Genomic DNA, 137,557 nt, shown 5'->3' on the forward strand with positions numbered 1-137,557 from the left:
AAAGAGAGCCGGATGGTATGGAAAGTCATCAGTATTGTTTGGTGATTCTTTTTTCATATTTTTTCATGTTTTACTATATATTTTGAGTATACTGGTTTCTGATACTGGGAATGTCAAGCGATTTTTACGGGGATTTCTCGTGTGGGGGTGCTTGCTTTCTCACACAGTATGCACCTTTAGACCCCAAAATCGGGTGAATGCACTGGAGTCTGGAATACCTCTCCCTGTGCCCTGTGAGGGTACGTACGCACTCAGGCATTCACATGTGTGTGTGTACCTGCATACGTGTGTGCAGGCATTGTGTACACATCCACGGCTACACATTCACATGTATGGACACCTGCGTCCACACATGTGTGTGCACACACCTGTCTGCACACGTGTGTGCACGCCCATGACCACACATTCACGTGTGCACATGCATGCGTGCATGCTCATATGTTCACACGTGTCCCTGCATACTCACGTGCCCGCACATGTGCGCACATACCTGTCTGCATGTGTGTGTGCGCGTGCATGATCACACATTCACACGTGTGCATGTATGCGTGCATACTCATGTTCACATGTGTCCCTGCATGCTCACGTGTGTGCACGTGCATGATCGCACATTCACACGTGTGTGTGCATGCATGCTCACATGTTCGCATGTGTGTCCCTGAATACTCACGTGTCTGCACATGTGCGTGTGTACATGCTTACTTAAGCTTTGTACGTGTGAGCGTATACTACGTGCTCGTGCGCTCACACGACACATGTGGCTGTAGACACACGTGATTGCACGTAAAAGCACGACTTGTCTCTAGGTTTCTCCTTAGCTCCTCTGTCATCTGCATGTCGGGCTCTCGTGTGGGGGGGGCTGCGGAATGCGCGTCTGTAGCTGGCGTCCCCCCACCCCCCCCCCACCCCCCGGCCCGGCACCTGGGGAGCTGCGGGCCGCGCGATGCCGGCCGCGCTGCTGGCTGCACCGGGACCTCGGGCGCGGGCCTGGGAGGCGGCGCGCTTCTAGCGCCGCGGATGAGGACGGTGGCAGCGGGCTGAGCCACACACCCCCGTGTCGGCCGGTGCCCAGTGCACGTGCGGGACAGACCCCACCCCCGCCGTCTGCCCCCTCCCGCCCCCCCCACCACCCGGCCCCTCCCCGTCCCCGCCCCTGCTGTCCGGCCCCCCCACCCCTGCCATCCCGGCCAAGTCCTGTGCTGGGCGGCGGCCACCCGCCTTGCACCGCTGGCTCCCAGGCCGCGGCCCCTCCCCACGCTGCCCTGCCGGCCGGCGGCCCCGCCCGCGCCTCCCGCGCCTGCTCCCTGCGTGCCCCCCCTCCCCCCCCCCAGTCTTTCCTTGGCCGTCATGTCTGCCCCCCCTGCACTGTGGCTTCCGCGTTGACAGACTTTGTTCAGCTATGCCGCCCAAGCGTCTGGCATGTTCTAGAAAGTGCGGGGGCGGGCCGGGCTCCCCTGGAGCAGACCCGAGGTGGAGGGGGCGTGCAGGTGTTCCATCGGGGCCCCAGCTGCAGCGGGAGGGGGCAGCAGGAGGGGCGTGGGGGCGGCCCAGCGCAGCACAGCCCCCCACAGCCCCCAGCCCGGCGGCTCCGCAGGCCCCGGGCCCGGCCTCGGCGAGGGCACTGACCGGTCAGCGGGTGTGGCCTCCTGGGAGGGGACGCGGTCGGCGTCATCGCCAGAGGCCTGAGGTGGGCGCCGTGCAGCTGCGGCAGCCTCGGCGGCTGGGGCGTCCCCCCCCCCTCGGCCCAGGCAGGCCCGGGCCCCTCAGCAGGCTGTTTCTGGAGGCCAGAGTCCTGCTTCCCCCAGAGCGGCCTTGCCGTGGAGCCTGCAGACAGGGGAGCGGCCCCGAGGGACAGACTCGGGGGCCAGGAGGCCTGAGCGGGCTGAGGGAATGCCGGGGGCCCTGGAGTCGGCCAGCTGTGGGCGGAGGGGCCGGTCCTGCTCGGGACCCTGGGAGGAGGGGTGCGGGAGCCCCCAGGCCGGCGTGCTGTGTCCCCCCCCCCCCCCCCCGGCATCGAGATGTCACGCTCATTCCCACATCCGCCTGTGGTGCGTATCCCCAACGCCCACAGCTCGGGGGCTCTCGGGGTTGGCGCAGGACTCAGGACCCGGGTCTCGGCTAAACTCTCTGCCCCCCACCGTCCCACCCCGCCCCAGCAGCGCCCACCCCTGTGCCCCGTGGCCCCCCGTCACTCTTTGGATCCCGCCACTCTCTAGAGGGCAGTCTTGGCCTCCGAGGACACCAGGGCTCCCTGGAATTAGACACTTCATCTCTGCGTCAGCTGCTTTATCTGCAGCACCCAGGACAGCACCTGCCCTCGGGGGTGACGATGTCCGGGGCGTAAAGTCCTTCCATCGCGAGCCGGCGCCAGCCCGGGGGACGCTGACTTCCGTCGGCGCTGGTGGACTTCTCTGACCGTTGCGTGGTGTGTCTTGCCACGTGGCTTTCTGCGAAGCCCGGGTCGGGGCGACCCCTCGAGTGCCGACGGAGCGGTCACACTCACGAGGGCGGGCCATCAGGGCTGGAGGGGTGGCTGCTGCGGGCATCTCGTGAGCGGAGAGCAGGGACACCGCTAAACGTCCCCCGGGGGACAGGACGGCCCCGCCGCAGAGAGAACCTGGCCCCAGACCCCTGGGCGGGGACTTAATGTCCTTAGCTCCAGTTCTTTATAAAAAGGAAAGAGGAAAATGTGATCAGAAGAACATAAATTTCACCACGAACATTGGTGATACTTAAATTAGATTTACGCTCATACAGCCTTTAAACAGGAAAAGAAAAAAAACGAGGAACCAGCATTAAATTCACATAAGTAAATTTACACGACGGTGCTCGCCAGAGCCAGAAACATTGGACGGGGCCCCACGGGGCAGCGCAGCGGCTGGAAACGGACTCGGAGAGGGGCCCGGGGCTTTGAGAGCTGCCCCTTCCGGCCGTCGGCATTGCAGAGCGGCAGTCGACAAGTCGCTGGATGTGTATGACTGGTCGTAGTTGACAAGGGACGAACAGGGCTCGCCAGCTCCGCCGGACTCAGGTGTCCCCCGGTTCGTCTCCCGCAGTGACGGGGGACGAGGGGTGTCGGGGGACGCTCCGCCCGTCTGGCTCCCGCAGGAACACAGCTCGGCTTGTCCGTCCTGCCCCGGGCACACCCCCGGGGGACGCGCTGTGTCCTGCGCACGGGGCCCCTGGTGCCGCGCCTGGGCCGGGCCCCGGTGCACGAAGCTCCGTGAGGGTCGACCGGGGCACGAGGCTCGGCGCCGGGTGGCCCTCTCCCGCCTCGCTCCATGCGGGGGCCCCAGGCGGCCGGGCGTGGCCTCGCCCCCCGCGTCCCCCCCCCCGCTGTCCCTGCGGGAGGCGGCAGAGACTGACGTGCCGCGCCCCCGCCCCGCACACAGGTGTCCGGCCGCTGCGACCACGTGTTTGTCAGCGGGAAGGAGACGCGCGGCCGGGTGAACGCGGCGGTCGACTTCTCCTACCAGCACCTGCACCGCCGCCTGGAGATGGCCGTGTGGGCGCCGCGGCTCCCGCTGCAGATCGAGGTGTCGGACGCCGAGCTCAGCCAGATCAGGGGCTGGAGGGTCCCGGTCGCCCCCAGCACGAGGTGCGCGCGTGTGTGGGGCCCTGAGACCCGGGGCGGTGGGGCCCCCACAGACGGGACGCGCAGGCCGCCAGCTCCGGCCTGGCGGGGTCCGGGGCTCTGGTGGTCCCCCGACCCGCGTCTCCGGCCCCCGTCTGGAGTGCTGGGCTCGCTGGGCGGGGGGTGGGGGGCGGAGTCGGGAGCTCGTCACCTGTGTGCCTGCCATGTCACTGTGAAGGTGACAGCGCCAAGTCCCGTCACCCACGCCAGGCCACCAGCGCTGCGGGACCGCGGGCTCCGGGTCCAGACACGGCCCTCAGAGGAGGCCGGGCATGGGGACCCCCAGATGAGGGGCCCGCAGATGCGGCAGGGCTTCCCGGAGTCCGCGGCCCCGCTCAGTGCAGGGGCGAGGCGCCTGCCGAGGGCACGGCTACAGTCCGCCCCTCAGCCGTGCCCCCCATGTCCCTGGGGACGCAGGTGGCTCCAAGGACGAAGTTCGGGCCCTCTGCGTCTGGAAGGTCTCGGCCAGGTCCGGTCCTGACCACGAGAGGCCACGGCGCTGGGTTGGGGGCGCGGTGCTCAGTGCTGCCAGGGCAGGCATTGTGGGAGGGACCCACGTTGAGCTGGCTGAGGGCGCCCGCGGCCACCCCGGACAGTCACCGCTGTCCCCTCAGACACGGCGGCAGGGCAGGTTTGAGAGCTGAGCAGCTGTAGTTGCAACGATTCTGGGAAGGGCTGGTGCCCCGGCCCGGCCAGCCGGCCACCCGGCCCTGTCCACGCCCATCCCCCGGCCACCCGGCCACCCGGCCCCGTCCACGCCCATCCCCCGGCCACCCGGCCACCCGGCCCCGTCCACGCCCATCCCCCGGCCACCCGGCCACCCGGCCCTGTCCACGTCCGTCCCCCGGCCCAGCCACCCGGCCCCGTCCACGTCCGTCCCCCGGCCACCCGGCCACCCGGCCCCGTCCACGTCCGTCCCCCGGCCCGGCCAGCCGGCCCCGTCCGTAGCTGTTCCCGCCTGATGCCCCCGATGGAGTCGAGCCGTCACCTTGCTCACCTACTGGTCTGCAGGGCCGTACCTGTCAGTCGTCCGTCGCTGTATAATTTAGTGACTCGCCCCACGACCGAGTGGCTTAGAAGAACGTGTCCCCTCGCACGTTCCGTGGGCCGGGCTCCAGGCGGGGCTTGGCGGGGCCCCTCGCGGGCAGCAGTCCCGAGGCCGGCAGCCCTGCCGTCCCGCCTGGAGGCTCACGGGCTGCGGGCCCGGGGCCGCTCCCAGGCTCCAGCCATGCGGCATGTCCACGGGGCGGCTCGCGGCTCGGCGTCCGGCTCCCCCAGAGCAGGGGAGGAGGGCTGAGGTCCGAAGACAGAGCCCTTCAACCCGGGGCCTGGCAGCGACCCCCCGCGCCTCTGCTACAGCCGCGGGAGGGAGGGAGGGTACGGCCAAGGGCCAGGGTTCCGGGAAGTGAGTGCCAGGATGGGGGGGTCACCGGGGACACCTTAGACCGCTACCAGCCACCCTCATGCCTCCGGCTGGTCAGCGCCCACTCCGACCCGTGGCCCCCATTCTGAGTGCGGCCGGGCGCATCCGCCGGAGCCCGCACCAGGCCGGGCTCGCGCCCCCTCGCCATGCGGCCCCTGACCGCTGGACCCGTTAAACCGAGCAGACCCTTCCGCAGGCCGGCGCAGGACAGCGAGGAGGAGGAGGGTGACGGGCGGCGCGGCCGCGGCTGCGCCCTGCAGTACCAGCACGCCACGGTGCGTGTGCTCGCGCAGTTCGTGGCCGAGGCGGCCGGCCCCGGGGGCCACCTGGCCCACCTGCTGGGCTCGGACTGGCAGGTGGACGTCACGGAGCTGGTGGACGAGTTCATGCAGGTGGAGGAGCCCCGCGTCGCCCAGCTGCAGGGCGGCCAGGTCCTGGTCGGCCAGGGGCTCGGGATGACCGCCATCCAGGTAAGAGGCCCGCGGCCGGGGACGGCCACCCATGGCATGTCACAGGGCTCGTTACGCCCAGCGGGGCGCGGGCCAGTGCGCAGGGACCCCGCCGGGTGACCCGCGTTCCCGGTGCCGGCCGGCAGGGGGAGGAGGTGACCACTGAAGGTCCCGGGGGACGCGCGGTGGCACCTGAACCCGGTGTCGGGGGGACCGGGCCGCGTCCATGACGACCGCGGACGTGACCTGCCGGCCACCTGCTCCTGGGCCCCCGCCCCTCGCATTTAGTCCCGGGGCCCCCCACGTCCCGAGCCCGCGTGTGCTTCGTCCTGGCCACTCGCGCCTCGTGCTCTGCGCCACCAGCACTGTCACGACCAGGGTTAGAAGCCGGGTGGCCCGCGGAGCCGGGGGACCGGCCGCGGGGAGCCCTGGCGTCCTCACGGGCCTCGGGAGGAGGAGTTGGTCGGGAGGCGGGTGCAATGGGGCTGGGCCCGTTTCCTGCGGGAGGTCGGGGTTCCGTGGGGGCAGGGACGGGGAGAGGGCGGAGTGGGGCCCGGCACTGTCTCGGGGTGCCCCCGGCCGTGCCGAGGGGGGAGACGGGTGCTCACGTCAGCGGCAGCAACTGCAGCGACGTCTGGCAGACGGACCGGCCGAGCGAGCAGGGGCTCCGTGAGCGTCCCGGGGCCCAGGCAGGCGATTCTGGCCGCCCAGGACTGACACAGTCGCCCTCGGCTTCACGCCGGCCGGACGTGAGAGTGAACGGTGTGAACACCCACCTCGCACGTCGAACCCGTTGTTCCCTGATGCTGCGAAGTTCTCCCGGGAAAGCATCAGGAAGAGTGAAGAACCCTACACAACCCCGCACGGGACGAGGGCAGACAGCGCCTCGGGGGGCGGCGTGGCGGGTGCTCCCGAGCGGGAACGTGAGCCCTCCTCTGCGGGGCGAGGTGTGGGAGCCGGGGGACGGGTCGAGTCCGGCCCCGCCCCTCTTACGGCTACCGGAAACATACGGCGAGCTTTCACGCAAGGTCAGCTTTCGGACAAAGACGGCGCGAGGGGCCCGCATCTGCTGGCTCTGGCTCGTCCGCCTGCCCCCGTCCCCCCCCCTCACGCCAGGGACGTCATCTATGCGGCAGCAGTAATTTCTGGGACACGAAAGGCTTTCCTTCGCCGTGTTGGTTTCGCCTTTCAGATCTTGTCGCCTCTGTCAGATGCCATCTTGGCCGAGAAGACCATCGCGGTGCTGGACGAGAAGGTGGCCATCACGGACCTCGGCGTCCAGCTGGTGACGGGGCTGTCACTCTCCTTGCAGCTCAGCCCAGGGAGCAGCAGAGCCATCTTCGCCACGGCGGTGGCTCAGGAGCTCCTGCAGAGGCCCAAACAGGTGTGCGGCAGGGCGCGGGGCACCGTGGGGGGCACACGCTGGGGGGGGGGGCGCACCGAGTGCCCCTCAGTCCGGAGCCAGGCTGTGCGCGGGGCCGGCTCAGCCTCATGCCTCCTCACTTCCGGGACAGAGGAGGCTGTCGCGAGTGACGGTGGCAGGGAGCCCGGACCGAGGCTCGCCGCCCGCCGAGCCACCTGTGCCGGCTCACGGCCACCTGTCCGGACAGTGCAGCCCGGGCGCGGCCGTGCCTCGTGGGCAGGGGGTGCCCGCAGCCTGCCGCTCGGCCCCTGCCAGGAGATGGTGGCGAGTGTGGGGCGGCGGGGAGGCCAGGGGACAGCGCCGCCACCGCTGGTCAGCTCAGGGCAGGGACAGGACCCTGGGGACATCGCTCACTGTGTCATCAAAACTGTGTGTTCATGCATGCGTGTGCACGTGTGTCTGTATGCATGCACACGTGTGCATTTGTGCATGTGTGCATGCCTGTGTGTGCATGTGTGCATGTGTGTGCACATGCAGGTGTCTGTGAACACACACATGTATTCACGTGTGTGTGTGTGTGTGTGTTCTGTGTGTTGGTACAATGGTTTCCGACCACAGGGCACCGCCTTGGGGTTTGGGAACACGGGGGACCCCCGTCCTTGAGATGGACGGACGTTATTTCTGGGAAGGAACGTGGAGACTGAGCCCCGCCTCGCGAGCAGACGGCGGTCTCAGGCCAGCGCCCTCTCCGTCCCTGTCACGCGGCTCCGCCCGTGGGGTCTGCGTGACTGAGACTCGGGGCCCGGGGAGCTCCAGGGCTCATTCCACTCGTCTCGCCCGACAGGAAGCGGCCATCAGCTGCTGGGTGCAGTTCAGCGACGGCTCCGTCACCCCCCTGGACATCTACGACGGGGAGGCCTTCTCCTTGGTGGCCACGTCATTGGACGAGAAGGTGGTGTCCGTCCACCAAGACCCCAAATTCAAGTGGCCTCTGATCACGGCCGAAGCCGAAGGGCAGGGTGCCCTGGTGAGCGTCGAAATGGTCATCAGCGAGCCGTGCCAGAGGTCCACGCGCAGGAGCGTGCTGGCCGTGGGCACGGCCAGCGTCAAAGTCAGGTTCGGCCAGAAGGACGCCGGCCCCAGCGGCAGTGACGGTGTACACGCGGGCCCCCGCCCGGACGCCGGCGCCAGCGACGAGAGACCCCGCGAGCCCTTGCAGGGGGCGGGCGCTGCCGGGGGGCAGGTCCCCGGCGGTCCGTCCGTGGGCCCCGCGGAGGGGCGAGGGTCCATGACAGGGCGGCCACCTGTCCGCAGGAGCGGCGGCCAGGAGAGCCTCCCGGATGAGGACGGCCGCACGCAGACCGTCGCCCCGGGCTTCACCAGCTTCCCGGCCCAGGCGGGCCGCCCCGGGAGCGGCCGGGGGGCGGGGCACGGCGGCCCCACACCGGCCTCCAAAGGCCTGGGCGACCTGGAGATCGGCATGTACGCGCTGCTGGGCGTCTTCTGCCTGGCCATCCTCGTCTTCCTGGGCAACTGCGCCGCCTTCGCCCTCAAGTACCAGCACAAGCGGGCGCCCTTCGAGCAGCAGGAGTCCCCGAGCGCCCCGCACGGCTGGCTGGGGCTGGGTCCCCGGGCGGAGCTGCTGGATAGCCACTTGAACTTTGCCTGCCCCCCTGACGAGCAGGTCACCGCCATCGGCCGCGCCGTGGACCTCGAGGAGAGCCAGTACCTCTTCAACACCGGCTCCCCGAAAAGCTTCAACGTCAACGGGCAGATGCCGCGACCCGTGGGGCCCCCGGGCGCCGAGGGCAGGGGCCAGAAGGGCGAGCCGCCCACGTCCCCCACCTCGAAAAGGAAAAGAGTGACGTTCACCACCTTCGCCGCCGCCTCCTTGGACGGCAGGCCCCCCCGCGTGGCGAGCAGGGTGCACGCGGGGCGGGGCCGCGGGGAGCCGCACGGCTCCACGGAGCGGCTGCACGAGCGCGCGTGAGCCGGGCGCCCGCAGCGGGGCCCGCTCGCCTCCGGCCTCCGTCGGGGACGTGCGGCGGAGCCCGGGAGGACCGGCCGGCGGCACGAGGACGGCGTCGGGCGGGCGCGGGGGCTCCTCACGCGTGGGGGCACTCAGCGCCGACAGGAGACACGGCCTTCGAACCTGCGCGCCCGGCGTCCCGGAGGGAGCCGTCCGCCTCACGCTTTGCCCTGGGCGTCGTGAGATCCCCGGGGCGCGTCCTGGGGCGGACCGCGGAGGGAGGGCCGGGCTCGCCGGGCCCGCGTGGCCGGCGGCGGTGCCATCGACGGGGAGCAGCGCACCAGAGGCCCCCGGCCGCCCGCTCTGGGAGGCGCCGCCGTGGGACGTTGACCCCGGAGCCGGGCGGACCGGCCTGGCCCCCGACGGAGCAAGGCGGCTGTTGAGGACTGAGGGACGGCGACCAACAGGCCACATGCCTCTCGGACCTCGGTGCCGTGGACGCCCCAGCAGGGCCCCTGCAGATTCGGCCCGTCCTTTTCATGTAAAGGGTGGGGGTGCCTAGAATGTCAGCCAGGTCCAAAGCGGGGCTTTTGTGGCAGGTTCCCGTGCTCACGTCTGTCCTGCCCCCCGCACGGCCACCGGTCCGGACGTCGGTCGCTCGTGGGCAGCGGGGCCGCTGCCTTCGCCGGGGCCCTTGCTGCCGCGCGGCCTCATGCCAGCTCCCGGGCGGCGGAGCCCAGAGAAGCCCCACGGACGGCCGCACGCCGCCTCCGGAGGGGCGGAGGGTCCACGGGGAGCGACGTGGACCAGGACGCAGGCCGTCGCGCGTGGGGGAAGCAGAGACGGTCACGGGGGCGGGCGTGGTGACGGCCGCGGGGACAGAGGTGTGGCGTGCGCGGGGCGCAGCTGGGCCTCGGGCTCACGGGGTGGGTGGCAGCGTGTGAGGCTCCCACCTCGGAGGCAGGACTGGCCCGAGGCCCCAGCGAACGGGCAGCACACTCGAGGGTTTGGTCCTTGTCAGTCCGGAAGGGTTTCACGTGGCCTGAAATCAGACGCCCCCAGACGCCCCTACACCCGCAGAGGCGAACGTGACGGAGGTCGGGGCAGGTGAGCGGACGGCCACCCCGGCCGGCACGCGCCGCGCAGAGGCGCCCGGTCGGCGTCCGTCTCCGGTTCCCCCCGTGACGTTCCCGGCGACTCTCCTCCCAGGACTGTGTCCGAGCCTCTCCCTCCGCGTCCCCCGTCTCTGTCTCTCTGTGCCCCGTGCGTCCCCCGCCCGCGGACCGTGCGGGCGGCGTCGTGCACCATAAACCTGCCGCGTGCGCATCGCGTCTGCCTGTTTCTGCTCGTCCTTCCTCGCCCCTGCCGAGGGGCCGTCGTCAGCGATGGACGGCCGTCCCCACGCCGCGGCCTCCGCCGAACGGGACACGCGTCAGGTCCCAGCGCGGTCCAGTCACACTGCTGCGTGGCCGAGGGCCACCCCGCTCCGCGCCTCTCCTTCGGGACCTGACGGGGTCTGCAGATCAGTCACACGCGCGGCCCCCGCTCTACGCCTGCAGACAGCCGGCGGTGCGGGCGGCCGGGGCAGCCCGCGAGAGTCCCAGCCTCCGCGGGGGCCGGAGCGGGGACAATGGCCCCGTCCTTCCCTGCACGCCAGGCGTCGGCTCCCCACGGCGGGTGTGAGCCCCGGGGGGCGCTGGGCTGCGGGAGAAACAGTTGCCCATTCGGTTCCTCTGACCACCGAGGGCGGCCGGGGCGGGCCGGGGGGAGAAGGCAGCCACACGAGACCCCGTACGCCCGCAGACGGCCCCGAGCGGCGGGCCATTCGCCTAGGCCACTGGTGCTTGCTGAGCACCTACTATGTGCTAGGAGGTCTTGCACACAGTAGGGACAGAGCCCACCCTCAGACACCTCGCATCTGGTGGGGCGGGGGGGTAAACGACGACTTTCATTTCACACTGAGTTATAAAGGACGACGAGACGGGTCACGGAACAGAGACGGATCAGCACGTAGCAGGCCGGCCGCGGGGGCCGCCGTCTGGGGGACACGGTGGGCGCTGCTGTCACCCAGCCCGGGGCGAGGCCTCCGTCCCGGGCGGAGCGAGGGGCTCACGTCACCCCGAGGCCCCGACAGGGCGTCTTCTGACCAGGGCGCGTGACGCCTGGCCCGTCCCCTCGTCTCTGCCACCGGGGGGCCCCGGGCCTCCGCCCGCACCTCCACGTGGCCCTGCCCGCGCGGTGCGTGTGCCGTGTCCACACGTGCCCTTCCCGTGTGACCGCCAGGCGTGTGGGCTCCGGCCACCCGCTCCCGTAGGGCCTCCACCACGGACGCCCACAGGGCCCCAGCTCCTAACCAGGTCACGCCGAGTCCGGGGAATGTGTGAGTCTGGGGGCCGGGTGGGTGAGCCCATGACGCCCGTAGCAGCAGCCCCTGGCCAGAGGGTCCCGGGCACCTGAACCCCTCAGCAGACAGAGGGCGGCTCACGGCCACGGGACCGGCCAGGGAGGGGCCGGGGGGCTCCCAGGGGTGTGGCTCGCCCGTGACAGCTCGCCCTGGCCCCTCACGCCCGCATACGCACAAGGCCGCACCCAGACGCCCACGTGAACGGTCTCTGTGTCCCTCCGGGAAGGCTCGTGACGTGAATTAACTGCCCCGTGGGTCACCTCCCAAGACGCAGGCTCCTCGCCAGCCCCGTGGGCTGGGGTGGCAGCTGCCGAGGCTCTGGCAGGAAGGCGGGGGACCGGGGTGAGGGACGCCCACGTGCCTCCTGGGGGACGCAGCTCTGCCTCCTGCGAGGGGACAGTTGTCTCCGTGTGACAGAGGAAGTCCTGTTCTGATGTTTGCTTTAGAGAGAACCTTTTCATTGCAGATTACTAGTTAAAAGTTTTATAAACTAGGCTTTAGCAAAAACAAAAAAATAACTAAGGAGGGGAACAGAATGTCTCACTTCCCAGGACTGAGCCAGCAGAGGGGCGTCTGAGGTCTGCGGAGGCCAGGCCGTGGCAGGGTCCGTGTGCCCCGGCAGAGTGCCCCCCACAAGCTGCAGCCTCAGAGGAAAGGTAGCGTTGTCCCCACAGCATAAGGAAAGGTCCCTCCGTCCACCCCTTGCTGGCCACCTAGAGTCATGAGCCCAATGTGGACCTGCCACCTGCAAAATGTGAACATCCAGGCCTTGCTCCCCCTCCATCCCCGGAAGCTGGGGGCGGGCCGAGTCCCCCCAGAGCCCGAGGCCCCGAGTCAGGCCCTGACAAACCCTCTGAAAGCCCGGCGAAGCCTGGCGGGCTCACGGCACCTGCTCTGTGTGTGTGTGTGTGTATGTGTGTGTGTGTGTGTTCCGTGCACACACACGTGTGCACACGTGCACTCAGCCCTCCACCGCGTGCATTTTGCGTCCACGGATTCGTCCAAGCAGGGATCGGAAACACTCAGAAACAAAGGCCCAGGGACTTCCCCGCAGCCCAGCGTGACGCTGCCGGGCTCCGAGCACACGCCGAGAGCACGCGGACCGGGCACGCACAGGCACACGCGTGTGCACGCACGCGCACGTGGCCATGCACACGCGTGATTTCACATGCATTTCCGTCTCCCTCGCGTTCCCCAGAGACAGAGCTGCCGGCCAGGCAGACGCCGTGTGCGGCGTGACCACCCGCGGGCAAAGCACAGCCTCAGGCACTTTGGCGGAGTCTGCGGGTCGAGAGCAAGGGTTCTGGGTCGAGAACCCCGTTTTACAGGAGGGGCTCTGGGGCGACCTCTGCTTCCTGGCCGCGTGCCCCGTTCACGTGTCTCTGCGGGCACCATACCCCCACGCTCGGTGCGGGCGGGGGGGCGGAGGCCGGTGTCGCAGGCGTCACTGCGAAGGTCCGCGGGGCCCTCGCATGCACGAGGCGGCTGGACGTGGGCGAGTCTGACCCCCAGAGCTGCACGCAGCGGGGCAGGGGAGACCCCACCGCCCGGGGAGAGGCCCCTCCATCCCGGGTGCCCCCCCACCGCGGTTCTGACGTGCCCGGGCCTGGGGACGGCCCTCCAGGCCGGGTTTACACTCCAGCCCTTCAGCTCCACTCCGCCCCTCTGTGTTTCCTGCCCGCCCCAGGGTCAGGCCCCCCCCAGCCCCGGTGAGCGCTCCCCGTGACTCTCCGTCCCCGTCCCGCACCCTCTAGTCCTGGCCAGCAGCCTTCCCCAGTGCTGGGCACCCCCCACGCACGGGGGTCCCCAGAGCCAGGCCAGGCCCTGCCCCTTGCCCCGGGGTGCCCACCCGCCGCCTGGACACGGCGCTGCGGTCCCGACGCTGGGCGCAGCGCTGGCCGGGCACAGCCCCGGTGTGGGTGCTCGGCCGCGGGCCCTGGGGACCAGCGCTCCGCGCGACGGTCCAGACGTCGCTGCCGACTGTGGCGGAGGAGCGGGGAGCCGGTGGGGTGGGCGAGCGGAGGGCCAGGGCCACCCCGTCCCTGTGTGGCTACCTCGCCGGGTGACACCCCAAAAGAGAAGGACCCCCTCTCCGAGATCGCGAGGTGCAGGCGCGGGGCGGGGCGCATGGGTCCTGCTCTTCGTGGTGACGAGGCACGGCCAGCGAACTCCCAGTCCGTGGACAGCGCGCCCCTCACGGCATCCGGGGGGCCCTCCCGGGGCGCGGCCAGCCTCCCAGGCCCCCCGAGGCCACGGCCGTCGTGTCCCGGGTCCCTGTGCTCGCCTGGGGGTGACGTCACAGCTCCGCCCACCCACACAGCCGCCAACCGGGGCTCTGCGGAGGGGACGCTCCGCCGGCTCCACGCTCGGTGTCCCGAGTCGGCCGCTGCTCGCTCCGGAACTTCCCGCCCGCGCAGGACGAGCCGGGGACCAGCCGGGGACGAGCCGGGGACGAGCCGGGGATGAGCCGGGACGAGCCGCGCACGAGCCGCGCAGACAGCGCAGCGCCCCCGCCGTTCCAGCCCAGGCCCCAGGCCCCGGAGGCGCCCGGCCGGGGCACCAGCCCTGGGGGACCTGGAGGCATGGCCCCCCGCCCCGGCCCCTCGCATCCCAGCCACCGGCCGCGTCACTCCCCCTGCCACACCCGGTCCTGAGCCCCCCCACCCCCCGCACCCCGAGTTCGCCGCAGCTCCCGAGCCTCACGCGGCGTTCGAGTCCGTCTCGTCTCAGGCGTGTCGCTCTGTCGCCCTCGGATCGCAGGGACGGCTGCGGTGCGCGTGCGCGGCCGAGTCTGTGTCCGCCTGGGACGGGGGTGGGGGGCGGGGCCTCAGCGCCGCACGGCGTGAGGGGCGCGAGGCGTGGCCAGGGGGTCCCTGCTGGGGGCCCAGGTGCCTCCGCCATGGTCCCCCGGTGAGCGGAGCACGCAGCCCCCCCGCCCCGTGCCGGCTGCAGGACTTGACAGCTCGTGGAGTCACGTAACAGGCCACGGGGAAGCACGATGGCTCTCAGTCACTTTAGGGGCGTGGGGGGGGACCCCCACATCACAGTGCTCACCACGCCCTCAAAGGCTCTCCTGCTGCAGATGCACCCGCCACCCCTGTGACCGTGGACGGCCTCGGATCGTGAGAAAGTGGGGAGCCGGCGCCAGACCCCCAGCCCAGACCCCCAGTCCAGACCCCCGGGCCCAGACTCCAGGTCCACATCCCCGTGTCCAGACCCCCAGTCCAGACCCCCGGTTCAGACCCCCAGTCCAGACCCCCGGGCCCAGACCCCAGGTCCACACCCCCGGTCCAGCCCCCAGTCCAGACCCCGTTCCTCCGTTCTCAAGTCAGACACTCGGGTGACGGACGGTTGTCTCCCGCTGAGGTCCGAAGGCCTCAGCAGGGTGCCGCTGGGCCACCCCCCACGGAGCAGCAGGGCAGGCGGCTTCCGACGACCCTCCCAGTGACCGCTCGGCGGCGCTGCCCGTCAGCTGCCATGTCCTGGAGACACCTTGCCGCGTTTCCCTGAGGCGAAGTCCCTGGGTTGCCACCGAGGAGGCCGGAGACGGCTGGGGCTCCCGGCTGCCAGCAGCAGACTTTGACCCGTTATTGGGAAGATACATTAAGAGCTCAGAGAATCGACGCAGGACAGACAGCAGGCGGGGGAAGGCGGGGGACCCCGGGGAGCGCGAGGGCGGGCTGCGGGTACCCCGGCAAAGCTGCACGAGCCACCCAGGTCCCCACACGGGGTGACCTCTGCTGCCCTCGCCTCTCTGCACCTGCCGCTCGGGAATCAGAACTCCCGGAGGAAGCATCACCCTGGCCGAGCCCAGCCACGGGCCGGCCCCTCCATGTCACAGAGGGGGCCTCGCTCCACGGTCCACGGGGGCGGGCCAGGCACAGAGCGCCTCCCCCCGAGCAGCCGTCAGGTCGCTGGCTGAGCAGTGCTGGCCCTCACGCGGTGGGGGCCGCCTCCTCTCGGCCTTCCGGGCTGTGTCCCCACAGCCTGTCCCCCGAGAGCCCCACGAGAATCCGGCAGCCGATGGGCCCCAGGGCGAGCACCCGACTCGGGGGCGCGATTCCTTCTTCCCTTCTCGCTTCTTCCAGTCCCTGGACTCAAAGTGTTGGCGAAGTCGAGCAGGGCGATCGGGGCCGCGGGCGATTTCCCGGGATGTCTCGGTTCCGGCGGCACCTTCGAACTCAGCCCTCCGTCTGCGCGGCCTCCGGCGCGAGGCTCACGCCCTCGCATTATTCACCCCATTTATTTTGATACGACATTTGGAGCGACGTCAGTAAATCTGCTGGGACGGCCCTGTCGTTTTTCCCCCTCTGCCAGCGTCTGTTTCAGACAGATAATACAGCACGCAGGCTGGAAAAGGTTCCCTTGGAGAGGAGTGGAAATTACTTAACTTGATTCATAGACCGGGGGGGGGGGGCTTCTCTCAAAGGGGCCGGACAGCATGAAACATCCCATTAGCAGACGTAGCACCGCATTTGGCGGCTAAATGGCGCAGGCAGCTAATCTGTTGTTCCCTGGGAAGAGGAGCGGCGGTGTTCGGTGTTTCCGCGTGTGGTTTTCGGGGGGCGGGTTCTCCAGGCGGAGCTGGCTTCAGCGAGCAGCAGCAGCACCTCACGGCAGCGTGAGCATGTGGCCCCTCGGCCTTCGTGCCCGGGAGAGACGGCCACCCTCAGGTCCTGGGCCTCTCGTTCTTCCGGCTACAGAAGCAGCCGGCAGATCGGGGGGGCTGTCGCAGTCGGGGCGCGTCTTCCTCACGGGTAATGAACGTGCCGCTCCTTGCCGAGGCTCGCTAGGCAGCCAAGAGGCTCTTGAGAAACTGTCGTTGGAGTCCCTCGCGTTGACGGGCCCACGGCCCCAGCTGCGCCGTGCGGAAAGCCGGGACCCGGGGGAAGCGGCAGGAGGGACCTGGAGATGCGCGGGGGCAACGGGGGCACCGGCACCCCGATCCCGCGAGGCGCGCCGGTCCCAAAGCCGCCCAGGAAGACAGCGCCGACCAGAAACGGCGTGATTCGGCGTCACCTCCCCGGCTTTCAGGGGCGGAAGGGCCCCCGAGCGAGAAGCCGTGTGCGCCGCGGGGGCCGCGTTTCGCCTGGGGCCCCGGGCAGGGTCCCCGGCGGCCGACAGCCAGGCCCCTCTGACTGGCCAGTGTTTGCTCGTTAAACGTTCTGAATGCAACCGCCGCGTCCACCAAGAGAGCGTCGGCCAAAAGGGGGGACAGTCGTCCTGTGACCTCTTCCTGTTTTGTATTCTCATGGTAACGGCACCCCAGATTTGCTCTGGGGGAGCCCCGTTTCTCCTGGTGGGTGCAGTCCGGTGGAGCCGTCAGTCAGGCGCCCAGATCGCCTGCCTTCACGGGGTGTCCCGAACGGTGCCCTCGGCTTCTCCAAGCTACGCCCCTTCCTGTCCACTTTAGGTCTATTTTGTAGGGTAACCCTACAACCTTCTAATAAAGTCCATCCTCTTTAAGCTAGCCTGCATGAATTTCTGTCACTGGCAATCCAAGAGTGTTGGATGAACCCCAAGATATGGGTCCCCTAATCTTCTAGGGGCGACAGAAGTCAAAACAAGGGATTAGAGCAAGAAGTCGCGCTCCGTGGACGGGGCCGGCCGTCTGCAGGATCGCTTCCCGGAGCCAGTCTTCCTACTGTGCGGCTGGAGACACTTAGGAGATTAAAGTGTCTCCCCGTGTGTCTCCAGGGAGCGTCAACGAGGGAGGAATATTCTCTAACTAGGAGACTGTTACAACGGCATAAAAAGTGTGGAAAATAAAATATTTACTCTGACAAGTGTGACTCTCAGAGAAGAGCAGCCATAGAGCAAACGAGGTTGGGGAAGAGTTTAGTCAGAGCTTTTCCGGAACCGCGGAGGAAAACCGCTGTTCGTTTTGTCATCGGTTGTTTTCCCCAGGCTGGTACGAGTGACCCGGGGGCGGCCTGTCCGTCCGCCTGAATTCCGCTCCCTGGCGAGAATGGTGACAGCCATGGTGCGCGTATCCATCGGGCTTCTTTCGGCTGTAAATGACAGAGATCTCAGCTCGAATCGTTTTAAGCAGAAAAGGGAATTCATAGGCACGTGTAAACAAAACTGGTGTCCGGCTGGCAGGGCCGGCGTCCCCAAGACTGGGGCGCCCTTCGCCTTTTGGTCCTGCTCCCCTCGGAAATGGGGTCGCTCTCCGGCAGCCGCGCTGGACGCCGGAAGCTTCAGCTCGTGCCCTCCTGTCCCTAGAGAGAGACGCAATTCCTGCCCAGGAACCGGGTCTCACTGGCTCAGGACTGAGTCGCGTGTCCATCCCCGAAGACGCAATCTTCTGACCAGCCAGGCAGGGGTCACATGACCCCTCTGGGGTGAGTTAAGTGTGGAAGAGCCTCAGAAGGAAAGAAGGAAGCTGTGGCCCAGCCGAGGGGAAAGCCAGGGGTCCCGGCCTCTTCGCTGTGGGGGGCAGGTCTCGGGTTTGTTTCCTCAGATGGCGTATCAGCGGGCTGGCTTTTTGATGTTAAAAGCATTCTTGTAAGTTGGAAAAACCAAAGATATTTGACCCAGGCCTGAAACCTCCCTATTTCCCTGCGCCCTGCGAACTGGGTCAGCTGAGGCGAGGGTGATTTTAGCTTCTCGAAGACGAAGGGGTGTCCGTCCTTAGCCGTTCCAGCTGAATGCCTTTCTTCCAAACACAAATTCTGTCTACAGTGTGAGAGTCTTCCTTGGCCACACCTTCCCACCGCCTGCAGCCTCCTTCCCCGACGCCCGAGCCTCACGGTCTTCCCCTCCCCTCTGAAACTTGTTCTCGCCTGGGGAACCGTGAGCTGGAACGGTCCGGAGGGCTGGAGAGGAGGGCACACTCGACTTGCACAGCAGCCTCTGCAGCCCGAGACGCTGTCCCTGCCCCCCAACCACACGCGGCACCTGGCGTACGTCGGGCAGCCAGATGTGGCCGTCTGGGCCACTTCGGTGACACCCTGGAGGGGCTGCTCTGGGCGTCGGTGTCCCCAGACAAGCCTTAGGGATCCGACTTTCTGTTCCTGGGACAGTAATGGGGACAAGGGGTCCGCAGGCCAGGCTCCTGTCTGCAGCTTGTCCCCGATGGGACGACTTGAGTCAGACTCGAGGAAAGCCAGGCCTCACCTGTGCGTGCCCGTGGGGGAGGAGCCGGGACACGCAGGGCCCTGGGGAGAGGCCGCACCCAGGACCGGATTCTGCTACACCACCCGCCGTCCGCAACGCAGACGTGAGCCGCACGTCTGTCCCGACACACCTCTGCTCCCCGGGCTGTCGTTAACCGACAGAGTACCACGTCTCTCACCAACAAAAGGGACCTCGCGGTGGGTTTTCTGGGCTGGTGGCAGAGAGGGCCTGTGCAGAGTGGCTTCTCCCTCAGGCCCCCGGCGTCCCCCGCAAAGCAGTCGGGAGCAGCCGACCAGGGCCGGGGTGGGAGTGGCCGGTGCGGTGGCCGGAGCTGGTCCTTCACGCCCCAACCGGCTGACGGCCAGACGCAGAGGCGAGGGGGCTCCCTAACCTCACAGGTCCTCGAACTCAAACGACTCTTCCCTCCGCCTGGGTAGCTGGGTGTCAGACACGGACACCCCTGAATAATGAGGGCTTGACCGCTTTGAGTCAGGATGCCTCCAGGCCCCGGGGGTGCAAATATAGTCCAGGGAAGCGTGACCTTAACCTACTGCTTCTGCCATGGTCGAGCGAGGCTGGCTGTCACTCAGCCAGCCTTGAGGAGGCGGCACCCAGGACCGGGAACTTTCCACGGGGGACGGGAGAGGCGGCAGGAAAAGGGCCTGAGCCGACGCCCCCGTTGCGGGTGAGCGGACGCATTTCCAGAAACGGCGACAGGGCTTTGCCGGAATCCCCGCGGGTTTGCAGGACCTCAGAACAAGGTCGGGATGATTAAATTCCGCCCGCGCGATACTTGCTCAGAGCAAGAGGAAGTAGTCTGGGAGAAAGAAGACGAGAAGACGCTCCCCACGCGAAGAGGCATGACGGGGCGGGGGGGGGGGTCCGGGCGCCTTCGGGAGGGGCGGGCAGGCCTGTGGAGGCGGAGGCAGAGACTCGCACTGTCCTGCGCACACCCACGTTCCCGGCAGCGCCGTTCACAGAGGTGGGGGGTACCCCACCTGTCCGTCAACAGACGAACGAACAGGCAAAATGCACCACGTACCGATAACGAGCTACTATCCAGCTGTGAGGAGGAATGACGTTCGATGCACGCTACGCCGAGGGCGGACCTCGAAAACGCCAGCAGAATGCGGGGGGTTCGAAGGACCACGTCGCACGGTCCCCCTCACACGAGATCCCTCGGCGGGCAAATCCTCAGGGACGGAGGGTGTGGCAGGGGTTACAGGGGCCGCGGGGCGGGGGGCGGCGTGGGGAGCCACCCCTTAACGGCACAGAGGTTTTATTGGGGACGGTGAAAACGGCTTGGCGTGGACCGTGGTGACGGCTGCCCAACCTCGCGACGGTCGTACCCCCCGAGCTGTGCGCCCGCGAACGCATAGAAGCCGGGCGGCAGGTCACTCACGCAGTCACGTCCACAAAATTCAAGGGAGCGAGAGGAAGCGCAACGTTCGGAAAGGAACGGTCCGACGCCATTTCTTTCGCTCACGGTTTTTCAGCGCAAGAGACGGGCGCTCGTCTGGGCCGTTCGTCCTTCCTCCTCTGACGGAGGGACGGGGCGGTCCCCGGCCTCGGCGCTCACGACCCTCGGCTGCGCCTGCGGCAGCTTTGCCAATGGGGTCGCAGTCTGTGTGCCGGTTAGATCGCCTCCCGCTTCCCCCGAATGACACGTGATTTACATGATTACCTTGCGTATAGATGATGTAATATTGTGCACTATTTAGTAATAAAGCATAGGCAATATGTTTATATACTCCATTTATATAACATATTAGAGCAGAGACAGCGTAACGTATCTACAGAGAGACAGGTAGATGATGGAGACTGTGTGTGTGTGTGTGTGTGTGCGCGCGTGTGTGTGTGCGTGTGTTGTGTGTGCGCGCGCACACATGCACGGAAAACCTGAAAGCGCCTCCCTCGTGGAGCTGGGCCGGGCCCCGAGGTTTTCCGCGGGGGCCTGTGGGCCTGGGGGAGACCGTGTAGCTGCTCTGCGCTCCTGCCCCCCGCCCCCCCCCGACACCAGTCCCCACGGCAGAGTGACACGGGCCGCCCCAGCCCGCAGGCGTGACCGCGGCCGCCCGCACACCTGTGGGGCCCGGGGCCCGTCAGAGCCTCGCCGCACGGGGCGGCCCGTCCACGGAGGGCTGATCTATTTTCTTCCCTCCCGAGCCCTGGGCCACGCGGGTCAGAACAACTTAGAAGAGACATTATGGCTGGACGGCTCCCCGGGGACAGCGCCGTCCCCGGCCCCCAGGTCAGGGCGGCCTGGGGTTCGCTTGGGAGTCGCATGGACAGCTGTGCCCGACCGTCGGGTCTGCAGCAGGCCGGCCCCTCCATCCACTGCGACCTCCCCCAACACCGCCAACTGAGACAGCGATGATGCCCGGGGCAGCCTTGGGCCCCGTGGGGGTCGTGGCCCGCTCGGCGGGGGCCACACTCACCGACCGCAGCTGCCGGGAAAGCCCGGCCGGCACGCGCCCTGCTGCCGGGCTGCACCCCTCTCTGGCAGGCCTTCACCCTCCTGCTTAGCTGACCTCGACCCCGCCCCACGGGGAGGGACGAGCCGGGAGAGAAACGGCGGAGTGCAGGGAGGTGGCGGAAGCCGCCGGGTCCCCCCCATCCACCCCCTCGTCCTCCTGGAGCGGCTACCCCGCACTTCCCAGCATCCCTTGCAGGAACAGACAGCCGACGCCCGGGTCTGGCCAGCAGGACGCAGGGGGCGGCGGAGCAGGCGGGGGGTGGGGGGCCCGGCCCCAGGAAGCCTCGAGATGGATCCTCTCTTCCCCCGCCCACCAGCTGAGCGAAACAGGCGGGGGAGGGGAGGGGACAGCCGCACAGGACGGGAAGAGCCGGGGTCCCCCAATCGCCGCGTGGGAGGATGCCCTCCGCACACGCCCTGCACTATTTCCTAAACGAGAAACAAGCCGTGGGAAGCCACCATTCACATCCGTCAAGCTGGCCTGGCCCAGCCCGGCCCCTCACCCCCTGGGCGTCCTCGGCGGGTCCGCCGGGAGCCCCTCCTGTAGCCCGAGCCGGCCCACACGCGAAATGCCCCTCCCCTGACTCGGCAAACGCTGCGGGTGCTCACGGCTCGGTCAGCCTGTGCTGAGCAGCACTTGGTGCCAGCACAGTCACAGGGACAAACGGACACGCAGTATGTCCGCAGAGACCACAGGACCTCACTATCTGTCCCCAGGAGCAGCCGGGCCATCGTCACCTCACCTGATTCTACCAGAAGGTGACACATTCGAGCGCGTGGTCCCCAGGGAGGAAAGGCCACCTGGTTTCTCCGGCCCCCGCGTCAGCGCGAGAGGGCAGCTTCCTCTCACACCGCGAGCGCCTGGCTCTGGCGTTCCGTGGCTCACGCATCATCCGAGCCATCTCGGCGGGTCCGTCGGGAACCCCTCCCATCATCGTCATGCTGAATCAAAAGCCAGCACGTCACGGGCCACCCCCGGGTCACACGTCCTCACTGGGCAGGGGTGAGACACAAATCTGGGAGCCGAGCCTGCTTTCTGGGGCTTCCGGGTTCTGTCCACTCGCCATCCGCGCCTCGTCCCTGGGCGCAGGACGCTCTGGCCCCGGCCGCTCCCCAGCCGGCGGCGTCTTCTGCCCAGATTGGGGGCAGACAGACCTCATCCTCTCATGCCAGAGGCCTCTGGACTCGGCGGCCAGTCACCAGCTGCTTTCTGGTTGCACAGTGACCGGTTTCTCTCTAAAGCCCAGATGTGCCGGGAACAGGGGTTCGAAGGGCACAGAGGACGAAACGTGGCACCCGGTGGCTTCTTTACGAGCAGGCGTGTTCCGAGCGCGGCCGGGTGCCGGGTGCTGCCCACGCCGCTGGTGGCCGTGGGAGCCGCGCGCACAGATTCTCACGGAGCTTACACGGTAGTGGAGAGAGACAGACAGACACAGGCGTGTGTGTGCGTGCATGTGTGTGTGTGTGTGCGCGTGTGTGTGCGTGTGTGTGTGTGTGCGTGGGTGGGGGGGAGGGAGGGAGAGAATGAATTTCCCAGAAGGTAAAAGAGTTTAGAAATATTTCACAGGGGACAAGCTGGCTTCTAAATCTCCACAGTACCATTACACAGACTTATCAACGTGTATAGAATTGTATATCCAGGTAACTTTTGTAACTATTTTAGCAGCTTCCCAATTTGGAAACTTTTTTACAAACATATTTGTTCTGTGGTGTAATTTTTTAGAACAAAGTTATCAGGTATATTTGGAATATTAAAATAACGGGAGCCCTTCCTATGGAAGGCAGCTGGGGCGCTGTCCCGCGGGGGGTGTTCGAAGGGGGGCAGTGACCACAGGAAGGCACCACAGGAAGTGACGTCCGAAGCCGTGACGACTCCTCAGGGGAGACAGAGCCACGGAAGGCTGGCAAGGCGAAGAACCCAGGAGCCCGACCTGCGGACGCTCCTGGGGGCGAAACGTGCACGTTCTCCGGGGCTTCCCCCCGCAGAACACTGCCCGGTTCCATCGGCGATCTGGACGAGGCGGGTCCGGCCCGCACTGGGGGCGAAGGCGCTTCATCACGGGAACCAACAGCCGTGACTGTGACGGAGAACTCGTCGCGAGGGGAGGGCCAAGGGGGAGCCGGCACGGAGCTTTTCTTAGACGCCGGCCACGTTACAGCGCCTCGCGTTGCTGGGCCGAGAAAGAGAAGGGAAATCGTGTTGCAAGGCGACGAGGGGACCCGCTCTGGACGGAGAACGTCCCCGCGCGATGGGCGGGCTCCAGCGTCCGGGAAGAAGGGAACACAGGAGCTCATCGCGGCGACAGCGCGAGACCGGCCTGAGGGTCGATAGACGCGCTGCTGAGGACCTGCAAAGGCCTCTTCTCACCACCACCGTGTCCCCCGATAAACAGGAAGCAAATGGCTCGGGGGACTTTGAATGGGCGGCCGGGCAGCGAGGGGGTCCTTCGAGGGCACGGGTCGGCAATTAGAGGAGAATCCAGGGGCACGGGCCTGACGCACACCCGGGGTCGGGTGGAGCCGGGGACGGCGAGCCGAGAGGCAAGCGGGGCCGGCGGCGGCTCGCACGCCCCGGCGCAGGATCCGCACGGACGGCTCATGAGCCAGTCGGCCCCGGGCGGCGGATGCGTGCAGCGACTCCCCGCCTGGCCTGTCCCAGCTGCCCAGGCGGCGCCTCTGCCTCCGCCTGGCCGGGCGGGCCTGGCATCACGCTCTACCCCCCCACACACACACGTGTTCGGCTGCACAGAGGAAACACAGCGGGCTCTGGTCCCACGCGCGGCAGGAGCTGCCAGGTAGGCGGCCGGACCGGCAGGGCCGCCGGGACCCAGGCGTCTTCGGCCGCAAGGTCGCAGAGTGAGCCCAGAGCCCCGCTTTCACGTGCATTCCAAGGACCAGGGCGAGGACGCGGAGGAAGGCAAAAGGCACACCCCTCTGGGGGTGCTCCCTTTCGGGGGTCTTCCTGGAAGCCCCTCTTTTATCTGATTGGTCAGGATTTCGTCACGTGGTCAAACCTAGCTGCAAGGGAAGCTGGGATCAGGGACTTTCACCTGAGTAAACGGCCATCGCTCAGAGAGCCGGGTCCTGCGGCCGAGGGCGCAGAGGGGGCACCGGGTGGGCAGCGGCGGCCTCGGCCACACATCCAGACGGCCTTTCCCGTCCTGGAAGAGGCCACGGCCCACCCGGTCGCTCGAGCCACAGTCACAAAAGCCCCCGGCGACGCGAAGCCCCCGTACGTCCTCCGCATGTTCTAATGCACGTGCCATCAGCTCGGCCTCCGAATGCACCTCCCGTCTGTCCCCTCCTCCCTGTCTCCACTGCCATCCCACGAAGCCACCGCGGCGGCCGCACCTGCTCAGCTTTCCCGCAATCCGCCTAACAGCAGCACCCCCAGCCGAGCCACTCCCCCGCTTAGAACTCTCTAGTTTGGGGTCGAAAACACATCGCCATCAAGACCCTCCACGACCTGAGACCCCGGCTCATCGCCAACCTCCATACACTTCGCCAGATGGTACGATCCACAGCGGCCTCCTTCTCTGTCACCCCGGCACCCCAAGTCCCCTCCCACCCCAGGGTCGGGGCACTCACTCTCCCTCCACGCGGCAGCTCCATCTCTGGCTGTTGGCTTGCCTGTGGCCTCTTCATCACTCCGTCTCACTGTAAGCACCCCTCCTTCAGAAATGCCTTCTCTGATCACCCCAAACCGACACGTCTCACCTTCGAGCCCTGTTCTATGTCTTTGCCGCACGTACCACCTCCTGGGATTACTGTTTTGGTTTGTCTGCTGGTTTGCAGTTTGCCTCTGCCCCCGAGAACACGGCCCCCATGCGGGCAGGGAGCATGCCTCCCTTGGTCCGTGGCTGTACACGCCCCGATGTCTGCGACCGTGTCTGATGCATACTAAGTGCTCGGACCCCTGGGTGAGTCCCATTTGAGCCAAACCCGGATGAGATCGGAACGGGCTAAGCGGGAGGCACGGAATGGGCGTGGGTCGATAACCGAGGGTCCACTGTGAAAAGCAAACCGTGGAAAGACGAACTCGCAAATCAATTAAGGGCAAAGGAGGAGACGATGGATCTGAGCGCACGCTGCCCCGCCATGCAGCGGGACACCCAGATCGAGCTGTCGCCTTTCTAGCAGGTGGCTCTGTCCAGCCCGAAAGAGCTGAAGAGAGAGGAACACTTCCCAGAATGACGAAATCACCCTGGACAACTTAATGAAAAATTCTCGCTTCCCACTGAGGCATTAAATAGTTGGTTTCCACACGGACGCTTCCACCGCTATGACAAGCCCTTGACAAACTGTTTCTTTGTGTTCGTGGAAATGCTACGGGTGAGAAAGATTAACCAGGAAGCTTTTCCCCCAGCGGCCGCCTTGTCTTTGGGCTTCGCCGCTCACCAGTGAAGACTCAGCTAGAGGCAGAGACAAGAGGGTCTAAAGACAGATGATGCCTTTGCATCCAGTTACGATAAGATATTAATGACGTGGTTTTGAGTTGACTTGAGTTATAAATTGCTCGTAGAGAAAGAAGGCTGTTGTCCTTTTTCCCCACAGAGTTTACCACCGCCGCCAGTCACCAGGGAAAATAAAGCCTCTCTTTAGAGAGATTCCAGCTCTTGGAACTAGGTTATTAAATAATGACAGTCCCAGCGAGCTCAGAGGTAATCCACGTTCGGCGAATTGGGCCCTCCCGGGCCGGCCTTTGGGTCTTTGGATCACCCTGGCCACCTTCGAATGGGAGCTGGCATCCCGAAGGTCAGAAATTAATCCGCTGAGCTCACTCGCTACCAAATACTGAGGTTTTATGCGGAAGGGTCTTGACATGGCCGATAAACTGACTGTCACAAAACGACTCATTTCAGGCGGGTTGAGGAGCACGTGGGCCAGACTGATCCTTTAAACCCCAGGCTGTACTTGAGTGCAAAGTGACTCTAAACCTCCCATAAACACCCTCGCAGATTAAAGTCACGGGCGGGCCGGCCTGGGCGTGAAATGAGCACATTGGCTTTCAATGCTGCGGCCGCAGATTTAAAGGGCGCCCCACTTAGAAGCCCGGCTCCCACTTTGCTATCATTTTATTAACTGCTTCTGGGAAAACTGCAATGCAGCCTTAAGCCAGAAGCCCGTGCAGGACTTAAACACAACACGGTCTCAGCTGTCCATGAAGAGCTCAAGGCTCTTTTTTTGAAGAAGAAGAAATAGCTCCAATAAAATACACAGAAAAAAGAGGGTGAGATTTCCGCCATTTTATGCCATGACCTCAACTAGTGCGTCCCAGAAATACATATTAGCACCTCGATTAGTATTTAGTATTTGGAGAAATCGTCACAGAGGGAAGAAGAAGTCCGAGCTTAGTGACTGTTTTTTCCTGCTTTATTTCCTTAATTATTTCTAAAGCATCATGCTTAACCTACAAAAAATAATAATAATAACGCAAGTTTGGAAAAACTTGAAAGCCACAGAAAAATGCATAAGACAATAAATACTAAGAAAAAAGAAAAAGGAAGTAAACAGGAGCCTGACTTCATCACCCGAATGCACGTGACCATGACGAGTTCTGGTCTCTGCGTCTATTTTTATGCGGAAACGATTCTGCCTATTTTTTTTTTTAAACGGGAATTATTTTCCACGTGCGGCGGCGACCGCTTCCCTGTCAGGCTGCACACGGTTCCACGTTCTGACTACACAGTCCTGAGATCTTTGCCCATCGTCATTAACGCTGGGACGGATTTGCCTTCCACATAAACCGTTTTAATCATCCCCGATTCTGTCCTTGGGATGAATTCCCGGAAGTGGACTTGCTAGACCAGGGCTTATAGTTACATATTTGGTTTTATATATGCTGGTCCATAAAAAATTTTGTAACTGCAGATAAATGTTAATTAAAATCAATGAAGTTGACAGATAATAATACATTTAAATATTTGGTTATATTCAAAATGATAGATACCATTTTAACGATAATTTCTCATTATGCTTTATAACATTAATTTTGTTTTAATTCTGGATCATTTTAATTTTTATTATTTTATTCGTAAATTCTGAAATCACATTTACAAAATTATATTTATAAATTCATGAATTATCTTAATTTATAAATGATAACATGTGCATTAAATATATATTATATGAATTTAACTAAACACTTAAATATATGTATATTCGATGTGTATATTCAACAGGGCCAGTGGCAAGTGCACTCTGTGCTCTGGACTGCCTTATATGAACATACATACACACAACCAAATATTCCTGAGGAGGGTTTGCACCGGCTCCACGCCCACAAGCAGCTCCCGGCGATTTGGTGATTCTGAAAGGGCCCACCTGTGTAGCAGGTGCTCTGGGGCCCTCCCTTTTTCTGTGGGACCAGCCTTCTAATTCCACAGAGCAGGGGCTCTGGCTCAGCCCGTGGGGGCCTGGAGCAAAACGCCCCGAGTGCCCCCCTTTAATGAGCCCCCTCCGGGAGGAGCGCGGCTAACTGCCCGCGGGGGCCACGTGCACGGGGCCACTCGCAGCAGGTGAGTGTGCAGGGCCCACGAGCTCTGCTCACCCCGGGGCGCCACGCACGCCCCGGTCTGCGAACCGGGGGCCCCGGGCCGGCACCTCAGGTCGGCCGCCCCTGACACGTGCTGGCGTCGCAGGCTGAACTGGGCCCCACAGGTACGACCCCTCGGGACCTCCGAGCGTGACCCTGTTGCAAACGCAGCTCAGGCGCGGCTCTCCAGACGAGGTCGACCCGGATGAGGGAGAGCCCTAAATCCCTCGAGGGGACAGGAAAGTGACTCGGGGCCTCGGTCTGCTCGGTCGGTCGCAGCCTGACAGGATGCCGCAGGCTGGGGCTTAAACCACAGGAGTCATTTTTCTCACCGTTTTGGAGCCGCAAGTCCCAGATGAAGGAGCCCGCGGGGCTGGCGTCCGGCGAGGCCTCTCCTCCTCGCACTCGCGCGGCCGCCGCCGGGCTGTGCGCGCACGTGGCGTGGCCGCGGTGCGTGAAGAGCGAGCCCGGGGGCGCCGCCCCACGAGGACGCGGCCCCGCCCGTTGGAGGAGGCCCCGCCTCCGTGACCTCAGTTAACCCCGTGACCTCAGTTAACCTCCATCGCCTCCTAAGGCCCCGCCTCCCGACGCAGTCCCGGTGTTAGGGCTTCGCCACAGGAAGTTTAGGGGGACGCGGCTCCGCGCACAGCGTGGAGGGCCCAGAGCCGGGCGGGGGGAGGCGGGGCCGAGACCAGAGTGACGTTGCCACAAGCCGAGGGGCTCGCGGACAGCGGCGGCCGGACCGGGCGAGGCGGGCGTGTCCCCCGGAGCCTTCGCGGGGAGCGGGGTCCTGCCCGCCCTGACGTTGGTCCTCCCGGCCCCAGGGACACGTCCATCCGGAACGGGGCGGATTAAGCTTTTCTGCGTCCAGCAGGCCGAGGGCGAACATCCGCGGTGCATTTCGGAACAGGCGCCACACAGAGCGCGCCTTCCTCCGCTGCCGCCCTGTCCCCGGGGACCGGCCTCGAGGCCCCCAGCCTCCAAACGCTCCGCGGAAGGGGGGGGCGGCTTCGAGCGGTGCCCAGGTCCCCGCCCTCCGGCCACTCCGCAGGCCAGACTCGCTGCAGGCTTCACTCCCGAGCCTGTCCCGCCCCCAGCCGTGACCCGAGCGGCGGCCACATGCCTTCCAGTCTGATCATCCAAGCACAGACATGATGCCCGAGGCCCCTGAGGACGCAGCTTCCAGTACGTCTAGACTTGCATTTTGGACGCTGGATGTTAAAACCTTTTTCTCTCAAAAACGCCTGCTTTGCAATTCAAAAGCTTCCTGTTCTCAAGCCTGGTTTTCTCTCTCATGAAATTCAAAAGCTGCTCAGAATCTCAAAGCCGGAGATTGCACTCTTTTATGATCTGAATTTCACTGAGGCGATGCCCATCTCCACCCCTTAAAAAATAAGCTCAGAATTGTCTAATTTTCATAAAGAATAGTGTGTGTCTGTGCACGCTCACATGCAAAAAAAGAAAAGCTTATCAGTTAATATCCTGGGATATTCTTCCGCTGTCAAGAAAGAGAAAAAAAAATTGCATAACGGCAGTATCATGGTTTACGGGGTTGATCCAAGCAATAGCTATTCCCAGGCAGCTAAAAAATATTCCGAAAAGAAGAAAAGTCTTTTTGCATTGAAGACCTAATGACGAAAATCTCAGCTCTCTACTACATACCAACAAATAACAATTATTATAACCATGAGACTCATTCGGAATAAATGTGCTCGTATGAAAACCGATGGTACCGCTGGGGAGAAGAATCTTTTTCTCTCTTAGGAGCTTCTGAGACCGAGGCAGGAGACCAGGGGAAAAGGTTTACTTCATACGCTCAGACAGGGCAGCCTCCAAGGAATGACTTAAAACCCCAGGAGGGGGTCAGACCCGGAGACTCGAAAAGAGAAATACGATCGTGCAGAAGTGACAAGGTGAACGGACGGGTTCTGAGCTTCCAGGGCCCTAAACTGTGGGAAGGCAGATTCACGGGCAGCTGAAGGGAGACCACGGTTGCTGAGTGAGGCTCGGTCGTGAGGCCGATTTTCCATCCTGGCCATGGCCCTGAAGCGCCCCGGGGGACGGGGCTGACGGCAGACGCATTTCTCGCACTTCTCGGCGTCTGCCCGCAGACAGGCTTCGCGCAGGCTTCTTTCCGCCTCTGTCGATTCTCAGTGGTCTTCGGCTCAAGATCATCCATATGCCAAAGTGGAGAATTTGGGGGTCACGTGGTCTGATCCCTTCCGGGTCCCTCTGGCCTGGTCGAACGCTTGTCCAACCCGCGTGACGACTACAGTCCCGAGCACATGGCTGACGACCGACTGCACGGGACGTGGGGACGGCCACACGCAGTGCTTGGGGTGGGGGCGGGGGAGAAGGAGGGGGGCGAGAAACAAGACAGGGGGGGGAGAGGGAGGGAGAGGGGGGACGAGCCCCGTAACCAGCTCGGCCGCACCTCGGGACGTTTCGGCACCTCAGTCGCCTCACCTGTAAAATTATGGGGCCCTCGCGAGGACGATCCGCGACGGTGCAGACGGACATGGCCGAACAGGAAACGGCGCTGGCTTCGTAGAGCGCGAGCTCGCGGGAGCCGGGAGGATCCCTCCAGCGGGGGGCCGCTCTGACCACGAGGTCCGCGAGCTGCCCCCGGGCCGCGGCAGAGTGGGCGTTTCATTCTGTGGGGAGTGAGCAAGGCTAGACAGAGCAGGTGTGGGTTGCGGGGGGAGCAGGGGAGGCGGACCAGGAGGTGGGAGGAAGCTCGGCCCCGAGCCTGAGCCCGCCTGTGACGGGCTGCGACGGGCCAGCCACCTGCTGGCTCCGCCCGGACCAGGACGCCGGACGGAGGGCTTCCACAGGGTCCGATGCACAAGCCTTTCGAGGTGATTGATGAGTGGGGAAAGCAGGCCGGCTGCCCGCTGAGGAGACGCAGACTGGGAATTTGGAGGGTCTCCGGCCCTGGTAAACCCGCGGACGCCGTGACTCCACCCAAGTCACGCGGGAAAGGGAGGAGCTTCGCGATCCACGCTCTCCCTGAACATAAATCTCTCCTGTTTTCTGGGCACGCCGGGCGGGGGCCGAGCTCGCCGTCGCCAGCACCGAGCGGGGTGCCTGGCGCAGAGAGCGCGCCTGGTGCTTGCTGTTACCCGCCGACGCGGAGGGGTAACCCCGTTTCGAGTCACACGCGCGGCTGCCTTTTCAATCCCCGCGTGTCTCATGGTTGCTCATGGGCCCACTGAGCCCGGACGCAGGGAGCAGAGAGGCCGAAGCCTCCTCAGCAAACAGAATCGAGCGGATACTCAGGCCGTGGAAGCGGCTTTCCAGCTCTTTCTACGACGGAGGAGTCGGCACCAAACGCCCAGGCGAGAGGCTCGGCGCGGGGTACTGCTCGGCCCTGGCTCTCCGGCGACTCACAAACACCCGGTTATAAACCTCGCCGATGTGGAGAAATACTGAGCGCATTTTCACAGCAGATGCAGAAGGAGAAAATCCATTTTAAAATCCATTCTAACCGCTTGTGATAGGCGAGGCTCTCCGAAGCGCGCAGAGCGATGTCGAGGGCATTGTCCTCGGCTCCCAAGAAGAGAGCTTTCGTGACGCGGCAGAAGTTTCTCTCTGCTGGATCTTCAAGGCTTATTTACGGGCCTGAGAGAGGTAGATTGTAAGAATAGTCTCTCTGCTCGAGCTTGCGGCCACCGATGGAGCCGAGGTCCGCCCTCCTGGCGGACGCCCCTCCCTGCCTCTCCCTGCGCGTCGGCACCGGCGGGGCCCTTGGCGTCTCGGCTCCGCTGAGAAGTGGCTTGCGGCGTCTCCGCTGGGGTTTGCATCCCAAGGGCGCTGGGGCTGAGTTTCTAGGCGGCCACATCCGCACCGGCTCTGCCCCCGACTCCCCCGGTGGACTCCGCTGCCCGATGGCCGGCGCGGGGTCCTGCCCAGTCCAGGTTCACGGCGACGCCCCATCCGGGCGGGGGGCTCAGTCCGCACTGCGTCCTTGGACCCCGGAGTGGACCCTGGCCACGGCGCTCCAGGAACTGCTTGTCGCTGGGACGGGCGAGTGGCTGCACAGAGGCTCCGAAAACAGAATGAAATCAGCCCCCGTCCCCCCACCTTCGCCCCACCCCAAAGGACGGTCTTTACCCCGTTCCTGCTCGAGATTCAGCTCTCTATCTAACAGTGGAACCGACCGAAAGCCACACATTACGAGGGCGGCTCCCTTCCGCCTCACCCCGCCCCCGGCTTCTAGAACCTTCCTGAGCGCGTGGCCTCGCGTGTGGGCTGTGGGCACTCAAGCCGATGGCCATATCTGTTGGTCCTGTTCACTGACCGTTCCCTGTTCAAAGCGCGTGTGAGGCCATCGCGGTGAAAATCAGCCAAAAAGCGCGGCTGGGAACCGCTGCTCGGTAAGGGCCGGCTTCGGACAGGGACGTCTTCTTGTGGGTCGCTCCCACATCAGCCCCCCCGACACCCCAAGAGGACACTGCGCCCCAAAGGGGGCGTGAGGGTCTGGCACGGGAGATGCAAGAAAGGACGAGGGAGGAGGGGCAGACACAGGAGAGCCAGCCCCCCACCCACGCCCCGACTTGGAGGAGCCGATCAGTGACAACCAGGCGGGTTCAACCACCGAGACCCTTCAAGGAAAAAGGCCGCGTCCTGGGCGAACGCCGGCTCCCGAGCCCAGCACGGGGGACAAGGGGCCCTTGAAGCCCCATCGCCTGGCGAGGGCGCAGAGCTTTTCAGAAAACGTCCCACCTGTGACTGCGCGAGGCGGGGGCGGCCGTCGGTGCCAACGTCAGGCAGCGGCGAGTTCTCGGTCTGCCGGGGCCGCACGGCGACCCCCGGGCCGTGTGCGGCCGTGTGCAGGGCGAGCGTGCGTGGCTGGCTGGTGCCAACCGTAAGCCGCGCGGTGAACTTTCCAGACCCCAAAGACCCCGCCGTGCTCGTCCTGCGAGGCCGCGGGGCGGGAGAGGCGTGAGCTTCACGGGGAGCTGAGCGCGCCGAGCCCGCGGCCCGCCGAGGGGCTGTGCCCGCCGCTCCTCACCGCGGACCTCAGCGCCCGCGAGACGCAGCGCCCCTCGGGGCACGGAGGTCGTCCTCTCGGCTCCGCCTGGACACGGACCCTGCGAGTCGCCCCAGCCCGGACTCAGCAGACTGAAAAGGGTGCGCGAAGTGTTTGCGCGCAAAGGCAGGGAGCAGAGACCGAAACCAGCCGGCTCTCGGGAAGCGTTGCCCGGCTCCGGTCCTCCGCGCTGAACGCGATGGCGTTTCAGACCCTCCACTCCCACCCGCGTCGTCATCTTCAAAGCGCAGGGACTGGGGGGCAGGGGGGCAGGGGGTTTGGGGGGCTGTTTCTCGCGGAACGCCGCCCAGAATGAGAACACACGGTGGCTGTGTTTGTGCAGCCGACGGTGACAGACTTTATTGATTTGAAAACACGCCCTTCCCCGAGGCGTGCGAGGTCTCGTGCGCGTTTACGCGACCAGGTCGGATAACGATGCACAGAGAGGAGGTTCCGGGGCCCAGCGGCGTCACCGGACGGGACCCGAGACGAGGCTGGGCCTTTCGGAGGTGACACCACTCCTTCCAGACTCAGACCGGGCCGTCTGCCCCGAATGTGGGCTCCGTCTGTCCCCCCTCCCTCGCTATGCCCAGATAGGGGGCCGGGGGCCTGTGCCCGTCACGTGCCGAAAAGGTGGGGGGTATGAAGCGAGCAGGACCACAGGTCCTAGGCATGAGGAGCACCTGCCATTCCCAGCCGGTGGCCTTTCTGGAGAGGGACTTCCTCTGAGATTGTGGCGTCCAGTGACACGGCCCAGACCCTGCACATGCCGGTCTCGTCCCGCATCGCCAGGGGTTAAGAAGTTTAATTTGAGGCTTATTCTTTCAAAAAAGTTAGATGTAGGTCTGGCCGTTTCTTTAAAAGTACGGTGATCAGAAAGCAAAGCGTCCCGGGACGGGGAGGCCCCTCGGTCCGCGTCCGCCGGCTTCTGGGCTGACGTCACCAAACGCCCGCGACGGGCCGGGGCCTGCTGGGCGCCCGTCCTCCTGCGCGCCCATCGCTTTCTCCGTCACACGTGCCGCGGAGCACGTCACGCACCCCCTCTTAACCGTCGCGGAATGTCCCCGGGACTGCAACGATTTCAGAGGCAGCAGCCACCGAAACAAAAAGCAGCCCTGTCCTCAGGGACGCCGAGCCGGGGTGGCCGGGGCCTCGCCACGGAGGGGGCCGCCCTCGGCAGAACTCGCTGGATCCCGGGAGACGTCACTCAGACCCCGGCCTGCCAGCCCTGGGCGCCTGGCGCTGGGAGGAGGCGGAGGGACGTGGTGGACCCAGGTCCACCCGGGGTCACGTGCGGGGTTCGAGGCCACAGGCGACGTGGCCCGCGTGGCAACCCAGCGTTGCCTGGAATCGGGCCGAGCAGCAGCCGGAGCCAACGCGGGATCTGCCCACGTTTCCAGGGGGCGCCCGCTCCCCTCCCGTCGCCCGGCTGGGCGGAGGGCAGCGCAGGCCCAGGCCAGTGTCGCCGGGGGCCCCTTGCGTGCGGTCAGGGCCCAGCCTCGCCGGAGAGTCTGGCCCGCGTGAAACACGCCGCCGGGACCTGTTCCCCATGTTTCTGTTTTCTGAACAGACGCTGCCGGCCCGTAGGTCATCAGGAGACGGGGGACAGGTGCCTCCGCTGTGACGGCTTCAAATAAGCCCCTGCTGGGCCCAAGAAAGTCCCAAAGCAGCTAATCCGATTCTCTCCCCGATTCTCCCTAAAACCCGCCCCCGTCTCCTGCTCTGGTCGCCATGTTTCCGGGTTGACCTGGAAGTGTGGAGAGTTTGGGGTGAGCCGCCCTGCGACGCACAGGTCCGCGACTCCCACGAGGCTGGCCCGCTCCGTGGGCCGGGCGGGCCCCGCGGGCCCCGGGGCCACTCGCCCAGGGCTGCAATCCGATGGCCGGCGGAGGCCGGCGCCCTCAGTCCTCGGCGCACCCCACGAGTGTCCTGACGAGGTGCTGGTAAGTGGCTCTCTCCATCTGCCAAGAGTGGAAGGTCCTCACGTACTCCCTCCCGCGGGCCACGAGTCCTTTTTCTAAGGCGGGGTCGCTCACCAGTCTCTTTGCCAGCTGGACGAACTCCTGCAGAGGAGGGGAGCGAGAAAGGGAGGCGAATGGCTGGGGAGGGGGTGGCAGCCAAAGCCCCGCCTGCACCTGCCGCCCTGCCTGGCTCCTCCCTGCCCCGCCTGGCTCCTCCCTGCCCCGCCTGGCTCCTCCCTGCCCCGCCTGGCGCCTCCCTGCCCGGCCTGGCGCCTCCCTGCCCCGCCTGGCGCCTCCCTGCCCCGCCTGGCGCCTCCCTGCCCCGCCTGGCTCCTCCCTGCCCCGCCTGGCGCCTCCCTGCCCCGCCTGCCGCCTGCCGGCCTGGAGGAAAATGAGAGTCAATGCAAGCATGGGGTTGGGTTGAGACATCACACTCACTCACGCTCACACTCACTCACGCTCACACTCACTCACACTCACACACACTCACACACATTCACACACACACTCAACACTCACGCTCACACACGTGCTCGGGACCCTGGCACCTGGCGAATGGGGAGCCCCTCCCACACACGCCGGAGCGCCTGGCGCCCGCGCGCGCCCCGGCCTCACTGGGCGCACCTCCCCTGCCCGTGGTCGGCCGGGGCCCCCTGCATGTTGTGCTCCAGCACGGGCGTGTGTGCCAGACGCACGAGCACCCGGCTCACGCTGCACGCTTGGCCGCGGGCACCAGGTGGGGGGCGGCGTCCCGGAGGCCCAGGGCCGCGGGGGACGAGCGCCCGTCTCGGAAGTCAGAAGCCCGCGCTCTGAGAGGCCACGTGCCCGGCCGGGGTCACGCCGCTCGGCGGCGGCTGCACCGGGCATGCGACTCGGGCGTCCTGTTCCCCGGAGCCCTCTGTCCCCCCACGTGTGGGCGCAGCACACGCCGTGTGTCACCCGGGGTGCTGCCCCCGAGGGGCACGCCGGGGGCGCGGCACCGCCGGAAGGCGAGGCGCATGCGCGGAAGGGGGGGCGGGGGCCGTGGCGGGGGCGGGGGGAACGGCGCCCCTTACCTGAGGGTCGGCGAACAGTAGCCCCGTCACCTCGTGCGTCACCACGGCGGCGTTCCCAGGGATGTTTCTGGCCAGGACCGGGACGCCCAGGTCCATCGCCTGCAGGGGGGGTGGGGCAGGTGGGCGACGGTCGAGGGGCGCCCTGGCCCGACGCGCCCCCCGCTGGCCACTCGCTGCGCACGTCAACCGCCCCGCGGGCGCCTCCCAGGAGCCTCGCCGGGCAGACGGCGACCCCGCTGGGTTTTAACTGCGTTTGCCAGACGACCCGCTGCCGTCACCGACAGTCACCGCCGCGTCGCCGAGGACCCCGCCCCCGCCCTGGCTAAAGTCCACGTTGCCAGTCACCGTCACCGTCCCCGGTGAGGCACTTTCTCCCAGCACGAGCGGCGTGAAAGCCAGAGGCCCGAGCACGCCCCCCGGGCACACGGCCGGCAGTCAGAGGGGACGTGGCGCATGCTTCCGAGTGTTCGCCAAGCGGGCTCTCAGTCCCGGAGGTCCGGGGCCAGCACGTGGCGCCCCACAGCCCGACGTGCCCCGGCCCGGGGACCTGGCTTCCTGGGAGGGTCAGGGTCAGGCCGGCTCTCCCGGGGCCGCCGTCCGCGCGCCGCGTTGACGCCGAGCCATCCCTGCAGGTGGCAGTGGCCGCTTCACGCGCTGCCGTCGGGAGCCGGGACCGGGCTGCAAGCTCCGCCAACCGGCCGCCCGCTCAGGCCGCCCACGGGCAACACGGTCCTGCCGTGCGTCCGCCTCTGCGTGACGGAGGTCTGGCCACGAAGGTGAAGTCGCCTGGTTCCGGCTGCTCGAGGACTCTGACGGGACTTTGGGTGGCCTGCCCACTGCCCGCGTGCCCGGAACGGCGCGTGTCGCACGGGTGTGTGTGGCCACGTGCGGGGCCCGGGGCCCAGCCGCGCCCTGCGGCACACCCGGTTTCGGGTCCCACGCCACCCACGTCCTCTCAGGACACGAGTTGAGGTTCCAGGCCCCACGCAATGAGGAGGGGGCGGCGACACACCTCCTCTCTGCCCCCGGGACTATTCTGTTTCCCCTGCCGGGGCGGGCGGGGGAGCAGAGCTGGCTTGCTGCGTGGACGAGAGCCCCAGCTGCCCGCGCGTCCCCGGCTGCACGGCCACCTCCCAGGAACGGCGATGGGCCCCCGGGTTGGGGCCTCTCGGGGGTACTTTGCGGCCGCAGAGGGGCTGCCAGCCGTGGTTCTCCACTTCCGTTTCGTGCGGTAAAGGCCGGCATGGTTGACCCTCACTGCACTTCGGGACGGGAACCGGGTGGCCCGGGCGAAGTTTCCCGAGGTGGCGCCTCTCACCGTGCGGGCCGGAGCGCTTCACGGACTGACTGGCTGGGCGCACTCTGGTGTTTGGGGAAGGCACGGGGCCTGGGGCTGGGACGTACTTGGTCTGGGACGGACTTGGTCTGGGACGGACCTTCTCACTGCTCCGTGCTTTAGAATGGGCCCTCCCGTACCCCAGGCAGAGTGTGTGCGTGTGCGTGTACAGGTGTGTGCATGTGTGTGCACACGTGTGCGGTCCGTGTATGTGCGTGTATGCATGCGTGTCTGTGTTCTGGGGTGGGGAGGGGAGCCCACGAGGAAGACTCAGATGAGAAAATACTTTTTAAAAAAATTAAAGTAAAATGCCGTTCATTTAAATTCGTGCTGGATTTGACTCCACAACACGCCCAGACTTGAAACGGCGGAGTCGCGGCAGGAAGGCACGTTGAGCTGAAGTCTGCGTTTTGGACTCATCAAGGAAGGAGTGTTTTCTCAGCCGGGGCTTTACGCGCTCCGCGAGAAAACAAAGCTAATTCTGAAAGGGCAGGGGACCCTCCCCCCAGGGCACACTCACGCTGCGGGTCCCTGGCCGGGGTCTGAGTCGCCGCTAACGAAACGCACCCGCCGCCCCCAGAAGTCAGCTCCATTCAAAGCCCGCCACCCAAAGGTTATTTTGGAGTTTTCGAAGCGAACGCGTCAACATTTCAAGGCGTCAGAATTGCCGACAGCTGTCTCTCCCGTGGAGGCAGATGAGATGTGACAGCCTCTCGTCTGCAGCGGGATGCTGCGTGTGCCGGTTGGCGATCACCCCGAATTCCACTTCGCCTTCTCTGAAGACGTTGGGGGGGGGTCTTTACGGGGGGAGGGGAGGCGAAGCGGCCAGGGCCCCGGGACAGGCACGGTGACAGCGCTCGGCTCCTGGGCCAGGGCAGGGGCGGGCTGCACGGCCCCCCCCACCCCCGACCACAGCTGCAGCTGATTTCACCCCACAGTGACTGACGCTAATCCTCAGCCGCAGAGCGAGGCCCTGAGGTCTGGCTGCGGTAAATGCACTGCGAGCCCCACACTCAGGTCTTCCAGGCGTCCTTGTCCTCGGAAGCTGGAATCTCGGGCGAGGGCGAGCGTAGGCCCCGCCCCCGATCGTTTGATTGTTTTTTTTTTCTTTTAAATGATGCCACATTCAAAGAAGGTATCGGGTGTGCAACATCGGTCACGTCTTAAATCGAGGGAGGATGTTCTTCCCCGCTGAGTTGCCGTGTTCTCTGAAACGCTGTTTCACAGGCTCTACCTTCGGCCACTAAGTTACGTAATTTCAATGAGCGTCCGAGGGACTCGGGGGTCTCACGAACACGTGGCCCCAACGGCACCGCTCTGAGCACCCTGGGACTGAGAGCCGCATCGGGGGAGGGAGGCAGCGTGGCGCCCGCGTGGCAGGCCCAGGGCCTGGGAGCTGCGCCTGCCCTGGGCTCGGCCGCCGTCACACGCGCCAAGGCGCCAGCCGGTGCCGCGACGGGACACGTCACAGCGCTGCCACCTGCGGCCTAGCGAGGCCGGGCTGCCCGGTGCCGCGGCCGCAGGAGCAAACGGGGCCCCCTCGCTGAGGTCGCGCCTCAGGAGGGATCTGAGCGCGAGGCACCGACGGCAGAGTGAGGCACGGGGGCCCCGTCTGCCCTGCGTGGGGCGCGCACCGCGGCACATGGCCTCAGGTCAGCGGCACCCGGCAGCTGAGTGCAGCCTGCAGCGGGGCGAAGGGGGGGTGAGCCGGCAACGGGGCTGCGGGGCGCCAGCCGGCCCCCCAGCGTCCACCCGAGGCCCGCGGCGGAGGCCGGTTATTCCACAGGGGAGCCGGCCACGGGCCGCAGGGCGGCCGGAAGGTGCCCGCGCGGCCCACGCCGACCAGGCAATGCGGCAGGCCGGAAGCTCGGCGAGGGAGCTGGGCCCGGCCGTCTCCCGCCCATGCCTTCCCCACCCCCTAAAGAACACACTGCAAAAAGGAGGAAGAAACGGGGAACGGAGGCTCCCTGCAGGGCCGCGCCTCCACCCCACGCCCCACACCCCACTCCAGCCTCTGGCCCCCGCCGCCCTCCCCCGGAGCCGCCCAGCGGGGCTGGGGTGCAGCGTGCCCCAGCTGTGCGCCACGCTGTCACCGGCGAGGAGGACCAGCCACGTAGGACGCGACGACCTTTATCCCGATGCAGAGAGCACATGCCGGCGTGCGCGCCCCGGGGCAAACGCCTCCGCTCTTTGCGAGCTGCGGAGCTGGAGCTGCGAGACCAGACCGGCAGGCGTGTCGCCGCCCGCCCCACCCTGCCCCATGACGAGCACGCATGGACCCGTCCCCGCCGCGCGCCAGGCCCCAGCGCTCACCTCCAGGACCGCGGCCGACATGCCCTCTGAGACGGAGCTGTTCACCAGCGCGGAGCAGTGCTTGAGGGCGGCGTGCAGGTCGCCCTGCGCCATCTCGGGGAGCAGCCGCACCCCCGCAGCCCTGCAACGACAGGGGGCAGGCGGCTGTGCCCACCGCGGGGCCCTCGCGGACGGCCGGGACCGGCCGCGGACCCTCTGCACACGGCTGTCTCCCGTGAGGCCGGGGGGCAGCCCGTGGCCCTCAGCGACACCAAGTCACAAGCGTCCCTGACGCCGGAGGCCAGAGGGGAGCTTTCTGCCATTTCCCTCTGCAGGACTGAGGGAACGGCCCTTTCCGAATCATTCGACCCTTTTTCAAACGACCTTTTTAAGGATACTAGTAGAGACGATAAGATGTATGATAAACAGAAAGAAACGGGAATCCTGAGATAGAATGACTCGCAAACGCCCACGTTCCCGCCACCCGGAGGCAACGGCATTTCGCCGTTTTGTTTTTCTGGTCCCACAGTTCGGCCCCCCCCCCGCTCCCCGCCCCCCCTGTGGATGGGGGCACGCGGCACGCAGACCCTCGCGGCAGCACCCGCGGGCCCGGTGAGGCGGCGTCCGCGAGGCGCTGGGAACGGAGCCCGGGACGCGGCGACCGCTGCGCGGACCCGGGGGCCGCGACCGGGTCCCTGCCGCCGTCCCCCCGCTCACCTCCTCACTCCGGCTTTCACTTCCCGGGTGAACACGGGGTCGACCTGGAAGGAGACAAGGACAGGGTTCCGGGTGAGCGTGGGCTGGGCCGGGGTCACAGGGGGACGGCCACGGAGCGGGGGCCCCACCGCGCAGGGCGGGGCGCCGAGCCCAGGCGGAGAGGGGGACCCGAGACAAAGCTCAGAAGCCCACGCACGCTGCTCGTCGGTCGGCCTGTCGCGCCGGAGCGTGGGGAAGTGAGGCCCCCCAATTCCAGGCCTCGGGTCAGAAGCATCCGCGGCCCCGGGGAGAGCTCGATCTGACCCCCCGTGAGGGTTTCGCTGTGACGCCGCTGAGGCCGGCCCAGCCGAAGCCCCGCGTGGATCCGAGACAAAGTTCGAATTTTATTTTTAATGCGGAGCCTTCCCTAGGAACGCTCTTCTAACGCCAAGGGCATGTCCGTCAGCTGGTGACGGGAACAGAGGCGGCCCAGCCACACCGGGGGGCGACGCGGCTGGGCTGTAGAGGGGACGAGGCTCTGACACTCGCCACAGCACGGGTGGCCCCGGGGACACGGTGCTGAGAGAAGCCAGACACAGAGGCCCGCGGGTGAGGCAACCCCGTTTACACGGAACGTCCAGAATGAGGCAAATCCACAGAGACGGGGAGGAGGTTTGCGGGGGCCGGGGCCGGGGCGGCAGGGCACGGGGAGCGGCCACCGATGGGTGACGGACGTGTTCCCGCAGTGGGGAGGTCTGACGTGGCAACTCTGTGCACGTGCTGAACGGCCATTGGATTGTACGCTCTAAAATGGCGACTTTTACAGGACGTGCATTATATGTCAATCGCCAAAAGAAGCCAGGTGCAACTCTTCCGTTACTCACAGCCTCGTCTCCCCGAACGTGGGTTTCGCTCCTCGCTCTGGAGCGACCCGGCAGGAGCACGCCCTCCGGGTCAGGCACTGCGTTCGTCCCGGCGCATCTCTGGTGAGAATATGTTTTTCTGAATCAGCGCGAAAACGAACAGCTGTGTTTTCGAGCTGGGCTGCGACGCCGGCAGGCTTCCCTCCATCTGTTCCTTCAGCCGACTCACACGCAGAGGCGCAGAGGCCGCAGCCGCGGCGGCGCAGACCGTGTGGGGTCCTGGATGCGGCCACCAGGCCGGCCCCACCCCCGCCCCGCGCCGCTCACAGCGGGGGCCCCTCGTGTGTAACCCAAGAAACCCAGCAGCGCCTCGGGGCGCTGGGGGAGCAGATGAGGGAAACGCATTTCGTGCTCACACCTGAGCTCGGACACGGCGGTTTACACACGGGCAGCGGCAGGAGACAGAGTCCGAAGCCGCGAGGGGGGCGGGCGGGCGCCGGGGCCGCCCCGCCAGCCCCGCCAGCCCCGCCAGCCCCGCCAGCCCCGACGCGCCTGGAAGCGTGGCTGTGCACCTGCACGCGCCCAGACACACGCCGCTCTTCCCGAGGCTCCGGATTTGAGAGGTGAGCACGGAGGCCTGAAGCTACCCGCTCACTGTGTCACAGGGACCCGCCCGGCTCCCGACCGGACACCAAACCACCACGCTGTTTGCACACAGGGACTCCTGCCCGGGTAAGTCCACTTACTGAGGCACCGAGACGGCCTCAGGGGACACGATTTTGGCTGCCACGGGGCCTACTGCCCACTTAGGATGAAGCTGCCACATACACTCAGCGCGTCCGGTCCATCCAACTGCAAACTCTTCAACGAAACAACGAGAGGCTGGTTTGGCCCTGCACTCCCCGCCCCCCCCACCCCCATAATTAACAACAATTACAATTTAAAAAGAATTGACAAAATGCTCTTAGATTCTTGCAAGTGTAACACTGAATTTGAAACTATGTTTCAAGATGCGGCCCAGTTGGGGGCTGCAGACAGGTCGGAGGATTAGTGTCCCGGAGGAGGAGCCGGAGGAGCCGGGAGCCGGGACTGAGGGCAGGTTCCACGTCTGTTCTCGTTCGCACCTTGCCAGCAGGTGGGAGGGTTCGCGGCCCCAGCCGGTGCGACGCGGCGGACACGGCGACGCCCCTACAGCGCATCACGCCGCGGGACATCGCTGCTTCCCAGAAGCCTCGTTTCAGTGCGGAGCCGGCACCCGGCACGTCCACGCGGGGAGGGGGTGTGCGTGTGTGTGCGTGTGTGTGTGCGTGTGGCGGGTCACAGCGCACATGAACGTGTTGTCACGTCTGCCTGACACCTTGAACCTGGCCGCGGTGAAAGCTTTCACACGTGGAAATAGGCAAACGGGGCTTTTAGGAAGCGGCTTCCCGGCCCCGGCCCCAGGGAGCTGTTTGTCGACACCCGCCGGTAGGCACGCGGCCGTCAGACACGAGGCTGCCTGAGCCAGGAAGGGACCCGAACGTGGGTCTGTGTGTGTCGGTTCCCAGCCCTCTGGGGACGCTGGGGTGGCGGGACTCAGAAGTAAACAAGCTCTCGAAGGAGTTCGTGACCGACGGGTTCGATGCTGCCTTCAGTAATTAAGACGCTGAAATGATTCCGTCCACCGAGATGACATGAAGGCATTTGGGGTGCTGGCTCTTGCTTTCCTCTTAGATTCGATAAAGACCTTTTACGAGGTGGGCAACTGCTGTGGCCTGAACGTCTGCGACTCAAACCACGTGCTGAAGTCCGAGCTCCCAGCCGCGATGGCGTCGGAGGCAGGGCCTCGGGGAGGCTGGGTCACCGCAGGCGCGTTCGGATCCGGGCGTCTCGCTCTCTCCCGTGACAGGGAACAAGGGACCAAGGCTAATTAGTGTGCTGGGAGCCACCTTGTTTTCACGAGGCTGGCAGTGAGTGTGTGCTGAGTGTATGTGTGTGTGTGTGTGTGCGCGCGCGCACGCGTTATACCAAACGACAGAGGAAGGTCCTCCCGTCTCCCCGCGCTGGCCGCTGTGGCCACCCCGATTCCAGCCTCAGAGGCGTTTACTGGGTTAGGCGGCCTTTTTCCGGACAAACCCGTCACCTCCAAAGGTGTTTGAGCATGCTGAGAAGTGCGTGCGACCCCATTGGTGCTGGGTGGGTCCCGGGGGAGCTAGAATGCCTCCACGAGGAAGAATCGCAGCGCGGATGAAGCTCCGAGCCGCGCAGAACGACACTCGGCCCTGCGAGGGGCGGCGAGCAACGCGGCATTGGACGCGCACAGGCCCGCCCCTCCCTGCTGGGCCCGCGTGCAGACGGGGGGCGGGGGTGGGGGCGTTCTCGGGGGGGGGGGGGCCGTTCTCGGGCGGCTCGCCATGCGGCCCCGGCACAGATGCCCTGCGAAGCCCGGGAGGCATCTAGCAGCCTCACGTCCCGCTGGCCGGAAACACCCCGTGTGCCACAGCGTCCGAACCTCCCGCCGCAAATCCAGGGTCACGGTCCTGAGATGACCCTCGCCGCGTCCCTGAACCTGGGGGTGGGGGGGCGCGGGGCGCACGCCCGACCCACATTAGTGGCAGGTCATGGACAGCCGCGGTCCGACCCGGACGCCTCCCCGCCGCTGCCGTCCCCGGTAAGGCGGTTACGGGCCGAGCGCGCCGGCGCGGACGCTGCTCTTTTGCGAGACGCTTGGGGCGGTTCCTAAGGCGATTTGGGCCACGTGCGACGCCCGCCTCCTGCGGGGTGTAGACGGACCTTTCCGCCGGGCAACCTGCTCTTTATAAAGGGCTCCGCGTTTCCGTGAGAACTTACTCTTTATCCCTGGGTAGCAAGAGATTAATCCCAAAAATGCATAAAGCCTCGTAATCTTTAACCTTGGTCTGGCTTTCCTTTGTTTTTTTAAAGGCGAAAAGCCTTTATTGACTCAGAAAGGACAAAATGATTCGGTTAGAAAAGTCAGTAAACTAATGTCAGAAAATACATAAAACGCACGAAGGGGCCAACAGAGAGAGAGAGACAGGTGTTTGCGGCCGGTCGCCCTACCTCGGGGCCCACGATCACCATGTAAACACGGGGTTCCTCTCGATGCCATTCTGGGGGCAGAAAAAGGAAAAGAAACGCTTTTAAAATGGGTGTAAGTCACAGCTACAGACGAGTCAGCTTGTTAATTGCACTGCGATATAAATGATTCCTCATCATTTTTCTTTTATTCACACTGACTGACTTAGTCAACTTGAATTACGTTCATTTAAAGTGTAAATATTTGACGTATTTTGCTTTTTGGTACAGTGTTATTTTTCTAGAACGTTACGTACGCATCATTCGGATATCTAAGGATGAAGCTTGGGGATTTACCGACGGGCACAGAGATCAGCTTAGGCAACGTGCCTGCGAATGCACCAGACAAAGCGCCGTGCGTGAGACGCTGTCCGCTGAGACCGCCTCGGCCTTATCGCTACTGGCTCTTTTTGGACGATTCCCTCAATAGCTACGGGCACAGGAAAGTGGAAAACAAGCGAATCCGCTCCGCGGCACTGTCGTCTCCTGGTCGCTTCCAGGGCACTCTCGAAGCCGCTCTGCTCCCGTGCAGAGCGTGAGGAGGGACGGCAAGGCCGCACTGCCCAGGGGCCCGGGCTCCAGCCGGCCGGCGGCGTCCGGGGCCTACCTGAGAACGCGTCCACCAGGAAGAGGGGGTCCTTCACCCGTCTCAGCCCGCAGACCAGGAGGAACACGCACACCTCGTCGGCTCGCTGCTTAATCTCTGCAACAGAAGAGCCCGCCGCGTTTTCGGGAGCGAGGCCGTGGCCTGACAGCATGGTAGCGATGACCCGTGGACGCAGCTCCGAAGCCCCGGGTCCCGGCTTCCCGGCCAGCTGTCCCTCCCCTGACCTCTGCCTCCATCGCCCGGAGTGAGCCGACATCCCTCCCGGCCGGCAACCCCGAGCCAGGCTCGGCCGGCTGCAAACGCACGAGTGAGCCCGGCAGACTCGGGGGAAGCGAGGATGAGCCTGGGCCAAGGGCCGAGCCGTGAAATCCCGAGAAACCGCGCGGCGGGCGTTTTAAGCCGCTGTACGTCGGGGTGGCTCGTTACGCAGACCTAGGTCGTCGGTGCAACAGAAACTTAATGTAATTAACACGCGCCGACCTCAAACCCCGTCCCCTGCAAGCTGCTGCACCTGGACATAAAACCATGCCAGTGAAAGGTCTTCATCCATTCATTTCATCCCTTCATGACTTGATTACTTAAACGATTTCCTTTTGTCTATCCTTGTGTGAGTCTTGAGTGAGAATACAGTTCGTCTGAATATAGTAAAATACACCGATGTGTATCACATTTAACACAATCGCAAAAGCCAAATAACAACAACAACGATAACAATAATAATACATAAAACAGAACCAGACGTGAAGAAAACCTTTACTAAAACGTTTACTAAAATGATTCAGACGTTCTTCTTAGAAAAGCCTTAAAAAATTATCAGTCTCTGAATTGACCGTGGACGGTTTCATTGAGAGATGTTGCGGTTTTAAATATTTCCGAAATATTATGAGTATCTTGAAACTAATCTTAGAGATACAAACTCCGACGCGTTTTGTTTGATCAGAAGTTGAAGCCGGAAGCTGACGTGCAGAATCCAAATCTGAGGTCAGAGGAAGCTGAGGTCAGACAGGTGCGTCAGAGGTCAGGAGACCAGCTACTCCCTTCCATACACGATAAAAGTTGAAGAACGCCTTCAAGGATAGGAAGGTCGGGTGCGGGAAAACGTCGAAACCCACATTACCAGACCAGAACCGCCAAAGAACGCCGAAGCCAGCGAGGACAAGTCTGATGAGGACGCAAACGAAAGTGCCTTCTCCATAATTACTTATTAATTACAAAGGAGACGGACCTCTGGAGCCACGCAGGGGACACCCCTTACCTGAGGGAGGAAGCCTTAGCCCAGCGCACGTGGCTGCGTGTTCGCACGCACACACGTGCACACGCACGCACACGCTTCATGTAAAAACACCGGAACGGGAGAAGGTGGGGTCGCGTGTCTCCTGACGGGTCACACGGAGCACGTGCCGCTTCTACCTATTCAAACATACAGGGGGCGGAAAGACGGGAGGCCGCAGGACGGGGAAAAATGTGGACGCTCCAGAGAGGGGGTGGGGGGCGGGGACTGTGGCCGAACCGCAGACAAAGCAGAGTCAGGAGCGCAGCTGGCGCGCGGGCACTGGCGTCCAGAGACGAGCGCGAGGACGGCGCCCCTTTAGACACCGGGGACGGCTCGGCACAAACACGCCCCGCACATCCTCCTTCCTGCCACGTGACAAGGACCACGGGGAAACGGACCGTGCGCCTTCGCTTTGACTGGACGCCGTTCGCTGCTCGGAAGACCCGGCGCCCTTCGGGTCAAGTAAAGCTGGAAAAGGGGGGCCCCTCCCTCTCCCCCACCCCCCGCGGTCCCCGGAGGGTCAGCCTGGGGGCGGGAGAGCGGCTGACAGCGCCATCCTCCAAATGTTTGGACCGTGACGCACAGCGACTCGGAGTGGCCAGACCTCGGGCTCCCTGTGGCCCCGGCCAGCCTGCGGGCCACGTGGTCGGTCCATCCTCCGAGGTTTGAAGAGAACGGAGCGGACTGGTCTGGCAGGTTCGCGCCGCCGGCGTCGGGGAGGCGGGTTCCTCCCTCCGTTTCCTCGTTTTCACCCAAACGCGGTTTCCTTGCCTTTGCGTTTGCGCCGATGTCCAGGTTAAACGCGACCCGAGGCTTGAGCTCATCGCTCACACTCACTCGCATCCACGCGTCCTCCCGATGTCACCGTATTGTCACCTTCGCAATGGAACGTGTCGTTTCCGTGGCCGGGGCCCGCGTCCGTCCCAAAGCCACGCCGCCTCGTCCCCTCGGGCACTGAGCAGTCGCCGGGCCCGCGTGAAGCCACCGTCAGCCCCCTCTCCTTCTAGGCCGGCGGCGCTCTTTATTTTCCTTTTCATGTGTTATTGGGGGAGAAGATAACTCAAGACCTTCAGACGAGCGCACCCGACTAGGGAACTTCAGCCGGAGGATCTGATTCGCGGGCCATGGAGGCGTAAGGGGACCCGCCACAGCGATTTCTCACACGAGAAGCAAGCGCGTTTTCCTGGGAATAGCCCGAGGAAGAAAAATAGTAGCGTCTGAGTTAGGCAGAGTGTCCACAGAGGAAAACAAATAGAATTTTCACAGAGAGAGAGGAAAAAAAAAAAACCTTAAATAAATGATAGAAATGGAATTAAATGAAAAACGAAAAAACAGGACGGCGCGGCCGGGTCAGATTCCAGCTTCTGGAGTTTGGCAGTTTGATGCCCACAAGGAATCAACACTTTAAACGTCTTGGTCGTCGACGTTTCAAGGCAAAACTCGTGGGTCACTGAGCTGTTTGAGATGTATATGGGAATGAACGGGAAAACTCAAAGCCCAGGGAACCAACCTGACGTCCAAACCGCTGTCTTCCGATCCGAGTCGCCGCCGCGAATGTCACGTGACAAGCTGCAGCAAGGCTGCTCAGTGCCGTAACCTTTATTCTTTGTCGTGTTCCTCGTCGATCCGTTGAGAACACAGAGTCTGGTTAGCATACGAATCGTTTAATGTTTTAAGCCCAGGAGCCTTCGTCGTTTGCTAGCTAGGGCTTATTCTCTTCGGGGGACCCTAACGCTGACACGGGGTCCGTGGCAGAGGGATTGTTCCCAGGTTTGGGAGCGAAAACGGCCTCGGGGCGTCCTCCTGTTTGCTGCTTTTGCATTTTCGGCCTCTTCTCTGAGTTCACGGGCGGGAGGCGCGACCTCAGGTGCCCCCCCCCACTCCAGGCCCTCGGGAGAAGCGCCGGGACTCCCCACTGCGGACCGTCCTCGCGCCTTCGCCGGCCTCCCGCGCGGTCGGCCTGGGAGGCGGCCGTGACCGCCAGGCGCGCGCTGCCCGGCCCCTGTGCACAGCGACACTTTCCGCGCCGAGGACGCCGAGCGAAGCGCTTTTCCTGGTGCTTACCCGCCGCGCCCGGAAACGCACCGCGCGCCATGGGGCGTCCTCGCGGGGTCACCACCGGGCGTGCCCGCCGACGCTCCCCCCCAGGGTGACCCCCACGCCCCGGGCAGCTCCGAGGAGCGGCCTCGTCCCACCCACGGCCACACTCTCTGCTGCTCGCCTCGCGCGACGACCCGCCGGGCAAGCGCGTGGAGACGGCGGCCGAGCGCCTCGCCGCTACGTGTCGCGCCCCCGGAGCCCGCAGGCGACGGGCTCACGGACGTCGCGACGCCGCCGCGGAGGAAGGAAAGACCGGGCGGTGGTCCGGGCTGACAGACGAGCCTGCGGAGCACGGCGTCGGGGTGCGCGAACCAAGCGCGTTTCTACATGCTAGCAACGCGCAGCTCAAAACGAGAGTTAAAAACACTCAACAATGGCATTGAAAGAATAAAATCCTCAAAAATAAAGACACATAATTATATGTTTGACACCTAATTATAGCTATAATTATACAATTTTATGTTATGAAATATTTTATATGTTAACATGTTGGTTAACATTTTAAGATATATTTTATATATCATTTTAAAGATAAATGTGATGATACGATATAGCTATAATATCAATGTTATATCTATAAATACGTAAAAATCATTATGCATGTAAAATTGTTGAGAACGATGGTATCAAGTCAAAATGTTCCTTTTTGGCGCTGAGATTTCAAACGGTTTCAAATTTTCGTTGTTCTAGCTGATCTCCGTTTTCACATTTTTTCCCAACGGTCATGTATCACGTGTGTGACTAGCGAAGCAGCATCACGTGAGCACGGAGGGCGGCGGCCTCGAGAGGGCGACCGTCACGTGGCGTGACAGCGAGCGTCCCGCCTGCGGCAGGCGCCTCCGGGACCCGAGCGGAGCCAGCTGTGCCCGCGCCGGCCGGAACGGCCTCTCGTCCAAAACCGCGAGCGCGCGGCAAGCAACCCACACCGGCCGACGAGGTGCGCTTCGGCCAAAGCCCTCGGCAGTCCCCGCCCCTCACCTGCCGCGGCCGCCGCCCCCTCACCTGCCGCCGCCCCCGCCCCCTCACCTGCCGCCGCCCCCTCCCCCTCACCTGCCGCCGCCCCCGCCCCCTCACCTGCCGCCGTCCCCGCCCCCTCACCTGCCGCGGCCCCCGCCCCTCACCTGCCGCCGTCCCCGCCCCCCCACCTGCCGCCGTCCCCGCCCCCTCACCTGCCGCAGCCCCCGCCCCCTCACCTGTCGGCCGTCCCGTCTCTCACCTGCACGCTGGAGGAAGGCGTTCCAGTCAAAGGCGGCATTCGGGGCCGTCGCGATCCCTGGGCGGGAGGAAGGAGAAGGAGCTCACCTGGCTGCCGTTCAAACGAGGGTCATGCTCGGCCCCTACGAAGCCACTCCGAGTTCCGAGTGCTTCGTGAACTCCCGTGAGTCCCTCCACACGTGGGGTTCAAAGCGAGCCCTCGGGGTCTCCACGAGAAAAGACCCGCGGCCTTCCCTTCCCCACACACACGTCTGGACGGGCGGCAGCCGCATGACGGGCCGCGCGGGTGGCCGTGTGCCCCTCCGCACCATGGGAAGCTCCCGGGGCCTGACTCGTGACCCCGGCCTCACTGCCCGGTGGACCCTCAGTCGGAGTCAGTTGCTCTTCGGGACCGCTCCGTCCCTGACTTCCACGAGGCCGTGCCGTCATGTCCTGGCCGTGCGTAGGAGACCCCGAGGGCTTGAGGAAGGGACGTCCACGGCCACCATCAGGCAGGGCGGGGTGAGGGCAGGAAGGGGTGAGGGCAGGAAGGGGTGAGGGCAGGAAGGGGTGGGGGCAGGAAGGGGTGGGCACCGAGGCACCAGCATTCCAGGTCTCCCCAACTCGACTCAGCCTGAACAGAGCAGCGCGTCCCTTTTCTCTTTTAAACATTCACTGACGGGCATGTGAGACCTTGCTCCCCAATACATGTCATCGGTTTGGCCCAAATAAACTCTTATAAAAAAGACAAAAAAAGAAAACCCATGCCATGGACAGACTATGTGGCACTTGCACAAGTGGAACATGTTGTGATCTGCATTTTTCATCATTCTTTTATAATGTTTTCCTGTTTATCTTTTATCTTAATGTTAGAGAATAAAAGTGTATCCATTCTACAAACTATTTCTAAGTAAATCTCAGACACGGTATTATTTCATCCACAAACATTTCAGTAGCTGTCTCTACGAGATAAAGACTCATTTTTTTTTCCACATACATATATTTCAAAATTCTTACCTTGACTCTGCACATAGATTTTATTCTTAGCATGCGGCTTTCGAACAGAGGGGAGAAAGAAAGAAACAAAGTAAATTTGATAGCCCATTGCATTGCAACTATTTTTTAGAAATAAAAGGGAGGCCACAAGAAAATCATTGTGGAACAACACATCACCAAGCGTCCCCTACACAGCCGCTCACAGGCCAGTTACTGAGTCAGAGCGAAGAGTTACGTCTGCTTTTCATGGGTTTAGCCCATTAAAATACAGCCCCCGCCAGGTGAGAGGCGCGAAGGAAGAAGCCCCTTCAATCAGGCGAGGTGCGAGTTTAGAGTCTCGCGGTTATCATGTTAGTAGGAAGTCGTTAGGCTCAGACGAGAACATGCCAGTGACAGCCCGGCTGGTGCGTGTCATGCGCGAAAGCTGGAGGCCGGCGTTTGGGGAGACGCGGTTCGGGGGTACGGCACCCTCGAGGGGGAAGAGCACGCTCCCCCAGCTCTGGAGGAGGAAGGGGTCTCGGGGGAGATAAGTCCACGCGGTAAGTCAGGGAATAAGCGAAGAGGCGGCAGGAGGCGTGGCCTCCCGGGCAGGGGCCGCGACCGCGGAGAGTCAGGGCGCCCCGGAGAGTCAGGACGCCCCGACCGCCTCTGACGGCAGCGAGAAGGGGGCGCTCGCGAGGCTGACGCGGCTGTGGGCGCCGAGGTGGAAACTTACTGTTCCTGGCGGCGTTTTCCGGCGGGACGTCACGAAACTACTAGGGAGAAAGAGTCCGTTTCTGGGGTTCGCTCTGACCCAGCGGCAGAAACGTTTTAAAACTCGAGTCGGACGCGAAGGGAGACGTTAACGGGGTGAGAGAGAGAAGCCGCTTCCCAGGGGCCGCCGGGTCCAGGACGCGATTCCTCCCAGGCGATGCAAAGGCGGTCGTTCTGGGGAAAACGTCTGAAAGGGGGCCCCGGCGAACCAGACGAGGGGAGGGGGCGCATGCGAGCAGCGTGCGCGGGGGACCGGCCTGGCCTCCACTCTCCCCGCCCGAGCGCCTGTGGTCACGTCTGGGACGCGGCGCCCCCCGCACTGTGTGGGGCCGCTGATCCCTTCGACCTCCATCCTCGAATCGGTTTTAGGTTTGGGGAAACGAGCCAAAGGGGACGCAGTCCTGCCGAGGGACAGGCGGTGGCCAGGGGAGGGGGAGGGGACCCTGCCCTCTGCCCGGCTGCAGGGGCTTCTGGGAGGGTGGTGCCCCGCCAGCTCCGGCCGCGGAATAGAGACGGGCAACGCGCAGGAGGCTCCACGTGGACTCACTTCTGACCGTCACCACTGGACCACCCGGGACGCGGCCCCTCGCGAAATGCCCTTAAAACAGAGAGCCTTTCAAAAATAAAGAGTTTTGAAAATCTCGAATCATTAAAAAATAACATATTTGCTCTAATGGGAAAAAAATGGATAACAGCAGCAACTATTTGAAATTAAAAATTGAAGTTCAGAGCCCTAAAATATTCCTTTGGTTTCATTCTAATTTCACTGGAAAGCTGAAGAAAATGATCTTGGAAGGCAGGGAAAGCTGCCGATGCCTCTTGCCTGAGCAGCCCCGACTCTAAAACACCGGCCCAGGCATCGCCTCTAAGAAGGATGGCGAAGCCCTTGTCAAAAATATGTGGGCGCGGCATTTTCACTTTAAAGTTAACGCAAGTGATTGACAGAAATAGATTTGATCTAATGCTACGTAAATTTGACTCCCGGAGGTAAGGCATGCCACTATGTTCATCGGCAATTAGAACTCTATAAACCCGAAATGCTCCTTTCAAGGAAATCCCTTTCTACACAAACAGAAATTAACTAAACTGGTGTCTTAATGCTACAAGCAGAATTAACTGACTGTGTGAGAAGCTATGGGGTTTAATTGCAGGTCTTTACATCCCTCTGAGTATTATTTCTCTAAAATCTACTGAAACCCTGAAAAAATAAGCTAGCATCGAGTCCTCTGCAGATTTTTAAAAGATGCCAGGAATGATATTTTAAGGTCCTATCCAAGCAAGTCAAGAAAATAGACTTATAGTGGAGAAGAACTCTGGTCCTGGGCTGTTATTAATCATCTCAGTAAAAGAAACCTGGCCGAAGCCAATGGCTTATATTGATTTTGAAAAACATTTTCTATATTAAAATATTCTAGATACAAATGAGCTTCCTTCGCCCACTGTGCACTGTTGCTCCACTCACCTCGAAATGACGTGGATCAAAGCCCTGGCGACGCGTGCCCTCTGCCGGGCGAGCTTGTCAGCACGCGGGACGGGAGAGGCTGTGTGTGTGTGTGTGTGTGTGTGTGTAGGGAGAATACGTGTATCTGTGTCTGCCTGTGTGTATACGTATGTGTGTATGTATATATACACATATGCACGGATATCTGTGTATGTATGTTCATGTGTGTGCACATACATATGTGTATGTGTGTGTGTGCAGGGAGAATATGTGTATATGTGTGCATGCACACATTTGTACATCTATGTATGTGTGCATGCGCACCTGTGTGTGTGCATGTGTGCATGTGTGCAGATGTATTGTATGCATGTGTGCGTATCTGTATGCACATGTATGTGCACCTGTGCGTATACGTCTGAATCAGACAAAGATAGATTTTTCGGGAGAAGCGAGCGTCCAGGAAACACAGGGCGGGCAGAGGTGGCAGCCGGGTCACAGGTCAGCTTCGCGGAGCCAACACGGAGCATCCCACAGAAACGAGGCTAAACCGATCCATGACCCTGGGCGAGATCAGGGTGAGCGCGGGACGCCCGGTGGGGCCCGGTGGCTCACGAAACGGGAACGCCAAGGGGACAGTTCCAGGAAGATGAGGTGCGCGGGGTCACCGCTCTCTCTTCGCGCCCCACCCCACCACCGCCCTCCCCTGCCTCGTCGCCGGATGAGCCGGAGCGCGCTTGGATCCCCCCCGCGCGGGACCCCGGGCCGTGTCAACGGTGAACTCGGCTTCCAGGCCCCACACGGATGTGTTCCCCCCTTTGAGTCATCCCTAAACTTTTCAATTCCCAGAGGCCTCATACAGGGGACAAAAATAAATAAACAAACAAAAAACGAAAACGCAGAGCGCACGGCAGTTCCGCCCGGCGTCTCGGGGGAGCCGGTCTGAAGAGGCGCCGTGAACCGTGACGAGCCCCCCGGGCCGGGACCGGTGCCCGGGGTCTGCCCCGCTCGGCATCTGCGGGGCCCGCCGGCCCCCAAGCTCGCCTCCAAAGCCGATCGGACGGACGCCTTTCAGGGTCCGTGACATTAGAAGCTGTGAAGAGAGGGGCGGTGAGCCCGGGTCCTGTGGCCGCCGAGATGCTCGGGACGGGCCGACACGAAGCAGGCCACACGCGCGGGAAGGGCCGGCGGCCGGCACGCGGCTCGCTCGCGAGGGACCGGCCCCAGCTCGGGGGCGGCCTCGAGCTCACCTGCGCCGCGCCCTGCGCTGACAACGGCCGGCGAAATCCGTCCTGCTTTCTGCGTTTCAATTTCCAAAAGGGCCGTGAGGAGCATCAGCGCACACCGAACCCAGCATTACGGCGTCGGAGTCGCCTGACACAGCTGCTTCAAGAAAGTTGTTTTTCCTCAACGAGTGCCGAGGCGAGGCAGGGGACCTGGCCCCAGATGGCGGTGACTCAACGTTTCCAAATAAAAAATCACAAAAAAAAAAACAGCGCCACCAGGAGGCTCGGTTCAGAGCTGGCCTTGGGGAAGCCAGTGTGACCTTCTGGTCACCACTGTGCTTCCGTGCGTTTGCTCACCGCATCGAGCAATATTTACTCAGACCTGAGATTTTCTAAAAATAGTTCATAAATGAACGTTTGAATTTAGATCAGCCCCTCTTATTAGAGTGTTTATTTTAAAAAACAGATGACTAGTGCAGGCCTGTGGGGCTTCGAACCCGAGAGAGACGTATTAACCTATAATCATTGCTTCTGCAGAGAGAAGCCGGTTCAATTAAGACATGCATCTCATTTATTTTTCATTTTTTGAAGTATGTACGTTTTCTGACAAATGTCTGGTGAATTTAGAGATGGCATTCTAAACTTGGACTAGACCTAAAAGTGCCCAAATTTGCATTCTTCGGGTGTGTTCCACACTGTAGTACGAAATCAAATTCTATACAGACTTCCCCATTTCCACAAAGCCTATGTTAGTTAGACATGTACAGTGAATTGAATTCCTAGAAACGCCAAATCAAGTTTAAAACCTCACACGCCAGAGTAATGCTGCCCCAAAACACATCCGTGCTGAACCGTCAAGGGGAGTATTAATGACATGGGTGCAGACCTGGGACTCAGCCCAGGGCGGAGGCGTGCTGTGCACGTACAAAGTAGGCATGTTGTCACATTAAGGCTGATACAAACAACATGGGAAAAAAAAAAAAAAAAAAAAAAAACTACAGCCTGAGCCCGAACAAAGGCACCGCAAACGAAAGGAGATAAAATAAAACTACCTTTATCGAAATCCAATCAAACCAATTTGTGTAGAGTCAGCCAGAGATAGAGCCATGACCAGAAACACAGCCTCCGAAATAACGTTTTTAAAGGCGCGACAGAGCTTTCTCGCGGGGCCAAAACTCACCCCCGGCTGGCGAAATAACCCCCCTCGGCACGTTTCTGTCAACGTGTCCCCCACGACCGGGGACCGTGTGAGCCTGTGTTGGCCACCCGGGAACAGACTCGCATGCACGCGGCGTCCAACATGGCCACCACCAGCTCACGAGGCGACCGAGAGTGACGGGGCCCCGGCCTGTGGGAAAGGCACACGGGACCTACATGCTGAAATAATACGATTTGGGGTGTGGCGGCTGTGCGGTGAAGAAGCTGACCCTGGCCCAGGAGGGGCCCGGCCGTGGCCTGCGGATCCCGGGCAAGGATCCACGTGCTACCTGGGAGCCGCGTCTCCGTGAGGGAGGGGCCGGCCACCGCCCACAGTCAGGTGAAGGGCCGGAGGCCAGCTGTGGGAGTTAGGGTGGACACCGTGGGTCCCGCGGCGTCAGCCGATGGAGACGAGTGTGACCACACCCTTAGGGGCAACGAGGCGGCCGGTCCATCACGCCCTCATCGCAAGGCCCCGGTAAGAACTTCAGGCAACGCGCTCGGGGTGGGGGGTGGGGGCGCTGCCCTGGTTGGCACCACTCCGTGTGTATCATCCTGGGGGTGAAATGTCGTAGGTGCCCGGGGGCAGGGCAGGGGCGCGTGGGCCCAGGCAGCGGCCCCTCGGGACGGTCCAGGCCCGCCTCCTTGCCCGTGATCAACCGAACCATGAGCGAGCTGGCTCCCGGCAAGCTCTGTGGGTGCTCCCAGACAGAAGACTGTGGGCTCGAGGTGGTTCTGGGGGCCCCGGATGCACGGCGGGCACCACCAGCGAGGCATCTTGGTGACCCGTATGCTCTGCCGTCCGGCTAACTCCAGGCAGGTTAAATAAAACACCCGATTGAAACTAACTGGACTGGTTTCCACTTACTTTTTTTAACGGAGCATTTAGAATCGCACCCGGGGCCCACCTTGGCGGTGACATCGTGTTTCTGTTAACGGCGCCAGTATGGACAGTGTGTCTGTTTACGTGTGCTCTCATGTAAATTAAGTGTGAAAAACACAAGTTTTAGACCAGCGCTTATGCTCGACGCTGCCTGTGTCTACGTGAAGTGTAAATAATGTATGCTGTCCTCTTGAAATAGCAAAACAGTAAGAAGCCAGCACCGTAATCTTTCTCATCCGAGATTACGGGCCTCTGATTCTGGCTTGATAACCGTTAGGGGGGGATCAACTAAACTATACTCCAAACCCTCCTGCCCACTGAAGTGGGGAGCGTGAGCCTGGACACCAAGCCCGGAAGCCCAGCAGCACACAGCGGGGTGCAGCCAGCCCCCCGGAAGCCATGTCATGGTTCAGAGCCCATGAGCCCAACTCGCCTCTGCGAAAATCCATCTAAAATAATTATGCAAATGCAGCTGAATGATGAACCTTCACGTTATTCAGACACAGTTTTCATTTGCAAAAACTAATCACATAAAGGCATGAAGCTGGACTTCATTGAAAAATCACCCACCAAAAAAAAACAAAACCTGTATTAAAAAACAGGTTCATATTCAAATTTAATAACTAACCCTCGCAAATTACTTATTTTTTAATTTTTTAATTTTAATTTTCCAATTAGAGTTGACATTCAGTATTATTTTATATCAGTTGCAGGTGTAGAACATAGTGGTTAGACATTTTATGATTTGTGACGTGACCCCCCCATTAGCAGAGCCCCCACCTGGCACCCCGCGGTTATGACAGTGTTACTGACTCCGTTCCCTGTGCTGCGTTTAGTGTCCCTGGGACTCCTTTGTAATTGCCGATTTGTACTGCTCAATCCCGTTCCCGTTGCCACCCCGACCCCCCTCCCCTCCTCTCTGGCAATCTCCAGTTTCTTCTCCCTTCTATGAGTCTGTTTTCATTTTATCTTGTTCTTTAGATTCCACATATACGTGAAATCGCATTAACCCCGCCACCTTAAAGGGCGAAAACAAGCCCGTCCTCGCGGTCACTCCCCTTTATTTCCACGCCTCTTCCATCGCCATCCCAGACCAAACCTCGCCGCGTCTCGTCTCGCCCAGACGCCCGCCGGTGGCATTTGGAGGAGGGTCTTTCTGAAAACAAAGACAGCTAACCCCGGGCTGAGGCAGATCCAGGTGGCTGGCCATCCAGCGACAGGCAAATGAGTGACAGACGTCGTGCTGAGGTGTACGGCGACCCCCTGGGAGCACACGGCTGAGAATCCACCCCTGCCGCCCGGCCTGCCCCGAATGTAATCGACCTCCGCACTTAGCGCAGTTTCTCATTAAACTGAAAAAGTTACAGTCATCTAAGAACGCTCGGCCCCACGCTGCACTCAGCCCCCGACACCAGGCCCCCCATGGCACCCTCTCTTGAGGACAGCCCACTGCGAGCCTCGCTCCGGAGACACCCCAAGTCCAACACTGGCCTCTCACCCTGCACGCTGGGAGCTCGGAGCTGCGGCCCTCTCCCTCCCCAACCAGCTCCTTGCTAGATCCTTCCAGAACGCACGGGCCAAGCATCGCAGGCCACGCTAACGTCCTTGAGCCCGATTCACTTCCTTGCATGCCGTGATTCCCCAAACACGCTGCTTACCATGAAAAATAATTCTTTATCCAGGGGCACTGCAGGTGGAATGACATGTTATTTATAAGTGAAATGGTGTGACGGCCGTGATGTTTTAACAATATTCCAGAAAATGAGTGCGTGTATGTGTGTGTGCGCCTGTGTGTTTGTGTGTATGTGTGTGCCTGTGCTTGCGTGTATGTATGTGCATGTGTTTGTGTATGTTTGTGAGCACGTGTTTGCATGCATGTAGGTGTGTGCCTGTGCGTATATGTGTCTGTGTATGCACGTGTTTGTGTGTACATGTGTGTGCTTGCACGCATGTAGGTGTGTTTGTGTGTGTTTACACGCATGTAGGTGTGTTTGTGTGTGTTTGCACGCATGTAGGTGTGTTTGTGTGCGCGCGTGTGTGTTTGCACACGTGTAGGTGTGTTTGTGTGCACGTTTGCATGTGTGTTGGTGTGTGGAGAACGAGAGTAGATTAAGAACCGGAGACCTGTGAGCCAGGCGGTGGGTGCAGAGGAGCTCGCTCCACTATTCTCACTACTTTTACAGATGTTGGGAAATTTCTGTAATAAAAGTGTCTAAGGAAGGCCCCGCCCCTGCACATTAAATTCTAGACGTGCTCACGGAGGCGGCACGTCACCCCCCCCCCCCCCCCGCCCCCGTGGGAGCGCAGCTCGCCTTGTCTCCAAGGTGCCCCCGGTGTGGGGAGGACGGCTGGGGCGAGGTGGTGCCACCATCAGGGGCTGGCAGGAAGCGAGGCGGACAGCGGGATCGGACGCGAGCCACCCTCCAGCCCCTCCCCCGCCCGCCCCCTGCGCCGCCCCGAAGTGCCCCCCGCAGTGAGACGGGACTAGATCCCCATTCCTACGCTGGCTTCGGCTCCGGGGACGGTGGCACGCGTCACACGAGCAGAAGCTTGGCGAGCGCCCATGCCCGGAGCCTGCGCTCTCCTGCCCTGCGTCTAACAAACGCCGGCAGCAGGTGCGTCCCGGCCGCGCCCGCTGCGACCCCCAGGACCGCCCAGCGCGGCCGAGCGACCCCTGCCAGGAAGGCCCCGGCGGCACAAAGAAACAACAGTGTTTCAGGCGCTGTGCTCGGTGTGACTTGTCACGCAGCAAGACGTACGTGACATAGTAAGTGAACACGTCCCCGCCAGCTCTAGCCGGTGCAGGGTCTGCGGACAGAAGCGGCGTTTACGACTGAGACGATCGGTGCATGGCAGGGGGGGCGCTTCCGCGGGGAGGGGGCGGGGGTGTCCCGCTTCCGCGGTGGGGGGACACGCTTGGGGAGGTAGTTGGGGGGGACCCGCTTCCACGGGGGGGTCCCGCTTCCGTGGTGGGGGGACGCGCTTGGGGGGGCAGTTCTGGGGGGACACGCTTCCGCGGAGGGCGGGGCGCGGGATGCGCTCGCGCAGGCGGGAGCACGCGCTCCGTGCTCTGTCCGGCGGGACGGGAGCCCGCGACGCTCCCTTCACCCCCTTCCGATGCGCCCTGTGTCTTGTCGCGTCTCGCCCAGGGGTAGTGGGGGAGGGCGGGGCATTTCAATAGCCCTTTAAGGCCACTCGTAGGTGCGAGTCTCAGATACTCCGCCCGCCTCACGCGAACCGTGACCTCTTACGGCCGGTTGCGGAGCCTGAGTCGCGCCGCCTCGCTAAGCAGGGTCGGGCCCGGTGAGCACCCGGATGGGAGGCCGCCCGGGAAGACCGGGTGCCGCAGGGTGCTCCGTCACACTGCCGCCCGCCGGGCGGGCCTCTCCCTCCCGCGTGGCCCCGCGACGCCACCCGCGTGTCGTCCAAGACACACTGCCGCCCTGAGCGTCACAGCCCTTGCACGCGCTGGAACGCCGCGTCGCGCGACCCTGACCCCCTCGGGGCGGCCTCTCCTTAGCGGCCGCTAAGGTTTCCATGGCAACAGACAGCGCCCTCTGCAGGGACCGGCTCCGCTCGCTCCTGATACACCAAACCGTCTGCCAAGTGCCCGAGTGGGGAGGTCCACGCTGCGTCTGCCTGTCGCCCTTTCAGATGAAAAGCAGCCGCGTGGAAACTGGCCGGTTCCGTGCGCTACTCAAACCGGGGTCGCTCAAGGCGACCGTGCGGCTCCGCTCGGAGCACAGCGAAGCAGCCCGGCGTCCTTCACCACACGGCGGGTTTTACGTGTTCCACGGTTAATGTTCAACAAAACGAATCGTTTTGGATGGCGCTATCACGGAGATCTTAGGTGATTAAAAATAAACTGCGCGTGGGTGGCAGGAACGAGCCCAGGACGACAGGTGCCGAGAGCAGCGGGTGTCGCCGGCCCTGCTCCGACTGCCACGGCTTTCCCAGCGGCTCTCGGCGTTGCTATGGGAGCAGGCCCGGCCCCGCGGGCGCCGCGGAGGGCTCCCCAGGGCCCCTGGGCCCTGCGGCCGGGGTGCCTGGGTCCCCGGCGGGGGCGCGGCCCCCGAGCCGCGAGAGCTGCACGTCCTAAGCCGTGCTGTGTGGCACCCGGACGCTCAGCCCAAGGGGCGCTCTGCACCCCGCACACGCCACCCCGGCCCCTCCGCTCTGCGCGCACGGACTATTCGGGGCCTCGGGGATGGACCGCCAGCCCCGCGAAGGACGGCGTCTGTCCTTGCCCCACGCGGCAGGTTCTAAGCGCTCCGTGTCTCACGGCCTGCAAAATGACACTCAAGAAAAACAGCGATGGAAGATGAGCATGAGGGGGAGCTGGGGGGCACGGGGGCGGGGACGGGGACGGGTGCTCCTGTGGCCCGGGCTGCGGCAGGCCTCCCCTCAGGGAGAGGACAGGAAATGCCCCGGGCGCCGGCTCTGCTGTGCTTTCGTGGAGCCCCCCCCCCCCCCCCCCGCTGGGCACACCCCCCCATCCCCCCACCCCTCTGGCTCACGTCACCTGCTCCCTGAGGCATGAGTGGGTTGACTCGGAGAGCTACAAAGTCCCCGGCTCTCTTCGAAGTGACTCAAACACAGAGTCCCCCTAGGGAACATCGGCCGCCCGAGGGACCCTTCTGCCAGCTACGGCCACATTGACAGCGCGGCCTGTAAACCACCCCACCTGCGCCCACTCACGGAAAGGAAACAGACGAAACGTGACAAGGTTTGGCTCCGGGGCTACGTTTGCTGCTCCATAACCCCATGGAAGAACCCAGTGGCGTTTTAACGGGAGCTAAACACATCAAAGCGTCAGAATGCGGGGACCGTAGCGGCCCGAGGCTGCGACAGGCAGTGCGACCGGGCCACGGCGGCTCCCGGAACACCGCCTGTCCACTTCCCGGCACCACGAAAACGGCCACGCGGCAGGAACACATACCCACTGCAGGCACGCCACCTCCTTCATCGACTCGGCGAACGCGACGGCGAATCTGGCAAAGGGGACAGAAGGGGTGGAGAGCATTAGGGCGGGACTCGGTGAACGTGACCGCGAACCGGCTCGCGAATGGGGAGAGGGGAGGCAAGACGCCCAGGTAACTGCAGTCCGTCTTTACTACTCGTCCTTGGCCATTAAGTTCAATCTCTGCTCACATCGAGAGAAAAAAAAAATAAGCGTATGCAAGAAATAAACACACAGCGCTGAAAACTCGCTACGTTTCCAGTTCCTGCCACATAAGGTCAGAGATAAAGCCAAAGCCAGGAGCCGGAGAAAGGCCCGGAGCTTGGCTAACCCACCCACCGCCCCGAGGGCAGGCCACCCCGGCCTCCACCCCGCCGGGGGCCGACCGCGGCCACACACGCATTTGGGATGTGCCGGGCGCATGCGGGTAGTGAGTGTCACGGTCTGCGTGTGCTCAGAAGTGGCCGGTGCCAGAGCTCGGGCCACACCCACAGGGGATGCACCAGGCCCACCTTACGGTGCCAGAAAGTAAGAACGTGCTAAAAAAAAAAAAAAAAAAGGCGAGGGCCCAGCGAGAGGACACGAGCGTCGCCTCGGAGTCTCTCCGGTGGCCGTGGCTGCCACGATCCGAGCCCAGATCGACAAGACGTGCCGGGTCACCCAGAGAGTAAGGTAGAATAAATGTCCACGAGTCCGTGTTGATACAGGTTAAGACGTTGGCCAGGTGGAGGGGGGCGGAGGGACGGCTCTTCCTCTCACTGGAATCCAGGAAGTGCCGAAGCCCAGTGGAAACAGCACCACGGCGAGGCCAGCACCGCGGGTCCCATCGCGGAGGAAAAGGACCGTTAACCACGACTCCGCCCAACGGCGTGGCGGGAACGGGCGGCTTCTTCCCTCAGGGGTCCCCCGCCTCCCCGTCTGCTCCAAGCCTTCCCTCTCTCCTCCCCGCTTACCGCGCTGTCGCCAAGCCCAGACGCCCCCATTTCAGGGAGAAACGGGAAAGCTCCCCTGGGGGGCCACAGGGCCGAGAGAGGAGGCTCGGGTGCCGGGTCGCAGTGCACCGTGCCTCTGAGCCCGCGCGCGCCAGCCACGCCCACCGGGGGCCGCCGTGCGGGCCTCGGCAATGACTCAGGCTCCCTGCAGCCCGCGTGCGGACAGGGGGTGCCGATCGGCTGCGTCCGGCGGAATCGGCTTGGCCCGGAGCGAGGAGGGCTAAGGGCGGAGCGAGCAACGGGCGTCACGAGGGCAGCGCAGAGACCGACCTTCGTGGGAATCTGCAAAACCGAGAAACCGAAGCGCCGAACGACTGAATGACGCCCGCGCGTGGGCCGCTGGCCGCAGCTCCTGCTCCCTCGGCAACTGGACGCCCGATAAATATTTCCTATCGCAATTTTCTGCGGCGCTGGCGCCGCTGCCCGGCGCTCTCATCAGAGACCCACACGGCGGCGAACGGCCTGGAGCTTTCGGACGAGAGCGGGACGCCGGAAGCGGAGAGGAGCCGCGGAGCCGGGCGCGCAGCCAGGGCCACGAAGACCGTGCTCCATGCCCCCCCCCACCCACCCCCCGACACACACAGACACACACGGCGTTGACAGGCCAGTGCGCAGGCGCGAACGCCAGGACAACCTCCGGGGGCAGCGAGGCCCACGCATCTGGCAGGCGTGGCCATTATCCGCTCGGCCGTGAGGACGTCAGCTCTGTGCCCGCGGGGCAGCGCCCTCTGCCACCTGCCAGCCCCGGGCGCGCAGAAACACCGGACCGGACAAACGAGCAAACACGCGAAGGGGCAGGGCATCGGGCGATCAGGGTCGGGAAGAAGGACGGGCGGCGGGCGGGGCGGGGGGGTCAGGAAAACGTCCCAGGCGCCCGGAGAGGGCGCTGCGGGGGCGGGAGGACCAGCGTCCCAGCCCGGCGGGGGGGGGGGGGCTGTCACCGTCCCCACCCGGGCAACCGTCCCTACCATTCCCTGTTCACTCAGGGACCCGAGTGCCCCCCCCCGGGAGCCAGGGCACGGCAGGGAAGGGGGGCGTTGGGTGGGCCACCGGCACAAAGGGTGAATGTGTCAGGAGCCAGCGCGGCCCAGTGGGGCTGCCCCGTCGTTTCCCGCCAGACGCGGCCTCTCTTGTGGCTCCTCCCTACAGCTCCTCCCGGCACTGGCTTTACACCCACCTAACAGACGACCTTCACAGAGAGTTTCTAGCCCAAAGTCCCCGGGGAAATAAAGAGACTGAAAAAGAACACATTTCTTATGAAAAACACAGAACCGCCCGTGGCACCCGGGTTGAACACTGCCATTTCAGAACACACCTACTGACCATGACATGGGACTCTGTTTGCCACAAGCATCTCTAGAAATGCTGTTGCTCAAAAAGCAAGTGACATTGCTGATATTCGACCAGTTCTGACCTACAAAACAGCAGTCCCACAGTGGACCCGGCCACGTGCGGTATACTCCCCGTCTGCGGAACTGTTTCTGGGGCATTTCCTGTCATAGAAACTCTCTCTGGCCGATGAGATTGGCAATAGGAAGTTTTTCTAATATGACCTTTTCCCACCAGTTTTTACAAATTCCAAATACTCCCTATCTCATTTTGGTATTTCTAATATAATTACCAAGTACTTAATATAATACTTACAAGCCAAAAACCTGATTCTAAACCAAGTTTGAATATTCTACTATATAGAAAAAGAGTTTAAAATACAAAAAACAAATGTTCTAAAATATTCCTTATAGGGGAAACATAACCGCTTACGAGTATCTGATTAAAAACAAAACTCTCATTATAAAGCTGGACAAGTTCAATCCTCCGTTTTGCTGTGTTATGTCAGACCAGGGATGTACGATCCATGCGGCTCTCCTGCCCACCAACCTGAATCAATATGCCCCTAATAAAAATCGACGTGTATTTTAATAACAATGCAATGAATAATGCTAATGATAATACGATAAGACAAATTCATTCAATATTGTTTCTACCGAGCAGAATGATTTGCCTTCCACGAGACAGCGCCTTACAAACCGCATGGGTCCAAAGGTGATAAATTTCGAGACTATAGGAACAGCAGCAAGAAAACCTATAATGACAGGTCACCTTTCGACGGCAGCCCAGCTGTGGTGATGCTTTTGCTTACTGTCACACCCCACACGCACACAATGTACTCTGTTTTAAAAAGGTTCCATTGGCACATCTGTGTTCACGGCAATATCCACACCCACCCGGGGGCTAGAAGCGTGTACAGGTGTGTCAGAGTATGACAGCAGCTGCCAGGCACTGCCAACACGTGCTCTCCAGGCTCAGGAATGTGGGGTGGTCCCCCCTGACGAACAACTGTTCCGCCCCAAGTGCCCACAATGACCTCACTGAGAAATGCAGCCCGCAGCCCCTCTCACGAGGCGTTTTGATCCAGTTCAGAAATCTGCAGAGTCAGAGCCACGTCCCAAAGATTCTCCTTGAGAAAACCTGACGCAGCCTAGGTCCCGGTCTGTGTGCTAACGAAGCTAGGGTCTATCCGTATGGCGTCTCTTGGGAGACAGAATGACCCGTGTCAACTACCGTGTAGAACACCCCAAGAATGTCCGTGTAATGTTAACCGCAGTGGGAGAATCATTCGACTGCAATAACTCGGTTACAAGGACTATCCGCGGCAAAACAAAAATCTGCCGAGCGAAATAAAAACAAAACGAACGGAGAGGAGGAAGTGGGCTTCTGTGGTAAGGTGTGAGCCCCCCGCATGCCTGGCCTCCTCCGTCTCTGTTCCCATGGACTTGCATCCAAAAGGGTCGGGCGTCCAACGCCTGGGAAGCCCTCGGGTCGTAGTACCTGGCTTCTTGAAGGACTCTGCCCATCGCTTGATGTTTCTCCCCGTCGTTCACGTCTTCATTTAAATCGGTCCCACCGAAGATGATTCCAAAAGGGACGCCGTGGCCTGCGAAACAGAAGACGTCAGCAGAGTAGACTTCGGCCTCGGCAGCCGCCACCCGGCCGGCATCGGAAGCCGGGGCGTGCTGATGGCGCGGTCTCCCCCAGCCCCCCGGAGTGGCAGGCGAGGGGGCACAGGGAAAAGCGGGACACGGGATCGAGCGAGTGAGACCCCGACCACCGTCGCCAGGACTATGAAATCAACTCGCTTTGCATTTAAACAATGAATCGTGTTGTCGGCCACCACCTCTCAAAGCCAGGCTTATCGTCCTGGGGGACGGGCACATCTGGGCCTGTCAGGGTTCGGGACAGAAAAGGGGCTCTGCAAACACCAGGGCCTCCCATGGATCACCATGACAGGCACAGCGCTTCGCGAGGCAGACGCCATGACTGCACCTCCAGGGGACGGGCCGTGCCACCGGAATGGCAGAGCGTGGAGGGCAGGACAGTGGGGACCCAAACTATCTCAGGTGCTGCCTGTGCAGAGTGAGCGAGGACCGCGATGAGCGAGTTTACTCTAAGTGAAGAGCCCTGTATGGACGGAGGGCGTGGGCGGAGACGGGGGCGTGGTCAGTGACAGGGCGGAGCGCAGACAGGGCGTGGTCACTGTGGGGGGCGTGGTCACTGACTGACGTTAGCGCTAAGGGGGGCGTGTGATCACTGACGCGTGGCGGGGGCGGGGGACATGGACGCAGATGGCAGGTGTGGGCATGTACCTGTCCTGGCTTGGGCACAGGACATCCCACGGGCAAGAATGGGCGAGGCACCCTTGAGCCACAGTGCGTGGTATGGGGACAGTCGGGGGCCGGATTCGCCCCCGGAACCTTCCCAGAGAGACGCAGCCCTGCCCACACCTGACTCTAGGCCAGCGAGGGCCAGTTTCCTGACCGGCGTCCAGCAGCGATGGATAAGGGACGCGGGTTCTCTCAGGCCCCGCGATGTGGGGACTTGTCGCAGCGGCGGTAGGGTACCACTCCAACCCCCACTGCCACCAGGGCCCCCCTCCCTGATAACAGACGGCCACTGGAGGGGCTGAGGAACCAGCAGGAGTCTCTTTCCGGTGACGCTGCACAGGGGAGTGTTAATCTTCTAGGAGCAGGTACCGCGTTCGCGCTCACTACTGTTCACGAACGGCTCGCACGCTGCGGATACGTTAGACACTGCGCAGCTGGTGTCCGATGGGGTAGTTATGACGGCCGGTGTCAGCTGTCAACCTGACCGGGCTCGGTGACGCCCAGGGAGCAGGCCACACGTAAACGGTGCGCGTCCCTGCGAAGGCGTCTGGGCGAGGCCAGCGTTGGCACTTGCCGGGGAGTGAAGAAGGCCACCCCCGCCTACAAGGCGGGCCCTGCGGGGGGACGGACCAATGGCAGAGCGGGGGCCAACTCCGTCCATGTGAGCTGGGTGGGTCAGCACCTCCCGGACCGCAGGATCGGTGCCCCGGGCCTCACCAGGCCTGCACCGTCACCGGTCACCTCGGCCTGGACTCGCACTGAGTCGCTCCCCCTGGCTCTTCTGGGTTCCGCTTGCTTATGGCCGACCACGGACATCGTGGCCTCCACAGCCCGCGAGACTGTCCCTTAGAAATCTCCTCCTCTATGTCTGTCTGTCCCCTCGGCTCTGTTTCCCAGGAGGCCCTTCGCTCAGCGCCCACAGAAAGAGAGCCCCACGCAGAGAAACCAAGTCAGCTCTGCGGGGAACTTGGCGACCGGACCCAATCTCCTTTGTTCAGTCTCTGCGCTCTTTAAACCGGCTTTCGCCGCCTAGCGCTCCCCCCATTCACGAATCGGGGGAGCAAAACCCCTCATAGCTGCCCGTCCTCGACTTTAGGAAAAGTCCCATTTCTACCTCCTGAAAGCGGTGGTCTGAGCTAGGAAACGCACACCCGAAACCTTCAGACCACGCTCCCCCGCAAGGCGTCACAACAGTTCCCACGCTGACCCGCACGCTGGCCCGTGCTGACCTGCATGTTGACCCTCACGCTGACCCTCACGCTGACCCACACGTTGACCCTCACGCTGACACCAGCTTGGAAAAGGACCGGGAAGCCAAACTAGCGCCAAAGACAGCTGCAACGCCCCCACCCGGGATGGGAGAAACGGGGGGAGCTGTTCCGGGGTCGGTGCTGGCAGCGCCCCGCTGTCGCCCCCGGGGCCCGCCCGGGCTACCTGGCAGAAGCCGGCCTGCTCGGTGGAGGTGGAGGGCCAGCGCCGCCTCCACGCCGGCCGCCTGGATGAAGTCGGCGACGTCCGGCTGGCTGTCGAAGTCAGAGGCGTCTCTCAGGACACACGCGTGGCCCGCGGCTTCCAGATGGTCCCTTCATCGAAACAGAAATGGAGAGAGAAAGAGATGGGGGTGGGGATGCTGAGCGCGGCTTCAGGTCGCAAGACGATTCACGACGGGTACCCTGCATCGTCCCGCAGACGCGACTGGCCTGAAACACAGGGCAGGGCCCGTGGTCGGGGACCACGGCCACCTATCCGCCGGTCGCAGACACCTGGTGCCGTGCCGGGCCCGAGGCCAGCAGGAGCGAGGGCTGGGGCAGGAAGTGCTGGCGACCGGGGGGCTCGGGGCGCGCGCTGCACCGGCTCAAGCAGACGGCCGTGTCTCTGCTGCCGCGATCCCACGTTTCCCTCCCGTCCCCCGACGACGGACGACGCCCAGAGCTGGTTCGTAAGCGCCCGTCATGCAGCCCCCGGGGGCCTGAGGCGGGAAACGATGGTCCGGTAAGCCCGCGGGCCTCTGGGGACGCGCGCCTCAGGATACGGGCAGGCGGGCGATTTCACCCGCGTCCCTGCGGGGGGCCGGCGGCCGCGGCGCGGTTTTGACGTGAGCCGTGCCGGGCGATGGTTGAAGAGCTGCCGACGCGTAGAAGAACGAAGGCGGGGCTCGGAGTCCGGCAGGTCACGCTCCCGCGAAGCCTGGGGCGAGCCCGGAGGGGTCGGCTGGACACAGCGCCATGCCCCGGCCCCGTCTGTGGACTGGACGAGGGGGACGGCGCCCGACGGCAGCCTGGAGAGGAAGCGCCGCCGCCAGCCAGCCCCGCGCTGCCCCGTCAGGAAAACGGAGTCACCGGGCCCTGGACACACGGCCGAAGAGGCACGTGCCGCGTGTGAACTCCACACACGGCACGTTGATCGCTTCCATGGCGATCACGCGTCAAAGCATTGGGGCAGAGCAAATTAAAGAGACGGCACCGTCAAAAGTAGAGTCATCTGTTGCTCTTTGCTTTGTTTGACGGGACGGACGGCTAGAAAATTCTTAGCAGCACGTGGGCTCATGGGCCGTTCGCAGGGGACAGGCTTGCCCAGTCCCCGCTCGGCTCTGGGCGGTCGGCGCCGGGCACGTGTGCTCCTTGGCGCCTGCTCTGCCGATCCTGGGATTTATTTCTAGGGAAAGCTTCCCGTCGGAATTCCCCCAGCAGGACTCCCGCAATGCCCACCGGTCACGCCACGGACCTTCGAAAGCTCCCGGCGGTCTGCTCTTCGCCTTGCCTTTGTTTACGAGACTTCCTGGCACCACTGTCAGCGACGGTCGCCGCTGCTAATCCCGTTCTCGTATTCCTGTGTTCTCCCTGCCTGAAGCCCTACATGTCCCCACCGGAGCGCCATGCGCACACCCCAGAGCCAGGGCTGTTCCCGCCGGCCGCTGCCACCCCGAACACCCGAGCCGTCACACTGCCACCTCCCCGCCCCGCCCCCCGCCCCCCGCTCCCCCATGTGCAGTTCTGGGACTTGGGGTTGCTTCTTCAGAGGCTCGGATCAGCCCTTCCTTCCTGGGCCTGAACGGGGCTGCATGCGGGGTTGGGAGGGGCTGGGGAGAAATGCCCAGCATGGGACGCGGACCAAGAGCCAGCAGGAGACCGAGTCCCGCACGCCCACGCCGCCTCAGCTGCACACGAAGCCTGCGGCCTGCCCGCCGCCGGACGCTCGCCGGGATGAGCTGCCGACTTCCCTCCCTGGGCCAGCTTGGTTCGGGTTGGGTTTTCAGCCTGAGAAGTTGTGATACCAACAGACGAGCGGCTTAGAGCTTCTGCCGTTAGTATATGTAAACTCTGCCTGTTGCGACGAGCTCTTTGTAAAGCCAGCACAGTCTCTGGCCCCCACCCGGACTGCCCCCCCAGGCTCGCTCGATCTCTTCCAAGTGACCTGTGTGGCTGTGCATCCCTGTCTGCCTCCCGGCATGGAGCGCCAGCACCTTCTCCCCTGGGGATACTGTCGTAAGTGTCTGCTAAATGACAACTTCAGGGGCGAAAAATGGAACAGCCTCCTCCCGTCCACGTAACATGCAGCCGCAGTTTCCCTGGGACCCTCTGAGGAAAGACAGAAACGGGCGCAGGCTCCTGCGGGCTGTTTTCCTCCGCGGCGGTGGCCGCGGGCAGCAGGAAGTCGCCAGAGGGCTGCGTGTCCTCCCCTCCCCCCTCCCGCTGCGGTTTGCTCCTGTCATCTGAAGCTGAAGCGCCTCCGTCCAGACACAGACACGGTCACAGGCTGCGTCCTAGGCGGAGAAAACACCCGGCTGTCCCCCCCGGAACACAGCCCGGCCCCGGCGCTCACCACGGGTCAGTCTGGAGCTGACGCGCTCACCCGCGCGTCGAAGGATGCTGGGGGCTCTGATGCGGAAGCCCAGCCCCCCACCCAGGCCCCCCACCCTTTTCTCATCTGCTCCCCTCCCGGGCATCTGCCCCTGTGCTCTCGGGAGCTCTGCAGACAAAACTCCCGGCACCCAGGGGCCCAGCGAGGACCCGACAGTTTGGTTTAAGAACGGGACGCAAAACCTTTCCTGGAAATGGCCAGAGAGTAAGCGTCTCTCTCCGGGTCTGTGGGCGGCGGCCCCTGTCGCATCGGCTCTGCACTGCGGTCAGGAAGGGGCCCCCTCACCGCCCGCGGACCTCACAGCCTCTGAGGACCACGGGCTGAAGTTTGTCCGGTCTCCTTTAGAAGACTCTTTCACGGTGTCTGAGGATGGGCCCTATTTTAGCATAACAGGAGGCGCCCCTTGCAGTGAGGGGCGTCCCCAGAGCTTCCTCCCTGCGGCAACTGTCAGAGCATGTACATGTTTTTTGCATCCATGACTTGTGCAACGTATTTCTCTGCCACACGTAAAAGGAACTTTGATCTCCGGGCCTCTGGCCCTATTTTGTAACTCACCAGAGCTGCAAGTGTTGACTTTTATATTGCGAATGACCCAAACCCACTTCCTTCAGGGAGGGTCAGGCCAGGATGTTAGGTCCTTCTGAAAACAGCCTCAGGGGAGGAGAGGTGGGTGGGGCCAGAGGGTCACCCCCCACCCTGATGGACCCCCGTCTGACAGCCAGGCTGGCGGCCTTCTAGTTGAGCCAGGCGGCACAGTGGGGCCCCTGGTGACTTTGTGTGTGAGCGAGGGCCCAGGGAGCCGTCCTGGCAAACCACACGCCATTCGGGCTGGTGAACAGGTCCTGCTGTCGATGAGAACGGTTACAGCGCTTAGCGGAAAACTCCAGATGGGGGGCGCCTGACAAGATGTTTAGAACGCTCCCTGACGGCCCCGGGCAGAACTCGAAGTCCACGTAACACCCCCACACATGCTGCCCCCCTGCCCGGCTCCTCCCCCAGGCTGCAAACCTCTTCCAGGAGAACCCGCAGTCCTGGCCCGAGGACAGAGGGCCACACAGACAGCAGGACACTCGCTCTCCAGCTGCCGACGCCCAGTTATTTCCCCCCAAACACTGTCTACTCTATGGCCTGCACCTTCTGAAAGCCCTCAGGACAGCAGAGGCCCAGGCCAACTCCAAAGACCCCTAGATACCCAGGATTTCCGCATTCTTCTCTCAAAAGTTTCTCTCTGTGACGCACAAAGCCATGGGTCTTCTCCCTCACTGCCGACCAAGGTAACGTGCACCCCGGAACCCACAGACGGGGGGCCACCCCTGGCACGGGTCAAGACTCGGCCTGAGCCGGGGCACTTCGGGAGGCGTCAGTCCAGGAAAGCCGACTGCCCGGGTCACAGCCCTCCCGCGGGGCCCACGGCTGGCCTGGCCCTGGAGAAGGGGTGAAGGGGACCCGTTGCCTTAGCGAGAAATCCGGGAACCCCAGGCAAACGGGCAGTTTGCACATCTCCCCGAAGCTCCCCAGATGCGCTCTTCCCCGAATCCACCCCTGCTGGGGCGGCCCTGCGCCCCTCAGTCCAGGCATCGTTTTCCCATCAGGAATGGACTTCAGAGACCTCGCTGACCTGCGTTCCCTGCGGCGCCTGGCACCGCCCACATTCACCCCTGAGCCTGTCAATCTCACCCTTGACGTGTGGCGCCCAGAGGCCACATCCTCTGCCTCCATCCTCTGCCTCCCACCCGAGCCAGCCTCCACGCCGCGGCCAGAACGGCCTTTGAGTACAGAAATCGGGTGGCGTTTCGCAGTTTGATCCTGTTCCCGATGCAAACAGAAAGTCCTGGGCGACGCGGGCCCTGCCTGCCTCGCCCGACGCGGGGTTGACTCCCCCGCAACCCTCTGCGACCCCCCATGAGCTGGTCCATGGCCAGGCACTGCTGGCGCTCGAGCTGGGTCAGTCCTCGTCATGGGGGTGTCCTGGGCCCTGGCGGGCGCTCAGCAGCACCCCTGGCCTCTACCCTCTAGGGCCACTCCCAGCATGACAACCAACAATGTCTCCGGACATCAGCCAATGTCCCCTGCGGGGCAAACTCGCTCCTTACTCCTCTGGACCGCCTCTCGGCCTCTGCTGCCAGGGAGAATCACTGACCTCGAGGATGCTGCACGGCCAGGGCCACACGAGGCGGCTCCAGAAGGCGCACCCTCCGCCCACCACCCCGTCATCTGCCTCAGGTGCCTGAGAACCCTCCCCCCCACGCTGAGCCCTCCCCGGCTCGCCAATGAAGGTCCACAGCGCTAAGGACAGCTCTGGCTTCAGGGCGGACATGCCGTGCACCAGGCCGTCTCAAACCCGAAATGCACCGACTCACATCGGAGCCGAGTCGCACGCCTCCGAGGCAGGTGCAGGCAGCCCTGCAAAGCCGTTATGGGGCCTGGCCTCCATCTTAGGGTTCCTGAGCAGAGACGGCAAGGAAGCCCTGCTCATCAGCTCGGGAGGCCTGAAAGGCCCTCCCCGCCCCTGGCCTGGGCAGCACCGCCTGCCCGTCCGCTCCCCAGCACCCTGCACGCCCCAGGTGGAGGCAGTTGTCATGACTTAGCATCACAACTTATGAATCAGGTGCCACTACAGCCACAAACTCGAGAGTCCGAGAATGGACCTGTTTCTTCTTCTTCTTTTTTTTTTTTTTTTTTAAATAAATCCAATCCTGTGTAACTCAGACCCCCTCCTCTGCTAGGCTGATGGGGACCGCAAACTTGTCCATTTGGGGGGCTGTCTCCCAGGCTCACTAACGGGGGGCAGGGGTCTCCAGCAGAGACAGTTTGAGAAGATCCCCCAATTCTTGCTGCTGGCGGGTGATTGGCTCCAGGGTCTCTGTCGCCATAGGCGCCTTCCTCCCCCTCAGGACGCCCAGAGTCGCTGCTTCCAGGAACTTTGCTCCTGGGTGAAGGGCAGTCCACAGCTGGCTCTGAAGAGCGATCAAAGCGCAGAGAGCAATCTCTGTTCCGCTCATGCACAGCGGGAGCTCAGTGCCCCCGCGCCCCCGCTTGCTCTCCCCTTCTCCATGGACGCACCTGCCCGGTTCCTGCCGGGCCCCCAGGGCCTCCCAGGACACACAGCGCCCGAGGGCAGGGAGGGGGCACGGACGGGCTAAGGAGAGCAGCTAACGCCACAGTCGTTTTTCTAGTTTCCCTCTGAATCCGGCCAGCGGGAGCCGAGGGGCACAAGGGACCGCCCTCCGGTGGGCTTTGGAAGGAGCGGGCTCACAGGCACAGTTCGCGGCAGGGGTGGCTGTTAAGCAACGCCCACGATCTCCAGGGTCCTGAGCACACACTGTCCCCACCGTGGGCACAGGCTCGGCCACACCTGCCGTCTCTCCCTCCCACCTCATTCCAGCCCTGGTCCCCAAACTCACTGCACGCGGCCCTCCCAGACCTCCGAATGTGGCCACCTCGGAGAGCCCTCCGCGGGCCCGCAGCACCGGTCACCGTGGGACTCGGCCTCCTTTCTCTCGGTCAGGCCCGCAGTGTCGCCCCCACGGGGAGGGCTGGATGATGGCAGAGAGCACAGCGCTGGCCCTCCCCGAGGACGGCCTCCGCTCGAGACTTAAAACGACCCGCACCCCGAAAAACCGCCCATAAAATCCCCGTCAACCTCAGAAAACGATGTATCCTCACTGGTCATTTTCACGTAGGATTTCAAAAGAACTGATATTTTTGAGCAGAAAGGGGCATTACAGAGTTGGGGTGACCCCAAGCTCATTTCAGATCCACAGGGGAAATTGAGGCATTTCCCAGAGCATAAGCTTCAGGCACTAGACAGCTCCCCCCCCTCCCGTCTCCCTGTGGGGGGGGGGGAACCTTACATTCCAGAGAGGGGAAGGGAAGGAGTAAGGGAGTCAGCGCCTGAAATAGGACCGGGGAGGGGGGGGGAGGGGGGGCAGGCAGAGCGAGGTAAGAAGATGATCTCTCAGAGGATGGGGGCGACAGGAACAGGGGAGCGCACCCCGGAGGTGCGGGGCGGAAGGCTCCTTTGACTACCAGGACCCAGGGCACATGTACTAAGCAGACCCAAGGGACAGGCGACGACCCCCCTCCCCCGCCCGGAGAGCCTCTTCTCGCATCCAGGATTCCGTGCCGAGGCCCCTCCGAGCGGCCTGCCGCGGGCGCACATGCGCACGAGCGCCCCTCAGCCCCGCGACATATGGACAGATCCACAGACGCTCGCGTTTCCATTGTCTCTCCTGTCCCCGCCGAAAGGTAAGGGTCAGGACGTCCCTGACTCTTTGTCGCTGTGTCCCAAACCCAGGGCGCTCACGATCAACACAGAGCGACAGTGAGGACAGCCACGCGCATCCCGGCCGCCTGCCCGAGCCGACCCCCGAGGGGGGTCGGGGGCCGGGCCGGGCGGGGCAGGTCCCCGCGCCCCTCCCCGCGCCGCGCCCGCGCCGGCCCCGCGCCCCTCCCCGCGCCCCTCCCCGCGCGCTCCCCGCGCCCCGCACCCCGCCGGCCCGTCCGTTTGGGCGCGCGGTTCGGGAGGCCCGGCGCGGCGGGGAGGCCAGGCCGAGAGCCCGCGCCCACCGCCCCAGCCCGGCCCCGGGCCCGGCCCCGCCGCGACGCCGGGCGCCGCGCACCTACCGGACGCGCTGGGCCGTGACCGCGTTGCCCGTGTGCGGCCGCAGCACCGCCAGGAGCAGGAGCCGCATCCCGCCGCCGCCGCCGCCGCCGCCGCCCGGCCATCGACCGCCCCGCCGCGGCCGGGCCGGGGACGGGGCGGGACGCAGACGGGGCGGCGGGCGGCGGGGCCGGGTCAGTCCCGCCCGCCGCCCCCGCGGCCGCGCCCGCGCCCGCAGGTTCCGGCGCCGGGGGTCCTGGCGCGAGCGGGGACCCCTCCCACGGGACCGAGACCGGGGTGCCTCGGGTCCCTGCCTTGGGAAGCAGAGGAGACCGCGCGCAGACTCCCGTGGGGCCCGGGGCTGCCCGCGGGTTCGCGCCCGGCGTGGCTGTGGGTCAGCTCCCATGGGGACAAGCAGCAGCAGTGACTTCGGGACCCTGTCCCCAGGGACACGGTGGCCACAGGCCGCTCGCGCGCGCGCGTGCCCTGGGGCCAGCGGTGGCTGCCGGTCGTTCCCATGGGTTCCAGGGGGCAGCGGGTGCCCAACCTCCGGGGTCAGCACCGGGGGTGAGTGCCGATTCCGCCCACAGAAACCGGGGGGCCGGTGTCACTCCCACGGGCAGCAGCAGCAGGGGCCGTTAGTGCTTGACAGGTGAGCGCTCCGGCAGGGTCCGGCCGCCCTAACCGCCGAGGACCTGCGCTAGGCAGCAGCCGCTCCCCATACATGTTACAAGGTAAACTGAGGCACCCTAAAAATGTCGTTTGAGGAAAACCCATCCCGATGGTGTAGCACCCCTCCCCCCCTCCCCCGGGGAGTTGTTGTTGGGGGGCGAGGGCGGGGGGAGGGAGAGGGGGCGGGACGGGAGCCCGGGAGGGACTTTGCTGCGGAAAGCGCGCCGGGGCAAAGACGGTCCTGGCTGGCCAGCCGCGGCTGAGCGCCCACCTGCCTGTAGGGCGTCCACGTTTATTTCCCGGCTCGGGCCGGTAGGGACCCAGGCTTTGCTCCTTCTACTCCAGGCCCCTCGGGTTGGGCCTCGAGTCCCAAGATGGCCTCGAGGCGCAGCGTGACTGCTGGCGCCCCATCCCTCAGCTCATGTTCCAGGCAGCAGGAAGTGGGGGCAAAACCCGCGCCCAAAGGGGCGCGCTTCTTTTGAAGGGCTCCTCCTGATGTCCCGCAGCCCTTCGCCCGTGTTTTGGCCGCGTGACCATCTCGTCCAGCAAGGAAGGCAGCTGAGATGCGCAGTAGGTTAGCTGGGCACTCTGCTGCCCTAAATAGATGGGGGCCCCAGGGACTAGGATGCAGACTTATCTTTCTCGGGCGCACCAACCCACTACGGAGGCCTATTTCAAAATGGCTGCGCGTATGAGGGCAAGGCCTCCGCGCCCCAACTGCCTACTCAGCCCTCGCCTCCTTCTGCCTGGGACAAAGCCCTGATTCCGGAAGGCACTCGACAGGTGTGCTTGTGGGGGTTAAAACCATTGAATTTGCACTGTCGTGAGATTTCATTCTGAAAAGACCGCGTTCCCGATCCTCAGTGGGAGCCAGTGTGACATGGGATTTGCCAGGCTGAAACGTACTGCTATTTGATTTTTCTGGAATACACCTGTTCCATCAGCTAAGAGACATAGGGACATGTGCTCTGCGGCCCGACACTTTATCCACTCACTGCTTTCGTTTACCCACTCGAACCGCGAGTAAAACCACAAACAGTATCATAGTTAATTCGTTCATTTTTGAGGAAGTCTTTTCTGATCCTCCCAAGTAGGTAAGATGAAAGGGGACAAAGGCAAAATATGTTAATATGGAAAAATGCAGAAATAATTCCAGGGGCAGGGGGCAGTCGCCCAGCACAGGTTGCAGGCTTCTGTGATTTCTCCAGATACCTGTAGCGTAAGGGTCTTAAACTATATGTAAAGCAAAATGTGTTCTCCTTTGACCGTAGCGTTTGTTCGGACTGCCTCTCTGGTTTCTAGCATCAGGGAGGATGAGACTTTATTGGCTTTCTCACGGGAGGGCACTGTGGGCACAATGCTGTTAGAAGTGGCTCCGCGACCGAGATCGACACGGGACGTCCTTTCCTGCCCTCATGGCGCTGAGCGAGGCACTCACCTCCTGCACTTCTGTCGCTTCCAACTCTGCACCATCCTTCCTCCCCGGGGTGCTGACGGCTGCCACTGCTGTGTGCGCGCGTGCGTGTGCACGTGTGTGAGCGAGCGAGCCCCGCCTCCTCGTCAACGTGCAGAGCGGTGCTTACATGCCCTGCTTATGTTTCCTTTTCCTGGCTTTTATTGACAGCACTTGAAAATGACCAAAAACTTAAAAAAAAAAAAAAAAAAGGGCAGTTGGCCTGAAAGTAACTAGTTCCTTCTGGTGTTGGTTAATGAACAGAGGAAGTTTCCCAGACTGTGGTTCTCCCTGGGAGCTTCTGGAGAAAGCAGGCCTGCCTGGGCGGGTGGGCGAGCGGCTCGTCACGGCCCGAGGCCACGCAGCTGACAGCTGCCAAAGCTGCCACCTTGACAGAGGGCTCCATGTCCTACCGACGCAGCGGATGCGGTCCGGCCCTGTGCATGTGGCGGCTTCGCCCCGGGGAGGGTGTCTGACGCTCCCAGCGACGCCTGGTCCTTTACAGACGCCCGCATTTGTCCTTTCAAACTTTACCACGCGACCCGTCTGTTTAATGCGTGCAGGTACCTGGGCACTGCACGGAACCCCGGCACCCTGGGACGCCATCGTGAATGCTTTGGCTTCACGTGTTTCCAGACTTTATGACAAGCGGTCACGCTGAGTGGGTGCTCGCCGCGTGCCTGGCAGCGTCCCAAGTGCTCTAGGGGTCCCTCCCCGCCCCCCCGTCCCGGGCGGGGCTCGCTGCTGTCCTCACTGCTCCGCGGACGAGGCGACACCAGGGTGGCGCGGATCCGACTCGTCATGCTCTTTGGCTCTGCTACATGGACACGGTATTTTTTGTTTTGGTTTCTGTTTGTCACTGTTACAAAAAAAAAAAGAAGAAGAAGAAAACAGGAATCCTCTGTTCATATTTTCTTGTAATTTGCCCTTTTTCACTTAATGATTGTGGCAGGCAAAACTCTAACCTGGGCCCCAAGATTTCCGGTCCCCTGTAGGCCGCATTCCGCTACGCAGCGAGACGCCCCTCCGGGCGCCGCCGCGAAGAGGATCTGCAGCTGCGATTCCATTCCCAGAGGTTGCCCGTAAGAAGGGCAGCCCACGCGGGACACCTTCTGATGTTGCAAAGAGCCGACATGAGACGGGGACTTGATGTCGGGGTGATTTCCCATTGCTGGCTTTGGGGATGATGGAGGCTACGTGGCAAGGGACACCGGCGAGATCCAGGGGCTGCGAGAGCCCCCAGCCGACGGCCACTGGGAAATGGCACCTCAATCCCCCTCCTCGAAGAACTAGAGTCTGCCACAGCCACAGAGCTGGAGGGGGCTTCAGGTGAGACCCCGGCCCGCGCACACCTTGACTCCAGCTTTGTGGGCCCCTGAACTGAGAACCGGGTCAGCCACACGGACTGCGACCTGTGAGCTAACGTCCAGGTGTTGTGTAGTTGTGGTGACTGGTTACACAGCAACGGAAAACTAACACAGTAATTTATCAGACCAGGATGCCGCCTCGGAATGCTGCTCCTGAACGGCATCTGAGTAACTACACAGCGGTCTAGTCCCGGCAAGCACTAGCCCGCTAGCTTGCAGTTCATCAACTCCTTCTGACTGTGCGTCTTTGCCATTTGCAGTACTGTTGCTATTGTAATCGACACTGTAACGAACATTCTATAGCTAAGTCCCCGGCCCGTTCTCGGAGTCCTGGAGGTGGAGCTGCACGAAGCCCAGGCGAAAATGGCTTTCACACAAATGACTAATCGGCCTCTAGAAAAGTTGCATGTTTGCTTTTCTTTCTATTGACCATTTACGAGTCCACTCATTTCCCAAAACATCGTTGACACTGGGTATTTTTTGTTCAAGTGACAAAACATGTCTTTTGTGTTCTTAAATTTGTGATTTTTTCTTTCTTTTTTTTTTATGAAGGACATTGTCCTTTTTCTGTGTGTGTGCATGCATGTACGCGTACTGCTTGTATGAGCTGGAGCTTGTTCGGTCGCAAGTGACAGAACACCACACTTGCCTAATCAGAATGAGAACTTAGGGGCTCCCCAATGTCTAGGAAAAAAGCTCTGTTAAGCCGTGGGCAGATGCGAGACCTAGAAAATGTCATTTTGAAAGGTCTTTCTCTTTTCATCGCTTCCTTCTTCTGGGTTAATTCTTGGGTTTCACAGGACAGGCCCTGGGGACTCCAGAATAAGTCATGAGATCAGCTGTGATTAGACCAGTTTGGGTCACATGTCCATCTTTGAGCCAATCGTTGTAGCTCAACAGATGGACTAGTGCTGATTGGATAGGCTGAGGTCACGTGAGCACTCCTAGCCTTGGGGACCAGCCCTCCCACCTGGACCGAAGGGAGCACTGATTGACCAACAACAAATTAAAGGTGCAGTCGTCACGACACCGGCGGAGGAATGACGCTGGGACGCTGGGAAGGGCCAGGGGCGGCTCCGTCTGCTCACCCCCTTGGGCCGTTTCTTTTACTGGATGTTTATCCAGTCCATTTCATGGGTTTAAGAACTCTACGGCACGAGGACATTAACTTAGTCCTCTGGATCGCGAATGCATTTTTCAGTTTGCCGTTAACCGAAATTACTGGTTTTGATACAAATTAGCCTTAAGTCTTTATGGGGTCCAATCAATTAACTTTTCCTTTATGGCTTTCACGTTGGGCTCAGAAAAGCATGCCCCTCCCTGAGATTTTGTTTGCCACTCTTTTCCATTAATGCTTTTGCATTTTTGATTTCTCCATGATGAATATTTTATCCATCTAGGATTTATTTAAAATGTAAACTCCATTTTCCCCATGTTTAGTTGCATATTCCAACATAATTTATTGAACAACCCAGTCTTTTCCCCACGGATTGGAAAGGGCTTTGTCTTCACCTGCTGAATTATTTCATGCATGGGCTCCACCTCCACTGATCATTCCTGTAAGGCGTAATCTACGAAACAAATTCACGCGTCCTTTTATGATTGCAATACAGACGTCGGGAATTGCAGAAGCTGCAGCTAAAACAGGAGGTGAGGTGTGGTCCTGAGGAGTTTGCTAACCGGCTCTCGCACGCCCTCCAGGCGCAGAAAGCAGAAGTTCATGTCTTTCGCTCACTCCTCCCTCTACCTCCCCTTTGCATTGGTGACACGCGACTCTCACAGACGGCTTGTGGGGTTTTTTAATCGCAGGAGGGAACGAACCCAAGAAGCAGAGGTTGCTACTCGCAAGGGTCAAACAAAATGACAGCGTGAAAAATGTCAAGGCCAGAGCCGTCTTCCCGGCCGCATGTTCTCGCACCCTCTGCAGGGCTGAAGCGCGAGTCATCCCGAGAGCTGACCTACCTCGGGCAGAGGTGGGTTCGTGCGGCTTTGTTTTGGGCTCGAGGAGGCAAGGCCCGGTTCCATTCCCTTGGCTGGCTCTGCTCTTGGTTCTCGTATTTTCTGCTTCTTCCCAGGTTACCTGCAGCTGGACTGAACTGTCGCAACAGGGACCCTTTGAAATAAATGCACCTGACGACAGCTCCCCATACCCACACAGAGTCAAAAGCTCGCTGACACGGCCCGTAGCTCCAGCACAGCTGATGACCGATGCCACAGCCTGGCACACGAGGATGTGCTGGGCCGACACAGTGCCTCGGTGCAGGCCTGGGACGCTGGGGGGCAGCGGCACGGGCTGGGAGGGCCGACGCTGAGCCGTCCATGTGGGGGTGTCCGAGGCCAAGTGCTGGCTGCACGGGTGACTCGCAGGTGGCGCAGAGCCCGCGATGGCCGCCGTGGACCAGCATTCTGAGGAAGCTGAAACCAAGTGAGCAGAGGGGACGGCAAGCAGTGAGCGACGCAAACGAGAAACGAGAAGCAGAAGTGTCAAGGAGAGAGAGGTCTGGCAGACCTGAAACGTCCTGGGTCTGTGCCGGGTCCCGAACCCATGCCATTAGGTGGCGTTGTCTCTGGGCGCTGCACCGAACAAGGCACAGGGGACCGACGAGAGGTGACGGAAGAGGCGGGCCCGTGCGCCTCAGAGCAAACGCTGCATTTTCGAGTGCAGCTCACAGCAAGGGCGTCCGGCCAGGCCCTCCACCCGTGGCCGCTCGCAAACTACCTGTGAGGCCTCGGCTGGGCCCTGCCGTGTGAGCGGGTCACTTACAGCGTCAGTCACACCGTCACTCTTAGGAGAGGCACGCCCAACCAAGCGGCAGAGGCGACCTGCGGCACCGGCCAGCCGTGCAGTCGCGGGGCGTGGTGCAGGGGCTGCGTCATCGCTGGCTGCAGGCCGGGCAGGGAGCTCGAAGGCCGGACTGGGCCACGGCGGGAGGAATCACGCTGCCCCTGCTTCTGTTCGCCCTTCCGTTCCGCACGCCTTGACGTGGCTTTGGCTGCACACACCAGAGGACCCAACGCAGTGGCTCCAACAACATGAGATGTGTTGTCTTTTATCACCGAATGGCTCCCTGGTTCTTTCCTGAGCCCTCCACAAGCGTGGCTTCATGCTGACCTCATCCGTCTCGTGGTTATGACGTGGCTGCCAGCAGTGGCCAGGGCTACGGGCCTGCGACTTCGTGCCCGGTCTGGAGCGTGCCCCTGGCCCTAAGCCTCACCGGACCGGCTGTCACTCGTCTCCTCCTGGGCTCCGGGAGGGTTTCCCGTCCCCAACGGCTACCCCCGGTTCCTAAACTAGTCAGTGAAGGGGCAGGGGCGACCGGCGCCGGTTCCGACAAGTCAGATCCAGAGACGACAACGGTGGTTCCTTCCAAGACACGTGGGTGACTGCTGGGGCCGGGGAGGGTGCGGACGCAGATACACACCTGAGTGCGATCAGGATTCTGTCTGGAAGGAGAAAGAGGGCGCGGACGCAGGACGAGTGACCAGTGGTGCCCGCTGCACGCCAGCACGGGCAGCATTGTCCACTAGAAGCTTCTGCAGGGGAGGAGCGAGGGCCAACGTGGGAGCCACCAGGTGCGGCTACCGATCACTTGAAATGTGGCTGGCCTGAGTGAGGGACAGAACTGTTCACTTTACTGAATCTGACCTAATTTAAGTTCACATAGCCACAGGCGGCTGGTGGCTGCTGCGCTGGACAGTGCAGAGAGAAGACGACGCCTCCACCTCGAGAATGAGAGAGGGGAGGCCTCGGCACAGCGAGGAAGCGCGAGCGTCATCTATCTAAGGGCTCTGGCTGCGGCCGGGCGTCAGCGGCCGGTGGCTGTGGGGAGCGGCGGCGTGGCCGTCACCCGGCGCTGGGTAACGAGCCTCCCCAGCACTGCTCGATTACAGCCACTGCTTCGTCCACACTTCTGCTATCTGGGCCGAGGCCCGGCGGGCTTTCTGTTTATCTGGCCAGTGGTCACTTGTGCCGGCAGGCTGGCTGGGATGCTCATGCGATGAGACCCTCTCCATCAGCTGACTGTCCATCGGCACGTGACCCCTCTGGCAAGGTAATTAGACTTCTTACATGGTGGCGCAGGGCTCTCAAGGGCACAGAAGTGGAAGCTGCCTGACCTTAAGGTTTCAGCCCAGAGATACTTCCGCCACATTCTCTTCACCAAGCAGGGCGCGTGCCCAGCCCTGGGGGACTGTGACCCATGTGGAATAAAGGCTCACACATCAGGAGTGAGGTTCAAGCAGGAGTGAGGAGCCGCTCAGTAGTGTAACAGGCGGCCACAAGTCCCTAAGTTGCCAGAGTTCTCATTCATGTTTTAAATAGCGGCAGAGCATCCAAATCTATACGTGACAACTTCCAGTCCTTCACTGTTAGCTCACCTTTTTGGGCAGCAGCTTAACTGAAACATAATTCACACACCATGCAGTTCGTCCGTTTCGTGTTCGATCTGATTTGTGGGACATTCACAGAGCTGTGCAATCGGTTTTCGCGTCTTTCCCCCACTGCACGGAGAAAGCCCAGCGCCCTCGGCAGTCGCGGCCTGTGCTCCCTCCCCCAGCGCCCAGCAAACGACCACCGGTCTGCGTTCTGCCTCTGTGGATCCGCAATTTCCAAAACTTCGTAGACGTGGAGTCCGTGATGCGTGGTCTGGGTTTTTTTTTTTTTTTTTTTTTTTTTAAAAACATTGAAGCCAAACCAAAACATTTTGCCTCCTGGGTTTGTTTTGCAACCTCAGGTGATCAGAGCCTGCAGTGCACAAGGGACCCCCGTGGGCCGGAACAGCCACTCAAAACTCATTAGAAGTCCTGAATTCCTTAGGTGTTTCCCTCCCCCGTTCTCGCTTAGCTTTCTGCTTCTTAACTAAGACACTTCAACTGGGGTCCTTAACGGGCAGAGCTTCAGCACTAAAGTGTCACACGAGGGACACCTCCATGTTCAAGGCTGATGTTATTCTGCACCTGGCCTGGGGGTCAACCCTGTCCATCTTAGGACACTCACAGGTCCTGTATTACCTACTGGCTGAAGCGTGGAAGAGCACTGGACGAGGGGTGAGTTTAAGCCTCCACTGAAGTCTGAGTCCCTGTGCCTGTGAGACCTGTGTGCTCCTGGACAGGAGTCTTACAGGGTTTGCTTTTTCCATCATCGATATTAGGGTACAAATATACACTGTGGAACATCATTAGCAGCTTAAAAAAAATTAAGTGAACACAAGATGTTATTTCAGCATCATTTACAATTCAACAAGTATTCATTCGTTCATTTGTTTATTCATTCATTAATTCCACACATTTATCATAGGCAGGTACTGTGCTAGATTCCAAAAATACGGCAGCGGACAAAATAAAGTCTAGGACCACCCAACTTAGAAGATAGACATTAGTTTCACAAAATAAATAATTTAAATTATGACGGGTACTGTATGAAAAAAGCAGCACAGGGTGCTCTAACGACACATGAAAAGGGGATCTGATCTAATCTGGATCAGGAAGGTGACGTGTGAGCTGACAGCTGAGATCCTGAGGGCGTTAGCACTGATGGCGGGGGAGGGGAAGGCCCCACTGCGGCTTCGCCTGTGCTTGCACTCAGCGCATGGAGGGTGCCAGCATCGTGCCAGGCATCGGTCTAGGTGTGAGCTAAATAAAAAAGTAGGTACGTGCTGCTTCCAGCCTTTCTGGAAGGGCTACTTACCCAGACGGCCTAGTGTCAAGCCCACTTCCCAGGTGATGGGTCCAGCCCTGTCTCAGCAGGAGGTAAGGATGAAGGAAGAGAGGGCCTCGCACTGAATGCTGCGGCCCTGCTGGGCGCCGGTTCTGGAGGACACTCTTCCACTCGGCCACGTGCCAGGCACTGTTGTAGGTCCCAGAGGGAAGGGTGAAGAACGAGAAACCAAAGAACCTGCCCCCGTGGAGCTTACACCTGTGGGGACCACAGACAGGCTGGGAGGATGAAGAAATAAAAAACAAAATGTGTCAGGTGCTACGGAGAGGCTAGGACGGTAACGGGATGGGGCGGGGCTTGATCTTAGACGGGATGGTCGAGCAAGGCTCCTACGGAACCGACTCCAGACTTTAGAGTCGGACTTGAGAGTCGGAGGGAAACGGGCCCTGAGCCTGGTCTCTAGGACCGTGGATCTCACTGGGGCCCCTTGGGAATGTCTGGAGGCGGTTTTGGTTGTCACACCTGGGGAGCTGGGGTGGAACCGGGACCTGGAGGCGAGCAGAGGCCAGGGACGAGGCTGACCAGCCCGCGACGCAGAGGGTGGCCCACACACCACAGGAGCATGTGCCCACGTGGGGCGGTGCGCAGGCAGGAGCCCCGGTCTGGGGCGGGAAGGCCGCGAGGCTGGAGCCAAGCGCGGGGCCCGGCCTTACTGGGGCGCAGGCCCGCAGCGCAGGCGGAGCCCCAGGGCCCTGTGGGCAGTCCGGGTGTCGCTGGCGCGGCCTGGAACCTCGGGGTGCCGGATGAAAGCTCGCCCCGTCCGTGGGCACGCCTCCGCCCAGCCGCCCCGCCGACGACGGAAGCGGGGCCGCCGCCGCGGCAGGCTTCCGGGAGACGACGGAAGTTCCCGGCGGGCTGTGCGGCGGCGAGCTCGCCCAATGGGGACGCCCGAGGGGCGGGCCGAGGCGGGAAGGGCGGGGCCGGCATCGCGAGACGCGCGGCGGCGGGGCGGGCAGAGCCGCGGATCGGGCGGGCGGATGGAGGCCGCGGGCGGGCGCGCGGAGGAGCGGGCGCCGCTGCTGGGCGCGCGGCGTGCGGCGTTCGCGGGCCGGCGCGCGGCGTGCGCCGCGGTGCTGCTGACGGAGCTGCTGGAGCGCGCCGCCTTCTACGGCGTCACCGCCAACCTGGTGCTGTTCCTGAACGGCGCGCCGTTCAACTGGGAGGGCGCGCAGGCCAGCCAGGCGCTGCTGCTCTTCATGGGCCTCACGTACCTGGTGTCGCCGTTCGGCGGCTGGCTGGCCGACGCGCGGCTCGGCCGGGCGCGCGCCATCCTGCTCAGCCTGGCGCTCTACCTGCTCGGCATGCTGGCCCTCCCGCTGCTGGCCGCGCCCGCCACGCGCGCCGCGCTCTGCGGGGCCCCGCGCCCCACGCGCGTCCGCAACTGCTCAGCGCCGCCGTGCCCCGACGCGCCCGCCCGCTACTGCGCGCCCGCCGCGCTCGGCGCGCTCGTGGTCGTCGGCCTGGGCGTGGGCGCGCTCAAGGCCAACATCACGCCCTTCGGCGCCGACCAGGTGAGCGCACGGGGCGGGGCCGGGGGTCGCAGGTGGCCGAAGGCAGTGAGGACAGGTTGTAGTAGGCCCCGGGGAGGGGTCCACGGGGCGTGGACACAGATGAATGCCGGGGTGCGGGGCGGGCGACGGGCGGCACAGCAAATAGAGGGGCCTCCTTTCCCTAGAGGGGCCGTCGGAGTGGAGGCCCCCAGCTTCCCCACGGTGCCTTAGCGAGTGCAAAGGCCCTGGGGCCGCAGAAAGAGACCTTGCTCTTGTGGCTACAGTAGCAATCATGTTGCAGTTCGTAAATGTGTCAAATCACCGCTTGTACCCCGTACACTCACACAAGGTTATGTGTCCAGTATGTGTATTTTTTAAAGCGAGAAGAAAGATGATAGGTAGGCAGGCCTAGGTCCTGTGTGGGGTTGGTAAAGAGTTTGAGGTCCGTTTGAGCATAGTAGGAAGCCTTTATGGATTTTCAGCTGCGAGTCATATGATCTGATTTATGCTTGTGAAAGATGCAACCTCCCGTGGCCCACGGGCTTGGCAGCTGCAGCCTGCCAGCCAAATCTGGGCTACTTCCTGTTTTTGGAGCTAAGAATATGAATGGGACTTTGCTTTTTTAAATGGTGGGGGCGGGGAGGGGGATGACTATTTTGCAACAAGTAGAAGTACATGAAATTCACATTTCAGTTTCCATAAATGACGCTTTATTGGGACATGGCCCTGCCATCCCCCGTCTACATGGGGGCTACGCTATGGCTCCTTCCGCAGCACAGTAGCAGGACTGAGGGCTGAGGACCGAGGACCGAGTGGGCTCTCAGAATGTAAACTGTTTACACCCTCTTTAGATCTGGTAAGGGACTAGGTTGTATGGGAAATAAAGGAGCCTGTGACCCCAGGTGAGAGAGAGAGGGTTGGGGGGGAGTGGAGGCAGACGTGGCGTGAAGCAGGTGGATTTGGGGTAAGTTACCCAGGTAGCCTGGGTAGGAGTTGCTGGTGGTCACAGGGAGGATGACGCCTCGGTTTTCACGCTAGGTAACCTCGCGGTTGTGGGCTCGTGCTGGGGGCCGACAACGCGAGGCCCTCTGCTGAGCACTTTGCCCGCCCGCCCTCTGCCGGGACCACCCCCGTCTCACAGACGAGGAGGTGGAGGCTTGAGAAAGCACATCGTTTGCTCACAGTGACACAACCAGTGCGTGACCCTGCCCTTCGAGCTGAGGCTTAACCGCAGCTGTGCGACACCCCCATTGCAGTAAGGCGACCCCTTGTGATGGCGTTGAAAGAACAACTGCCCGGTGTACCGACGTCTTCATTCTCCGCACCACGGACTGTGCGTTTCACACTTGACCTCATTTGAACCTCGCAGGAACCTTGTCACACCCATTCTCGAGATCGGGAAACAGGCACAGAGACCAGCCGCTGTCCCGTCGGTAGCGAGCGGTCCAGCCAGAGGCTGGTTCCGGCTCCGATTTAATCCGTACCTCACCTGGGGCACCAGGGTGAGCTGGATGCGTGTGCTCTGCGAGAATGCAGCCAGCACAGAGCTGCGGCTCAAGGCTGGCCTCGGGGTGCCATCACTCCCGGGCGCAGCAGGGATGTGGCTGGGGGCACAGCAGGAGGCACAGCTGGTCTGCGTCTCCAAAGGCCAGCCACATGACAGGCGGGAACAGTGTTGGTCTCCTGCCCCCTGCGGTGCTGAATGCTCTTACAGTGCCCCTAAGCCTCCCAACAATGGATACTCTGTATGCAATGTCTGCACTGTAACTGTCCCTGTTTTATGAGAAACGGGCTTAGAGGATTCGACCCTCCCAGGGCCACACAGCAAGCCAGTGGGGTGCCGGGTTTGGACCCAGGCGTCTGCCTTCAACATTTGTGCCTTCCAGTAGACGACATATGAGAAACTCGTGGAATTTCTCAAAAGAACAAATGGTCGGTAGAGGTTATCTAGAACATGTGACCGTATGCTCTGTTTTGATGCGTAATTAAGTGTAGGCGTTAAAAAGTGATGTGTTCTCTTCTGCAAGACAGCTGGCCTCATCTCTTCCAGTGTGACGCTGGCATGAGAAATGGGACCACCCCTCATTCCAGAAGGTTCAGCTTGACAGCCAGATGCAGGGTGCGCCCTGTGATCAGATCCCAGATTTTTTAAGGCTCTTTTTGGGGGGACAGTTGGGATAATTTGATTGTCAACTTATACGATACAGTTGTGTTGATGTTAGGTTTTTCCAGCGTGACAATGGTGTCATAGCCATGTAGAAAATGGCCTTAATTTTAGGAGATTCATGATGAAATCTTTGGAGCAAAATATGATGCTGCTGCAACTTATTTTTAAATAGGGCAGCCTAAGGGAGCGTTTCTTCTTACAGAAAAGTGCTAAGGACCTAAGAGGACGGTATAGAAGTGTTCATCTTATTAGTCTTCCAACTTCTGTCGGTTCAAAGTGTTTTTTTGTTTGTTGTTTTTTTTTTTTAAGGCAAGGCAACCCTTGGTTGACCTCACAGATTGCAAGGACCTTGTCAGCTCACAATCCCTTATTTTTTTATTTTTTACGCCTACAGCAGCACCTGGTCTTCCTAGGTGGTCTCCCATCCAAGTACTCGCCAGGCCCGACCCTGCTTAGCTTCCGAGGTCAGACGGGATCGGACTTGTTCAGGGTAGCATGCCGTAGACTCAAAGTGTTTTTAAGTTGACATGTGGATAAGGCAAAGTGGTGGACCTGTGTCATGACGGGCACCCGGCCGTGGGAAGGCAGGGTGCGGGGCACATGGCGGTGTGGAGGAGCGAGACACAGGGCGCTAAAGGCCACAGGGTGCGGTCTCCAGAACAGGCAAACCACATGGGTGCTCCGTGGGCCAGCCTCGGGAAAACGGGGAGTCGCCGCACAGAGCCCCTGGTGTCTCGGTGTGGGTGGCGGTGATGCTTACGTGACTGAATAGCCAGAGAAGCGCCAGGCGGCACTGCAGGGGGTGGCTTTCTAGGGTGCGAATGGCGTCTCGTTAACAGACGAGTGGAAGGCAAAAGTCAGTGCTGCGTGCCGGGTGCTGGCCGCGTGGGGAGGGGCATGAAGCCCGTCTGGCTGTTGTTCTTCAGGCCAGACCCTTTGTCATCTCTTGGCCCTTCTTATCTGTCCCCACTGCCCTTGTCCCCACTGTTGGGCCTCCAGGAAGCAGTCCGAGGGGGAGGCGACCGGGTCGGCCTGTGCGGGGGCCTGGGCCCGCCTGTGGGAGCTGCGCCCAGGGTTCCGGGCGGGGGCGGGGGTCTGGGTGTCAGTTCTGCCGGCCCGTGTGTCCCCAGGGCGACGCTTTCTCAAAGGTCACACTCCTTCACGGATGGATTGAGGACTCGAAATACTGGCCTGATGGAAGAAAATCTTATGTTACCCATAAAGAGGAAATGATACTGTTGTTTTCTAGAGGAGAAACACTGTACTCTCGTGGTCTTAAGGAACTTTCCAGAGAAGCTGCTGTTGGCCCCGCTGCCTGCGATTCTGGCCTCTCTGCTGACTTCTCTGAACTGGTTGCAGCCGCCTCTCTGGAGCAGTCACGTGGAGAGCGGTGTTTAGCCCCGGCCTGGGGCGGGGGCGGTGACGCACTGGGACCAGCTCGAAGGGACAGCGCTGGCTTGCCAGCCCCTGGCGCCCAGGCACGCGATTCGCAGTTCCCAGGAGCCGCGTCCCATGTGTTACCGCGGAGTTTCTGGCGTGTGGTTATTTAGGGCCTTGAGTAGCAGGCTCGGGCTCCGAAGTGACTTCTGGTGAATGACGCTTGGAGGCTGAGTAGGTTGGTGGGCAGGTCGCCCAGGGGGCGAGGCCGAGTGCAGCCCTGAGCCAGGACTGGGCCACACGCACGGGGGTGACTTTTCCGTGCTTCGTTTTGAGAAAGTGCGTCTGAGACTGTCGGGCGGCATGCGTGGTCCCCGAGTCCACGGAGAGGCCCCGCGCCACGTCATTCAGCCAGTGCATAAACTAAGTCAGCATTACGTTTAGGTTCGTGTTTCCCGGGCCCCTCCCCCCCCCCCCCCCCCCGCGCCCGTGACTTGTCTTTGTAACTTCGGTTTTATTTCCTCTGTGGTCGTTGTCCTCACAGCTTTTCTGTCCTCCGGCCCGTCTCCAGGACAGCACAGCTGCTGGACTCCGGCTGAGTGACACTTAAATGCGTTGCGCCCCGTGAAGAGCTGTCTGTCCGAGAAGAGACGCGGCGCCCCGTGCAGCCCAGGGCCCAGCCAGCCCTCGGTCCGGGGCCTCTGCTCGGTCCTCTGCGGGCGGGGGGCGAGTGTGGCTCCCCCGACAGCGCGTAGTCACGTAAAACTCAGGTTTGGAGCGTGGGTGGCAGCTGTCACACAGTTACTTTGCGCACATCATTTCCAACACCATGAGACAGAGGTTTAAGCCTCGCGTTGGGTCACACGGCCGCTCACAAGGTGCTTTGCTGTGTCGTCATTGGCGGTGTGGCCCCTGAGAGCCCTCGCTCGCTGCTTGGCAGAGACGTCAGCTCCGTGCCCTGGAGGTCAGGGCTGACCCTGGAGCAGCAGTTGTCCTGCTTTTCAGAAGCAGCTGTGTGGGGACAGGCAGCACGAGGTCCCGGGACAGCAGACCCGGCGGCGTGGGGGCCAGCACCAGCCTGGGTTTATGAAATGGGACTGGCCGAGTGGAGCTCGTCGCACGGTGTCTGCGCAGGTGTGGCCACCCGGGGGAGGGGGCCGCAGGGCGCCTGCACACTGTGGGCTGTCGCCCGCAGGGCTCCGTGTGAGCAGGCCGCCTTGCGGAGGGCCTGCACCCAGACGCACCTGACCCCTGGGAGCTGTGCGTGTCTAGGTTCAGGGAGTGGGGCTTTCTGAGTGTCCCAGGAGCCCTGTCCTGGCACAGCGTGACTCGAACCCGCTGATGGCCTTCCAATGCCAAAACGCACATGGCCTTGGCTTCGGTCTGTCATTCCCTCTGTGCCCTGCGGGGCTGTAACACTCAGGGGTTGATTAGAATGCAGACTCCTGGGCCCGGCCCCCATGGGGCTGAGGCGGTAGGTCCGGGGTGTGGGCCCGTGGCCCTGCCTTTTTAAGGGACGTCCAGGCATCTCCCAAGCAGGTGGCACAGACCCTCGCCAGAACCCGTAGGACCCAAGCCTGAGAGAAACGGCTCCCAGCTGGGTAGGAACTGGGCGCGTAGGGCGCTTCCTGGCCTGGGGCCCCCGGGAGGGGCCTGACGTTCACATCGTGCCGCGCCCCCTGAGAGCGGCAATGGCAGCCGTGGTGACGTGCGCCTGGGCCGTCCGCTGTGTGAACACGTCCCGCCTCCGCCCTCAAGGGTCATCGGCCTTTGCCACCTTTGCAGGTGAGGGACCGGGGCGCAGAGGCCACGCGGTGGTTCTTCAACTGGTTCTACTGGAGCATCAACCTGGGGGCGATCGTCTCGCTGGGCGGCGTGGCCTACGTGCAGCAGAACGTGAGCTTCGTGCCCGGCTACGCCATCCCCACGGTGTGCATCGGCCTCGCCTTCCTCATCTTCCTCTGCGGCCAGCGCGTCTTCATCACCAAGCCCCCCGACGGCAGCGCCTTCACCGACGTGTTCAAGATCCTGGCGTATTCGTGCCGCCCGCAGAAGCGCAGCGGGTGAGTACGGAGCCCCGGCCGTGCCGCTCGGCACGGGGCCCGCTCCCTCCCTGTCGCCGCACAGCTGCTTCCGTCCTGTGTGCTTGCTGCGTGCAGGGCGCCGGGCCGAGTGGCCGAGGCGGCTTGGGCCGGCACGGGGCGGCGGGTGGCGCCTGGCTCGCTCACACTCAGCACGCGGCTCCACGTGGCTGTCCCCTGCGCTCCGGCGTAGTGGTAGAGACGGGAGGCAGAGGGCAGGCCCCGTACGCCCCGCTCCTCTTCCTGTCTCAGAGAGCGCTGACATCTATTTGAGCCGGAAACCGGCAGCTGCGCGCCGTGGCCTCTGCGCCGTGGACAGCGAGCTGCCTCCTCGCACTCCGGGCCCCGCCGCCCGGGGAGGGGACGGCCCAGGCCCCGCCGCCCCACGGTGCCGTCAGCCGCTCTGCCAGAGGCTCGCGAGGCAGGGTGTCGAGGTGCGGGCAGCGCCATCACCCCATTTGCGTGGACTTCTCGGCTTTAGCAGTGACGGTCCCGTGAACTGGGGTTTCAAAGCTGAAAGTCCCGCACCCGGGGAAGTCCCACGGCCCCAGGCTGAGCATCCCGGACGGTGAGACCGGGCAACTCTGCGAGGTCCCTAACCCGCCCAAGGTCACAGAGGCCGGACCTCGTCACGGGACGTCATGAGGCCCAGGGAAGCGGACGTGTGCGGAGCCCCCAGCCGGACGCCCAGCCCCCGATCACAGCCTGGGTGGCTGACTGTGGCAGGGTCGCTGCTCCCCACCCGCCGTCTCCGGGGCCGAGGGACGGATGGCAGCGCCCGCCTTCCCACGCTCTGGCCCCGCACGCATTTCCCCCTGATGCGGGCTCCCCCACGTTTCACGATGAATCAGTGCTGACTTTAAACATGCGACCCAGTCAGTGCCGACCGGAGCGGAAGTGGCTCTGACCCTTTCTGAGGGGCCGAGCGTGGGCGACCCGCCCCCCGGGCCGCGCAGGGCACGCGGGGAGGGGGCCGGGGGCAGCCGCGGCCCCTCGTCTTCGTGCCGCTTGTCTGTGTCCTGCGTCGCGTGTGACGGTGGCTCCGCGTCGGACCCCTGTGTGTTGCAGAGTGATACACTGACAACGTGTGTGAGCCAGGCAGAGTTTCAGATGCTCGTCGGCCTAGCGGTTTTCAGATATTTTAGTGAAACAGAGCAAAAGTCATGCCACCAAGAGCGTGCGTGAATGATTGCTTGTGAGTGAACGGGTTTGTCATCTGACGGTTAAAAGCGTTCACAGGAGCAGACGTGCAGCGCGATGTAGCCGCCGCTGCTGCCATTTGTGTGAGATGTACGAGGACTTTAAATTCACTCTTGGCACCCCAAAACTCGAAACATGAATGTTTTCAAGTGAAAGTGTTAATAAGACCTTCGGAATTCAGAGTTTCGCTTCGAGTGTATTTTTCTGATCGTTTTCCCCTAATCAGTGAAGCTGCGTTAGGGTACGGATGGTATTTTCTAACTTTTCGAGTATTCCCAGCATCCAGTTAAAGTGGGACTGGTGCTCAGTGAATACTCGTTGAATTGAATGTAGTTTTTCTGTCCAAGATCTGGCTGAATTGTCAAGTTTTCAGTTTTCCGGTTTTCGCTACTCCGTAGGTTCGGACTACAAATGTCAACATTATAAGACAAAAGTGACTTAAAATGGTGGTGACTCAGCCAGAGGCGGCAGTAGCTTACAGAGCGGACCACTCTGCTGGCCGCCCCGGCGTCGGCCATGCCCGGGGGTGGCCGGGTCGCTCCGGTGTGTGCGGTTAGCGGGCGCCAGGGACGTGTGAGCAGAGTCAGGACAGCACGCTGCTTTCCCGCGTCCAGACTTAATGTGTGACCAAATAATGGATCTCCGGGGGCGGAAGAAAACTAATTCCTTCATTTTATTTCCCAAAGTGAAGGCAGCGGAGTCTCTCGGCAGCCTTCTAAACACAGTCTGTTTGGTTCATGTAAGATGTCTCACGGAGGGCCGTTCGCGGAAGACACGGTGGAAGACGTGTGCGCGCTCGTCAAGACCCTCCCCGTGTTCTTGGCTTTGATCCCTTACTGGACAGTGTATTTCCAGGTGAGTGGCGCCAGGCGGCCCCGCTTCCTGGCCGCCTCTGGCCGTCCCTCGGGTTCAGCGGGCTCCGCGGGCTCTTTCCACAAATCCCTCGGGTCTTGGAGTCTCGTTTTTAGTCATGGATTCGTTTTTGTTGACTTAAGTGTTGTGAAATTTTTTTCAACACAGCCGGGAGTGGGCGTGCCGCCGTTTGTCCGGGCCCCACGTTTGTTGGTTTCTCGTTCGGATAAATCTCACTTTTTCAAAGTTGCTTTCAGACGCGTTTGTGATGGTCAGATGGCGGGCTCGTCCGTTCTCACACCGGGCGGCGAGGGGCGCTGCGCGTTCGAAGGGCGGGCCGTTCACGGCTGACAACGCTGCTTCTTACTCCTAGATGCAGACCACGTATGTTCTACAGAGTCTTCATTTGAGAATTCCAGAAATTTCCAGCATTACAACCACAGCTCATACGGTGAGTGGCAGGTGGGTCCCGCGTGCCCATCGCGGACAGCTCGTCAGAGGCGGTGCCTGGCGCGAGCTGAAAGCCTTGTGCGAGGAGGGATTCACGTTGGGGACCGGTGCCCGTCGGCTGGGTCCTGGGTCGTTACTAGATTGACTAACGGCAATGGAGCCGTAGTAAACATTCCCATCCGATCCTCCCTGCAAAGCACAGGAAAAGAGGAACGGTCTGGGCTCAGTTCCGCCCCTGGAGGCAGGCGCGGCTCCCAGGCGGGTCTGCCCTGCAGGCATGAGCTCCGAGGAGGGGCGTCCCGTCCGGACGGCGGGCGTCACCCCGGCCGTGCTGTGGGGAGTAAGCGGGGGTGTGCGTCTGCCTTCCAGTTCCCGGCCGCCTGGCTGACCATGTTCAACGCGGTGCTCATCCTGCTGCTGATCCCGCTGAAGGACAAGCTGGTGGACCCCGTGCTGCGGCGGCACGGGCTGCTGCCGTCCTCCCTGAAGCGGATCGCCGTGGGCATGTTCTTCGTCATGTGCTCTGCCTTTGCCGCCGGTAGGGGCCCCCCCCCCGCCCTCTCCCGGTCCCCCCACCCCGGGGACTCACGGCCGGCCCGGGCGCGGCACGTCCTCAGGAGCAGGACTGTGACAGGGCCCAGGGCGGACGGTTTTACCCCTGGGGGCCGATCGGGGCCTTGTGGGGGTCGGCCGTCGCCCTGGAGCCGTCACTGGGCGAATGCTCTGGGAGTGACCTGGTTGTGTCAGAGGTGGCCCGTCCTCGCTGGCGGAGGTGGTGCAGCTGCTGGTGGCCGTGCAGACGGGGTTCCGTGAACCACAGGTGCGGAAGTCTGAGACGCCTCCACCGCGAGGGTCTGAGTGGCGGGTCCGTCCCGTGGCCGCCGTGTGCCCCGAGCCGTTTACACACGTAGTGTAATTCTGCGAGCGTGTCCTGGGAGGGAGGCTTCAGCAGCCCCGTCCCCTAGGAAAGGCCACGAACTCCCGCCTCAGTGTGGCGTCACCGAGGGGAGGTGCCGGATGGGCGAGGGGCAGCCGGCCTCTCGGCACTGAGACTGCAGTGCTCGCGAGTCAGCGGACGTGGAGGGGCTTCACTTTGCAGCAAGAAGGGAGAAGCTGGAGGTCCTCACTGGACCTGGCTCAGGAGCCGGGGTCAGGCTCTGCGGCGAGGGGTGCGACGCCCCCCAGCCCCCCCCCACCAGCCTGCGCCCCGCCCGCCCCGCAGGCACCGATAGGGTGCTTAATAGGGTAGAAGAAACGCGTCCCCAGGCATAAGACACCTGTGTCCGAGACCAGAAAGGTTTCGAGGACAGCCGGGTTTCCTGTTGATGGGCGGATGAAGACGCGAGGTCGTGCTGGGGGGATTGGCCTGCGCTCCGCCCCGCCTCCCTCCCGCCCCGTGGCCCCCGGCTGGGGCCTCGGACCCTGGCTGCAGGCATGTCGGGGGTGGCGTCGAGACGGCTCCTCCCCGAGCTGTCCCAGGCTCTCCTGCGGCCTGGCAGCCCCCCTCCTGGACCGGGGGGCCCTCCACACCACGGTGGTGCCGGCCACGTCCGACACCTGCTGGAGGGACAGGTGCCCTGCCGGGGTTCCCGGGTGTTCCCAGGGGCTCCGGGCTCCGGCTGCTTGGACCTGCCTTCGTCTCGGCTTCCTGGGGGCCGGGCCGTCTCTGGCACTGCGAAGCGTGAGGGCGTCCGGCGGCGTCTGCGCTGCGTGCAGGCGGGGGCCAGCCGCATGCCTGTGCCTGGCGAAGGCCCGCGGTCCCGCCCTGCAGAGTGCAGGCAGACGCCTGGCAGTGACTCTGCCATGCGGGACGCGGCGATCGGAGCTGGTGGCCGCACAGCTCGGCCAGTGACTCAGGAACGGAAAATCCACCGGCTACTCGTTGTGTTCAAAGCCTCCTTTGCTCAGCGGCCGACGTTAGGAAGTCGCTTACTGTCTCTGATTCGAGGAGTTTAAGTGTCTCATGACTTGACTCAGCAGCTTACGTGGGCAACTCGCGTCCACCTCGCGTGTTGCCTGATTGGAACATGAACGACCTTTGAACGAAGACCTGGACCCATTACAGCAAACCAGGATTCTAATAGCAAAGAAACCAATTCGCCTTGTAACTTGTGACATTCACTAATGCTAAATTCGCCTGTCGACGCACCACATTCACCCTGATAAATCCATATACTCACGTGGTACCATACCTGCCGGCAATAATTCTTCCTTTAAAGTGTCTCAGATGAGACTCGAGCAGGTCTAAAGGGTGTCTCAAGCCTGCTTAAGAAAAAAGAAGGAATGGGCGAGGGGCAACTTGTTAGATTTCGTGTTTCCGTTAAAAACACCGCGCGTGTCCTTTGGTTCCCGACGTAGCGACAGGCAGCGGGAAGCCCGGGACTCCCGGGGGCGCGCGCCGTGGGGGTGGCCTGCGCCGGCTGATCTCGTCAGTGTGTCTGTGCGCACGCGTACCTTTTGTCTTTTTGCACAAGTCCCGGAAGGTAAGGCGATTGGAGCCTGGTGAAGAAGACACAAGTGTGAGGCGAGTGTGAGGCGACCGGGAAGCACGACCAGACCCATCGCGAGGAGGACAGCCCCGGGGGCGGGCACTGGGCGAGCCCACGCCGCCGCCTGCTGCGGACGGGGCTCCTCGTCGCCCGCCTGACGGAAGCGCCGCCGCGTGTCACGCGTGCCCCTCCGTGCCACACGCCCTCCGGACAGAGCGACCGTCCCGGGGAGGTGCCCGCGCGGGCCCGGGTCTCCTGGCAGCTGTCGGCCCGCGGTCCCGGGCGGGGGGCGTCCTGCGTACAGCCCTCATCAGAACAGTGGGAACCCTGGTCTGCAGCGGCTCGCGAGGGCGACTGTCACGCAGTCCAGGGTCTCCGAAAACAGACGGGGGGCTGGATGCACCCCGACTCCCCGCGACGCCGACACGTGTCCCTGGAACGTTTGCTGCTGCAGCCAAGTGAGCACGTCACGAAGAAACGGAGCCGTTCACGCGCGCCTCCCCCGCGACAGCTGTGAACGCCGTGTTTGGCGGTTACGGGACGCCGCGCTTCCGAGCGAGCGTGCTCTCGCTGCCGCCGGCCGCCTGCCCGCGCGCGCTCGGCGCCCCATGTCTCTCGCGGGGCACCCCGTGACAGGACGGTGGCCTCCCCGCGCCCAGGAAGTCGCCGTCTCTGCCCTGAGAACCCGTGAGCCTGTGACCGCCCTCCGCCGAGGTTGGCCGACGTCACCAGCTCCTCAGTTTCGTGCAGAGTTTTTCTCCTGCATCACGTGAGCCCTTGGTGAGAACTCGGCCCAGTCACCCGCTTGACCGAGTTTGAAAACACTGGTGGAGATAAAAATAGTCACGTAAATAAATCTTGTTTCCTTCCTTATTTCTAGTTTCCCGTGTGTGCACTCTTTTTCGTTAGACTTGCCAAAATTGTGTGTCTTTTTATGACCGTTCCAGCTCTCAAATTTATCGATTTGACTTTGTGTTTTCTGAGTGAAGAATTAAGACAGTAAGGTTTTCCTATTAACCTTGGGTTTTCGTGATTTTCTCTCTCGTTTCCCGAGTTCCTCGCTCCTTCCCGCTCAGTGGTGAGAGCCCTGAGCGGGTGGCCTGTGCCGGTCCCGGCGCCTTGCCCAGGGCTCAGGGGCTTCAGCCGGTGGGTTCCCTAGTTGTTTCTGAGACCGTGTAACGGGTTTGATTCCTCTGACCCCGGCGTGACCTCAGGTGGCGTGTACACTTGCTGGCGCCGTGTGGGGCCTCGGCCGTGGCTCTGAGTCACGGGCCATGGCACGCGGTCCCCGCGTGGGGGACTCCGAGGCGTCGTGTGCCGTGCCACGGTCACTGAACCGTCCTCGTGGTGGTCCCGAGCTCCGGAGCCTGCGGGTCCAGGCCTGGCGGTCTGGCGGGTGGGGTCCCTGGAGCCCAGGGCCCAGGCCGGCCTCAGGGCCCCGTTTGCAGCCCCCGCCCCCGACAGCCGAGTTTTGTCTGCAGCGGGGTCCTCCCAGCTCCTCCCTGCTTCTAGCAAGCGGTGTCTCACTTACGAAAGCCCGTGGCTCGTGCCGCCTCTGGGGACCACATGGGTCGTCCTGGGGACACGGCCGTCTGGCTGGAGCCCGGACACCATCGGCTTCTCCGGCTTGGTGTCCTCGTCCCTGCGGCTGGGCGTCCCTTCCTTGGGGGCTCATGGTGGACGGCAGACGAGCCGGTGTGTCCGGGAGGAGGGGCTGCTGGTGAGGACGCGCGCTGAGCCCCTCGGGCCCGGGGCCCCGGCGGCGCCCTGAGCTCGGATGCCGCACTCGTCGCGGTTCCTCTCCTACTCCGCCGGCCACGCCCCGCCCGCCTCGCGCCCGGGGCTTCACGGGGGTGCTTCCCGCACCCCTCGTCCTCGCACAGAGCTGGGTCCTCGCGCCCCCGTGTGTACGTCACACACCGGGGTGCGTTGTTGCACCCGACTCTGTGACTGGAACGCTTTACAAGCAAAACTCGTTGGCACCCTCAACCTAAGAAGCTCATCTTACAATCGTCATTTTTAAACTCGATCGCGACGGTCCACGTTTGGTGGTGTGACGAGTCCCGATTCTGCGCCAGCCCAGTCCCCCACGTCCTCCTGTGGGCCTGGCAGGGGCGCCGTAAGCCCGTGATCCCGGTGCCCCCGGGGGCAGAGGGTCCGGCCCTGTCCATACAGCCAGGGCCACCTGTGGGATAAAGCAGCACCGTTCTTTGCCGTGGTTACCGTGGCTGTGGCGATGCGCCGGCGGGAACAGTCGCGCCCCTCACCCGATGGCCTCACGCGCCACCCGTGACCAGCCCTTCCATCCTGGGCCTGGTCGCCTCCCCTCGCCGCCCCTTTGAACAACACGGAGGGGTGGGGGGGGGGGGCGGTCGCCACAGCCGAGGATTCAACACGAGCGTCTGTTCCGTCGACGCCAGATGAGTCGTGCGTGACAGGCCCCTGCGCTCCAGCCGCCCAGTCGGGGCTGGACCCTGGGGGAGCCCTGCGCGCGGGGTGCAGGCGGGCCTCGTCCGGGACGCGTGTCGGGGTAACCCGTGCAGCACACGCCTAGTTTCAGTGTGGCTATGAGCGTGATTGGAAACGTCCGCTAACTGCTGTGTGTCCTAGGGATCTTGGAAAGCAAACGGCTGGACCTCGTCAAGGTGAAGACCATCAACCAGACCATCGGCGGCGTGGTGTACGTCGCCGCCGACCTGCCCGTGTGGTGGCAGGTCCCGCAGTACGTGCTGATCGGCATCAGCGAGATATTCGCCAGCATCGCAGGTGAGGGGCCGGGCCCGGGCGCCCGGGGCGCGTCTCGTCACTGGCGTGGCCACGATGTTTTCTTACGCATCAGGGTGTGGGAGACAGAAAGGGCTTTTGTGCTCCTTGGTGGCAGTCGTGGTTCAGAATCCGAAGAGGCCAGGAAACGGCGCCCCTGGCTGAGGCCCTCCTCTGTGGTCGCGAACAGCTGCCCAGAACGCTTCCCCGGTTTCCCCCAGCGCCTGCAGGGGGCCGCAGCTGGGAGGAGAAGGGAGAAGGGAGCACCCGCCGGCGGTCCCTCCCGGCCTGGCGCTTCCCGTGCAGCCCGGGGCGTTGGCTCAGACTCAGACGAGGAGGCAGCCGCGTCAGCACGGGCCGCCCCTCCCCGTGGCGAGGGCCCGGGCTGCCGGACCAGTGGGTTCTGCGTGACCCGGTCCTGGCTCCTGGGAGGGGACAGAGGAGGCGGGTGACAGGCGGGAACTGCCAGGCGGCGAGGGGCGCGGCCGGCGGTGTTCTCCGCCCCGTGACACGCAGGCACAGGGCGGGGGGGGGGGGCGGGCAGAGGGCCTGTGAGGGCGGGAGTCACGCGGGCCGCCCTTCCTGCCACCCGCTGCGACCCCCGCCTCGCTGTTAGGGAGCCTGAGTTCACAGGCGCCCCGCGGCCATTGTTCTAAAGTGCGTTGCCTTCACGGTGGCACCTTAGGTCGGGCCTTCGTTTCGTGCCCCCGGTAGTTGACAGCGTAGAACAGTGCTCCTTGGCCTCTGAGGACCAGCAAGCGCTGTGAGCTGACGAGGCCCTCGTCCCCTTGCAGTCGGAGAGCAGGGAGCCGCCTCCGCCCCCAGAGTGCGTAGGCTCTGTCGTGGTGGCGGGGGGCACAGGCCCCCGGCTCACGCGCCTCCCGCCGCCACCCCGCAGGGCTGGAGTTCGCCTACGCGGCCGCGCCCAAGTCCATGCAGAGCGCCATCATGGGCCTGTTCTTCTTCTTCTCCGGCGTCGGCTCGTTCGTGGGCTCGGGGCTGCTGGAACTGGTGTCCCTCAAGGCCATCGGGTGGATGAGCAGCCACACGGATTTCGGTAAGGCCGGCGCCCGCCCGCGACGGTGACCATGCTGCGGGCTGGGCGCAGTGGGCTGCGCGGGGCGGCGGGCTGTCCCGAGGGCCACCCTGCACTCCGCTGTGTGGGTCCCCTCCTGACACCTGCCCCCACGTGGTCACCGCGGCCACAGCCTCCGGCTGTCTGCCCGCAGCTGACGGCGATCGCCGTGGGTCCCCCCGCCTCCCCTCGGCTCTGCAGTTTCCCTCCCTGGGACCTTTTACTGTTTTGCAATTTAAAAGCACGAGTTCCCCTTTTTAAATGTTACTCTGGAGCCACCGTAGTGGGGTCTCACGGCTGACACCAGCAGGTGGCGTCTTGGGCGTGGTCAGAATCACACGCAAAAGATGCGCTCGCCGCGCCCTGGTCCGGTGGCCTCGGCCGTCGGCCGCTGACGCTCCTCCCGCCTTCTCGTCTGGCCGCGTCCTGCCCCGCGTGGCGTTGGCAAAGCCGAGGACGGCCAGTCAGGACGTGCTGTGGGGACGTGAGCCCTGCCCTCGGCCCAGCCGTAGACGCACGACACCCTGAAAGTATCTGGGGGGCCCCCGTGCTGTCTGCTGCCGAGAACACAGAGGGAGATTTTTTTTACTTTCCCCGAATTTTCTGCACCAAAAAAACCCTTAAAAGATTGACAGCCGCCTCTTCCTGTGGCAGCTCGTGCGAGGCCGATGCGCCCACGCTCTGCGCTGACCCTCGCCCCTCAGCTGGTCCCCGCGCTGCCTGCGTGCCCCGGGGCGTGGGCGGGAGTGGGTGCTGCGCCCCCTCGCCTTACGGGACAGGCGGCGGCGTCCGTGGGGCGGCAGGGTTGGGGTGGGGGCCGCGGCCCGCAGGCGGGTGGCCGTGCGCAGCTGCCACGCCCTCTCTCTTCCAGGCAACATCAACGGCTGCCACCTGAACTACTACTTCTTCCTGCTGGCGGCGGTGCAGGGCGCCACCCTGCTGCTCTTCCTCGTCGTGTCCGTGAAGTACGAGCGGCAGCGCTGCCCGCCCCGCGGGGCGCCCGCCGGCCGGAGGGCCTGACGCGGGCTGGCCGCGCCCTCTCGCCAGCCCCAGGGACGAGGCAGCGCCTCTCGGTGGCCGTCTCCGGCGGTGAGCACGCCGGGCCCTCCTGGAGCGGCGGGGGTCACTGTCCGCCCGCAGCTGGCTCCCCGGGCGGCCGGATCTCGCCAGGCGCGCGGCCGGCGGCGCCTTCGCGCCCGAGCAGCTGTCGCCGTGTCTTTCCCACGCGCCGCACCCGGCCTTCCTTGCTCTCGGGCTGAGGCGCATGGGCGCGCGTGGCCAGGTGCTGCAGAGGTCCACGCTGGTCCCTGAGTCGGCCGCGGAGCTGGCGGCTGCCGGGTCCCCTGGTGCCGGGGAGGGGAGGGCGTTTGCCTGCCGTGGGAGCGTCTCCTGAGCAGAGCAAGCGCAGTCGGAACGGCTGGAAAGTGCCCAACAGGAGCTGCCGCTGTCTGGCTCGCCGCCAACGCTCGTGTTACTGTACATGTACGTGGGGTTCTGACTTTGTTAAATAAACCGTTCGTTACTTGTCGCTGTACGCCGGTGACTGTCATGAAGGGCGGCTCAGCCGGAGGCCGCGGGCTCGCGGCGTCCGAGGGGCAGTCCCAGGCCGTACGAGCTGGTGGCCTGCAGCGCTCCCGGGCTGTCCCAGTGCAGAACGGCCCCGCCACTGACGAGCCGTGCCCCCCGAGGTGGCCCGAGCCGCCACGTGACCCGCAGCCGTCGGAACAGGCTGCATGTCTGACGTCCCCCTGCACGGCAGGCGTTTGAGTCGAACTTTAAAATATTCGTTGTAATACTTCGTTTTTTGGAAGAAATGACACATAAAAAGTGCCTCGTTGACCTAGGACGTTAAGTAAATGGAAAGTAACAAACAGGGAGGACGTGACGGTGGCCCGCGCCAGGCTGCCCGCCAGTGTGGACGCCGGCACCCACCGCCGCCCAGGCCCCTGGCCCCCCGCCAGTGCGCGGGAGACGGGGGCCCTCGCTCCCCCGCAGGCCTCGCCCAGGCGGTGCAGCAGGCCGGGCCGCCTGCCCGCCTCCCCACGCTCCTGGTCGCCAGTGGCTTCGGGACGCGGTGAACAGGCTCGCACAGAAGAGGCAGCGGAGGCGGCTGCAGGGCCGTCCCGGGCAGCGCCTGGGCAGCGCCTGGCCAGCCCCTCGGCCCCTGGGGCAGAGGAGGGCGGGCCTCCCACCTGCGTGACCTCGAGGGTGGGGACCCCACGGTGGCATTTAATGCCCTTATAAGAGCTCGCTGCCCCCCTGGCACCCCCTGCCTCTCCCCACCACGTGGAGACAGTGCAGAGGCAGCCACAGGTTTCGGGGCACCTTGGGGGGAGTGAAGGGGTCACCTCAGTGCTGCTCTGAATTGTGACCCGTGACAGACTGTGGAGAAGGAGCTCATGACCTGGGGCCCGCTCAGCGTCCAGCAGCAAGGGCCACATGCCACCACTCCAGGGCAGGGCCGACCCCACACTCCGCCCCAGCTGCTGGCCAGCGGCTCTGCATACGGGGGGCCTTGTTCCCTTAAATGAGGGGCGCCCCGGGGTGACACATCCTTCCAGACTGATTGCCGTGACGTCATCGGGCAGCCAGGGGGCGGGGGAGGCGAGCCCGCGGGCCGAGCAGTCCCGTCCGGCTCGGACATGAGCAGCAAGCCTCCGGGGTACGGCGAGAGGGGCGCCTGGGACAGGGGCGGCGCCCTCTCTGTGCAGGCTCTGCGGGGCACGAGAGTCTCCAAAGGGGGACGGGGGCGCAGGGGTCGGCCCCTCCCTGCGAGACTTCCTTCCTCCTGAAGACCCATCTCCAAATACTGACCGCCACGTGGGGCATTGGGGCTTCGTGAACTCGGGGGACACACATTCAGTGGGTCACACCCTTTCTCGCCCTGGCCTCCAGAACTGTAGTAAGTGTGTGTGGTTCTAAGACCCCCTGATCGTGGCAATCTGCTGCCGCGGCAGTAGCAAGCCAGTTTCTTAAACGTCTTAAGATTTCTGTGTTTCGAAGATACAGCAGTAAGTGACTGTCCCTAACACTGATGCAGCTTCGTGCTCGCCCAGCCCCTGAAGTCCCTCCGTTGGCAGCAGGTGGAGCCGCCCTCCCCACCACGGCTGAGTAGGTGCAAAATGCAAGGGGGGGGGTGCCCCAAACCTCAGCAGTCGCGATACTTTAACACACTATCTTACAAGTCAGAATGCATGTGAAAAACCCATGATGAACAAAATATCATTTTAAACAAAGGCGGGTCCATTGCGGCCGTTGGGAGACGGATCATGCCCCACCCCCGCCCCGCGCCCCGTCGGCCTCGGGCTCGTCCCCCCTGGGCTGTGGCATTCACGGTGCCCATCGCAGCCCAGCTGATGTGTGGCGCGGAAGGCGCAGAGCCGTGGTTTCTCTCCAGCGACACGGCGCCCTGGCGCTCCGCGGGCATCGCCCCCCGAGCCTCGTTCCCGGAGCCGAAGGGCCCGGGCTTGCTTCGGGGACGTCAGAGGGGCTCCGAGTGGACTTAACTGCCACTTCAAAAGGAAGCTCGACTCAGGCTGGGGAGCCCCTTGCGACCCCTTGCTTCCTGCCCCCCGGGACTCAGGTGTTCCAGAGACACAAACCAAAGCACGGGGCTTGGCAGTTCACGCGCGGCCAGGACCCCGCCCCCCCCACCCCCCCCACCCCCCGTGAAGTGCCAACCACAGGACAGGTCGTGACACCACAGGAGGAGGGGAGGAGTCAGGTCACAGGTCAGAGGTCACGCCCTCCCGTCCCTTGTGTGATTCATTCACTCAGCAAATACCCTCATCCACCTACTGTGTGTAAACTGCTTTAACCTGGGGGACCCTGGGGAGCCAGACAATCAGCGAACACACGTTTCGGAGCGCGGGGTGGTCCAAGGCCCTGGCTGGCACGGCCCCTCCCCGCGGGGGGCTGGGGCGTGCAGAACCGCTGCCCGGGCCGCCCCGCCGCGTCCCCCCGGGGAGCCCCCCAGCTGGCCGCACTTCTTCCCCCTGCCGCCTGGGGGCGGCGAAGTCGGGCCTGCGGGCTCGTTTCAGGAACGTTTGCGGCCGCCTCTGGCAGGACACTTCGGGGGCTTCCGGGCGCACGTCAGACACTGAGACACACTCGCCCCGCGCCCGCACGTGTGGCCCCACTGCGCAACGGCGTCTTCGCGGACGGAAGGAGCGGGCGAGAGGGACCGTCCGCTCGGCGGGCTGGGGTTTGGGGTCCGCTGCAGCGCCGGGGGCCTGCGAGGGACTGCGGGTGGCCTTCTCTAGGAAGGCGCCGGGGCTGCGTGGCCAGGAGCTCGTTGACGTTACCGGTAAACCCTGAAGGTCGTCAGGGGGGGTTCGGGTCGGGTGTCACCCTCTCCCTCTCAGCTGTGCTCCTGGGGCCACGTGAAACCACTTAGCACACGTGTCTGTGTGCATGTGTGCAAGGGTGTGCGTGCACATAGTACACTTAGCACATAGTAGGCTGTTTTCTACAAATCCCCGAAGTGTCTAAGTCCGGCCCCCACCCTCGGTCCAGGCCCGGCCCAGCGGCCCTGCAGGGAGCAAATGCCCGCCTGAGCGAAGGAGGCCACGTCCCTCCTGTAACAATCACGCCTCCTTCCGACATCCGTTCCCCCATCCGGAACGTTCTCCCCCCACACAGAGGAATCAGCACGTCTCTGTTTGCTGACAGGTCGCCCGGCAGGCCACCACGGCTGGGACGTGCGGCCGGCACCTCCCCCCCCCCCCCATAATCATGTCCCCGACGCGTACTCACCCCTCCATGGCTCCCCCGAGCCGGCGGCTGCTGGGGCCAAGCTCCAGGCCGACGGGACACTCAGTCCGAGGCGCACGTCCCCGGCCCCGCGAGGACGCTGACACTGAGGACGTGTCGCCGTTCGCGCACTTAGGCTAAACGGCCACGAGGCCTGCGGACACCCGGCCCCGGCTGTGGGACCCGAGCGCGGACAAACGCCTTAACCAGCCGGCGCGAAACGCGGCGAGAGCACGCGCACCCGGGGGAAGGTTTAGGGGGTTTGGCCTGAAAAACGCCAGCGGGGCCCACCTGGCAGGCTGCCGCCGGGCGCCTCCTCCGTGCGCGGCAGCCGGAGCCAGCCCCACGCGGCACAGGGGGCCCCGGGCCGGGCCTGGGGCCCGGCGCCGCCTCCAGGGCCTGGAGCTTCCGGTCGGAGCCCCGCCCCGCGCGCGGCGTGAGAATGTGCTGGGCTCCGGAGAACGGGGAGCGGCCGCCCACAGACGCCGGGAGCCCCGGAGAGACGTGTTCTGTCTCACAGGAGGCAGCGTCGCCGGCCGCGCCCAGGGCCGGCCGTCTGCAACCCCCGTGGGAACTCTCCGAGGGAAGGTGCACCACGGGGCCATGACCGTGAGGGGCGTGTGTGCGTGTGCACGCGCACCCACGTGTCTGTGTGCATGTGTGCAAGGGTGTGCGTGTGCACATGTGCATGCGTGTGCGCAAATCACCTGAGTTTCAACCCTGGGGACGCGACCTGGGGACTTATTCCCGGGACGACTAAGCTCACGGAGGTTCTCCCTGGAAGAGTCAGTCACGCCAAAGTCTCAGCTGCAGGTGGGCAGACGGCCCCAGAGACCCGACCGGCCTGTCCTTGTCCTTGAGCAAAGGAGGAGAACCGGCCTCCAAAACACGCCATCCTTCTGTCCCTCGAAGCAAACCGCTTTGCAATAAAAAATAAAATGACTTTGCTGCATGCAGCCCTGAAGGTATTCACTTGCACTGCTCATTTTTATACGCCCCTAACCTGCGGGAAGCGGGCATCCCCGGCCCATGAGGCCACGAAACGGGAAGCCGCATATTTTCTGTCCTACAACGAAGAGGCCCCGCCCTGCGGGGCGTGGGGAGGATGCCGGCGGCGTGGGCACCGTGAAGGACCTGCTGTCCTGCGGGACGTGGGCTCCGCCTGGCAGAGGGCGGGCTCTGCGGCCAGGCGGGACGTGAGGACTCAGGGCCCCAGCCTGTCCCCGGAGGCCCGTGCGCTGTCCTCGCTTGCCTGGCCCGGCCTGCGTCCCTCCGACCCCGGCCTCTCCCCCCCCCCCCACGGGCTCCCAGTTCTTTCCCTGCGGTTTGTGGTAAGGAAATGAAGTGTTTTGAAAAATACTGAACAACGTAGGGGATTCGGCTCCCGGGGCCACCACGAGGAGGCGCCGGAGCAGAGCAGCGTGGACCGCAGACAGCCTCACAGCCCCGGGGAGAGGCGTCCGGACCAGGGGCGGCGGGGCGGGCTGGGCGGCGGGCGGCTTTCGGACGGCGGACACGTCACCCTCACCGCGTGCACTCCCGGTGTCGCGCGGCCTCCTCCCGAGCCTCCGCGTCCGGGTCTCCCCGTGGAGAGGCCCTCGGCCACGGGCTTAGGGCTCACCCCCTCCGGGAGGGCCTAGTCGTCCTGTGACGACGCCCGCAAAGGCCCCGCTCCAAGCGAGGCCGCGTCCCGAGGTTCCGGGGCACCGGGAGGAGGGGGCGGCGCAGCGTCCGGCCCGGGACACGTGGGGAGGGCTGCAGAGGTGGTGACTCATGTTCACACCCGAGGCCGCGCTGTCAAGGGCAAAGTCGTTGTTCTGCTCTCTCAGTCTGCGGTGCTTATGAACCGGATTACCTGCATCTGATTCTGAAGCCCGCACCGACGCGTCCGCGGGGGTCGAGGGGCCGTCCAGGGCCGCGCGAGCGTGAACCCCGCTGTTCGCTGGCGGCCGGCGGCTCACCTGCACCGGGTCCCATTTTATCCGCGCGGTCGTCCAGTGAGGTCCCCGAGGCGTGTGTGCAGGGCGTGCGGGCCACGAGGCGCCCGCGACCCCGATCGTGTTGCCCCGGGCCAGCCTCCTGGAGGGCTGAGGGCCTCACGCTCTGCTCCGCACGGCGCTTCTGGAGCGTCCTCCGTGCAGAAGCTCGTCGAGGGAGGCGACTAGTCAATACCACGCCGACGAGAACGCAGATTCCAATATGGACGCACGGGTCTGGGGGATGCGCCTCCTTCCGAGAGGCGTGAGGCCGAATCCCGCGGCCGAGGGCCCCCTCCCCAGAGCGGGTCGGTCCCAGCAGCTTCTGATGCATGTGGGGGTCTCGCGGGAGCCAGCGGGCGTGGGCGTCCGGAGCGGCGCGTGAGCCTCAGCGCAGCGGAGGGGTGAGTGGGTGGCCAGCCGGAGCTGGCAGGGGTGCAGGACCACCCGGGATGGCCCCACAGGGCCCTCTCCCCTCCGGGCCCTGAAGGTCACGGGCTGTGGGCTGCTCGCCCAGACGGGAGCTGGTAGCCAGCCAAGCTTCCCGGTACGGTTCAGGCGACACAGCGCCCCTGTGCAGACAGCTCCGGAGCCCCTGCCCCGCCCCGGTCCCCCTCCTCAGCCCCCCCCCCGCCCCACCCCACCCCCACCCCTCCCCCCCCACTCAGGCTCACGCTCCGCCACCTCCTTCCGGCCCCTCGGGCATCCTCCGGGGTCCCAAGCACAGCAGCCAGCGCCCTGCCGTCCGCTTCGTCTGGAAGCCGAGTGCCTGGGTGCGGCGGGGCCGGTGCTCCCCCCCCCCCCCGCCCCCGAGCCCGGCGCCGACCCCAGGCCGCCCCGGGCCGCAGAGCAGTCCCTTCTGTGCCTGGCGCCCGCGGTTCCTTACCGCGTCTGTTCGCTTCCTTCCTGGGGCTGTTTGTTCCACAATCTGCTGTCATTTGCTGATTCAGTTCGTGTTTGTTTTATCTGTTTCCTCCCCAAAGAATAGGCGTCCCATCTGGACAGAGACCCCGAGCCGTCGTCGGCCGCCGTGCTCAGGTAGCAGACCGCCTGTTCTCCACAGCGGCGTCTCGGGATTCGCCGAGGACCAGACGGTCGGGTTCCGCCCTCCTCTGCGCCCGGCGCTCCTGCCCCTCTGCCCTCCGACTCCGCGCTGCCGCGTTTAATGCAGTGACCCTCTCTCTCCATGGCTAAAGAAACCCTCCAGCGGCCACGGCACTCGGAGTGACCCCACAGGTCCACCCCGCGTTCCCGGGACAGCGCGGATGAGCGGGAACCTCGCTCTCGACCCGTCCCCTAACCTGGACTTTTCAAACCCACGACAGTTCAGAGTCTGGTGATTTCCTTCCGCCCAAGCGCCCCCTTTGACAGGAAGAAGAAAGACTTTTCGCACCGAACGTTTTGGCCAGTGGAAGATAAGTTGGAAAAAAAGTCTCGTAATCCGCTTCGCCCTTTGAAACCTTACCTAGTGTTTTCCCTACGGGGTTCGGGGCATCTCGGCTCTTTCACGAAGCGCTTGGCGATCCGCGTTTGTGAACGAGCCCCCGCCTCAGAGCCCGCCTGGAGCAGGACGCGGCCGTCGGTCCGCGGCTCCTCTCTCTCTGCCGTGTTGGGCGTCTGGGAGCCGCTCACGGGCCTCTCCGAGGGGACCCAGGCTCAGGACACCCACTCTGCGCCGCGTGGCCCAGCCGGAGACGTGGCGATGCTCAGACCAGTTCAGGACACGCGTCTGGTCGAGGGCGCGATGAAGAACGGGATGGGGGGGGGGGTGACGCCCGTCTAACAGCCACGTGTCATCCGGGCGTCTGGCCCGCGTCCCCGCGGCTGGGCGGGGGGAGGAGGAGCCGTGTCCACGTGCGCGAGTGCGTCCTCAGCGCCGGTACCTCGTCCTCGCCGTGAACCCCGTCTCCGTGCGGGGTCTCCAGACCGCGCCCCCGCCCGCCGATCCATCCAGGTCGCCCACAAACTCTGCTGCACGCCGTGCCCCGGACCACCCCGGTCTCCTGAGTGGGCTTCACGACCTCTGGGGCCACCTCGCGCCCCGTCAGCGGTCACCCCGGCACCGCCCGCCTCTCCGTAACATTTGTCACGGCAGGAGCTCACACAGTGGTCGCGTGGAGGTGTGACGGGTGTGTGTCTGTGAGGGGGACCGTGCCCCGCCCGACCCGGGCCCCTGGGGGCCGCTCTGTGCGCCTCCCTGCCCCGGCCGCCCCTGCCGGGGTCTGGCGCCTGCGGCCCTTCGCGGAGCCCCCGCCGTGCCCGCCTGTGCGAGGCCGGGAGTGGGCTCAGGGGAACGTGTCGCCCCTCCGTCCCGTAGCGATTGCTCCCTTCAAACCACGTCCTTCCTGCCTCCCCAGTCCTGGGTGCGACCCCGTCCTGCCCAGCCCAGTGAGCCTGCCGCAAAGCGCTGGCTGCCACTGTGCTCAGTCTCTGTGACGCGACCGATAATGCCCCAGGGGAGGCATGGTGGCCAACGTGGGGCTCGCCTCCGCACGCCCCACGCCTGGTCTGGGCCCTTCCGCCTGGCTGCCACGGCCGCTCCCCAAAGCCCAGCTCGGCTGTTTTCCACAGGTCCCTCGCCCTGTGCCGCCGGCGTCGGTGCAGGAGTTGGTCTGACAGGAGCAGCTCCCGCATCACCGGTCATAGCAGGTGAGGCCGACCGCGGGCACAGGCCGTCCCTGGGCACCTGCCAGGGCTCCCGGGCCTTTGGGAGGCTGTGGCAGGCGCAGCCCAGGGCACCTCGCTGGGCGAGCTGACGGCGCTCATGCAGGTCGGTGTGAGGTGCGAGTCCCCAGGTGGGCGCTGGACTGAGCTGGACGTTAACCCCCCACACACACCACGGGGCCCCAAACACGCCTCGCGGTCGGCGCCAGCCCTCGAGGTCACCCCGGCACCTGTCGGGGCATCAGACCTTTCCCCTAATGACGCTTACAAATCAATAAGTGCACTCTGATCTCGACCACAGAAGAAGAGGAAATTCGAGGGCGAAAACCAGTAAGGACACCGTTGCCCAGAGCCCCAACGGAGGTGAATCCGGCCACTTTCATAAACTTTTTACAATGCTCGTGGGCTACTTTCAAAATTGGAAAGATTATTTAAAAGTCCTATTTATAATGGCTTCCTTTCGAAATATGAACACAACCATGAAAAAATTATGTGCACCATTAAAAAAAAAAAGCGACCGTAGGGCGTACGAGACGAGTTCTGCATTTTTATTTCCGGGAAGAGGGCGAGAGGGCCGTTTTCCTCATTTATTTCTTCGTCTTTTCTCCATTTTCCAGATTTTGTGCAATAAACCTGAATTGCTTTTTTCAGTCAGTTTCATTACTTTTTTTTTTTAACACAGGAAAATATATAAAAAGCTTGTTTTAGTGTAATAACAGACCATCGTCTTTGGAGAGATGAGCGTGGGTTTGAGTCCCAGGTCTGCCCCCTCCCGGCCGTGACCTTGAGCAGGGCGCCCTGAGCCCGGCCGGCCCCGTCTGTAACGCCGGGTGGCGCACCTCCGTCAGACGGTGGTGAGTGAATAACCGGAGGGTGTTCTCTGCGGACAGCAATGCCCGAGGGAGGCAGACCCCGACTGCCGTCAGGGCTCAGACCTGACGTAGCTCAGCTGGTCACAGTGGACCACTGACTCATTTGCTCAAGGCCAGCAGGCAGCGATTTCAGAGTTGAGCTCAGCATGGATTTTAAGCCTCCAGCATCACCCCATTTCCCCGTGTCTGGAGCCTTAATTTTGTAAAGAAATAGATGAGCTCGCTGGGTAAGTAGCTACATTGATGAGGGGCGGGCCTGGCCTAACAGCAGCAAGGTCCTGAAGGCGGCCTTGCTCACTGCACGCTTGGGCCTCCTAGGGCTGTGAGAAAATGGCCACAGTACACGAACCCCAACAGCCTCTCACAGGAGCGCCTGCGACCCAATGACGCCATAGGGGTTACGTCATGTGGGGAGTTTTCCAGAGAATCTCTCGTAATGTAATACACGCACCAGCACCTCTAGGCGAAGCCGGCGAGTCGGAGAGCGGGGTGGGGGGTGGTTGCCTGGGTCTGGGGACTTGGGGGCCGATGGGAAGTGAGCCGAATGGGTATGGCGTTTCTTCGGGGGACGATGGAAATTTTCTAAACTCGATGTGATGATGGACACACAAGTCTGAGCCCTCGGCACACACCAGTGAACGGTCCACGTCACGGGGCTCGGCGTTCATGCGCGTGGATTGTGCCTCGGCAAAGCCGTCCAAGTGCCCTCACCCCATCTCCTCCAGAACACCCTCCTTCCCACCCCAGCCAAGAGCGACCCTTGCCACTGAACCCTCAGACAGCAGCCGCGAACCCAAAGCAGCAGCAGCAGCAGCAACGAGAGGAAGCCTCGTCCGGGGGACAGGCCCATGCGGGTCCCCACGTCACGGCGCCTCGTCCGGGGGACAGGCCCACGCGGGTCCCCACGTCACGGCGCCTCGTCCGGGGGACAGGCCCATGCGGAGGAGAGCTGTGCGTCTGGAGGGGAGAGGAGAGAGGAATTCGATGAGATAAGAAACACCCCACATGGTACAGACGTGTCGAGCCATGGAGAGCATTTTAATGATCACGGGCACCGCAGGTATAAATAAATAAGTCTTTCTTTCCTTCCAGGATACAAGCTAGAAATATCTTTGTCCAAAGGTCTGGCTAAGGTTCCGAGGCTTCGAGGACCCTGTCTTAGCTACTGATTTTCGTAATTAAAAAAATAAACGCGAGGCGCGTCCTCGGGATCTGCGAGCCAGGCGCCTCACTCCATGTGCGGTGGCCGCAGAGGGCCGGGCTGGGCACCGCCGAGCAGCCCCCCCGTCTTGGTGGCGTGGTCCCCACCCCCCCCCGTCCCCAAAGCTTCGCTTCGGGCCACCGCGCTTCGCCGTGTGCTGCTGCCGTGCGGCCGAACAACGCGGTGGCTGACGGTCTGGCACAGATCGTCACCCTCTCCGCGGGTGCTGGCGCGGCCCGCCCGGCCGTCAGGAGGAAACTCGAAGTTCTCCCACGGGTTTTATCTCTGTTCGTTTCTTGTTGCCACTACGTGTCCGACGGAGCCGCCCCACGAGGCCGGCGCCTAGTCCCCCTGGGAACACTGTCTCTCCTGGGGCTTCAACCCCCTGACACCGGTGATCAGAGGCCGAGAGGTCGGGGTTCCGCTGGGCTTGTGCTGCTGGCTGTGGCCCGTGCGAACAGCCTCTGACAACGTCCCACGAAGCGGCTCTGTCCCCAGTGCGTTGGTAGCGGCGGCGGCGGCGGTGGCGACAGGTCAAGGCAGCTCCCCCCGCCCCCCCACCCCCGGACTCCCACCTCCGAAAGGCCGAGTAATCGTAAAAGGTCAGCGAACACCGACAAAGCCGGAGGGATACAGAAAAGCATCCGACTTGCTACCTGAAGAAGGAATTAACTGACCCTGTGTCTAAAAGCTCATCTAATGAACAGGAATATAATTCATGTTTAATTTTGGGAAAATATACCATTTTATCCTTGGAAATAAACATTAAGTAGAAATCAAATGGAAGGCTAGGACAGAAAAGGAAAAAACACCGAGAAAAAAAGGAAACACAGACAAGGAGGGAAAAAAGATTATCGCGCGAGGGTTTAAAAACCCGCAGGCGTGTGCCAAGAGGCGACCCAAATTCAGGCGCGTCCCCTGCCGGCCCCGTGGGGACAGTCGAAGGCCATCCTCGGACGCGGGGACATCGCACTAAGCTGGAGATGTCTCCTCGTGGGCCCTTTATGCTCCTTTATTAGAAATATAAACAGCTGATTATTTCCGTCGCTTTTTATTTGTCTTTTTGCATTTTTTAACAAATAATTTTTGGTAGCTCGTCTGCATCATATCCTGACTCATAAAATAACCTCTGCGGCTCAGCCCGGCTCCGAGTCTGTCCACCCTCATCAGGCCGCTAAAAACCCGCTGATTACAAAAAACGTCTCTTCCCGGCTTCAAAGCTGCCACGTGGCCTCTGAGGGGCCCTGGAGCGCCCCTGCCCCCGCGGCCCCCGGGCGCACTCCCGGGGCCCGGGTCTGCTCTGGGGCTGCGGCGATGGCCAGGGGTCTACACGCCGTCCTTCAACTTCTCCAGGCAGGTTCTGAGTCCTTTGGGGGCGCCCGCGGCCGGGTCCCGGCACACCCACTTGAGGGCCTCGTCCTGGCCACCGAGGATGGAGTTCACGGTGGGGCGGCCACCGTCGGCGGCGGGGATGGTGGTGAAGGCCGCGAACTTCACCTTCTTCCTCCGCGAGGCGGCCGGGCACCTGGGCTCCCGCTTCCGGTCCTGGCCGGGCCGGGCCCCGGGGTCCGCCAGCTGGTGCCCCTGGCCCTGCGCGTCCTGCGGGCCGCCCTGCAGCAGGAGCTGGTGGCCCTCGCCGCAGGCGCCCGGCCTGTGGTCGACGGCCGTCGTGTGCTCGTCCGGCGGGCGCGAGCCCTCGCCCACGCTCTCCAGGAGTTCGGCCTCGGTGCCCAGCCACACCCAGTCGTGCGAGTGCGTCACGGAGGCCGGGCCCTCCGCGGGCAGCTGCTTGTGCCGGTACCTGAGGGCGAAGGCGGCGCAGTTGCCCAGGAAGACGAGGATGGCCAGGCAGAAGACGCCCAGCAGCGCGTACATGCCGATCTCCAGGTCGCCCAGGCCGCGGGCCGCCTGCACCGCGCCGCCGGCCCCGGCCCCGGCCCGCGGGAGGTCTGCCCGCCCCGGGAAGTTGGCGAGGTCCAGCGGGATGCCCCGCAGCTGCGCCTCCCCGGGCGGCCGGCCGCTGTGGGCCGCCTCGCTGCCCCGCAGAGACTCGGCCGTGGGGCCGGCCCTGCGCGGGGCGCCCTCCTCACGCTCTGCGGGCCGGCCGCCCGGGGCGAGCCCGGGCTGGCCCTGCCGCCGCCGGCCACTGGCATGGTTCCGGATCTCGCCCTCCTCGTAGACCCCACCGGGGCGCGGGGCCCTGTCGCTCCGGCCGAACTTGACCCTGACGCTGCCGACGCCCACGGCCAGGACGCTCCTGCGTGTGGACTTCTGGCAGACTTCTGAGATGGTCAGGTCCACTCGGACGAGCGGGCCTTGGCCCTCTCCTTCGGCCACCACGACGGGCCACCAGGGCGCGCGGGCCTGCGGGGTGGACACCACGGCCTCGTCCAGGGAGCTGGCCGTCAGGGCGAAGTCCTGGGCGTCGTAGATGTCCAGGGGCGCCGCCGAGCCGTCGCTGAACTGGAGCCACGTGCTGAGCACGGCTTCCTGCGGGGGGAGAGGCCGTCAGCAGCAGACCGGGGCGCGGGGCTCTCCTCCCAGGACCCCGGCCCTCCCCCTCACGGGACAGACCCCGAGGAAACGGGGTCCAGACGTGACGGCCGGTGAACCCGGGGAGACAACGTTCCGGTTTTCCATCGCGATCAGAGCATCGCCTTAATTCACACGAGAACACGTGTTGACGAGCAGAGACAGCGCACACGCGGCGCACACGCAGCGCACACACGGCGCACACGCGGCGCACACGCAGCCCTCCCCGGGGAGAAACCCGCCACCCCCCGGTCGGCTTCCGCTGGCCTCACGACCGAAGACGTCGCTGAGCGGCAGCCAGGCAGTCACGTGACGCCCCCTCCCGCTGGCTCCGACTGGTGCGGACCCTCCGACAGCACCGAGGTGGGCGCGCGACGCCCCCCGGGCCACCCAGGGGACCCTCCACCTCCGCCACGCCTGCAGCCTCCCTTGCCGCATGTGGTGACCTCTTCACATGCTGCAGAGGTCGAGCCGTGGCCACCCCGGCCAGGCTGTCGCCCCGCGGCTAAGCGCTCCCTGGGGACCAGCCACTGCTCTGTGTCCTTCACGCGTCTGCTCGTTCGACAGTCGCAATGGGCAAGGTAGACACCACGGTTCCCGACCTCCCATTCTGCAGGTGAGTGGCCCGCAGGCTGGCGAGGGCGGGCGGCTCCCCCAAGGCCGCGTGGCTGAGCGGTGGGGCTGGGGCTCGGGCCGGGGCAGGCCGTCTCCGGTCCTGACCGTCATGGCCGGTCCGCCCGCTGGCCGCCTTTGACTCGGAGGTCATGGCCCAGGCCAGGGACGGAAGGCGGCAATTCGGATGGGTCTGGAGTTCCTCCCTGGCCCCTGGAGACGGGCGTCCAGTGCTGCAGCTTTCGTTCACGAACCAACAGCCTCTTTCGTGCCAGGCCCTGTGCCCGACACCGAGTGTTCCGCGGAGAGAGACTGACTGAGACAGTGGAGGGGAGGGGGGGGATGGGGGAGGGAGGGGGATGGGGGGAGGGAACGAACAGCACGTGGCTGTTCGCAGCTGCCTGGGTCCCGGCCGGCAGACCTCCGGCCACGGTGGACAAGCCTGTTGACTCTGCGTGGGCTGGAGCGTGACTTTTACCTTTCAATGCGCAGAGACCTCTTTGCAAACGGGGAGGAGGGAACATGATGGGGGGCCCGAGGGGGAGGGTGGGCACTGGCCGCAACTCGCGCCAGGACAGGTCCCGCTGGACAGGCCAGGGACGGGCCGGAGGCGAAGCGAGGAGCAGGGCGCGGAGGGGCGTGGCCAGTGTTGGGGAGCGCGGACGGGGCTCCACGGCTCAGCACCGCGAGCCCAGTCACGGGCGCTGCCGGCAGGGGGCGCAGCGGGGTGGGGATCCACAGGCCTGGCCCCTGGCCGGGCAGGCGGGGCAGCCCCCCCTCCTCCCTGCGGGCCTGCTGGTCTTTCGTAGCCCAGGGGGAGGCTCTGGCCTGGGAGGGCCAAGCAGGTAACACCCTCCCGAGCTGCCCCTGCGAGGAGGAGCCGGCCTCTCCCCATCCAGCCCGGCTTCCTTGCCCTCAGGTAGAACCGCCTCGGCCTCCCTCTGCCGGCTGCAGCTCCCCCAGCGCACAGGGCTCGGGGCGCCCAGCGCGGGCCAAGCCGGGGGCGTGCCGGTCGGAGGCCCTCCTCGCGGCCCGCATCGTCCCCCCTTGCTTCGTCAGGCCCGGCCTCGCCTGCCCTTCACCTGCCCTTCTGGGGTTTCCCCTCGTCACCCAAATAAAGTATGTGCCCACGAATCCTCAGCTCAGGCTCGGCTTCCGGGGGAAGGAAGGCTCCAGAAGGAAGTGTGGCTGGGCGATTCGCTTCCCGCCCTGGCCGCCAGATCACACAGCGGCTCAGCCCCTCCCGATGCCATCATCGAATCCACTAATACAGGTTTTTTTTTCTTTCCTGTCCTAGCTTTCTTTAGAACAAATGAGATGGGAGCCCACCTCTTGCTCGGGCTCACACACAGTTCGGATTTTGCATTTCAAAGTCGGAGCCAAGGAGAGCAAGGTGCCTGCCTTCCTGGCCCTCCGGCTGAGATAAAAGGCTGTTAACACAGCCCGCACCTTCATCTCGGCTGACTTTTCATCTTAAATTAACTTTTCTTCACCATCTCCAGAGAGACGGAGAGACGGAGAGACGGAGAAAGCCCTTAGCATGGAGTGACCGGAGAGAAGCCTCCGGCACACGCAGGCTCTGCCGAGAGGCGTCTGTGGCCGCCATGCGGAGTGACCGACGCTCAGTCCCCCTCCGGGAGGCCTGGATGCAGCGCTTTCTCCGGAGGAGTCAATGCCCTTCCCCAGAGAGGGGCAGTTCTGAGCGACTGGACATCACACAGGCCCAGGAGCAGCCGGCGCTGCACCCTGCCCGGGGCCCCATCTGCCGCGGGCGAAGTCCACCCACACGCTCGTCTGCGTGGCTGCTGGGGCCTCCAGTGCCGGCGAGGAGGACAGGTGGGCTACGCCCGGCGGGGCTGGCGGCCTTGCCCCGGGCGGTCCCCTCATTAAGTACTCATGTCACCAATAGCTTTCTGCTTCCTGCTCTGTCTCCCCCACGGTCCCCTGCTCGTCATAAACTGGGACAGGCCTGCCACTCAGGCTGGATGTCGATGTGACGATGACCTGGGTCCCGCCTCCCCGTGCTCTGGGACGCAGTGGCTGCACGGGTTCTAAAACAGGCTGCCTACTCCCCGGCACCTGGGGCCTGAGACGTCGCCGCTGAGCTAAGCTGAATGTCACAGCCGACCCCAGGACAAGCGGGCCCTGCCCGCGGGAGCCCGATGCTGCCCCAGGGGCCTCTGAAAGCAGAAGGACCCCTCCGGCTGTGGCCGGCGCAGCCAGAGGTTTACGGCATCAGAAGGACCACCCACGCTGGTTCTGAAGGTGACGGTGCTGTGGCGAGTGAGAGGGGTCGCGGGTGGCCCTAGGATGCTGAGGGGGGTGCTGGCCAGCGGCCAGCACAGGGGCAGACATGGCAGACTAACGGAGGGAGACGGCTCTGCCCATGAAGTGCGCGGGTGTGGAGCGTCCGCATGAGGGCCCGGCCGGCCGGCTCCGTCTCTGCCTGCGAGAGTCACCCTGAGTGCGGAGCGCGGGAGTCCCCGGCCCGCCGGCCCGCAGAACCGGGAGCTGGCAGGCGGCTGCCCTGCCTCCCCCGCCTGTCCCCCTGTCCCGCCCCATCATCTGTCATCTGTCCCAAACCCCATCACCCCACCTGCCTCCCCGGCTGCTGCATCAGGCACAGCGACCGCCCCGCCCCCGCAGCCGGGCGCCCACCTGCTTGGGCGCCCGCAGCAGCTCCTCCGCTGTGGCCACGGCTGTGACGGCCTTGCTGTTCTCCACGCCGGGGTGCAGGGTGACAGACAGCCCGGCCACCAGCTGGACGGCCAAGTCCGTCACCGACACTTTGTCATCTAACACGGTTACCGTCTTCTCTGCCAGGATGGAGTCAGACAGTGGGGACAGTACCTGTGGGATTGGCAGGACACAAGGCGAATCCCTCGCACCCGTTTCCGTGGGCGGACGCTTCCCCAGCCTCCCTCCCTCCCTCCCAAAGATGCGTGAGGTCCAGACTGCAGGGCGACGGACCCGCGTGCCTCCTTCGCACGCACGCGGCCCCCACGGTGCCTTCCCGAGACTCGCACGAAGCCCTTGGTCCTGTCAGAAAAGCGAAATCAATGCTTAAGCCCATCCTGCTTGAAACGGGAAACGACCCTCCCCCCATGTGGCACCCACACCGCACGAGCCGGTGAGCGGTGCGCGTGGGGCCCGCTGCAGCCGGGACCGCCTTCCACGCGGACCCTGCGCTTCACCAGGAGGACCGGGTGACAGACGGCCCCCACGCGCCCTCCACACCCGGACCAGCGGACCCTCTGCTCGGCTCCTCAGCCGGCGCGGGACCCGCGATGCCCGGGTGAAGGGATCGAAACGCGCCAGGCATTCCACACGTGGTGGCCACGCAGGATCCGGAATGACATTCCGGAAGGGGGAGCCAGAAGGGTGGGGACAGGGTTTGTGGCAAAGGCCCTCCGTGCCTCTGTCATCTGTCCCAAACCCCATCGCCCTGTGCTTTTCCTTGATCAGAAAAGACAGTAGGGTCTTGGAGAGTTTGTTGAATGAATAAATGACAGAATGACGAGAGGAAGGGGGAAGGGACGCATCTTCCCTCGGCCACTGGAGGAGCGGGGCCCGCGGTGGGGGGCGCTGACACCCAGGAGCGTGAAGGGAAGTGGGTCCTGGGTGGGGGGGGGGTGCGGAGGCGGGGTGGGGGGACCTGGGGGGCAGTGGGAACGGGGGATGCAGCAGTCCAGAGAGGAGCCGTGCGGACGCCTCTGCGTTCTGTTCGGAAGGAGAGTCAGACTCAAGCGCTGGTCTGGCTCGCCTCCCCGCGTCCCAGGATGCCGCCGTGGGGACACGGAGTCGGCCGCCAGGGCCCGCCCATCGCGCAAGCCTCGCCCCTTCCCGCCGAGCCCGGGGCCCCGCGCTCCGCTCCCTACCTGGACGGTGGTCATTCCGACCTCCCGCCCGACCAGGACCCTGTCCTGCAGCGTGGCGACGTGCGGCTCCTCCAGCTTCATGAAGTCGGCCACCAGGTGGGTGACGTCCAGCTGCCAGTCGGGGCCGAGCAGGTGGCGCGGCTGCGCCCAGGGGCCGGCGCCCTCGGCCACGAACTGCGTGAGCACGCGCACGGCGGCGCGCTGGTACTGCAGGGCGCAGCCGCGGCCGCGCCGCCCCTCGCCGTCCTCGTCCTCGCTGTCCCGCGCGGGCCTGCGGGGAGGGGGAGGCCGCGCTCAGGCCCGGGGCCCGCGGCCGGGGTGGCCCCCGCGCCATGCGGCGGCCAGGCGGGCGCCCGCCCCGCCCCCCGCCCCCGGGCCCGCCCCCGGCCCCGCGGCACGGCGCTCCGGGCCGGAGCTGCAGGAGCCCGGCTCCCGACCGCCTGGAACACGCCGACCTGCAGGCGGAGACTGCGGAGCGCGCGTTCACGACGCCCACCCTGTCCCTGCGGCCGCACGCGGCGATTTACGATTCAAATGAATACACGTTCAATACGTTAAGAAATGAAGTTTCTTGGTCACACACTGTATTCTAAATGCTCCATGTGGCTGTTGCATTAGACGCCATGGTTCTAGAACATTCCACCACTGTAGAACGTTCTACTGGGCCGTTCTTTTGGATTAATGTGCCATTAAAAGCTCCTCATGAACGCGCTCGCTTCCACCCTATGACCCTGTGAGGCAGAACTGTGATTATTCCACGTTCCAGGCAAGGAGCCCGAAGCTCAGAGCGGGTGGGCGGCTCGCCCTCGCTCACCGCGCTGCAGAGCAGCGGAGCTCGGACCGACCTCAGCAGGGCTCAGCTGCACCCTGCTCAGGGGCATGGGACGAGCCCGAGCTCCTGGCCCCTGGTGGCCACAGAACGGTCCGCAGTGCTGGCCGGGCTCGCGCTGCCCTCTCTGAGCGAGGACAAGCTCCCCCTATAGAACCGGGCTCAACATCCCACGATCCCAGTTCTCCTTGAGATACAGCTTGACCCTTAAGAGGACGACCCCGGAGCCTGGGAGACTGTCAGGACAGCTGCCCGGGTGGCTGAGGACGGAGGACCCCAGGCAGGAACTCAGGGACTCAGCGACGACTCTTACATGGCTTCCGAGTGGCCTCAGAGCTGGGCGAATAAGACCCCACACTGCTACATGTGACAATCCAGAGTCACGAAAAATAAGTCAGAGTTACTTTCTGTTTAAGAGTAAACAGTAACCCATGTCCCAGTATAAATGCAATTAAACTCTATCTAATGATTTGCTGTGCACAGAGCTTTTCAAACGTATAGCTGTTCATAAAGCATGGGGCACCCACACTGTTTCGCTTAAAGAAAATGAACCAAAAGTCGAATCCCCTGGGGGCTCAAGGGTGAGAAAAATGTAAAGCTCCCGCCACCCCCCTCCAGGGGAGTCACATCCAGGAGACAGTCGGCCGGAACCCTGAGCGCAGGGCGCGAGCAGCCGGGGTCTGACGCTGCCCCTGCCGCCAGCAGCCTTCCTGCCCGGCTGGGCCGTCCTGGCCTCGCTGTCCTCCGAGGGTGGTTGCCTGGGTGTCGGAAATGCAACTGCTGCGGTAACAGCAGCACCTACTATGCGCCGGCCCCTGCACGCTCCTCTAGAGTGGCGATGGATGTTCTCGTGCTCTGGTGCCGATCCCCACCGGGCTCACCTCTTACCGGCCCCGATGGGGACCCTCCAGCCTTTGATCTGGCTCAGCTCTGTGTCGGAGACCTCTATCTGCAGAGGCAGCCGGGGCGCCCACACGGCGACGCGCAGTGGGGCGCGCAGGTGCTGGTACGTGAAGTTCACCACCGCATCCACCTGGCCCTTCGTCTCCTTGCCGTTGACGAAGACGTAGTCACAGTGGTCAGACACCTGCAACGACAGGGCCGGGGTGGTGAGGAGGTCGTGGGGTCAGGGCCGGGATGGTGAGGAGGTCGTGGGGTCGCAGAGACCACCCTCCCTCCACGCGGTTTTTCCTCTTGCACAGCACACGTGTTTAATTCAGGTTCCTCCCAATGCAGAGCCTGAGATAAGGGTTCAGTGCAGTTGGTTTACTTGGGAGGTGAGCGTGGAGAGCCAGGGCCAGGGAGCAGGGTGAGGGAGACAGACAAAGAGGAAAAGTCAAGAGAAAGGTGCATTTTCGCATTTGCTGCTGTGGCTATCGGGCTGTGTCCTCAAGGATTCATGAAAAACCTACAAAACCGTCCACGGGGGAGAGCTGCCCTGCAGGTGAACTCCCCTGCACCCCCAGGCTGAGACACAGACCCCAGGCATCTGAGAAGGCCCTGGGATGGAAAGCAGAAAGCAGCTCGAGGTGAGAATTGGCACAATCGCAAAGGGAACTTGAAGCCGCGCAGGCTGCAGCTGGGACTGAATGATGGGTCAGGCCAGGGGTTGTGACACGCACGTTCCCCAGGCTGACGTCTGCTCACGGAATGAGCCATGTCCACATCCCACCCCGCCCGGCCTCCCAGGGTCCGCAGGGCTGTCCTGCCTTCCTTGCCATCAGGACCCGCACTGGTCCTTCCCTCTCTCCTCTAATCACACGGCCCCGATGGTTCCGCGAGACGCCCATGCCTTCATGCGTGAAGTCCCCTCTGCCTGGGAACGCCCTAGCTGGCTGGCCTGGCCAGGCGCCTCACCTGACATCTAGAATTACTCGCATATTTGTGTTATAATTGTTCACCCGTGGGGGACAGCATCGAATCCGCCAGCAGCCTGCACCCCCTTCCTCCTGTCCCCATTTCTAGAGCTTTGCAGGCAGAGCACAAAGCAAGACACACACAGAGAGAAAGAAAATACAGTCTGCGCGCATTCAGAGTTTGGGTTCCGAAGGCTCGACCCTTAAGGACATGGATCCACGTGCAGCTCCAAGGACATCCCCACGTGGCGGAGAAGCAGAGGGAAGACGTCTGGGTTCTGTGCAGCGGGCCACGGGGCAACGTGGACAGGGTGGGACCACATCAGAGGTCGCCCCGTGGACTCTGACCGAAAACGGCGCCCCCGGGAACTACGAACGGAAGCCCCGAAGACTAGAAGCCCTTCCTCCCAACCTTGGCAATAGTTAAGTCTCCTGGAAATTAGACCGAGATTATGTTCTGCCCCCTTCGTGGATCGGAAACTGAAAACAGAAATCAAGTGGGGTCACAGAGAAACAACACGATCCGTCTTGCGCACCAAGCTTATGGGATGCGATGTGCACGGCTCACGTCCGCCGCTAAACCTGCAGTCCCGGAAGGGGAGAAGCACATCTCACTCATCTTCCATCTCTCGGTTCCTCACACCAGCTGCTCATGGAGCCGGAGCCCAGCAAAGTGGATACCAAATGGATGAATCAATGGATGGACGGATGGATGGATGGATGGGTGGATGGATGGGTGGGTGACGGACAGCTGGATGGATGGTACCCTTTCTTCACCAAACAAGAATCTTGGGGTGAGGGGAGATGAGGTGAGAGGCTGAGATAAGACAGAGCTAAGAGCAGTGGAAACACAACAAGTTAATTTGAAAACTTCTGGAAAGCGCTCGAGCAGTGTCGCAGTCTTTTTGGGGTCACTGACTCCTTGGAGCACATACGTAGAGCTGATTCTCACAATAGGAAAGCACGTAAAGGCTTATGGAACGCGTCAGAGGTAAAGTCACTCGCAGACTCTTCACACAGCGCTGTCCACAGCGAGAAGCGGCCGCCAGATCGCTGACCTGCCTCCCGCCCGAACGTCCTGTCTGCGGACCCGATAAAATCACGTCCGATGTGAGCAAGGAACTCCTCCAGTCACCCTCTTGGGCCCCAGCTTCTGGAAACGATGGAAAACTGGGCCCAGTTTTCAGCCTCAACTCGCATGCCTGTTTGGAGGTGCGGCTGGGAGGGCAGGGCTGAGAAAGTCGCTCCATCTGCTGGGGACAGGGGAGGGAGCGGCTGGGAGGGGAACATGTGGGGGGGACCTTCTCGCTCGCGGTCTAACGGAGTTTACATACTGATTGGGGGGGAAGCCATCGGAGCCGCCGTCCGGACTCGTCATTAGCATGTGAACGTCATCCTCGTCTGCGCGGCGCGAGTCTGGCAGCCAGGCAGGCGTTGTGATGGCTTCTTTAATCAGTGTTGTCATTTACAGGCCATTGACTCTCCTCATTTATTACCTTTCTGAGCCCGGGCGCGGGGGAAGCTGGCCGCTCCAGAACCCATACAGATTGAGAGGAGCACCACGGGTGCGGAGTCGCAGGCCGCGACGAGGCCATTGTCGCTGCTGCGGCCGAAGGCGCCGCGGGTGTCCGGGGGCGTCTCAGGACGCGTCGCTCGCCTCCTGAGCGGCTGCCACGGAAACTATGGTATCACAGAACGCGCTGGCTCGCGGGCAGGAAGGGAGTCCCGAAGCCACGGCAGCCCTTTCGGGGGCCGGGCTTGCTTCCTGGACGCCTTCTCACCTTCCGTCGTGGGCGGGGCCCCGACTCTGCTCACTCGGAGAGCGAAGCCACGCGGGCCGACGCACGGTGACTGCTGACCTCGCCGGTCTGCCTCAAAGAACCCGCAGGGCCGGGGCGGGTCACGTGGATTCCGGTTGAGCTGCTGCAGACACAGATGACGCTTCGCTCGCCTGCCCGCCGCTCGCCTCCTGCTGTGCGGCCCGGTTCCTAACAGGACTGGTACCAGTACCTGTCTGTGGCCTGGGGGGGCTGGGGACCCCGGCCCTAAAACACCGAATGCTCCAATCCGACAATGACGGGCCGGTGGCTTTCCTCAGCCTTCCCACCCGCAGGTCGTTCTAGAGTTCCCTCGAACGTGAACTTCTGCACTTTTTTCTTTGACACTTGCATTTGCGGCTGCAGGTCCTCGGAACCTCCCTACCCACCTCCGTGCTTCATCCCTATCACTCGAGTCCATCTCACACACTATCCATTTACCTGTTCGTTGGAGTCCTTACTCGTCCTCCCTCCCTAGAACATACACTCTAGGATGACAACGGTTTTGTCTGTTCAGGGTTGTATCCCTAGCACCTAAAAACCTGGTACCTAGTAGGTGCACAGGAAACGGATGCTGAAAAATGAATGAATGAATGAATGAATGAATGAATCAGAGCTTGCAAATGAGCAGCCCTGGGGTCACATTGGGCCTCCACGAGTTTTTAAAATATTCATTTAGTTGCCAGCATTGGAAAACGGTGACACTCAGTTTTGATTCCAGCCTGAACCTTAAACGCATTGGAGTCGCGTCCTGGCGTCTCGCTGGCCTCACGGACCAGGCGGAGGGTTTGGGGACACTGCCGGGAAGGGCAGGGCCAGCAGCTGGCCTTGGAGGGGTGAGAAGCCAGCCCCTCAGGTGTCCGCGCCCCGCAGCAGCCGGGCGCCTGTCTGCTTTCTCCCCTGCTTCCCACTTCCCGCCGCCCAGCACAGCGGAGCGCCAGCGTCTCCCTATTCATTTTGTTTCCAGTCTTGTAGTCTCCATTTTTGCACGCTGTCCCCAGCCGGCAGTGCGCACGGCGTAGACCCTGCCCCTTGCGTCAGCAGCCGGCCTGTTTCCTCCAGAGCCCGGGCTGCGAGGTCTCCGGGGCGCACCCCTGGGAGACCACTCCTCCGTGCACACAACCGGCAGACACCCGGGGGCTCCCCGGGGAGAACGAGATGGCCGAAACGGACTTACGGCCTGCAGGGTGGCGTGTTGCCACGGCAACCACCGTGCGCGCGGAGAGAAGATGTGCAGGTGTCGCTCTCTCAGCTGTCACACTTCCCGCCGCTGGGGACACTCATCTCCCAACATCCACCCAGCCAGCGCACGCATGGGGCGCATGCGCGCGCACACACGCAAAGCACGCAGAGCATGCGCAAAGCACGCACGCAAAGCACGCAAAGCATGCGCACACACGGAGTACGCGCGTGCGCAAAGCATGCACGCAGAGCACGCAAAGCACGCACGCAAAGCACGCACGCAAAGCACGCACGGAGCGCACTTCCCCGGAGATCCAACACCCACTTGTTTTCTGTAACGGTTTAAAAAATGCTCCCGGGAGTCCCTCCGCAGACGCCCCGCTAAGCCTATGCACCGCCATCGGCCTTGACCTTGACCCACAGCACCGCCCGGGCCATGGGCGCGGCCTGGGAAGGTCATGCGGCTCAGCCCAGCCCGGCGACAGGCGGTCCCGGGGTTCTTGACGGGGCGGAGGGAGCATCTCGTCTCCGCTGGACTCGAACCCAGGAGGCTGGGGACCTGGAGCCTCCGGGAGCCGCCATGCGAGAGGGAGAAAGCGGCGTCGACCCAGGCAACGCCGGCCCGGAGACCCCCGGACCCCCCGCGCCTGGGGCCGCACTGCCCGGCCCGATCCTGCACGCGACAGCGTCACCCCCACTCGCAGCCCACCCGAGAGGTGCACCCCCGACGACCGCACCATCCCTGGGAAAGATAAAGGGGCCGCCAGGGACCAAATCCTCGCTGGAGGGCCGAGTCCGACGGACATTTGGTGTCCGGCGGTGGAAGAGCCTGCGGGACTGTTTTCTGGGTCCAGCTCTCCCCTGAGGCAGAGCAGATGGAGCCTCAGCTGGCGCCGGAGCAACGTGACTCCCGAGCAAATGGTCCCGTCATCTGACGAAGGTTTTGTTAGGAGCAGCATCCTCTGTGGCTGCGGAGAGGGGGTCAGAACCACCTGCCCCGTCCCTGCGGGTCCGGGCACCTAGCCCGCCTGGCAGCCTCTCTCTCTCAGGGGCGAAGGTGTGCACGGGTCTCACCAGGCGAAGGCTCCGGTCCCCGCGGGACTTCCCGTGGCGCTCCAGGGTCCTACACGTGTGCCGTCCTGTGTGGTGGCCACGAGTGTAAACATTTGGCCGCACGCGGTAGGTGGCCGCCATGCCGGCCACACAGCGCTGGGCAGGTCTACACGTCCATCTGTGACCGGGGCGGCGTGCTTTCGAGTTCGTCTGAGCCTCCGGAGCCTGAGACCTGCGGGCTGGTGACCAGGCGGACCTGGGCTTGACTCCTGGCTCTGCCATTTATTGGCTGTGTGCCCTGGGGCAAGTCGCTCAGCCTCTCTGGACCTCGGCTTTCTGAGTCATAAAGTGAACTAGTAATAGTATCCACTCAGACTCGCCCAAGTGATCTCTTTAAAACCCAAATCAGAGTATCCAGCAGTGTCCCAGAGTAAAATGACATTCCGACCCGTGGCTCCGGGGCTGTGGACTGCCCAGCCTGGCCTGCGTGTGCCGACCTCGGCCCGCCTGACATTCGGGGCCGGGGACGCCCTTGTTATCAGGCGCTCTGGGCGTCTAGGGGGGTTAGCAGCCTCCCAGGACCCCACCCACTAGATGCCAGCAGCCACTCTCGCCCGGGCTGGGGCAACCAGAAGCGTCTCCAAACACGACCAGGCGTCCCCCGGGCAGCGAGACGAGCCGCGTGGACACCTCGCGCCATGTGCTTTGCAAGTGTAACCGTGGGGAACACCCTGCGTCGGCCGTCGACGTGTGAGCCCGCTCCCTGGATGAGAGCGTGAGGTGGAGGAAGAAGCCGTGTGTGCGGGGCGAGCGCTCAGACGCCCACCGAGGGGCGGGGGCCGTGCCGGCAGGGGAGCTCGCGCAGGGGCCTCCCTCGGGCATGGCGCGACCCCCGGCCCCGAGAGGGGCGTGCGGGGCAGTGCGGCCCAGCGGGCTGGCGCCCAGGACCGGCTTCGCTGTCCCCAGTGTTCCGTCGTCCTCAGAACGAAACGGCTCTTGAGGATAGAGACGTCCCAGCTGTTCTTCCAGAGCCCCAGGCCTGAGAAGCAGGAATGGGGGGGCTCCTCCAGCTTGGGGGGGTCGCCACCCACATGGTCCTCTCTCTCACTGGCACTTTAAAAGCCTGAGATCGTCATTTCTTTCTACTCTTTAAATGGTAGCTACCAGGGAATTTGAAGTCCCACACGCGCCTCGAGCTTTGGATGGCATGGCTTAGACCTTCGGCCCCCTGCTCCCTGTCCCTGTGGGCTTGGGGTCCTCTGTGGAGCACTGTGGGCTCGGGGCCACCATGAGCCCATGGACCGCTTCTGGGTGAGTGAGGAGTGTACCCTACTCGAGGACAGACCTGCGACAGTCCGAGAATGCAGGGACTCCTCAGAGCCACACGTTGGCAGGTGGGTGTGACAATGCAGACCGCAAGAGTGTCACTCGTGGCCACACCTGGTGCAGGGGACAGCGGCCCCGCTGGGCTGCCGCTGGCCCGCGCTGGGCATGGGACATGCAGACAGGGACTCTCCACCCAGTCCTCCCCCTCACGGTCTCTTCTACTCACTTGGGGGTTTAACACCCCAGAAAAGACAGATTGCTACTCGTCAGACTCCAGTTGAGGAAAAAGGCATCATCTGGATGCTTTCTGGTGCAAAGGTATGTGTTTCAGACTCACGAGCCAGATGGGCTTTGTCACAATGACTCTACTCTCCTGTCGTCACACAAATGCAGCCACATTCAGTACGGAAAGAGTCACGTCGTCGGCCTCCGATAACACTTTACATATCGCGCGGCAGGCTCAGTTTGTCCCCTGGTTCATCGTTTGCCTTAAAGAACTGGGGTCCGGCAGCTGCCCCATGGGCTCGACCCACACTGCGGGTGCATTTAAGTTTTTTAATTTCTTGCCCATTGAGAAAGCTTATGATTGGTCGCCGCCACCATGAACACGAGCTGACTTACATAAACCCCCCAGCAGTGCGGGGTACACAAGCCAAACGGTCGAGCCCCTCACTTCGCCGGGCTTAACTCTCTTCAACGGGATGCTTAGGTGACGGTCCCATCGGCCCCGCTCCAGGGGGCCGACAGAGTCACTCACTTGGAGGACGTTCTCGTCCAAGGACTTGCACTCCACGGCCTCCGAGATGTCGGCCACAGCGCCGGTCTCCTCCACCGAGACCACCTTGACGGGCAGGGCGACCGTCTTGCCCGTGAGGACGGCAGTGTTCAGGATCTCCGTGTCCTGTGGGAGAAGCAGACAGGCCTGGGTCAGGGGAGCTGGTCGGCGGGGTCGGGGGACCTTCCTGGCGCCAGCCCACCCGGCCTCGTTTGGATGAGACACCAGGGTGCTCACCTTAGGGACTTGGGCAAGAGGACCAGTTGTGGGAACAATTTCCCAAGAATGTCGAACAACTGACTTTCGGTTTGTTTATAATCATCCACCTAGATTCTAACAACGATCAAGATGTTCACCCTTCTTTTCCCTGTTGCAGAAACCACGCAGTAGCTACACCTCAGTTCAGTTGTGGTTGTGGCTGGTCTGAGCGTGAAGCTTCTGTGGTTGGTTGGGTCCTGCGCCTCCTCGAGACGCCCGCGTGCTAAGCTCCAGAACCCGTGCATTTATGTCCTCGCACTGTAAAGGGACTTAGAGGTTGCAAGTAAGTTAAGTGTCTTGGGGTAAGAGATTATGCCGGGTTATCTGGGGTGGGCGCAGCGTCACCGTGAGCACGCTCAGCAGCAGCAGCAGCAGGTGGGCCGGAGGGGAAGGAGGAGGTGACGCAGGCAGGGGTCCCGGTGAGGCCGCGCGAGCCGGAAGTGGCAGCCTCCGGAGCCCGGACAGGAACCAGCAGTGCAGGGTACACAAGCCAAACGGTCGAGCCCCAGAGTGCGAGGGAGGGTGGGCTGCTCCGAGTGACGCGTGTGCCGAGGCCGAGTCCCGCGGGAAGCGGGGAAGAGAGAGAACAGACAGATTCCCTCCAGGCGAAGAGCAGCGATGGCGGACGTCCGTCCGCTCGGGACCTGCGAGGCGGGACTCGTCCCCAGATGCCACGGCCATCGTGCCCCGCAGTGGACACCGAGGAAGGACGGGCTGCGTGTTCTATGCGGACGTCTCAGCAAACCGCGCCGCCTTCCCCTGTGCCCACGGGAGCCCCCACGGCAGGGGTGGGGACTCTGGCCGCCGGGGCTCCACGCCCAGGCATCGGCATGGCCCCTCGCCTGCACGTCCTGCTCGGAAAGCGAGGGCGAGGATACCTCTCAGTCCGTGAGCGCAACCTGCGTGCACCTCCGACATCGTGCTCTGTCCGGCCGGCTGAGGAGGAAAGCGTGTCCGCGGCTTCGGACGCCTCTGGGCACCGTTTACCCAAGTCCCTGTCCAGAAACTCTGCCTCGCTTCCAAGCGGGAGATGCAAGGAGGGAGGTCGTCAAAGTCCTTTCTGCAGAGGAAGCAGTTGGCCCAGAAACGACCTTTGTCATTAAATGACACACAGTGGGAAGGAGCGTCCGGTGTGAGCGGAGTCCAGCCCTCCGCGGCTGCCCGCCAGCCTGCACGCCGTGAGCCCCCGAGGAGCCCTCTCCCGCGTCCGCGGGGGTCCCGGAGCCGGGCGGCAGCTCGCGCACTGGCTATTACAGGGGCCGAGAACCCCACGGCCCCCTCTCAGGTTCATTACAGGTGGTGTGCTCAGAGCGCCGTCTCCCCATTTCCTCGCTCCGAACGGCCTTCGACTAATGGCTTCATTAAGGCCCCAAACTCCCCCGTGGATCAACTGTGATTAGCTTTCAAGTGCTTGCTGCGAGCTCTCCCTCCCTCCTTCCCCCCTCTCTCCCTCCCTCCTCCTCCTCCTCTCTCTCTCTCTCTCTCTCACACACACACACGCACACACACATACTCACTGTCCTCTGCCTAACACTTCCTACCCCTAAACTGAATTACTGTCATGATTAAAGCTGGTTAGACACGGGGTATTTTCCCTGACCCGCACCGGTTTTAGGAGCGGAAATGAGCCGTTTCAGGAAGAGCAGGTGGCCAGGGAGGCGCTGGGCTCCAGGACAGACTGGCTGAGGCACGTGTTGGGACAGCCCTGAGTCGGCTTCGGCGAGTGCTCGTCGCCCGTGGCCACAGATGTCCGGGGCCCGCGTGGCTTCTGCTCCGCGCTTCGCCGTCAACTCTGTGACCCATCGGCCTCTCACGGCCGGTGGTCTTCATCTCTGCATTTCACAGGCTCGGGGCTGGGTCACGCCTCCTCCCTGTGGCCGGATCCGAGCTGTCCACGAGGAGTCAGCAGCCGATTAGTGAATACTCAGTCTGCGCCCAGCACGTCCTTGCCACCCGGTCGCAAAGTCGTGACCCAGAGTGACGCGCCCTGCTCAGACAGGTGGACAGGATGGCGTGGGGACCCCATGAGCAGCGGCTACACTGCTGGTCCAGCGGGACGGTTTCAGGGGCTCGCGGCAACGGTCCAGCTCGAGTTGGCCTGAGCGAAGAGGGGACCGACTGCCTTGTCTGACCCGCACGTCTGGGGACAGAGGCCTCAGCAGCGGCCGCGCCTGCCACACCTGGCCTTGCACCATGGCATCCTGCGCCGGGAGGAGGTCCCGCACCCCCCGACCCGAGTCAGCACGGTCAGGGTGGATGCAGGTCCCGCTGTGCCCCAAGGCCGGGCGCAGCGGTGGGGTTACCACGGCCACAGCCCACACTGCGGGGCGGGGAGGGCAGGGGGGCCGTCACCCAGCTCTGACCGCACAGGTCCTCTGCCGTGTCCCCAGGACTCAGAGTGACGCGTCGGGTTGGGGGGAGCTTCCCTGGACAGTGACATGCGTGTGCGCGTGTGTGGGGGTGTGAGTGTGCACACATGTGTGCATGTGCGCATGTGGGGTTGACCCTGCAGACACAGCCAGCGGTGCCGGCCGCTGCTCCCGAATCCGTCAGTCGAGAACTGAGAGCCAAGCGCCCCGCACACAACATAAGTGCATCGCGCTGTGCCGTGTGTGGACCGCGAGCCCGCAGGCCGGAGGGAGCTCGTGCGGGCGCCGGTGCCGGGTGCCGCCGCTGCCCCCACGGAGCTGCCTCTGCAGGAGGCCGGCCGCACCCGCCCCTCCGGACCGCTGAGCCACGAGCGGCGGTGCCGGGTCCTGCCGCACAGGGCACAGGTGGAGGCGCGGGGTGTGCGGCCCCCGCTCAACGACCCTCCGCTCTGGCCACGCCCACCGCCTCCCAGACCACACGGGGCACCGTTGGTGCCGGTGCAGGCGCCGAGGCCTTTTTGGGGTCCTCGGCGTCTCTCTGCTTTTCCCGTCTGCTCCGCCTCCGCCCCGCCCAGCAGAGACCCGGGAAGGCCCCGTTTTGCCAAAGAGAATCAATAAAGCGGCACTGTCGACGCCGCTGTGCGCTAAGCCCCAGGCTTCTGAGAAAACACTGTCATTTGATTCGCCCTCATAAATGTAAATTGGTTTTGACATTTTTTTGTATGTTCTGCAAATCGTATTTTTAAATTTTTAAATAAAGAAAACGCAGAGTTCCTTCTGAAGCGTTAAAAAGGCTGAAGGGCGATGACACACTGAGAAGGCGTCAGAGCGAGGGGCCCGGCCGGCCGGCCGCCCCGCCGCCCCCCCCCCCCCCCCCCGCCCCCAGCAGCGACAGCGCCGCCCCGCGCGGCCCCGGCGGCGCTGCGGACGAGCCCGGGGCTCCGCGCGCTGCTCCTTCTGCCCGGCGTGCGCCCCGGATGCCCACGTGGCTCCGCCCGCGGGCTCTTTGCTCACGTGTCACCCCCCCACTGCCATGTCCCCCCCCCCCCGGACCCCATTCCCTGCCGCGCCCTCCAGAGCGCCGGTCACCCGCGGGACACTGTGTGTGTCCCCTGGGCTCCGGAGCGGGGCCTGTCTCCCTCCGGGACGGCAGCTCCGCGAGGAGGCACCATGCGCGGCCGTGTGTCTCGTTCACGCCGCCGCCCCCCATGCCCCGAGCAGCGCCCGCTCCCGGCGGAGGCTCCGAACGCACGGGGCGCAGGCGAGAGGACGAATCGGCGGCCCGAGGTTCCGATGCACTTAGGGGCCGGGGCGCCGCGGGCCTGCGGAAGGCAGCCCGGAACCGGGGCGGGGGCGGGCGGGTACGGCCCCGGGGGTCCTGGAAGGCGGGCTGCGGCCTTGGGCTGGCGGAGAGACACCGAGCGGAGTCCACGGTCCGGGATGGCGAAAGCTCAGGGCCTCAGACCCGGGTTGCCCCTGGCGGGGGCAGCAGCTGAGCCAGGGCCGCCGCAGACTGAGAAGAGGGCGGGGAGTCCCAGCAGGACGCGGGGGGACTTGTCGGTGCGGGGGCGGGGCCTGACCCCCGGGGGAATGTGCGCCCTGCGGGGGCGGGGCATAAATCCGGGCGGATGTGCGTCCTGCATCCGGTCGGACAGGTGGAGATGCCGCAGGTGCAGGTGGAGATGCGGCAGGTGCAGCCGGCGTGCTCCCCGACCGGTCAGCGGCACGCCTCTGGCCTGTTCTGATTGGCTGGAGCCTGTGCCACCCCCCACCGGCGCGACGTCTGACCGTCACTCCCGTCTGTGCTGACTGCGGATGGGACAGCGACGCTCACAAACGAGACTTTGTGCGCTCCGGGGCACCGCGTGTGCGAGGCCGCGATGGCACCCCGCCTCCCGTCGGCCGTGTCCAGCGATGGCTTTCCATGCGACTCTTCCACGGGGACGCCCGCGCGGTCGGCACACAGAGTGGCCCGGCCCAGGTCCCGCACGCGGGCGCGTGGCCGTGGGGCACCGCGCGCTCTGCGTCAGCCACACGGCGCTCAGAACAAGCCTCCCTCCCCCCCACTCCCCCGTGCAGCTCTGAGCGCGGCCGGCACTGAGCCCCCTGAAAACGCAGCGTCAGGGTGGCAAACCCGGGGGTGGGGGCGTGGGGTGGGGCGGGGTGGGGGGTGGAGAATGGGGGCGGGGGGCGGGGGCTGTAGCTCGCCCCCAACAGCTGCCGCGGAGGGCATGCTCCTCCCTCCCCGAGGACACAGGCGAGCCCCCCGAGGGCCCCCGGCAACAGGCCCATCACTCTGGCTCCGTGACGATGTGGGGCTCAGCGCCCTACTCATTTACTCCCAATCTGTGCGCAGTGCAGACCGGGTGCGGGAGCCACGCTTTACTTATCCATCAATTTACCCCTAGTACGAGGTGGAGACGCGACTCCGAAATGTTCATTTAAAACAAGAAAGCAATTCCATTTAAGAAGGCCCGCGCCAGCAGGAGGCCCGGTGCTGTGGCCGAGTCATTACACGGGACTGTCCTTTGGGCTGGCGCGAGGAAAACGTGGCATGACGTTCCCAGAAGTGTCACTTCTGGTTTTCTTTTGCAACCTCTTCGAGAAAGGAGGCAATTGAGAAATAAATATGCCTCGTTCCTCGACCGGCCTTTCTGTTTTCGATGCGTTTGCATCACTTAAGCTGAACAGAGGCTTTGGCGAAGCGTCGAGGGGGTTTCAAAGGCTGGTCCCAGGGCAGAGCCGGGCCCCAGCAGCTCGTGCGGGGGGCAGAGGCGGCAGAGGCGGCAGGGGCGCCAGGGTCCTGTCTCTCTCGCCAGCAGCGCACACCCCAGGGGCGAGGCGCTGCGGGTGTGCGGATCCCCGGGCCTCCCGTGGGCCCCTGGGGAGGACACGTGTGTCCTGACCCTTTGCGGCCAACAATGCACATGTGCAAATGGCGTGTGTCCCTTCCGGGTCGAGGCTGCCAAGAGCGAGGCGCCAGCTCTCTGCTCCCCCTCCGCCTGGAAGGACCGCCCGAGGCGGCAGGATGGCGTGGGCCACACCCCTGGGCCACCGCGTGGAGGAGAGGCCTCCATCGGGGGCACCCCAGCGAGCGCTTGAGCCAAGAGCATTGGGCCGTCGGGGGAGAGAACTTGGAGGTGGGCTTTCTGGTGCCCCTCAAATCCTGGAGAGAGTTTATCCAGGGGGGCCGTGAGTGCATGAAAGGACTCTGGGTAAGTCAAGCAGAAAGGGTGCCTGCGGAAGGATCGTGGGTGCGCAGGTTTGGCGTCCACTCTGATTCCGTGGGGACCCCACGTGCCTTTCAGCAAGGTTCCTACAGCTCAGTGCCCGGCGAGATCCAGGCTCGTTGTTGGCGCGGAGTGCTCACGATCCCTTCCACAACGCTGCCTGCCCAAGTCTACCCGGAGCCCCGCGAAGCCCACTCGGCCGTAATTTTAGCTGGAAAAGGGAGCGGCTGTCACAGAGTGATGGATGACGCGCCCCCTGGTGGCAGAGATGGGCAACACAGCGTCACCGGGAACGGCGATGTCCTGCTCCGGGTTTTTCTGAACTTGAGCCCCCTCCCGCCCCCCCCCCCCATAGGGCGGAGCAGAGGGGCCCCCCTCAGACCGTCGACTGCCCCCGGACGCCCCCGACGCCCCCGCGGGGAAGCACGCACACCGTGAGATTTAACGGCTTTCAGCACAGCTTGATGAGCGGAGGGGCCTGACGTCCACAGGGACGGCCGCGCTGCCGCCCTCCGTCCGGCGCTGGGCCGTTTCCCTCGCCCGCAGGCCCCGCCACACGCGGACCTTGTCTCCGCGCCTGCCTCGGGCCCAGGCGGCGGGATCCGACCGGCTCTCCGCGCCCGTAGTCCGCTGCTCTAGGTTCTCCACGCGGAGGCCCCTGCGCTGCGAGCCCCCCTTTCTGATTTTTGTTCCTGCCCCCTTTCACCCCGGGAGCTTGGTGCGCGGTCGCCTTTTTCCTTTTTCACCGCCAAATAGTGGTCCGATTTCCGGCTGTCCCTCCGTGGGTTTCCTCTTTTGCCAGTTGAGGGCTATCCGGATGATTCCGGTTTGGGGCGGGTATGAATAATGTGTCATCGCACTGGCTCACCTGTCTCCAGGTGGGCAGGTGTTCTCATTTCTCTGGGCTGCGTGCGGGTGTGCCGTCAGCGTGCTAACAAACTGTGGAATGTCTCCCGGCCCACACACACCGTTTCACGCCCCGCCTCCGACGGGGGGGGGGGAGGGGGCAGGTCCCAGCGCCCAGCGTCCACCTCGGCACGCGGTTCTGTCCCCTGGTCCTGACGGAAGTCCACTGTGCTTTGATTGGCATTTCCCAGTGACTCGGGACGCTGAGGATTTTAATTCCCCTAACATTTCAGACTTACACGAATTACCATGGTAAGTCTTGGCTCAAACTCATTGAACCATTGCTCTAATGTTGGATTTAATCTTTATGTCATGAGAATTTGAAAAGAACCAAATAATAGGATGGCAAGGCAGCGTTTTGGCCCGTCGCCACTAAAAAACAAAACAAAACAAAAGAAAGAAGAATCGGAAGAAAACGAGAAGGGTAATCGGAAGCGGCTTGATGTAGCAAACATAACAATAACATTTAAATTAGTTATCAACACACATATAATTAGGATTTCACATTCACCATTTACAATTTCCTTGTAAAATTGGGATTTAAAAAACCGCCTTGCGCGTACGCCAGCAGACACGCGTCTGGATGACGAGTGGAGGGCGCCTGAGATGGCTTGGGCTGCAGACGCCGGCCGCCGGGCGCGCAGTGTGGCCGTCGGCCGGGTGGCTTCCCTCTGTGCGGGTCGGCCTGGATCCTCAGGCAAAGTCACATGGCCTCCTCCTCCTCCACCGTTAACGCGTGTGTCTGCCCACGTGTCTGGGAGAATCCACGTCAAAAGGGCACCCCCAGACAGCGGGGCCCATGCCCGCCCGAGAGCCAGCCTCTGAGGCGAAGGCAAACCTTTCGCAAACGAGTGGGAGAACCTTCCAGGTTCCGCTGGCCCAGCCAGCTCGCAGATTTAATTCTGAGAAGCGTGAGCAGCGATCTGGTCGGCCAATCCCATGTCCTGTGCAGAGCTGACAAGTTGGACGAATATGAGTCTTTTGGAGAAAAGAGAGAACCTTGCCTCTTTCTTTCACATGATTAAGGGAAAGAGACCTGGTTTGTCACCTCCGTGGTTTTCCTGGCAAATTCAAGGGGGGAGGATCCTCCGAGGGTCAGCGAGAGGTGGTGACAGTGACGAGAGCAGGAGCGGCTTCTGCACGGGGGATGCTCCCAAGCCCTGCCGGGTCTCTGCCCGCCCGGCCCAGGCGGGGAAGGAGGCGAGGGGCGCGGACCACAGGGGGTCGACTCCACGGGCTGCTGCTTCTCAGCTGTGTGTCCTCGCAAATCGCGTGCGCTTCCTCTGCCCCAGCTCCCTCCTCTGTAAACAGGGGGAGGGACCCATCTGTCTCTGTGGCAAGTCATCACAAACCTGCTGGCTTAAAATAACAGATCCTTCTCCCTCCCAACTCTGGAGCCAGAGGTCTGAGGTCTGGGTGCGGGCAGGTCCGTGCGCCCCCCGAAGGCTCCAGGTGAGGGTCCCGCCTGCTCCTCCCAGCTCCCGGTGATGGCCACGTCCCTGGCTGCGTGATCGTGGGCGCGTGACCTCACGCCTCCGAGCCTCAGCTCCCTCGTCCATGAAGTGGGGGTTGGAATTCCTGCCTCATGCAGCGTTTGAAATGGCCGAATGCCAAATGCAGAGAGTGCGGGAAGCCCTCCGAAACGTTAGTCCCTGCATCGTGGGTTTGCTACGCCCCTCTGGGAAGATCTTCAAGACCCCGGGAGTGAGAGGACCTCAGAAAGTTCCAGACAGAGTTACCATGTGATCCAGCACTCCCACTGTGGGCGTAAGCCCCCCAAACGGGAGTCGGGCTCGCAAAGACACCCGTGCGCCCACGGCCACTGCAGCAGCATCCACAGTCACTGAGACACAGACACAGCCTGAGGGTCCCCGATGGATGAACGGGCAAAGGGATATGACTCGGCCGTCAACAAGAAGTTAGTGCCATCAGCGACAGCGTGGATGGACCCGGAGGACACGGGGCTCAGCCAGCAAGCCCGTCGCAGGAGGACGAATAGCGTGTGACCCTCGAGCAGGACACGGGACACCGTGACTCGCAAGCCCCTTTAGACTCTGGCCCTGCCCGAGCAGACGTCAGGGCGCCCGGTTTGGTGATGAATCCCCAGATGAGGGGGGATGGAAAGCTGACCCCGGATCGAGAGTCAGGCAGGGGGCGCGTCCCCACCTGTGACTGAGGAATGCGGGCTTCGCCGGGTCCTCTGCTGGGCGCAGGCGGCTTCGTGCTACACACGGGCCCACATCACGTTCCAGACACGGCGAGCGTCTCGTGGGAGGCCATCTCCTTGTTCTTCGCACGGAGACGCTGCCCGGGCGGGTGGCCAGGCCTCCTCCCGGGACACGGTGGATTTCTAAGAGCGCGGCCCGCTCTGCTCAGACAGAGAGCCCGGGTGAAGCCCGGCCCGGGCCCTCCCTCGGCTTCAGTAACGACGGCTCGTTGACTGATGTAGCAGGCAGGCGGGGACCCTGATTTATTTCGTTCGCTCTTTACACTCAAAGTGCGGGACATTCTCCTGCCACCGTGTGGACATTCAGTAAATACTTGCTCAAAGAGTGAGCGGAGAGTCAGTCTGTAAGGAAGAGACGATTGTGGCTGGCTTGACATTGTCCCGTTGTCTTGGGAACAGTCATCACGGATGGTGAATTTTTCGGGAGCGGGGGAAGGTCAGGGAAAGGAGCCAACGGTAAGTCCCTCCATAAAGAGGGGGCGTCACGGTGGAAAGGCCGACGAGCGAACGCAGCCCCCGCTCACAGCCAAGGCTCCCGTTTGCTCGGTGCCTCTCGGTTGGGGAGGCCGGTTTCCCGTACCCGGCTCCCCCAGGCCCCTCGCCAGGCCAGGGGCTCAGACGTCTGGGTCTCAGGACTCCCCACAGCCTCACAAACTACCCCAGACCCTAAAGAGCTTTTGCCCACACAGGTCAGACCGAGAGACATTACTGTATTAACGACTACGGCCGGAAGTCGGGGGGACTCGAGGAGACGGCGGCCCGCACTCTGTCAGCCGTGAGAGTGAGGACGCCATGCTGTACGCCGCGCACTCGCGACAGACAGCGAGGACGGCGAACCGCGTCACCGCGTCCCGGGCGGCCCGGCCTCGCGAAGTCCTCCCCCGCGGCGGGTCAGCATGGCCGACGTCACCCACGGAAGGCCCTGGTCCCTCCCTCTTGGTCCCCAGGGAGAGCCGGCCGCCGTGCTGTGAGGTCGCCCGCGCAGCCCCCTGGAGAGGCGCGGACTTGCCAGCCAGGAGAGCGCGTCCCCTGGGGCGGACCCCGTGAGCCCCGTCCAGCCGCCGGCGACGCAGCCGCACCAGCGTCTGCACCGCGGGCTCAGGAGGGACCCCGAGACGGAGGCCCCCGCGGAGCCGGCCCCATGGCCCTCGGGGCGACTGTTTCATCCATCCACGGATAACTGCTGCCTTCATCACCACCACGCTGGCGACCTAGCCGCCAGCCTCCGTTACCATGAACTAAAACGAGACGAAGTTAAAAATCCGGTTCCTCTGACGTTTGTGTGGGTGACCTGGGCAGCAGGGGGCTCCCGCACTGGACAGCCCTGCGGCTCCGTCACGGGGGGCCTCGCTGGATGGCCCCGCGGCTACCTCATGGAGGGCCTCGCCCTGCGGCTCCGTCGCGGGGGCCCTCGCCCTGCGGCTCCGTCACGGGGGGCCTCGCGGGACGGCCCCGCGGCTCCGTCACGGGGGGCCTCGCTGGACGGCCCCGCGGCTCTGTCACGGGGGGCCTCGCCGGACAGTGTGGCTTTACACGTTTCTGAATCGGAATCTGTGCCTTCCAAGGCTGTGACCGAAGTTACGTGACGTCTGGGAAGACACAAGTGTATACGTTGTTATAACGCATCAATTCAATGCAGGCATCTGTCGGCCACACACCCGCTGGATGCTGAGCACCGCTCTGGAAGTCGGGGACACAGCAGTGAACAAGTCCAGGAGCCTATAAACGCGAAGACGGCCAGCCAGGGGGGACGGGGACGGCCGATCGGTCAACCGATAGGCACAGGGCCACGTCTGGTGGGGACGGGGGCTGCAGGAGGAATCTGGCAGAAAAAGGGGCCGGTGGGGTGCGAGGTCTCTGTGTATCCTAACAGGGTAGGGAGGGAGGGCTTCCTGAAGGAGGTGGCATTTGAGCAGGACCTGGATGGAGCGAGGGGTGAGCATGGAGGTCATGAGATCCCCGAGGGCAGCAGTTCCTGACCCCCGATGTGCAGCTGACTCACCCAAGAAGGGTTTGAAGAGGCTGCGACTCCAAGGACGTTGCTTGATCGGCTCTGGGCGCGTGGCCGGAAAGCCGCGCCTCCCCCCGCACGCGCCTGGCGGGCTCCAGGGCGCCAGGGCCAAGCCGCTCCAGTGCCGCCTGCCAAACGCCGGGCCCGCTGCCGGCCCGCAGACCCAGGACCTCCGGGGCGGCAGAGCGGGCGATGTAACGGAGCGCGACACCTGAGAACACCCGCCTCTCCCGCAGCCTCCGCGGCCGCCGGGAAACGCACGCTCGGACTGCGACGGGTGTGACGTGGAGGGCGGCGGCGGTGAGCCCCCCGTTTTCTGAGTAGGCCACGCAGCAGGCCGGGGGCTGGGGGCCTGTGTGGATGATGGGTGGGGCGCCCCGACATCACGGGCACCGACCCGAAGCAGCTTCGCCTGGGTCATCGATTGGCTCTAGACAGACCTCGGTGCCAGTTCGCTGGGGGTGGCGGGGGGTGTTTTAAGATTGAATTCCCAAGCCCCTCCCCACCTATTTGCCTGAAGGGTTATTTTTCAACTGCGCAAACATTTGTCAACTGGCCTAGAGCGTTGAAACCGTCCTTGAAATGCTCCTGGAGAGCTACGAACGTGAATTTTGAGAGGGAGCAGAGAGATCAAGGGAGGACGGTTTAGAAA

At 63.3% G+C, this 137,557-nt stretch overlaps 4 protein-coding genes and 1 pseudogene across 7 annotated transcripts in view; 2 read left to right on the forward strand and 3 right to left on the reverse strand.

The window, feature by feature from the left end:
• Positions 1-8,859, forward strand: part of TMEM132D (transmembrane protein 132D) — a 216,293-nt gene extending 207,434 nt beyond the window's left edge. The window contains exons 14-17 of the mRNA XM_036220924.1: positions 3,393-3,598; positions 5,254-5,527; positions 6,699-6,890; positions 7,714-8,859. Coding sequence (XP_036076817.1) covers positions 3,393-3,598; positions 5,254-5,527; positions 6,699-6,890; positions 7,714-8,859 — 1,818 coding nt within the window. The remainder of the gene's footprint in view (positions 1-3,392; positions 3,599-5,253; positions 5,528-6,698; positions 6,891-7,713) is intronic.
• Positions 8,860-32,734: 23,875 nt separating this feature from the next.
• On the reverse strand, positions 32,735-83,414 carry GLT1D1 (glycosyltransferase 1 domain containing 1). Of its 4 annotated transcripts, XM_036220809.1 has the most exons (14): positions 83,098-83,414; positions 82,606-82,853; positions 66,398-66,546; positions 64,131-64,236; positions 60,289-60,340; positions 50,568-50,604; positions 49,874-49,918; positions 48,879-48,935; positions 44,290-44,385; positions 43,668-43,717; positions 39,766-39,809; positions 39,070-39,190; positions 35,421-35,519; positions 32,735-34,467 (listed from the first exon to the last, which is right to left on the reverse strand). In XM_036220809.1, exons 1-14 carry the CDS (start codon positions 83,197-83,199, stop codon positions 34,306-34,308), a joined length of 1,368 nt encoding a protein of 455 aa, XP_036076702.1. In that variant the 5' UTR covers positions 83,200-83,414; the 3' UTR covers positions 32,735-34,305. The 4 variants fall into 4 exon arrangements, with proteins under 4 accessions (XP_036076702.1, XP_036076704.1, XP_036076705.1 ...); XM_036220811.1 differs by lacking the exon at positions 50,568-50,604 and having other exon boundaries at positions 49,874-49,910; XM_036220812.1 differs by lacking the exons at positions 82,606-82,853; positions 83,098-83,414 and adding an exon at positions 73,451-73,570.
• Positions 83,415-83,611: 197 nt separating this feature from the next.
• Positions 83,612-100,113, forward strand: SLC15A4 (solute carrier family 15 member 4). The gene is made up of 8 exons (XM_036220808.1): positions 83,612-84,146; positions 89,455-89,732; positions 91,637-91,805; positions 92,176-92,253; positions 92,622-92,790; positions 97,352-97,507; positions 98,403-98,561; positions 99,451-100,113. The coding sequence occupies exons 1-8, from the start codon at positions 83,613-83,615 to the stop codon at positions 99,597-99,599; spliced, it is 1,692 nt and encodes a 563-aa protein (XP_036076701.1). The 5' UTR covers position 83,612; the 3' UTR covers positions 99,600-100,113.
• Positions 86,681-86,795, reverse strand: LOC118603699 (annotated as a pseudogene).
• Positions 100,114-111,079: 10,966 nt separating the features above from the next.
• TMEM132C (transmembrane protein 132C) overlaps positions 111,080-137,557 on the reverse strand; it is a gene marked incomplete at its 5' end in the record, with an annotated part of 100,622 nt that continues 74,144 nt past the window's right edge. The window contains 5 exons of the mRNA XM_036220925.1: positions 111,080-112,534; positions 115,847-116,038; positions 117,067-117,337; positions 118,777-118,982; positions 125,887-126,030. Coding sequence (XP_036076818.1) covers positions 111,371-112,534; positions 115,847-116,038; positions 117,067-117,337; positions 118,777-118,982; positions 125,887-126,030 — 1,977 coding nt within the window. The remainder of the gene's footprint in view (positions 112,535-115,846; positions 116,039-117,066; positions 117,338-118,776; positions 118,983-125,886; positions 126,031-137,557) is intronic.

Source organism: Rousettus aegyptiacus, unplaced genomic scaffold, assembly GCF_014176215.1.
Source record: "Rousettus aegyptiacus isolate mRouAeg1 unplaced genomic scaffold, mRouAeg1.p scaffold_m13_p_5, whole genome shotgun sequence".
Taxonomy (NCBI): Eukaryota; Metazoa; Chordata; class Mammalia; order Chiroptera; family Pteropodidae; genus Rousettus; species Rousettus aegyptiacus.

Excerpts from the sequence above, each read along its gene's own strand:
- SLC15A4 (XM_036220808.1), top strand. The coding sequence starts at position 83,613 with ATGGAGGCCGCGGGCGGGCGCGCGGAGGAGCGGGCGCCGCTGCTGGGC. Across the intron at positions 91,806-92,175 it reads ACTGGACAGTGTATTTCCAG|ATGCAGACCACGTATGTTCT; the intron begins GTGAGTGGCGCC and ends TCTTACTCCTAG. Across the intron at positions 92,791-97,351 it reads GTGCTCTGCCTTTGCCGCCG|GGATCTTGGAAAGCAAACGG; the intron begins GTAGGGGCCCCC and ends TGTGTGTCCTAG.
- GLT1D1 (XM_036220809.1), bottom strand. The coding sequence starts at position 83,199 with ATGCTCCTGTGGTGTGTGGGCCACCCTCTGCGTCGCGGGCTGGTCAGC. Across the intron at positions 43,718-44,289 it reads CCTGGTGGACGCGTTCTCAG|AATGGCATCGAGAGGAACCC; the intron begins GTAGGCCCCGGA and ends TTCTGCCCCCAG. Across the intron at positions 39,810-43,667 it reads TGGTGATCGTGGGCCCCGAG|GTCGACCCCGTGTTCACCCG; the intron begins GTAGGGCGACCG and ends GTCTCCTTCCAG.